Source organism: Zingiber officinale, chromosome 3A (assembly GCF_018446385.1).
Source record: "Zingiber officinale cultivar Zhangliang chromosome 3A, Zo_v1.1, whole genome shotgun sequence".
Lineage (NCBI taxonomy): Eukaryota > Viridiplantae > Streptophyta > Magnoliopsida > Zingiberales > Zingiberaceae > Zingiber > Zingiber officinale.
In genome coordinates this window covers 1986465-2108720 of record NC_055990.1, presented here as the reverse complement: position 1 = coordinate 2108720, position 122256 = coordinate 1986465, and the positions used below count along the sequence as shown (strand labels likewise).

At 37.8% G+C, this 122256-nt stretch overlaps 13 protein-coding genes, 1 long non-coding RNA gene and 1 pseudogene across 23 annotated transcripts; 8 read left to right on the top strand and 7 right to left on the bottom strand.

Annotated features, from left to right (window-relative positions):
- Positions 1-6616: 6616 nt before the first annotated feature.
- On the top strand, positions 6617-6831 carry LOC122050998. The gene is made up of 2 exons (XR_006131296.1): positions 6617-6671; positions 6739-6831. It is a non-coding gene; the product is annotated as an uncharacterized LOC122050998 (long non-coding RNA).
- A 4563-nt stretch (positions 6832-11394) lies between these two features.
- On the top strand, positions 11395-24984 carry LOC122050996 (uncharacterized GPI-anchored protein At1g61900-like). Its single transcript, XM_042611890.1, has 8 exons — positions 11395-11600; positions 16734-16850; positions 18072-18926; positions 20465-20707; positions 20830-20844; positions 20949-21089; positions 24156-24203; positions 24459-24984. The coding sequence occupies exons 2-8, from the start codon at positions 16835-16837 to the stop codon at positions 24521-24523; spliced, it is 1383 nt and encodes a 460-aa protein (XP_042467824.1). The 5' UTR covers positions 11395-11600; positions 16734-16834; the 3' UTR covers positions 24524-24984.
- Positions 24985-25361: 377 nt separating this feature from the next.
- Positions 25362-32855, top strand: LOC122050995 (ER membrane protein complex subunit 10-like). Of its 2 annotated transcripts, none has more exons than XM_042611889.1 (9): positions 25362-25745; positions 25959-26021; positions 26122-26217; positions 27097-27144; positions 28018-28089; positions 30915-30973; positions 31140-31230; positions 31386-31542; positions 32522-32855. In XM_042611889.1, exons 1-8 carry the CDS (start codon positions 25425-25427, stop codon positions 31512-31514), a joined length of 879 nt encoding a protein of 292 aa, XP_042467823.1. In that variant the 5' UTR covers positions 25362-25424; the 3' UTR covers positions 31515-31542; positions 32522-32855. The 2 variants fall into 2 exon arrangements, with proteins under 2 accessions (XP_042467823.1, XP_042467822.1); XM_042611888.1 differs by lacking the exon at positions 32522-32855 and adding an exon at positions 32077-32406.
- Positions 29819-29964, top strand: LOC122054273 (annotated as a pseudogene).
- A 1575-nt stretch (positions 32856-34430) lies between the features above and the next one.
- On the top strand, positions 34431-38975 carry LOC122050991 (protein FAR1-RELATED SEQUENCE 6-like). The gene is made up of 7 exons (XM_042611883.1): positions 34431-34755; positions 35003-37108; positions 37215-37310; positions 37408-37506; positions 37784-37852; positions 37934-38096; positions 38538-38975. The coding sequence occupies exons 1-6, from the start codon at positions 34684-34686 to the stop codon at positions 38060-38062; spliced, it is 2571 nt and encodes an 856-aa protein (XP_042467817.1). The 5' UTR covers positions 34431-34683; the 3' UTR covers positions 38063-38096; positions 38538-38975.
- Positions 38976-39120: 145 nt separating this feature from the next.
- Positions 39121-43870, bottom strand: LOC122050992 (MLO-like protein 1). Its single transcript, XM_042611884.1, has 14 exons — positions 43035-43870; positions 42914-42971; positions 42606-42826; positions 41956-42072; positions 41824-41875; positions 41593-41684; positions 41438-41512; positions 41264-41352; positions 41142-41191; positions 40945-40985; positions 40638-40829; positions 40462-40529; positions 39740-39800; positions 39121-39657 (listed from the first exon to the last, which is right to left on the bottom strand). The coding sequence occupies exons 1-14, from the start codon at positions 43170-43172 to the stop codon at positions 39442-39444; spliced, it is 1470 nt and encodes a 489-aa protein (XP_042467818.1). The 5' UTR covers positions 43173-43870; the 3' UTR covers positions 39121-39441.
- Positions 43871-44171: 301 nt separating this feature from the next.
- Positions 44172-48276, bottom strand: LOC122050993 (E3 ubiquitin-protein ligase CHIP-like). Its single transcript, XM_042611886.1, has 8 exons — positions 48058-48276; positions 47635-47702; positions 47492-47555; positions 46761-46832; positions 45019-45152; positions 44771-44915; positions 44576-44686; positions 44172-44503 (listed from the first exon to the last, which is right to left on the bottom strand). Exons 1-8 carry the CDS (start codon positions 48163-48165, stop codon positions 44375-44377), a joined length of 831 nt encoding a protein of 276 aa, XP_042467820.1. The 5' UTR covers positions 48166-48276; the 3' UTR covers positions 44172-44374.
- A 107-nt stretch (positions 48277-48383) lies between these two features.
- On the bottom strand, positions 48384-54139 carry LOC122050994 (B-box zinc finger protein 22-like). Its single transcript, XM_042611887.1, has 3 exons — positions 53832-54139; positions 53402-53684; positions 48384-48928 (listed from the first exon to the last, which is right to left on the bottom strand). The coding sequence occupies exons 2-3, from the start codon at positions 53612-53614 to the stop codon at positions 48563-48565; spliced, it is 579 nt and encodes a 192-aa protein (XP_042467821.1). The 5' UTR covers positions 53615-53684; positions 53832-54139; the 3' UTR covers positions 48384-48562.
- Positions 54140-54541: 402 nt separating this feature from the next.
- LOC122050990 (protein TIC 40, chloroplastic-like) lies at positions 54542-64498 on the top strand. 2 transcript variants are annotated; one of them, XM_042611881.1, is made up of 15 exons: positions 54542-54850; positions 55154-55265; positions 55486-55543; positions 55637-55682; positions 55808-55863; positions 58751-59015; positions 60218-60318; positions 60407-60467; positions 61038-61116; positions 61547-61587; positions 61719-61764; positions 61935-62029; positions 62988-63091; positions 63168-63215; positions 64130-64498. In XM_042611881.1, the coding sequence occupies exons 1-15, from the start codon at positions 54643-54645 to the stop codon at positions 64187-64189; spliced, it is 1380 nt and encodes a 459-aa protein (XP_042467815.1). In that variant the 5' UTR covers positions 54542-54642; the 3' UTR covers positions 64190-64498. The 2 variants fall into 2 exon arrangements, with proteins under 2 accessions (XP_042467815.1, XP_042467816.1); XM_042611882.1 differs by lacking the exon at positions 55808-55863 and having other exon boundaries at positions 55637-55654.
- Positions 64499-65212: 714 nt separating this feature from the next.
- LOC122050987 (dirigent protein 21-like) lies at positions 65213-66375 on the top strand. The gene has a single exon (XM_042611874.1). The coding sequence runs from the start codon at positions 65600-65602 to the stop codon at positions 66335-66337; it is 738 nt and encodes a 245-aa protein (XP_042467808.1). The 5' UTR covers positions 65213-65599; the 3' UTR covers positions 66338-66375.
- A 59-nt stretch (positions 66376-66434) lies between these two features.
- On the bottom strand, positions 66435-68294 carry LOC122050988. Its single transcript, XM_042611875.1, has 3 exons — positions 67965-68294; positions 66875-67013; positions 66435-66791 (listed from the first exon to the last, which is right to left on the bottom strand). The coding sequence occupies exons 1-3, from the start codon at positions 68292-68294 to the stop codon at positions 66607-66609; spliced, it is 654 nt and encodes a 217-aa protein (XP_042467809.1). The 3' UTR covers positions 66435-66606.
- On the top strand, positions 68166-70083 carry LOC122050989 (protein PSK SIMULATOR 1-like). Of its 6 annotated transcripts, none has more exons than XM_042611878.1 (6): positions 68166-68301; positions 68599-68790; positions 68911-69001; positions 69398-69488; positions 69621-69691; positions 69792-70083. In XM_042611878.1, the coding sequence occupies exons 2-6, from the start codon at positions 68699-68701 to the stop codon at positions 69981-69983; spliced, it is 537 nt and encodes a 178-aa protein (XP_042467812.1). In that variant the 5' UTR covers positions 68166-68301; positions 68599-68698; the 3' UTR covers positions 69984-70083. The 6 variants fall into 6 exon arrangements, 4 of the variants coding, with proteins under 4 accessions (XP_042467812.1, XP_042467811.1, XP_042467814.1 ...); XM_042611877.1 differs by having other exon boundaries at positions 68174-68301; positions 68517-68790; XR_006131293.1 differs by lacking the exon at positions 68166-68301 and having other exon boundaries at positions 68356-68790; positions 69617-69691; positions 69798-70083.
- Positions 70084-82076: 11993 nt separating this feature from the next.
- On the bottom strand, positions 82077-86775 carry LOC122050986. Its single transcript, XM_042611873.1, has 7 exons — positions 86386-86775; positions 85838-86281; positions 85214-85412; positions 85025-85111; positions 83886-84218; positions 83148-83295; positions 82077-83046 (listed from the first exon to the last, which is right to left on the bottom strand). Exons 2-7 carry the CDS (start codon positions 85885-85887, stop codon positions 82319-82321), a joined length of 1545 nt encoding a protein of 514 aa, XP_042467807.1. The 5' UTR covers positions 85888-86281; positions 86386-86775; the 3' UTR covers positions 82077-82318.
- Positions 86776-96915: 10140 nt separating this feature from the next.
- On the bottom strand, positions 96916-100252 carry LOC122050985. 2 transcript variants are annotated; one of them, XM_042611872.1, is made up of 5 exons: positions 99632-100252; positions 98996-99513; positions 98402-98594; positions 98214-98300; positions 96916-97448 (listed from the first exon to the last, which is right to left on the bottom strand). In XM_042611872.1, the coding sequence occupies exons 2-5, from the start codon at positions 99043-99045 to the stop codon at positions 97158-97160; spliced, it is 621 nt and encodes a 206-aa protein (XP_042467806.1). In that variant the 5' UTR covers positions 99046-99513; positions 99632-100252; the 3' UTR covers positions 96916-97157. The 2 variants fall into 2 exon arrangements, 1 of the variants encoding a protein (XP_042467806.1); XR_006131292.1 differs by lacking the exon at positions 98996-99513 and having other exon boundaries at positions 98214-98594.
- A 16718-nt stretch (positions 100253-116970) lies between these two features.
- On the bottom strand, positions 116971-120312 carry LOC122053503. Of its 2 annotated transcripts, XM_042615557.1 has the most exons (5): positions 119720-120312; positions 119090-119645; positions 118497-118689; positions 118308-118394; positions 116971-117487 (listed from the first exon to the last, which is right to left on the bottom strand). In XM_042615557.1, exons 2-5 carry the CDS (start codon positions 119137-119139, stop codon positions 117197-117199), a joined length of 621 nt encoding a protein of 206 aa, XP_042471491.1. In that variant the 5' UTR covers positions 119140-119645; positions 119720-120312; the 3' UTR covers positions 116971-117196. The 2 variants fall into 2 exon arrangements, with proteins under 2 accessions (XP_042471491.1, XP_042471492.1); XM_042615558.1 differs by lacking the exons at positions 116971-117487; positions 118308-118394; positions 119090-119645 and having other exon boundaries at positions 118554-118689.
- Positions 120313-122256: the final 1944 nt, after the last annotated feature.

Here is a 122256-nt window from a genome sequence, read left to right as displayed (position 1 = left end):
TTTTTTCTCTTTTTTTTCTCATCACACTTTCTCTCTCCTCAATCTCTCTTGTCACACTCCCTTCTTTTTTTTTTCTCAACACACTTTCTCTTTCATCATACTTTCTCTCTCATCATACTTTCTCTCTTCTCAATCTCTCTCATCACACTCACTATTCTCTTTTTTTCTCATCACACTTTCTCTCTCCTCAATCTCTCTCATCACACACTCTCTCTCCCCTCATTTATTCTCATTACATTTTCTATCTCTTCATCCCCTCTCATCATAATTTCTCTCACATCATATTTTATCTCTCATCTTCTCTCATCATGCTCTCTTCTATCACACTCTCTTTTCTCATTTTCTCTCATCACACTTTCTCTCTCTTCATTCTTTCTCATCACACTTTCTCTCTCATCATACTTTCTCTCTCATCATTCTCTTTCATCATATTTTTCTCTCACATTCATCTTTCTCTCACATCTAATTTTTTTCTCTTATTTTCCTTTAAGGGTAAAAAAGGAAATATTGATTTATTCCGATAGAAAGTATGCAACTAACCAACACATTGCTTTTAAGAGTAATATCCATGCTCATACACATTCTCATTCCATAATACAATGATTCACATTCTGATTCTCATTCCCATGCTCATACCAAACGCCCCCTAAGTACGAAAATATACTAAATTTTCTTAAATGATACTCAATTGGATGAAAAGTATACTACATTTGTTTTAAATTATGCTGAATTTAGAAAAAATTATATTAAGCAGAAAAAAAATCATGCTCAATTTAATAAAAAATATACTCACACAAAAAAAATATAGCATTTAGCGACGGAATTAGAGGCGGAATTATAGTTCCGTCTCTAATTAGAGACGGAAGTATAATTCCGTCTCTAATTAGAGAATTTTGGCCGTTTTTAATTTGAAAAAAATGAATCTGTAAATATTAGCGACGGAAATAAATTATCCGTCTCTAAATAGAGACAGATATTTTGATTCCGTCTCTAATCAGGGATGAAATTATATTAGACAGCAAAGAATTAGCGACGGAACTTATAGTTCCGTCGCTAACTAGCGACGGAAAGTAAAGTTTCGTCGCTATTGTCGCGATTTAGGGCACAGAACAGAACCCTCGCGCTCCTCTTTGCGCGCGTTGTGTTCTCGTCGGCGATCCCTCGCGTTTCTCCTTCTCTCCGCAGCTTTCATCTCCTCTCCGCAGCGGCTCGTCTCCTTCTCAATTCCCTCTCGGTTAGTTCGCAGCAAGCTACGCCCTCGCCTCCTTCTCCTCTCCTCTGCGCTTCTTCTCTTCTCATCGGTGCCACCTTGATTTCTCTTCTCACTCGTCTCCTTCTCCTCTCCACAGAACGCAGCGGTGCTTTCATCTCCTCTCCGCAGCAGCTCGTCTCCTTCCCAAGTCCTTGCCAGAAGTGTGATCGGTAATCTCCTCAATTGATTTTGCTAGGTTTAGTTTTAAGCCAGTTTCTTTGAGCTAGTTTACTCCTCTGCTAATTTTTATATCTCATTTAATTTGAATGTCTCTCTTTAAGCCTGTTTAGAGAATTTTGATTTGGAGAATTGCTTTCTTTGTATGTTGATTGCCAAATGGAGATTTGGAGAACTTTTATGCCTCTTACTAGGTTCATACTTGTAGTTTTAGGTTAGAATAATTGATTTCTTGTGAAACATACCTACTTTAGACTCTTAGCATAGACTTAGTAGTTAAGGACAACTTCTTAATTATATACTTAATATTTTGTATTCATGGTATGATTTTGGTTGGTCCTCTATTCTATTAATTGCATACTTACTAAGTTATTAATCTAGTACCACAATTCCTTCTTTTACTTTTCTTTTTGTTGTGCCGCCTCTTATGATCTCACACCTGCATATTACAAGTCAGAGAAGACTCATCTTTTAAAGCTAGTATCAATTTGATGATTATTAAACATGTCCGCCTTTAAAGATACTAAAACAATGTTTTAGTCTCAATATAAATTTGAAGTAGTTACTAATTCATATTCTTCACACATTCATTGTTTTTTTTCACCATGGTTGTTTTCAAATGTATTGGAACGTTTACAAATGCATATCACAAAAGCATTACAGCCAGCACTCATCGATATGAAAATATTTGTTTACTGATAAGAGTAAACACTCTTAACACTCTAAGTTGACTAAGCTATGAAGATACTAATGATTATCTCCTTACATGCTTGCCTTTGAGAATTCCTAATGTGCCATTGTGCCAATGGAAAATTTATTCTTCAAGCTTTTTTGGAATTCATCACATGCTAGTTTTGCTCAATGGTTATGTTCAACAGTTATACTCATTTCTACCATATTTCTTGCTTCTGGTTAAATTTTCTTTTATGACTTCATATTTGATGCTTACTGAAATCATGTATATGTAGAAGCATATAAACAAGAATGCAACTGAGAGTTTGAATAATTACTTGAGTTCTAGGAATCCACTCATTTCTATTGCTCCACAAAATGTGATTTCACCATCTCCTTGCGAAAAGTGCATATCACCTGTACTAAGATTTGCTCCTTCCACGAATACTGGAAGATACACTTTTGAGCCTGTACTTAGATTTTTGATGTCACAATTCCCTCCATTTTCCCTTCCAGGAATTGTCCTTGCAGCCTCGTTTGCAATCTTTTCCCATTCGGGGGTTCCTTCTTTTACCTACAAGTTTCAATGTACTTGAACAAAGATTGGATGTACAATAGATTAGAAAATGGATTTATCCGAGATGACTATTATGCTGGAGTTGAAGAGTTTGTGAACTTTGCGAAGAGTCATCCAGAATGTATGGATGGTGTCATGTTACGTTGTCCGTGTAATCATTCCAAATGTAGAAATAAAGCTTTTCATGACGAGGATATTGTCAAAGTACATCTATGTAAAAAAGGATTTGTTCCAAATTACTACAACTGGTACTGTCATGGAGAGCCTTATTTGTCTCACCGTATTGGAACCTCGGATCCTTCATCATCAGGCACAACTCCTTTAGGGGAATTATCATCTAATGAGAATGCAATCAATGGTTTATGACGCTATTAATGCTGTTGATCATTCAAATATAGATGATGTACCAACACTTGAAGTTCAACAAATGTATGACATGTTAAAGGCTAGTGAAAGAGAAGTGTGGGAAGGGATTCCGTCTGGTCATTCTCAATTATCAGCTACTGCAAGATTATTGAACATAAAGGTAGAGCATCATTTTTCAGAAAGATGTTACGATGACATCTGTCAATTGATGTCTGAGTTACTTCCTGCTGATAACATAATGTCTGATAGCTTTTACAATAAAAAAAAAATTGGTGAGAGGTTTAGGTTTGCCGGTAGAGAGGATTGATTGTTACATTAATAACTGCATGATATTTTGGAAAGAAGACAGTGAACTGATTGAATGCAGAATCTGTACTCACCCTCGTTATAAGCATAGTAGTCGAATTCCAGGGAAGAAAAATAAAAAGGTTTCATGGAAAGTTATGTATTATTTCCCGTTAACTGCTAGACTCCAACGTTTATACGCATCTACTGCAACAGCAAGCTACATGAGGTGGCATCATGAGCATGTACACGAAGAAGGTATAATGTGTCATCCTTGTGACTCGCCTGCATGGAAACATCTTAATACAATATTTCCCTCATTTGCAATGGAGCCACGTAATGTGAGACTCGGACTTTCTGCAGATGAATTTCAACCTTTTGGTCAGTCTGGACAGCAATATTCATCTTGGCCCGTTATAATAACACTTTATAACTTACCACCATGGATGTGTATGAAAGATGAATTCATGTTCTTTACTGTACTTATTCCAGGGCCAACTAATCCAAAAGAGAAGATTGATATTTTTTTGCAACCTCTGATTGTCGAGTTGAATGATTTATGGAATATAGGGTCAGTAACTTATGATGTTGCAAGTAAAACTAATTTTAGATTGCATGCTACATTATTATGGACGATCAGTGATTTTCTAGCATACTTAATGTTGTCAGGATGGAGCACGTCTGGTAAATTAGCATGCCCACATTGCATGACAGAGTTTGATGCATTTTCATTACCCTGCAGTGGGAAGGTATCTTGGTTTGATAATCATCGTAAATTTTTACCAGTTGACCACCCTTTCAGGCGAAATAAGAAAATTTTCATTAGGAATGTTGTAGTTAGAAAACTTCCTCCAACAATCAAGTCAGGTGAAGAAATCCTTAACCAAATAGACAGTTATGGTTTTCTACCAGTAGCTGAGACTAATTCTGATGAGATAAATAAATACATCGTTAGGCAGTGCAAGTGTGGTTGCAAGAAAAGGAGTATTTTTTGGGAGCTACCATATTGGAAGTATCTACTTATTCGACATAATTTAGATGTAATGCATATTGAGAAAATTTTCTTTGATAATATTTTTAACACTGCGATGAATGTGCATGGAAAAACTAAAGACACTGCAAAATCACGCGAGGAATTAAAAGAACTAGTTAGCAGACCAGAGTTGCATCAGGATGAAACAACCAATAAATTCCCAAAGGCTTGTTATACATTGGACAAAGACGGTAAACAAGTTTTATGTAATTGGTTGAAAGAAATCAAATTCCCAGATGGGTATGCCTCGAATATGGCTCGATGAGTGGATATGAACAGGTTAAAGATGTTTGGAATGAAGAGTCATGACTGTCATGTATTCATGCAAAGACTTATTCCAGTAGCTTTTCATGACTTACTTCCTCAAAATGTTTGGCAAGCACTCACAGAATTGAGTCTATATTTTAGAGATTTAACTGCGAGGTGTATTATGATGGATGATATTCTTCGACTAGAAACAGACATTCCTCTCATACTATGTAAGCTTGAACGAATTTTTCTACCCAGTTTTTTTTATTCAATGAAACATCTACCAGTACATTTAGCATACGAGGCACGAATAGCTGGTCCTGTCCAGTACAGATGGATGTATCCATTTGAACGGTTTTTAAGGAAATTAAAGAATAATGCTCGTAACAAAGCTAGAGTTGAGGGGTCAATTTGTAATGCTTATCTGGTTAAAGAAGCATCCTCATTCTGCTCCTATTATTTTGCTGATAATGTAAAAAACCAGACATCACAAGTGTCCTAGAAATTCAGATGATGCACAACCTATAGAGACCCATCTATGCTTTCTATTTTCAAGTTTCCTGGCAAGCCAATGGGAGCATCTATTTCTAGATGGTTAACTCCATAAGAATATCATGCTGCGAGGACATACATACTCTTAAACTGTGATGAAGTCAAACCCTACATAAAGTAAGTTGACTTCTGGAATCAAACATTTATCCAAAAAAAAGTTGTTTCCTGATACTGTAATTTTCTAAAAATTAGCTTATTTTCCAGCTTGTATGAACAACAACTACAAGTACAAAATCCATCAATTTGTGCAAGTGAGATAGCTGAAAAATTAGAGACGGAATTTGCATTATGGTTTCAAATTTATGTAAGTTAGAGGATAATTTTAATTTCTTACATCCATATTAAATTATCAGAGGCTTATTTTATATTCTACTATTGTTATAGGTGTCTGATCGAAGAATATCAAATGTGCAAGATTCCAGGATAATCAATCTTGCATCAGGACCTCTCCGTAAGATAGTAGTCTACTCTAGCTACTATGTTAATGGTTTTAAATTTCACGTAACACAACGGGATTCACGCAGACTAACTTTCAATTCGGGTGTTTGTGTGAAAGGATCTATCAACAACAATAATTCTGAGTTTGATTATTATGGGAGACTTGAAGAAATCATAGAAGTTGAATATCCTGCTTTACCCATCAAAAGATGTGTGTTATTTAAATGTTCTTGGTATGATCCGACTCCAAGAACAGGTACCAGAATACATCCAAACTACAATTTAGTTGAGGTAAATGCAAACAAAAGCTTCAACAAGTATGAACCTTTCATTTTTGCGATACAAGCGGGGCAGGTTTTCTATCTTGAATATCCCACAAAGAGGAGAAGAGCTAGTGAATAGTTAGCAGTTTGTCGAACAAAGCCACGCTCTACCATAGAAATGCCAAACTATATCGTGTACCAAAACCACGATGCATTTCAAAATGATACAGTGGAGATATATTCAGAAGATTCTCAAATTCAATCAACATCTCAATTACTTGTAGATGTTAATGTACCTTATGAGGAGATAGATGATGGAGAAATATCCAGCATTGAGGAGCTTATTGAACATACAGAGTCTAGTGAGGAGGATCTCCAAAATGTTAATGATTAAAATTGTTATATATCCAGATTAAGCATTGTTCAGTTAAATTTTAGATCTAAAAATTCATAGTTATATCACTTGTTTTACTCTATTAGTCATTATTATTTGTTTGATTAAACCTAGTGTGCATGCGTATGTGTTATAATGTAATTCTGCAGATATAGACATGTCTGATGCTGGTGGCCAGATTGTTCTACGGATTATCGGGGGTTGGTAAGTATTGGTGTTATTAGTCTTATTCGCTGCATCTATTTTTTTAACATATTTGGTTTATTTTATTTGTTAAATGCAGTTTTACCCCAGATGGTCATAGAGTAGCTGCATACATCACCTCGAAATTTAAAGAGCGATTTAGTCCCGCTGGTATTACATGGAAGCGGGTAGACCCAGATATGAAGCAATTTTATTACGATGAGTTTTTGGTAAGCAAATTTAATTATCATGATTTTGTTATGTTTTTTATAATAATTTGTGAATGTATTATTGCAGAAAAGATATACTTGGGAGACAGAGCACGAGGCAGAATTTTATGCTACCTGGAACGCAGCTTGTGCCAAACTATACAAAGACATGCTATATAAAGCAAGACAAAAGGGAATAAAACCATCCTATGTACCTGAGAACATTTGGGATGCATGGCGAGCCATCTGGGCTGCAGACAGATGGTAGGAAAATGCAATGAAAGCTCGAGCCAATAGAAAGAGTGAGCTGGCTGGCCCTAGTACCAGAGCGACAAAACATACCGCTGCATCCCGATCGATCGTCGAGCATGCCTTAGACTTTTGGTTTCCAATTTTAAAATTCTATAAGAGTTTTGTACCTAGACTATATCAATGGAATTATTTACATTCTTTAATATTCAGGAACATGATCTACAGCGACCTCCTACTTGTTGGGAGATATTTACCAAGACACACAAGTCAAAAGATGGCAACTTTATAGATCGTCGATCGTCGACATTAGACGTAAGATTCTACACTTGAATATATTTAACTATTAACAATGATTATCTATCATTTTAGTAAATATCTGACAATACCTTTTTTTAATGTAAATAGGAAGAAATTGCTGCTAGGGTTGCACAGGCGTCTCAGCCTAGTTTAGAGGGAGGTGATCGAGCAGACTCTATCCACTAACCAGATAAATGAAATTTATTATGATGTGGTTGGTGGAAGGAAAAAGACCTCCACCCTATATGGTCTTGGGGCTCAGGCGAGAGTTGTATATGATCAGGCGATGACTCCTAGGGCCAAGGGTCGTCCCAGCACATCATCGAGTGCATCCGAATCATCTGCTAGAGTAGACGTCTTAGAACAGGAAAACGCAGATTTGAAGACTCGACTCTCGACCTTGGAGGCTGAATTTCGCGCAGAGCGGCAATCCCGATTGGATCTTGAGAAAATTGGGTGGGATATGCAGGCTTTCTTAGATCAAATGAGTGCAACGGCGCATCGTTTTGCCTCTCAGGATACTCAAGACCCTAATAATCCTCCTGATCCATAGATTGTGATAGGTATCTTGATGTTTAACTTTTTAAGTTTTTGTTTTCACTAATGAAACTATGTCTAACATTGTATTATATCTTTTCAGGAACGTTGATGTCTATACAACACCATCATCATATAACCTAACTAGCTTTCAGGTATGTAAAATAAATTCATAATATTAAATTTAATATGTTACTCATAATTGTGAATTAGTTTATTCTTTTTTTATTAGTAATCTATCGTATTAACATTTTTGCAGGATTGATTACTACTTGCTAGCTTAGGATTGGATTTTCTTTGCTAGATGGTGTTGTATTGTGTTTTTAAATTTCAGATGTTGTAGTACTATACAATCAGGTATTTATGGTTGGAGATGTTTAGATATTTATCTATGTTTTTTGATTGGATATTTAGTTTAAGTTTTGTGCTTGGATTATTGTTTTGTGCTTGGATAAAGTCTTTTGTATGAATGCATTGTTATTTGGTGAGTTTTGTGTTGTTTGTATGTGATGGTTTAGATTATTATAAAATGTGAAAAAGGATGACTGCAGGAACAAAATTGTGCTGCTGAAATCTCCAGGTATTAGAGACGGAATTTTAAAATTCCGTCTCTAATTTCTCCATGGAAAATACTGTTATAACGATATCTAGCGACGAAACTTTAATTTTCCGTCGCTGATTATACTGAAATTGTTTGAAATGTCAATGCCTTGCGACGGAATATTTAAGTTCCGTCTCTAATTTTTTGCTCCGGCCATCGTCTTCATCACAGGTAGAATATTCGCTGCTGAATATTCGCTCCGGCCATCGTCTTCATCACACTCTCTCTCCTTATTTTTTCTCATTACATTTTCTCTTTTTTCATCCTCTCCAATCATACTTCCTCTCACATCATATTTTCTCTCTCGTCTTCTCTTATTATGCTCTCTTCTATTACACTCTCTTTTCTCATTTTTTCTCATCATACTTTTTCTCTCTTCATTCTTTCTCATCACATTTTTTCTCTCATCATACTTTTTCTCTCATCATTCTCTTTCATCATATTTTTCTCTCACATTCATCTTTCTCTCACATCTAATTTTTCCTCTTATTTTCCTTTAAGGGTAAAAAAGGAAATTTTGATTTATTCCGATAGAAAATATGCAACTAACTAAACATTGCTTTTAAGAGTGATATCCATGCTCATACTCATTCCCATTCTACAATACAATGATTCTCATTCTGATTCCTATTTTTAGGAAAGAACCAAACACCCCCTAACTATTTTTCTCAGTTGTAATAATATGTTCGGAAATACAAGTTGAATCAGTAGCACTGTTCTGGTTTGAGATCATGGTCGGTCGGTCAACAAAAAAATAACTATTGTGGAGAAGGTTACAGATGATACTTTGATAATGAGAGATTAGAATGAGTGTTGAGGTTGAACTCAGTGTGATCACTTCGACGATCAAGTTAGTATAGGGGTTAGGGAGAAATAAAGACAAAATAGTAGAAGAGTTTGAATGTTTTTATGTGTGTGTTTTGTGCCTGTGGGAGCAGGCGACTTTAAATAGGATTGCAGCTGCATCCTTATACTACTCCCGCTTTTGTCCACGTCTTTCATGAATAATGACTATATTACCCATGTTATTAGTACCTATTACGTTACACACGTTCTTTGGGAAAAATGGTTTAAAAAAAACGGTCTTATATCCATGTGATCGATACTAGGGGACAACTAAGATAGCAGATTTTTTTTTTTTTTTTTTTTTTTTTAAAGATCTGGTAAATCATTATATGGGTCCCAATCAAAAGTAACTATACTGAAAAACCCTGAAGACCAAGCTAATGTAGTCTCATAAAACTGAGTTGGCGGAGTCTAATGGACCGCTTTAGCTTCTATCTATGACTTGACTTTTACCTTGCCCTTATCTAACCTGGCCTCCCATATCCGTCATAATTATATTATTATTATTTTTAATCTAGTTATCCTGTTAATATTCAAATCAATTAATTTTCCTATTAGAGGAAACTAATTTCACGGTGCACCGTAATCAAAAATTGACCCGTAAATATTTGGTTAACTATGAAGTATTATACTGTTAAACATTATGGCTATTATTGGTAGAGATGGTAATTGTTTGAATGAATAATGAACCCTGTTTCCTTATCTCTTGCACCTCTTCATTCACATGATAGATAGAAAGAAGAATGCCAAAGAGCTACTACAATTCAGAGGGAAAACTTATTATGATTCCTCGCCATGTTCTTCCTGGAGGTACGTAGCTAGATTTTCCTTCCAATCTTTGTTTGATGTCACATCAAAACTCGGCTTTAATCTTGTTAGTTACATCAATTGGTCTTCTTCCCTCTGGGTTGATATACATCACTCTCGATCGACCTCCACAACATTTCATCAGTTTGGTTCTCATTCCCATCCCTGACAAGCTTGCAGGGCAGTCAGTCACCTGCTACTGTGGGATCCGGCGATCGATGGACTCGAGCCACTTCGTGGTCCTCTTGGTGGTTCGCCAACCACCAAGGGTGATCTTTCAGCAAACGAGGACAGCATTAGTACGACGGCAGCTCAAAAGCGTCTCCTGTAGCAACTCAGCGAGTACACTTGGAATTCACTGAAGCATCATTGATAACAGTGTCACGCTAGGGCCCTATCAAGATCTGGAGAATACATTCTGATTCCTTCGTGCAGCCAAGCAAATTAATCTCGTCTCTTTCCAAAGAAACAGATTTGAATCAATCACAGTCAAAGTGACTTCACTGCACGCGCTTCTGATTCCTCTACTTTGCCTTCTCGTGAGTGGTTCAGTCAGCCTCGAGTGCTTGCTGGATCCACGCTTTGGTATTAGGGAGGAGAAGCATCATTAGTCTTTTTAGCATGCGTCTTCGTCCACTTAAATAAAGTGTGCGGCCTTCGTAATAGTGGTGAGTATTTAGTTAATTCGATTAATTTGATATTAATTTTATATAAATTTTATATAAATTTTTATTATTATTATTTTAAATAAATTTAGTTAATTCGGTATTAACTGAAATAATTAATTCGGTTAATTCAGTTTTAATAAAATTTTGATTTGATTTGATTAGCCAACACTAAATCGATTTTCGGTTAATTCGATTAATTTATGTACCGAATTAATCGAATGCTCATTCCTACTCCGTAATTCCACGCCTAGAATATCAGACAGGAATGATCCATAATATATTAAAATAACCGATTAATCAAGTTAGGTTAGGTAATATCGAGTCTGAAATGATCGATCCGGTTCTACGAAAATTTCCCATCGATTATCAGAGTAAATCGAGAAACGGATAACTCAGGAGCTCAACATCCTTTAGTTGCATACCCATTTGAAGGAAAAATTCTTATAAATTCATCATAATTGGAACTCAAACCGAATATTTGGATGACAACTTGAATAGCTATACCATAACTCCAGGGTCGTGATTTGAGTACAATTTCGAAAACTGCTTCTTAAATAAAATCGCTAAAATATATATAAAAACATATGATTTCGTATGTGAATTCTGGGCCGGGCATGAATAGATGGCCCCAAAAGCCCATTTTCCGTCCGTGATGGGCATTTTGGGGTATTGCCTCGGGAGCAATCATTCGCAGAGCCGAAATAAATTCCAGCTTCGCATCCGCTACTTTAATTGCAATAATAATTGGGAAAAAAAAATCGACCGAGAGAGAGAGAGTAGGAGACGAGAGTGCTCGGCGGAAGAAAAGCGAGCAGAAAGCGAGGGCGTGGGAAAGGGGAAAGCGGTATCCGAGGAAAGCGAAGTGAGAAAAGAGGCCGGGCTCGGGGCGGAGACTAGCAGGAGCGATTCCGGATCCACATTGATATTCCGATCCAGGGAAAGGTACGCTCCCATGCTCCACTTCAGTACTGTGGCGGATGATTTGCCATTTCTAGCGTGTTTTTACGGAGATTGCCTCCTTCGTGAGCTGATCAGTTCAGTTTGAGCGCTTGTTGTTGAATCGCAGTGAGGAATGCTCGTTTCTTTGTGATTTTTGAGCTTTCTCTGGTTAGCATACTGATTCGCAAATGCTTTCAGTTGAACACCTGTGCTAAAGAGTTTTTTTTTTTTGTGTGTGTGGGTGTGTTTCCAAGATGATTTTCCGCCACCTGAAAAGTATCAGGTCGGATTCAACGGAGACAAAGCATAATATGACTTGTCCTATCCATTTTGAGGATCTGACAAAGTTTGGTTTCTTGGTAGCATTGGAAATTTGTTAGATTAGGAATTTCATCTTTGTTTTTTTTTAATCCTGTCGAATATTAAATGATCGCTTACTTATATGATCATTTCTAGCGTGGTAAGACACAAATCTGTTGAAGTTCGATCCATATTGTATTTCTTAAGAATCGGTGAGAATTTCACTTGCTTACTTTCCTCTCTAGTGTTTAGCGTATGCAGTGTACTAGCTGCTGTTATCGTTATGAAAGTGGGTTTGGTTATATACCTAGTTACCTTCTTAGGGTCCCTTTGCCTGAGCAATATGCGATCCTCAGAGCACTTGTCAGCTATCATCTGGCAGAATTATTTTTAACTGAGATCCCTGGGTTCAATGTGATTATTAAGTGAGTAAAGGTTTTGACAACGCAAAAAATGTTCTTACAAGGCGGCACTGTCGGGAATAATAATGTACCTTGTATGGGTATTTTGAGCAACTAAGATAGGTTTAACCTAGAGATTATGCAAATACAGATTATGGCATGGGCTTAGAGTAATTTCAGCTATATTCTTCCCTAATATGAAAAGGAAAAACTGCAGAACTAGTTCTTAATGGTAATATGTCATTTTAGCTCTGATCAATAAACATGATAATAGTTAGTTAAGGGTCACACGATTTTACTTCTTTTGGGTTTAGACATAATGAGTGTATTATCATGTGCATTTTACATGTTTCTTTTTGAGGGTAAATGTGAATGGCATAATTGTGAAAGAAAGATAGTTAGTAAGGAACTGAGGTTGCATTAATGTTTTTGTTTGACTTTACATGTTAAGGCAATCTCGTCATGCGTCCTTTAAACTGTATAATAGAAAATTAGAAATCATGAGAAGTCCGCCTTTACTGGACGCATGATATAATCCTCATGTAAATTGCTTACAGTGCTTACATGCACTGACCTAAAGCCTTCACCTACGTCACGTACATGACCTTAGAAACTTATACAGTGACAAAAAACATGCCATTTGTTTATGGCCGCATAAGGATCATTCAGGATTCAATCCCTATCTCATTAAAATTCAAAACATATTTAAGTTAATATCAATTATCTTAAGTATCAAACTTACCAAATATATAAACAACAAACAAGTTTTATGTATGGCTTAGCGCAATAGGTATTTTTCTAATGGATATTGACAAATGGTTAACGTCATGATATATGCTATGCGCGCTACAGCAATGCTTATACTAAGCTATGAAAGGACAACTAAGTAATAGATGTAAACAATTTCTTAGCTTGGTTAAGTGGATGAATTATATAATAGATGCAAACTCCTATATATTTTTTATGTGATGTTATACATTGTTGTCCATACCACTAATATTATTGTTATTATCTATTGTTAATAATATTATTACCGTTATTTTTCTTATTACTGTTTAAAGAATATTGTCCATATGCATCTGCATATCGCATATGCATCTGCTTTTTTGCATAGGCATCAGCATTTCACATATGCATTATGCAGTGGCTTGATGATAAAAAAATTATGCTAAGTAGTAAGCATGCTTTGATAGCTTAATCATTAATGATGAAAATGAAAAAGGAAGTTTATAAACACATAAAAAAAACACAGAAGCTCTATCAAGTGCAAATAATTTTTCAACCTTAAATTCACATATTTCTTACATAGTTCCATGCTATAGATTTATAGTTTGTTATGATCCTTGGATATGGATCGAGTAATGGGACGATTTACTAGCTAATCAATCTCTGTCTTCTTAGTTTTACTACCTTGACGGTCTATGGTGCTAGGGATAATTTGAGGCTCGTTGGGATTAGAGAACCTCTCGATCTAGGGGTTTGATTTCTTTTTGTAAACTCAGTCGTAATCTCTATTGCATTATTCTAGCCATTTAAATATAACTATTGACGATTCTTCCCGATGAAGGAAGAAAACAAATACTGAATAAGGAAGGTTTTATTCTTACGAAAAAAAATAAAAGATATTCAACTTAAATAAAAATCAATTACTATGGTCGAATCAATTCTTTTGATATGCACCTTTCTTTCTAAATCTGTCGTGTATTTGATGTGTTCAGATTTTCTTTTGTTGCATGGGCTTGCCTGTGGTCCATAACATTACTCCTTGAAAAATAGGTTTGTCCGCAAACACAAATGAGGGGTAACGTTTTAGCTATTGTATCTTCCTATGAATCTGCATGGTTTGAGGAGCACGAGTGTTTGAGGAAATTTCAACATCCTCGACATGGTCTTGTTCATCATAATTTCTAATCCCTCAAGTCAGAAAAGACATTTGCAACAGTGGCCGGGAGTGTAAAGTTCATCATAATTAAAACAAAGGCCCTTGGCACGTCGTTCTTCCATTTCCTGTCGATTTAATCGTTTGATAAATGGATTCTTCAGTGGTTGGATGGGGGCGCATTGCGGTATGACGGTAGATTCAGATCATTTAGAGCAGCACTCATAAAGACAGGCAAAACTCATAGCTGATGTGAGATCTCTTGGGTGGTGAAGCTCGACTTCCACATCGATGTGATCTTGGAGGCCACTTTTGAATATTTCAACTGCTTGTTTTGATATTAAGGAATTTGCTCGTGCCGCCAATTGTTCGATCTTTCGCTGGTAGTCTTCCACGGATCCTGATTGTTGAAGTTTGGCAAGCTCGTCCAATTTATTGTTAAATTGGACGAATAGGTGGACCAAACTTCAGATTGCACTGATCTTTAAATTCCTCTCATTGAATATGAGGTCGATCACGTTCTAGTTTGATGAATCATAATTGACCATCTCCCTCAAGATAGAATGAGACTAGGCCAACCTTTTCTTCCTTTGGAGTGTGTTGATGGCAAAAAAAAATGGTCACATCGATTCAGCCATCCTAAAGGATTAGACTGACCATCATAACGTGGGAAATCCAGTTTCAAAAACCGTGGTATATATATGAGGATCACTCCTCATGGCCACAGTATTCTTATGAGCGGTGTCCTTGTGAGTCAGGATGGTTGCTGCTCTCTTCACCTTGATGGTTGCTGTGCGAGTGCAGCTTAGAGAAGTCTTTGGACAATTCTTCTAGTTGAGCATGGATGAGCTGCTGTAGGGGTGAGCATTCGGTTAATTCGGTTAATTTGATATTAATTTTGTATAAAATCTTTTTATTATTATTTTAAACAAATTTAGTTAATTCGGTGTTAACTGAAATAACTAATTCAGTTAATTCAGTTTTAGTAAAACTTTGATTTGATTCGGTTAGCCAACACTAAATCGGTTTTCGGTTAATTCGGTTAATTTATGGACCGAATTAACCGAATGCTCACCCCTGCCTGCTGCAGCTTTGTCCTCTAGTAATTTTGAGAAATGCATCAAAGTGTTGTTGAAGTGCTTGTGAGTCACCGATTATGACGAGCTCTGATATCAATTTGTTATGGCCTTGGATATGGATCACATAATCAGATGGTTTACCGGTTGATCTGCGGAATCAATCTTTGTCTTCTTAGTTTTACGACCTTGACGACCTATGATGGTAGGGATAATTTGAAGCTTGTTGGGATTAGAGAACCTCTCGATTTAGGGGGGTTTGCCTTTTTTTTTTTTTTGTAAACTCAATTGTAACTTTTATTGCATTATTTCAGCCGTTTAAATATAACTACTGATGTTCCTTCCCGACAAAGGAAGAAAGCAAACACTGAATAAGAAAGATTTTATTCTTATTAAAAATAAAAGATACTAGACTCAATCCTACTAAAAATCAAAGATACTTAACTTAAATAAAAATCAATTACTATAGCTGAATCAATTCTCTTGATATGCACCATTCTTTCTAAATTTGTCGTGTATTTGATGGGCTCCAGATTCTCTTTTGTTTCATGGGCTTGACTCCATAACATAGTTATTTTTATTTTATAGAAAAAGTTCTATACTCGTATACAATACAACTCTTTATGAAAATAATGAATGTGATAGTAAATACTATATAATAATTGATAATCATACAATACTAGACAGTGTGGTAGAAAAAGAATATATATTATATAATTCTTTGGTAGAAATCCAATACTTAGTTTTGAAGTTACCATTGTCAACGTGCATGAAATGGTTTACTCCAAGTTGTCTTTATATTCATCTCCCTTCCTAAAAAACAGGACAACCCGGTGCACGAAGCTCCCGCTATGCGGGGTATAGGGAAGAATCCATTGTACGCAGCCTTACCCTGCTTTTTGCAAGAGACTGTTTCTAGGAAAGGAGAGATTAATCTCCCTTCCTCTCATTCAAATATAAATATGCTTTAACAGATATTCATGGTAACTTGTATCAGCATTCTTACGAGTGTTCAACACACTTTCATATGCAGTTGCCTATGGCTTTGTGGTTATGGACCACATTATGTGAGCATATGTAGAATCAACAAAAAAAAATGGAATTGATGTTATTCTAATCAAAATAAGTTAGCCAAATCCACTAAAATCCCTAATTATTACTTTAGTTGGTCTCTTCTAAATTCGTGAATACTTGGTCTGATGTATTTTGCTCTTAGAGAGTATCAGTTTTTATGATTAAGAAACACTTAAGTTTTTGGTTTTGTAACTTGTCATTGCTACATCATGTTTAAAAATTGCAACCAAGTTTCAGATGTCATCAAGAAATGCTTAAATTTTCACAATATTGTTTAATCTGTATTCTTTTTGTATTTTGTCTTGCTAATAGTATAAAATCTTTGTTGGTTCTTTTATTATATTTTCCTTATTTTTCTTCCATTCTTGCCAAGATTTCAATGTTCTTTTTTCTTTTGTATATTCAGGTTCTTCTCATATTCTCACATTGTATGTTCAACTGGAAGATGGAAATGAATTGATTACTGGCAACTAGTGACTAAAGGAGTCTACCTCCACTAAATTTTATATGGAGTGTCTTATTGGTAATTCTTCTTATCAAAGGAAAACTTAAAAACTATGCATTTTCCAACAATGTTTGCTCCTATGGAAAAAGTTCAGATGCTGTAACAGTCAATTGGAATGCTTTTGATGTTTGTATATCTTTTTCTTTATGATGTTTTGTTGTTTGTGTTTGTTGTTCATTCTGTGTTGAATCCATATAGTTCTTTTAGTTGGTTAAAAAAAAATTAAGCTTACTGAGCATGTGAATCACATGATAATTATGTAACTATAAACTATTGGAGAATTCTTAGGATACTCAGTTTGTCTTTGTAATGCATGCCTTTTGATATTGTATCAATATTTTTACGCTGGGATACTCCTTGTGTGATAAATGGACTGCTGTCTTTGAATAAATTAATGAGCAATAGTGTAATATTATGCAAACACACTAGTAGCATTCATAATCTTCATCTCTATCATCAGGCTACTTGTAGCTGCTACTGATTTTACTCTCTTCTCATTTTTTATATCTTTGTAATTTCCCGTTCAATTCTGACATATTATAAAAGATTTCTAATTAGATGATTCCCTTGAGTTAATATTCTTACAAAAGGACAAAAATAAATTCTTAATTGCATGGAAAATTTTATGGATCTCATTACAAAATATATGGACTTGTCATTTCCAGAATCTACCTTCTTTGTAAAAGACATATGCCACTTCTGTCTATGTTTTCTTTTTAAGGTTGGATTATTGAACATGCTATCATGGTAGGAACTAAAAAGTAAAGTTTAAGCTATATATATTTTCTTATTACATATTTTAGGGAAATCTTGAATGCTAGGAATTTATAGACTCATGTACACCTGATATCGATATGAATTTATATTTTTGTAGAAACAATGCTGCACTAGTAATTTCTGAATGCTATAATCAGACTAAGCAACATCTTGTCTTTGTCTAACTTTACTTCATATTTTTTTATTCTAAAACTATGCTCAGCACATTTACTTGCATGTTTCTACATCCATTTGTTTAAGTCCATGCCCAACACACATGAAAATAGCAAAATAAATGCTAGACTCAATGTAGTACATATTACCTTGTATGTTGCAATCACCTCTGTATTTTTGAAGAATTCTTTATGTAATAAGGTATGATTTTATGGAATCATTACAAAATCACTACAGGATTAGATTCTATTGTTCCCCTTATTCCATTTGCTAATTGGTTCAATTATATTAAGAAAAACCCTGCTGCAGGTAAAGCAATTCTCCAGTTTCTTTTACTTGCCATTTGGACTTGCTGTTTCCAAGATGTGGTGTCACAGAAGACAGAATTTAAGCCAAAGCCTCGAGTCCCTGACAAACTTGTGTTGTCCGATCCACCCATGGGACTCTTTGGTCCCATAGAGATTTCTCCTGCTGTTGTTCCACACAATCCTTATCCTGTTGAGCCATTATCACCTATGTACCCATCCTTTCCGAGCACTTATGAACCAAATTTGACTGGGAAATGTCCTGTCAATTTTTCTTCAGCATTGGATGTCATAGACAAGACAGCATCAGACTGCTCTGCACCTTTAGCAGCACTAGTAGGGAACGTTATTTGTTGTCCCCAGGTTAATAGTTTGATGCATATTTTTCAAGGTTCTTACAGTAATGATCCCAACATGCTCGTCTTCCAGCAAGCTGCAGCTAATTATTGTTTCACGGATCTGATTAGTATATTGGCCAGCAGAGGGGCAAATAACACTATTCCCACTCTTTGCTCAGTCAAGTCCTCAAATCTTACTGGTGGTTCATGTCCTGTTAAGGATCTTGCAACTTTTGAGAAAATAGTAAATACAAGCAAATTACTTGACTCATGTAGGACAGTCGATTCTCTTAAAGAGTGTTGTAGGCCAGTATGCCAACCTGCAATCATGGAAGCTGCACTTCAGACTTCACAAAGAGGAGCCAGCATGCTTGATAGTTCTAGAATACCTGGGATTGCTGGTGGCTTTAATGTGGTCAATGACTGTAAAGGAGTGGTATATGCTTGGCTATCTCGAAAGCTCTCAACAGAGGATGCCAACACTGCATTCCGTATTTTATCTGGCTGCAAAGTTAATAAAGGTTTGTTTTCCCATTTATTCTGACAAGTTATACAACTTCTTTCTGATGTTCACTAACTTTTTTTGACCTATATTTACTTTCATCAACATGCGACTGGAATACATAGTAGTGAGTTTTGTAGATGCAGTACATATTACTTTCCATAAGCATACTGACAGATACATGTTCAAGTCACATCAATTATTGTTATTCTATTAATTACACTAGATGGAACTCCATTCAAGACTTGATCATAGATAATTGTAGTATTACTTTTCCAAGTCATCCATTAGCCATTAGGCCCTTGTCAATCCAGGGTTGAAAGATGTGTTTGACATTCACCAACAACAATTGGTGGAGGGTTAATGCAGTTCACCGCAAGGCTTTATGAATCCTGATGCCAATGGTGAGGTAAGTAGAGAAGAGCATTAAAAAATTTAAATCCTTAACGTCCTCATGGCTCAGTAGAACTTCCCTGGTATGATACCCTGATATGCTGAGAACTTTCTTATGATTAATCCGTGTGTATGCCCAATCTGAGCATTTGTGCTTTACACCAATGTTTTTAGTGGTATTGACACAGAGTCAAACCAATGTATCCAAAACAGTTGAATCTATTAAAGCTGAAGATGTAAAGGGTAAAGATTGACCAAAGAATACATTAGTCAATGGAATAAAAACTATGTTTACTTAATTGAATATTGTAATATTTCCTTGCATAGAGCTCCATGGAGATATAAAATTTATGTAGCTAACCTAAATAGTTGGGATAAACATGGCTTTATTGATGAATCAAGGCTCTGAGAACTTAATAATGATGTGCTCATGTCCATTTTAGCACCTTTGCTGGATTTTCCTGATTTCAGAACATTCCAGTAGTTTTTCAGTTTCAGGTTCAATTAATATGGGTGTTCAGTTGTGTGCCACTGAGAACTTAATGATGATGTTGTTTAACTCTATTTGATGTCTGGTTTATTTCTTATGATAATCATTTCTTGGGTTTGAGCAACTCAACAGCTTCTTTAAAGTTTGTATTTTGCACTAAAACTAGTGAACATAAAAAAAAATATGGTCAGGACATGGAGGTTCATGTTGCTCTAGGTTTGGATGTTAATCATGCTATCGTTGACCCAACCACCCAGAATCTGTCATCTGTTTTTGTTTTAGAACCCTAATAACCTTTCATATGAATGTGGAAATTTTCATGATGATTTAGAATTATCATGCTGTCTGAGCTTTTGGCTACTTCACTTGTGATTTGAACACAGCTTCACTTCAGTGGTCTGTCCAAACACACATTAGATTGTTTTGACCAACATGTGCACCAAGTTATCAGCATAAGGCATGTCAGAGCACTGGTGACTATTAAAACTGTAATCTCGAGGCCTTTGCACTTCTATATAATTTTGGTTGGCCACATTTGACAATCTAAAATTTGAATGTCAAACTGAATCTAGAGTGCCATTCTTATTGAAATCTATATTTTTGCATGATGTATGTTCTATTGATCTTGTAACTGACTACTGCTGACAAGTGATCTATTATCCATGCATCCCTAGTTTGTCCTTTGGAATTTGAAGAGCCTTCAGCAATAGTCAATGCTTGTCATGGTTCGGCTCCCACTCTTTCATGTTGCAGTTCCTTGAACACATATATTGGATCAATTCAGAAGCAGATGCTCATAACAAATAGGCAAGCCATCAATTGTGCTACATTGTTTGGATCAATGTTACAGAAAGGTGGGGTTACAGCAAATATCTATGAGCTTTGCAAAATTGATCTGAAAGACTTTAGCCTTCAGTGTAAGTCTACTTGCCATGCACCATTTTATTTCATTGTATGTGTTTTTTCTTATGTGATTTCACGTCTGACTGTGATCTCTGTTCTCTGTTTCCTATTGCACAATTCAATTGGATGGCTGCAGCATACAGTCAACAAGGTCTTCTTTTATGTCCTTGACTTTTCAAAGTTTGAATTTTGTTGCATATCCTATTTGGCATTCTGTAATGCTGTGGTCTGATTTCTTGAGTTTTGTGGATGCAGGGTGTTTGCTGCGCAGCTTCCCAGCAGATATTGTGTTCGACAATGTCACAGGCTTTAGTTTTACATGTGATTTAAGTGACAATATAGCTGCTCCATGGCCTTCCTCATCATCTCTTTCATCCTTGTCCCTTTGTGCACCTGGTAAGCATAGTGCATGCTTTATTTTATTACTTTGTAGCATAGAGATCTCTGGGCTTATTGGCGTAGGTTGCTTTTCCAATCAAGGTCTTGGCAGTAGATTGAATTTTTATATCTATGCAAGAAAGTAATGTACTAGTGTGGGTAAAATGATCACTTAGTAATCCATTGCATATACGGAGAGTTCCATCAGTGTGAATAGAACATGATTCGAGGCAATGGAGCCAAACTAATTCAGAGCAAACACACAGCCAAGTAGAGAGGAAGTACTGCAACAGGGAACAACTTGATTTTCTGGTCATTATACAACATGTGGCAAGACGTCATCAGGGGGCTTGCCCCCTGGAGCTATAAAAGGAGGATTTAAACCAGTTATTGTATCTGGAATTGCATGCCAGGCAATCAAATTTTCTCCAACTTGGACATTGTTGCCTCTCCTTGGCCATCTTTCCAAACTTTTATCCACTTTGACCCACGAACCTCAAAAACATAGTCTTAAGGTAGTTTCAATTCTTTCATGCTGATTTTGGTTTTTTATGCCAGGGATACATTTAGTGTCATCTCCATTGCAGTATGCTAGTGTGGAGGCTTGTCATATCTCCTTTCAATATTGAGCAATATAAGTATACTAGATTTGAAAATATTGGAGAAGAAGAATAGGGGTGGATAATAGAGAAATTCCCATATTCTTCTTGGTTAGAACTTTATATATATATATATATATATATATATATATATATATAACCATTGAAATGTCTCTCCTTTTGTAGAGAGCAAATGCCCCTTGAAAACATCCATTCAACTAGGGTCTTGGCCACAAGAGTGGTGTCCTTTAGTCAATTAAAAAAAATTAGAATTTAAACAAATCAAAAATTTAAACGAATAATAAAACAAGATAAAATTTATTTAAGTATAGATGATGATATTATAGAGGATAGAACCCAATGGTGTAAAATGATCCATATAGCTGACCTCACCTAGTGAGATAAGGTTTGGTTGTTGTAAGCAAACCAAAAATAAAGGGAACTATTTTTTGATTTGGACAATTGCCCTAAAGAGGTCTTTATTTTCTGAACCCCTCTTTTCATAAATTACTTTTTGAGGCCTCTTCTTATTTTTAAAATGTCCTGGTCTCAAATTTTGACTAAAAATTTAGTTGACTTCCAAAATAGGGATAATGATGTGAAAATTTCCAGCCAGGTACCATAATTGGTTATATCATTCATTAATTACATCACTTATCAAACATAGGAAGTAAAATGAGCAATTTGATCTCATAGGCTTTTGCCACCCCACAAGGTTCAATGCCAAAACATCATTTCTAGTCATGACTGTATAAAATACTCCCATTTGGGAGAGAATCTCTATGCTAAGGATGTGTGTAGGTACATCTCACAGATACAATGGTTCACAGTTCAGGTTTTCGATAAAGTACCCCTATATAGGAAAGTTGACGCCTTTAATTTACTTTGCCAATATTTCAATTCATATCTCACTCCATTATATATTCGGTTGTCCTCAGACTGTTCATGCTAATCATGTTTGAGGTCGAGTAGGGATGTCACATGTCAGGTATTGTGTCAGCTTTAGAGCAAAGTAAGGAGTTTCTCCTTGGTCACATTATTTACCACTAGTTGCACTAAGTCGAGTTGTACTCTTCTGGACAAAGAGGATCATCAATTTGTATGCTTAGATGTAGATGTGTCGGCAACCTTTAGGAGACCATGGCTTTGTTCTTGCTCTTGCATACCGACTTCTATGCAGGCCTTCGAGCTTAAGCTACAGGGTACATTTCATGCATATGGCATGAGATAATTGTTCTATCAAAGCCCAAATTTAAAGGATCACTTGTCTTCAGTAGCTTCCATGTTCATTGGGAATGCAATGATGCCTTTTTGTCCAAGACAAATGCATAGCCAACACAATGGCAAGGTTGCTCATCTTTTACTCAAGCTTGTTGATGGCCATGGTGACTAACTAGGCAGTCAGTTCAGCTTCACCAGTCAGTCATACGATGTAGGTGCCAATAGTTGTGGCTAGTTAACCAGTGCATCCCTTTTGTCCTCATTCTGTTGTTGGAAAGGAAGAGTTCCTTTCCTCTTTGACCAATAAACAAAAGCTTCTCATAAATAGAACACACATTAGCAAAAGACACCAAGTGAGAGAGATGTTACCTTTTTCCTTAATATGTATGCATAGAAATACAAGCAATAAAATTATAATTATTTTTAAATTTTTATGGTGTCGCATGAAAGTAAAGTGTTTAAAACTAATATACTGTTCAAGGATGATATTGATACATAAAATGAATGTAATTGTATGGTTGTATGTGTACTCATCTCAAGTTTGAAAATTGAAATTCTTCTTTGGATTGGGTTGTTGGAACTGAATTAAAATAACTTCGTTTTTGATAAGTCACAAGGAATAAAATTGCATATAGCCTATCCTGACTATCAGTATGGTTAATTAATCTGCTAATATAATTCATATAAATAAGAAAGATTAGATAAACTGAACTCGGCGACAAGCTGAATTTCAGTCAGGCAGATATTCAATTTTGTGTGGGTCTGATTCTAATCGTTTACCCTATGAATGCAACCAGTGTTATCTCTATTGCCATTACATTAGTGCGGAGGCCTGCCTTAGCTACTTTCAATTTTGAATAATATAATTAAAGACGAATAGGAAGCAAGTAGGAAAATTCTCCACAGTTTATTAGAACTTTGGCTTTTTAGATGCATTAACAAATGGAATGATTCTCCTTTGTTATGGATAGAAAATGACTCGTTTAAATATCCATTCAAAATTAGGCTTAAGTGCTTATAGAATGGTTATCCTTTAACCAATAAAACATTTCAGAAATAAAAATAAACTAAAAATAAAAAAATGTATTTTAAATTTTGAATTTCCTAAATGAAAAAGGGTATTACCTGCTTTGAGTGGTATACCTTGTTTCTTGTGACTAGATTTGTTCTGTAGTGTTATTTCCCATTCAATTAGATAGGAAAATGATGTGATTAGTATCAAATCTGAAGTTTATGTTTCTAATTATTCTCTTAATATATGCAGAGATGTCATTGCCTGCACTGCCAGTACCACAAACTTCTGTAAACTCAGGTAAATCAGATCTGTTGATATTGACATTATTTTCATCCAAGAAGTCCCAACAGTCAATTGCATTATTGACAATTCTTTGTGGTCTATGTCTGGTTGCAAGGTGTTTGCTGTCTGTCAGCTAGGGTTATGATAAATCATTTTGCACTCTTTATAGTTTTTAACTTTCTGCCAAAAGCCCGTTTTGTTTCTCGTTTTACATTGTCTTCTCTTTCTGTATTGTTGCTATCATTGATATTATTTCGTTGCTAAATTTAGGTAGCTACGAAATTGCAAGAACCTTAGTCACCGTTGGGTACATCATTGCCAGCTTAGTGCTATGATCATGGTCTTCCAAATCTAAATCAAGGTTGATCTAGATGTCTGGAAACCACTCAGATCAGGTGAGTCGGTATCCATGTTTCGCGACTCATTTTGGAGGAAACGATTTAACTTGTGCGTTGGAGTGATGCATTCTGGAGCAGTAGGTCTCGGGGGTAAGAAAACAATGTAGAAGAGATCTACGGCTGGGAACTCCGGGAGTGGTACACCACCCAACGAAGCAATACCAATTCGCCATGTGAATAGTGGATGCAATATTTGTATTTCAATTGGGTTTTGTTCTCTTCTTTTTCTTTGCTTCATGTCTTTTTCTGGTGTATGTGACGACGGGCATGGTTAAGCTTGTCGAGGCGTTGGTGATTGGTGGTCGCTTGGCATGACTCCAAGTTTTGTACTTCTGGACTTCGATTCAATCTGATGAGCATTCCATGTTGGCAATTTGCTCTAAACGGTTTTGGTGTTTTCATAATCTGTATCAGGTTTGGCACCCACTGATTGCTATTTGTTCTTTCTATTTCCTTATAAAAAACTCTTAGTTTGATGATAGCACTTAGTGACTTGAAGAATGAGGAAAGTATTTCGAGGTCCATCATGAGCTTCTATTTAATTTCAAATGACAAATAATCTTCAATCGATTAAAACCAAGATAAAAATATATATAATTTGGTCAACAACAACTAGCCACAAATTGCTTTGGATAAAAAAAATGTAGTCAAATAAATTATATTTGTCTATTTCATGACCTCTCGTGTTTAACTTAACTTAAAGAAAAGAATCATGGACTCCTGTTGGGCTAATCCAACTAGACACATAAATGGGCCGGGCCGAGCTGGACTGACAACATTCTTTTGGTAGTAACTCGAGCAGAAGTTTGGCATTGTACAGGCGACGCGGAGCGCAGAGATGGGGAAGAGCTACCGCCGGCTGCCCTTGGTTCTCTTCTTGGCCCTCCTCTCGTTCTCGGGTGCCGTTGGGTTCCAGTCAGATGAGTTGGTGCAGGATGATGAAGAATTCGGGCTCGAGGGTGGCCGACCAGCCGTCGATCCGCAACCTTCCATCCCTACCCAACCGCCGCTCCGCCGCAAACCTGAGCTTGATCTTCCCTTCGGATCATCCGATTCCAAGTCGGTCCAGTTCTCTCTGGAGCATCAGTTGGGAACCTCTGGGTTCTCGCCTGCTGGAACTTTGACTGCTCGCCTCAAGTCTTGGAGCCATGGAGGGCAGGTATAGATCAGTTTCCACTTTCCCTTTGATTTGATCTACCGCTATTGCTTTTCAATTTATTGGTTCTTTAACCGATCGATCTTCTTATTAATGTTGGGGGTGGGGGGTGGGAGGGGGGAATTGCAATCTTCATTCATTACGGGCGATAATAAGAGTGTTGGTCTTTTCCGGTCAAATTATTGCATCTCTCAGTGCTGTTGGACATGATTACAGACTCTGACCAAGCTTAGGTTCTCGAGAAACGCGCTGGCAGAAGAAGAAAAGGAGGCTTTCAAGGTATTTTTTGTTTCGGAGAAAATGTCCTTTATTATGCGTGACTGGAATTTAGATGAGTAATAAAATCGACACTGGAGCTGTTAAATTTAATGCGCTGCAGAAGCTATTGAAGGAAGATGGATACTATACGATCAGACTACCATCTAATGTGTTAGACCCTCCGGGAAGAGATTTTGTTGTTTCATCAGTCAGAGCTGTGAGTAAACAACCATTGATTTGCTGATCTTTCTGCTTAACTTCATATTTTTGACCTTGTTCTATTCGCTTTTGATTCTAATTTGAACTGGAAAGATATGCAAAATAATGCTTCTGAAATTGCAGTTTAGTTACTTCCAGTACCATATTGTAACAAGATAGTGTCAGATTTAGGTTCAGTTCTATTCTACGTAACAGTAGAAATAAGTCGACTTTTAATGTGTGTGTGAACTACAAGACAATGACATAAGAATAAAGGTCTGAATACATGAAATATATTTCATTGACTGATTTGTTTTGTCCATTTAACACTTAATTCACATTGCAATAGTTTTATAAATGCTGGTGCTTAAATGTCTGGGGCAGATTATAAAAGCTTGTTATATATATAATATAATAAAAACTATCTGGTTAGACTTTTTATTTTCCACCTCTTCTACAAGATCAATGGTTCAACTATGGCTACACGATTTTCCCTTTTCTTCTTAAGACGCTGAGTTGATGCTTTTGCATGCTTGTAAAATTGTTTTAAACAATTCTTTCATGGACTATTTTGACTATTTTAAGATTTGATCCTCCAGATAATACTCAAATATGTTTTGGAATGAATAATAAATTTTACTATTCTTTGCTGTATATCAACATTTTTTCAATCTCTTGGATTGTTACAACCTCCAGATAATCTTTTTAAAACCATGCCATGTTTTGTGTAATGATGGAAAATGGCTATTTTGTTTCTATATTTCAAAGTACTAAAGGTCATCCTGAAGGATATCACGCTGATATTGATTGTTCTCAATGACAGTAATAGTTGATGGATTTAATTTTCATAAGCAATTGGATCTCAATTGCCACTTTGCTAATTAAGTTTTTATTCCAGAGGTGCATTCCTAGAGAGAGTTTGGACGAGCATTTGGTCATCCATATGGTAATTGCCTATTACTTATGATTGGCACGTATAATGATATCTAGTTTTGCAAAAAAGCTTCATGCCATAGGTCCTTACCTTACAGCGATTACTTGAAAATTGTCTCATATATTATCCTTATGTTCATTGAAATGAAATTAGCATGCATTGATGTCACAATCGAGCGTGCAGAAAAAGGCTGACAGTGCAAGAGGGTCATTTCTAAACATCATGGGAAGGTTCTTCTCCTTGCTGTTCATAGGGTGATGGTGGAGCGTGACGAGGAGAAACACAAACAAAGTATCAAATACTTCACAAAATTCAGCTTTCCAATTATTGCTGCACCAACCAAACTCTTGAAAAATGAAATATTATTAAGAAGATGATGACTAACATGGGGGATTAGGTTTCTTAGGCCCTTACAATACTAAATTGAAAATTATTCCAGGACAAAACAATCCTATGCCTGAAGGACTCAACCAAACATTAAATTAATTCCCTATTTTCAAGGTTGTTGGTTCAGTCATCAACTCTTTGAAGATCAATCTTAGCACCAATGTTGTATCCTTGTTTTCATCATCATGAAGTGTCTTGGTTATATTTTCTATATATAAGATCTTTTGCTGGTTTAGTGTAGTAAGTTGAACATAGGTAATTTCTATGATCTGCATCAAAGACAGTGTACAGTTGTTAGATTAATGGTGGTGTTAGTTATATTTGTTGTGGGCCTATTCTGACTTTGAGAGCTATAGTTATACAGCATCATATTGAGTCTTATTGATATCATAATTATAATAAATTAATAATTATTTCTTAATAACAACAATATGATATTTCATCCTCTCAACTAACTTAATGCTTTATCTTCTTAATAAATTGCATCTGCTTTTGCAGGATGGTGTGAATATTTTGGCAGTGAATTATGGGTCAGCTGGAGCTTGTCAATATCCGAGATTACTCAGATATGTATGTTCTCCTAGATGGTTAAGACTATGTTCTCCTAAGTAGTTGTAATAATGCTTTATATCTTAATTGTTAGTACATGTATCAATCAAATCTGTACACTATCTATCACTTTCAAAACCAAAACAAAATGAGGTGGACTAGAATACAATTAAACCTATCAAGCTGATATTAAGTAGCTCCACCACTCTGGTCTATTATTTCATTTTTCCTTAGATGATAAAGGTGGATTGATGGATGAACAAGCCAATGGATGGAGCTTGTTCAATTAAGTATAAATCGAAGGAAGTCAACAAGGAATGCTGAGTACTGAGTAGGAATACCATAAATATCATGCAGATGCATTCACATCAATTATCACTGAAAGTTTGATAAAAACACTATCAATAATGCATCCTACTCCACAACTAAGCACTAGACTTACTGCTAATGATAACAAATGAAAAAAGTTCTATCAACTAATGCAATCACATACAAACTACTAAGCAAGCAACCAACTAAATGTCAACTTATGTGCCAGAGCATATAGGATCTATGGATTTCTTCCTAATCCCTAACTTCAAGAATATGCACAATTATGTAATAATGTAATATCTTGTTAGTGTGATAATGTTTCATCGAACGCTCCACACTCGTTGGCTATTCATCTACTATAGTGTTTGTATGGATGCTCTTAAGTATTAACGTCAGCTCTGAGCTTAACAGCTGATCCATACAAGATAACCACACATATAAACAGCCTTAATAAAATAACTCAATTAAGGAGGAAAGCCATGTTCTCTACTGCAGAAATCAATCAAAGCCATTCTTGGCAGAAATTGATATTTGGTGAATGCCTTTTCCTAGTCTTATCTTGGGGTATTGTGTTTACTGAGTGAATATCTGACTTACTATGCTAGGCTCTCTCTCTCTCTCTCTCTCTCTCTCTCTCTCTTCTTTTATGAGTTCTTATGATCTAACCTAAACCTTCTCCATATCTAGATACGTGATGTTACTTGTGCACTTTCTCTCAATCTTGCTCATTATCAGGGAACCGTTAATTAAATAAGTCAAAATGCTGGGGAAAACATGTGTTTACGAAATTTTGACTGAGAAGGATTTTTTTTTTCGTTTGTTAGTGAATTCAATTTCAGATCCAAGGAAGGAAGTAGAACAACAACAAATCCACTTGTCTCTAGGGAAAGAACTAAGATCAATCATACAACATGACATAGCATGCATGTGATGAAAGATGTAAATAGATTACAATAATCTACAGTGAGCCTCAATCTCCACATAAATTGTAAAAAATATTTAACTTAAGCCTGATATTATCTTATTGTTTTATTAAGAATCTGGACCCTTTACTAACTTTGGTGAAGTCCAAAATGAAATTATGTTAATGTCCTTTTTTTTATTCACATCGAAAATAATTTTAAGGTTTATTAGTAATTTCTACAGACGTATCAATTAGGGATCTAGAATTCGAAACTCAGCTGCGGTGTATTATTGAGAATTTTTCTCATTAATCAATCAAGGATCTAGAGTTCGAGACTTAGCGTATTATTAAGAATTTTTCTCATTAATCAATTAGGAATCTAGAGTTCGAGACTCAACTGCGGCGTATTATTGAGAATTTTTCTTATTAATCAATTAGGAATTTAGAATCTTTTTTAGTCCCACATCTTAGGATTGACAACACTTTGAGCAAAGAAGCTTCTATAAATACCTTGGGTCGGCGACATTAGAAAGCATGCTTTTTTCGACTTTTTGGCTAAGATCAAGTATGATATATTAAATTATTTTTTTATAACAGTGAGTCCGTTACAGTAGCTTGCTGCTGCGATTCTCGAGTGTCACCCTTACATTGCACTATTACATGGGTCTGACGAATCCTTACTCAATTTATGGGCGGCTTTTTGGCTAAGATTAAATGTAATATTTGTTCTTATAAAATTTACATGTATTCATGTATTATATTACACATGCAACGCGTGTGCACGATCGCTAGCGTCATCTTTGCATGACACTATTGCATGGTTCTGACACACCTTTACCCAATTTATGGGGGTCTTTTGGCTAAGATTGTATTCATGTATTATATTACACACGCAACACGTGTGCACGATCGCTAGTAACAATAACATATACACAAATATGACCAAGGAGATAACTGGACAGAATTGAATTAAATAAGTGTACAGAAGAAGCATCAATACAAGTCGAGGTTTTATGTCAGGTTTGGTTCTTCCATAAGCAATCAAGCTCAAACGTTCAAAGTTAAAAATGGTTTAACATCTTGACTATGCTAACTGCCAAGTTATAGACATTCACACCCAAATCCAAGATGATGTTTACATCACATCCAAAACCTCTCTTCCCCATATATAGATGATGGCTGCTGGCATCCATTTGCCAGCTCAGTCCATCAGACTATGATGCTCACCCTCTCTCAGAAGACAAAAGCAAGAAGGGAATAAGAAATGGAAATCCATAGTATCAACCCTGTCGCCAATATGAATCCCATTTCAAACTGGTTAAGCAGAACCAATGCCCCAAAACTGCTAGTTCAAACTCAGTTTAAGTTGAATTATTGTTGATGTGATCCCAGATTGAGTTCAGAGAAAACTGCTAATTCTTCCCATGAGACCATTTGGTGATGCCTTATCTTTGTTCTACTTTAAGGAAAGAGAACTTTATAGAGCTTAGGCTTGCAATTAACTTGCCTCTTTCTGTGTATTTGAGGTGGTTAGGAAAGCATTGTCGAAGGTTATTGAGCATAAGAATTGGTTTATTTGCATTCTTTTGGTTAATAAACTATATTTGTATGCATGACCTCTCATTTTCAGCCTGCAAAGTGGTCTTTCACGTCATACACTGTCATGAAGACCAGTGAGCAAGCTCCAAGGTACAACTACACCTGTCTAAACTGAGTATAAATCCGTCATGTCTTTATATAATGCACTGGTTCTATTATTTGATACTAAATTTTCAGAGTATATGTTTTGAAAGTATTAACCAGTAAACCAATACAACTTTGTTAAATATCAAACCTTATTCTCTAATACCTGCAGAACTCCGACATTTACTGAAGAATTGCTTGCTGCAGAGGAGGGAGTTGGTGAAGGTGTGATGCCACCCGAAAGATCTTTCTGGGCTAAATATGTAAGAGACCTTTTTGTTTTTCTTTCATCATGTGCAGTTAGGTTTTATCCATACATTAAGTTTGTTAATATTTTTCAATTAGCATAAAGTGCAATTGCTGATGACTTAATCAAGTTACCTAACATTTCCAATCGTTTTTATCATCTTATCTGCAGTGGATGTATTTAATTCCTCTAGTCTTCATTGTGCTGAATGCCATGACCCAAGCCATGAACATGCCGGAGGAAGGGGCTGCTGGGCAAGCTGCACAGCGGGCACCAAGTGCTAATGCTAGAAGAAGATGAAAATGAGTAGCTCAAGAAATTAGACCAGGTCTCTCTCTCTCTCTCTGGATTCGGTGATATAGAATTCATCATTTTCATTTTGTTTCTCTCTCTCTCTCTCTTCAAACCATACATTGATACAGTGCAAATCCTATGTTTTTACTTGCCTTTTTTTACTTCAAGGATATAAAACATAATGCGTGTGATTTAACTTCCCATGTTGTAACTTAAGAGGAAGATGAAAACTGCCTCAAGTATTCCTTCTGCTGTTTACTTCACTCATATCTAATAGCAAACAATATAGTGGAAGTAGTGGTTGTTTACTATATCCCTGGTGTGCTTTCACCGAGACCAATGAAAAGTTGTCTTGCATAATGCTCTCCTTCCCTCCCAATTGAACTAGCCCTAAATGTTATTTTTCTGAAGAAATGTGAGGGGGTCGGCCTGTTAGTGGTTCTTCAGTTATGCATTAATAACCTACCAAATTTTGTTGTATCATATTAAAAACTTTCTTTTTACGTTTTTTTTTGTTTACGTTCTCTTGCATGCCCATATCATAATTCCACGAACATTCTTATTTCAGGATTATGAATGAGAAAGCCGGCGCGTTCCTCGTGCAGGCGAAGTCCAAGTGCTCTGTTTCTTATTTGCATGGTGCTTCATGCTTTTGGTCCTGAAGCCAAATTCATGAGACTGATACTTGATAGGCATCAAACATTGTTGCGTCCTTAGTCCTTCCCTAGATTATTCAAATACTCAATTCTCATTCAGAAAAATTATCGTACAACTAAAATCATTCAGATGCTTCCACATTCGTATTTTCTTCAGTCGTATTATTTATTAGATCACTGTCAAACAGACACTAATTTGAGACTCTACATGGTGCATCAGCAATATCCAACGTTTCATATTACTCCATAACCTACCAAATTTTGTTGTATCATATTAAAAACTTTCTTTTTACTTTTTTTTTTGTTTACGTTCTCTTGCTTGCCCATATCATAATTCCACGAACATTCTTATTTCAGGATTATGAATGAGAAAGCCGGCGCGTTCCTCTTGCAGGCGAAGTCCAAGTGCTCTGTTTCTTATTTGCATGGTGCTTCATGCTTTTGGTCCTGAAGCCAAAATCATGAAACTGATACTTGATCGGCATCAAACATTGTTGCCTCCTTAGTCCTTCACTAGATTATTCAAATACTCAATTCTCATTCAGAAAATTATCGTACAACTAAAATCATTCAGATGCTTCCACATTCGCATTTTCTTCAGTCGTATTATTTATTAGATCACTGTCAAACAGACACTAATTTGAGACTCTAAATGTTGCATCAGCAATATCCAACGTTTCATATTACTCCATTTGTTCTGACTCTATATGTGCACTGTCGGATCAAATCTTATGTCCCCAAATTTCTTTGTCCCCGTATCTCCTGCCGATCGGGCGGACTATATTACATCTTAAGGTATCATGACATCTTAAAAATGTGTGCAGTATCCTCGTGATGTGCAAGGTATTCTTGAGATGTAATCTGGTCAATTCAATCGGCAAGGGACACGGGGACAGAGAAATTTGGGGACAGAGGATTTGATCTCATGCACTGCCTAAGCATTTGTATACTTGATGCATATAAAAAAAAAATATAATATGGTAATAATTTAAATCATATTAATACGTTAATCAACCACCAAACGAACTGTTTCATCAACAGTAATTACTATGATTGGGTTATCTTGTGTACGTTGAGTTCTGACTTGGGTGCTTAATCGAGGTTGTTATTCAAATCTCCGCGGGTTGAATTTTAATTATGACATATTTGTAAGATTTTTTTTTAAAAATAAGGAGCATAATTAAAAGATGCTAAGCTTTTGGGTTAGTTGTCGTGTGTGTTTCTCAATTTATCTTGGTAATCGATAAAATTTTTTTATAAGACTGGATCGATCATTTTTAGGGATAGTGAGTTAGTTTAATAAAATTAATTGAGATTATCATTTTTTTAAAAATATTTTTAGTTAAAATATGATGCTGTGCCAAAAGTGTGACTTAAGGCTAGACTAAATAGATCAATGATGATGACTCCTTGACTTTCTCGGTGATCTCATAAAGTTCACAATCCAGATAGCTGCTACAGATTCAGAAATTAAACCCTAAAAAAAAGAAATTAGTGCAGAAAACTTTGGTCAATTTGCTTGTCTACCGGTAAAAAGGTGATTTGTTTGTCCAGCGTTTCCACTAGTCCATTTCTATATCAACATAAAAGAAATAAATTATAGATGATTGTTAGTCTTGGACAATTGAATAGTGTATGGAGAGGGTAGACATCCGACTATTAGTCAGGATTTGATTCTCTGACCTTATGGTGAGTGATTAATGTCCAAAAAAAAAAAAAACAGCGCAGAAAACTTTGGCCAATCTACTTGTCTACCAGTAAAAAAAAGGTGATTTATTTGTACAACGTTTCCACTAGTCCATCCCCATATCAACATAAAAGAGATAAATTACTGATGATTGTTAGTCTTGGATAGTTGAATAGCGTATAGAGAGGATAGATATCCGACTATTAGTCATGATTTAATCCTCCGATCTCATGGTGAGTGATTGATGTCTCTACGGATTGATATAGTTGATATCCGCATGAGTATTTGTTTTAATAGATTTTAAGATTAATTTTTAATAGATGTAAAATATGTTGTTGGATGTCTAATTTTCATAAGATATAAGATGAGTGAGGTAGGGAAAAATATTTTCTGTGTAGGGCAGGCCCGACTGGTTATTGCAGAATATTTCTGGTGGTTTACTTAAAAAGAGCATCCGGTGGGTTTTTCTGAAAAAGAAAGTTTTGATAGGGTTTTTATAAAAAATAGACACGTTAGGGCAGAGCAGTTGAGAATTACCATACTTAAAATAGATGGCCTTACTCAACTTTGTACCGTCGTCACTGGCCTCTCGCGTGTTTACGGTGGGGTCCTTTTCCCTACAGAAGAAGGAGCAGCACGCGCGATCCGAGCCCGACCACCATCGCGGCACCACCACCACCACCACCACCACCACCACCACCACCACCTCCTCCTCCTCCTCCTCCTCCTCTCTTGCTCACCGTCAGGAAACCCTCGGCGAAATCCTTACAGTTTCGTCGGAGAGCAACGCCGGGGATCAACACAAAGGTAATTCTCTTTTCTCGAGCAAGCGATGCAGGCCATGGAAGGACCCAGCGGTCGACAGAGGAAACCAAGAAGACCCGCCCTCACTCTTAACTCCCAGGTTGGCTCACCTCTTCAAGGCAATTTTCAATCTCTTGCATCCCGCATACTCGTAGTTTATTGGCTTCCGTTCGATTAGTTTCTTGTCTTCTTAGCTTCACGACTTCATGTTGTAGATTTAGGGTTTTACTTTCTTCCCTTCTTTTTTTCTTCTCCTTTTAGCTGTAAAGGTGGATTCTTTGGCGATTTCTGATAGGAAATTTTTATTCTTTTATATGTTTGATGATTTTTTTTTTTTAACTCTGTAGGATGTGACGGGAGATACTACCATGGACGCAATTGAAGGAATGGACGATGATGAATTGATTGATGATAGTGTTGGAGATGAATTTGACGACAGAGTACCTGAGGTGGGCATGGTGTTCAAGAATCATCAAGAGGTATCAAAGTTCTACAAGAGATATGCTCGCCGGGTGGGGTTTGGCATCGCTATAAGACGATCTGCCTTTACGGAAGACGGACACTGCTTGTACTTAGAATTGATGTGCTGCAAAGGTGGCCGGAAGCGACCAGAGCCCAAGTACAGGAAGCGCAACTCAGCAAAAACGAATTGCCCTGCAAGGATTAAAGTTAAGCTCTGGGGTGATGGGATGCTTCATTTGGTTGTGGCTAACATTGACCACAACCACCCAGTTAGCCCCTCCATGGCAAGGTTCTTGACTTGTTATAGGCAGCTGTCAGGTGCTGCCAAGAAGCGAGCTGATCGAAACAAAGGAGAGATAGATGAACCAAGATTGCCGCCAACTATGCCGCTTGATAGATTAAGTGCGCTTGAAGAATTACTCTTTAGTGAGAGCCAGCATAGGAGTTTTGTTGAAAGAGGTAGATTGAAGCTTGGGGAAGGGGATGCTGAAGCCCTTCGTCTTTTTTTCACTCGAATGCAAGCGAAGAATATTAATTTCTTCAATGTCGTGGATTTGGATGAGGAGGGACATGTGAGAAATGTCTTCTGGGCAGATGCACGGTCAAGAGCTGCATATCAATATTACAATGACGTTGTCATGCTTGATACCACATATGTGACGAACAAATATGATCTACCTCTTGCTACATTTGTTGGGGTGAACCATCATGGCCAGTTGGTTTTACTGGGTTGCAGCTTGCTATCAGATGAGACCATGGAGACATATGTATGGTTGTTCAAGGCATGGATAGCATGTATGTATGGGGAGTTCCCCAAGGCCCTTATTACTGATCATTTTAAGGCCATTCAGAGTGCTGTTGCTCAAGTTCTCCCCAATGTTCGCCATCGCTTGTGCCTGTCACAGATACTGAAAAGGGTACCTGAAAAATTAGGTGGCTCAGCAGATTATAGATCCATTAATAAGGCATTGCAAAAGGCTGTTTATGATTCCTTAACAGTTGATGAGTTTGAAGAAGATTGGACAAGGATGGTTGACATATATGGACTTCAAGGCAATGAATGGATCAGATCATTGTATGAATTCCGGCTTTCTTGGGTCCCTGTATATTTGAAAGATACATTCTGGGCTGGCATGTCTACCACCCAGCGAAATGAGACTATAGTTGCATTTTTTGATGGGCATGTTGAAACAAAGACTTCCTTGAAGCAATTTCTTGGTAAATACGAGATGGCGTTGCTGGATAAATATGAAAAGGAAGCCCAAGCAGATTTTGAGACATTTCACAAGAGGCGACCTTCTGTGTCTAAGTTTTACATGGAAGAACAACTTTCTAGAGTCTTCACACTTAATATGTTTAAGAAGTTTCAGGATGAGATTGAGGCCATAATGTACTGTCATGCATCTCTGCTCAAGGTAGATGGACCCATATCTACTTTTGATGTCAGGGAATGTATTTTTCTTGATGATGGCAAGAGAACAATGAACAAGAACCATGGGGTTTTATACAACACAGAAGAGAAGGAGATTCAGTGCATATGTGGTTCATTTCAGTTTAGAGGGATCCTATGCCGGCATGCTTTGTCTGTACTCAAGTTGCAACAAGTGCATGAAATTCCATTGCGGTATGTCATTAACCGGTGGAAAAAAGACTTTAAGCAATTGCATGCTCTTGCTCGGTCTTCGGATGATGTCATTGCTAATAACAGAATTGATCGATATGATTACTTATCAATGCGATGTCTTCAGCTTGTTGAAGTAGGAGTGTTGTCAGATAAATACCAACTAGCTCTTAGATTGATAAAAGAGATGGAGAAGTTTCTTCTAAGTGACAACACATATGATGATACACAGCCTAAGATTAAGCCTCGAATTCCTAAAGCAAATAGATTGATCCAAAATCGCAAGCTAAATGTTGGAACTAGCGTGGCATCTGGAAATGGAAATGCAGTACAGCAGCTTGGTGGTTTTGTGCAATTAAATGAGGGTCATGTAAGGGTTTGCGCTTAATTTGATCCATTAGTTGATTGTTAATTGTGTTTATAATTTCTTTTATGATTGATACAGCACTAAATGTTTTTGAACCCTTCATGGGCAGCCTTCTCTAGGAATCACAAAGGCTACTGAGTTTCAAGTTCTTCCAACTCCATATCTTGCCACCCAAATCAGGCCCCAACCAAATATAAAATCCACGGTCCTCATTATTCTGTTTTTTTTCCTTCTGTACATTAATATTCTGGTAGATTTATATGGCGTCACTTACCTTTTCTTGGAAATTATGTTTACAACAGGAAGGTGGAAACCCAGCTGTCTTGCCTCGGAATCAATTTGGCATGCCACTGAATGGAAACCAAGCAACAGTACGACCAGGCATTGTGTATATGTTCCCAGTATGTCTTAATCTTCAGTTCTTCCATTCTCCTCCTAATGTTTCCCTTGTTAAAAATTATTGCATGATAAGTGAATTTTCTCCATGGCCGTTCTGTCAGTGCAAGAGTATGCTCATCAGTTTTAGGTCACTACATCATATCTATAATAGCAACCAATGTCTGAATCTGTTTCAGTATCCTAAAATGAATGTTTACTAAGACTTTTTAAATTTATATTAATTTTTCAAATATTCATCATGACTTTTTATTGAGCTTTAAATAATTAATTGTGTTACAGGGTGGATTTGACCCACAGACATTTGGAAATGGACCTTTGATGCCATGGATATATCAGCCAGTGCTCCAAGTATAGTTTTGTTGATCTATTGTTACTTTCATGGGAGTATTTCAAATTGTGTTTCTCCTGACATAATCTGATAATATGTAGGCTACTCAGAACCCAAAGGATCCTCTGGCACCAGGTCCCCCCAAAAGGAGACGGAAGATATTCCGTGATCAAAAGCCTGTTGAATCTACTCAAGATCCAAAAGAACCTCCTGTCGCATCAACTGGTTAATGGGAACAACACCAAACTGCACATCTAACCCAAGGTATGCTACACATCATGCCAGATCACATTGTCATGGATTTAGATGACTATTCTTTAGCTAAGTATTTGCATCTTAATGTGTGATCACTCATGCCAAAGTTTGTTGCTCATGTAACTTTAATTAGGGCTGGAAATTCAGCAGTTCTTGCACGATTATTAACACTTTTCAAAAAAGAAAAGGTTATTACACAACAGTAGGTAACTCTGGAAAAATCAAGTTATGTGATGTAAACTGTTATATTTTAAAATCAATTCTGTAGAACATGTGTATCATATAACTTGCGTATCATTTATCTCATAGATGGAATTCCAGATATTCAATGTCAAACATATGGTTGTGATTTGCTTGGTTCTCATATTCAATGTCAAACATAACACTGGCACTGCACACTTTTTCGTAGTGACATTACAGCAGCTTGAATAATTTTTCTACTTGTGGTAGGATGGTAAAGAAGCAGGTCAGAGCAGAGCACACAAAGATATCGGTTGAGATTGCTGTGCAGAACAATGCATTCCAGGATGTCATAGCAGAGCGTTTCCCATTCTACAATCTGCAATACCATTTCCTCTCTGATGCTTCTTTGCAATTGATTAAGCCGTTCAACATTTGGCCATATGCGAATCTTGTTTGCTAAATTTGCCCCTTCCAACTTATCAATTGCATGCTTCAGCCAACTCTCTGTAATTTAACCTTGGTAATGGGAGTATATAAGTGGCCTAGCCTGCAGTTATACAAATCTTATTTGGCTACTTGGGCACCCTCAATGATGTATTTTGAAGACGTTAGTGTTTTCTGGCTCTGTAGCTTGATTTCTTGTAATGATAACATTATTATTTGTAAATAACAAGTTTCGTAATCAAAAACCTCTGGTTCGAATTATCAAGCATGTTCATTATTTTAACTGTTTATTCTTGCATAACTTGTATTTTCTTTGAGAATTACACAAACTAGATGTTTGAATTGCTTCTAATAATATATTTCAATCATAGTAAAAAATGTCAAATTCTTCGGAAGTATATTGAGATTAATCAATCAAGATAATAAAAATCTAAAGAAAGCTTGGATATATGGACAAAAACATTCATGTATCTCACTTCCTTAATCTAACAAGTCATCAGCCAAAAATATCAACTTATATATAACAAACAATGTGCATGAGCAAGACTTAACACAAGACAATTAAACCTGGCTAACAGATGCTATCTATTGACACATATCAAGGAAGTGATTTATTATTGCAGTCTACCTGATAGAGAACAATAGATGATCTTGAGATTGCTCCATCAAGTTTTGCAGTCTTCATTTGCTTCATAATATTGGGTAGTGATGTAGTTGAGATAATATCTCAACCTTCCAATGCAGCATCTTCCTTCACAACAACTCTCTCCAACTGGTGGCCATCATCAAACTTATTGTTTCCATCTGTCGATTCCTTCATGTTCGATTCACCGCCGTCGCCACTCATTTTCCTATCTTTCTTGTTCCTTGCACATCTGGCCCAATCGAGAACACCAGCTCGCACATTCTCATTAAATATGGCCATGTTGAATGAGCTCCCCATCTGGATTTTTCAACAAGTTAAAAGACAGTAACTCGATTCATCATTTAAAGAGGAAGGAAATACAGTTTCAAGTTTGTTTCACCTGAGTAACAATGGCATAGAGTGGAAGGGTGCTATAACTGCTAAGGATTTGGACAAGCACACTGGAGAGCAACAAGAAATGAGTTAACATAGACAATTATTAGCTCTTATCTAACAGCCTTTTTTAGTTTACAAAGTGCCATCCAGAGTTTTAACATTAAAATCCGCCTAGATTTCGGCTTTTGTTTACAAAATGCCCAAAGTTTTAGTTTCCTGATTCAGTTTTGCCATAGTTCAGAAAACTTTGAGGGCAAAACTGAAAATTGAGGGCCATTTTGATACTTGGAAACATTTTGACAACAAAATGCTTCTGAGTTTACTCTTTTATCCAAACACCCCTACTAATTTCACCATCATTATTATTGTTATTTTAGGTCTTGCACTTTCACTTTCATAAGTACTGTCGAAATGCCTCCAATATTGGCAACAATTATATAAGTTTACGAGATCAAAATGGCAATCATACGACCCGTGGGCTACACTCTATTTATCTGCATCTTAACTTGGAGATCATTAAAACTATAAAAGACAGTCCGATACACGAAACTCCTACCAGTGCAAGGTCTTGAGGAAGGGTCGGACCATATTAGATCAATTGTACGCAGCTTTATCTTGTATTTTGCAAGAGATTATTTTCACGGACTTCAAGGACTTCAAGGACACATTCTTATAGAAAAAGAGAGATAATAATGGAAAATTTAGAAGAATTTGGCATGCACCAACCAGATGATAAGCCTGGGAACAATGTAGCCTACTTGCTCCATGATGCAGGACTCCATGCCATATGTTGTCTGCATCACCAAAACCATTGCTTTTACTATAGAAAATCCTTCTTTTTTTATATTGAGATCATAAAACCCTCTTCTCGACTCAAACGCTAATAAAATTATGCTATTTACCAGTTTCCAGAAGAAAATTGCAATCTCAAATGCAACTTGGAACAGCATGAAGTGGATCAAGAACAACACAACTCTTGGATTGTTAAACCAGAATAATTTATCTGAAAGAGTTGCTTTCAAGTGGCCTTCAGCAACCTGACTAACCAGTTCGGCGATCACATGCTCCAATTTGGTGCCAACAGCAAGCAAAAGCTGTAAAGTCATCAGGATGATGATAAGAACCAATTAATTCTTAAATCTGTTCAATGAATGATGTAGGAATCAATCAAACTATCGAACGAAAAGTATGTTCGTGTTATAGACTTACAATAAGGGGCACGAATGATATCCAAAAATATACATGCCAAGCTGCAAGCAGAATAAGAAATGTAAAGAACCATAACAAACAGAAAAAATTCTATAGATTTGTGAGTTCAGGATATAAATGTATAGACTGATTATTAGAATATAATTTTGTGTTTGAAGATAGAGCAATGTGCATTTGAAAATACTTGATGAACACACCTTCGACACCCACCAGCAAGAATATCACAGCGAAAATCCACAAGTACCCACTGCAGAGCACAAGGAACCACATCAAAATAAAGAACAAAGAAAATATTTATGAAACTACACTAAATTTGAACCTTATGCCAACAACTTGTTTGTAATCAGCTTCAAGGACTCTTATCATATATTTGTAAAAGTCGAACCCCGGGTTTCCTCTACAGTGAGTCTGGAATGAGAAAATGAGGAATCAAATGGAACTATAAGAGCTACTAGTGATTTTGTCTTTAGAATTGCTGAGAAATTGTGCGTACCATGATGAATCCGTGTCTCATAGTATTGTAATCCGATTTGGTGACGGATCCATAGAATTGCTTAAAAAAAGAATGCTGAAAAAAACAGAATCATAGGTTTGCTATTGATAGGTAGAAAGTTTCATTAGTTGCAAGGAGGAAAATATTTTGCCTACCACCCAACTTAATATCGATGAATCCTTGCTGAATCCCTCGAAACACTTTACGGTGAATTTGCATTTCTGTACATCTCTGATCTTTGGAGGAACTGCACATACTCAATTTTGTTGGTTAATTATTCAGCAAATTCATCTCGGTCAATTCATCTCATGCTTCTTGTTAAAATGTAAGTACAAACATCATTTGAGAAAGCAAAGCATATCAAGATTTCCAAACTTGATTCTTACCGTTCCCCTTCGCTTCGTGGATTGAATCCTCCCAGCTTCTCCATTTGCGCATCTGAAAAATGTAAACATCTCAAACTTTTTAGCATGCTGAACAAGCATTTTAGTAGAGAACAAGCGTCGTCATGCCATCACCTGCATGATTCCAAGAACCATAGTGATGAGGCTGGACATGACATGAGTGACAGCCAGAACAAAGATGAAGATGTGCAGTTCATGAATTGCCTCAACCGACATCAATGGAACTTTTCCCTGGAGGATATTAAGGAAATCATTATCAAATATAGTGATCTTTTGTTCTTTTAATTGCATACAATTAGGAATCAAAATCCATACTTGTAGCTCAAAACTCAAGGATTTCTAGCTCTTGCTAATTGGGTGCAGCCAGAAAAATTTATTCAGCATATTATTTGAGACCAAAGTAAGTGATAACTTTTCCATTAAGTTACAAATTATTAATTCACTTTTATTGTATTTCCATAACTTTCCATAGAATGAATCCAAAATGATTTGCAAATTAGCTTGTGGCCAAAATTTGAGACACAATGGACTTTTTTTAATTCCTAGATTTAACACAAAATGTAACGTGAGATTGCATCTCCAAAAATAATAAACGTTTTTGAAACCATAAGGATTAAAAAAATGACATTTTAGAACTCTGTGAGCATTTTAGAAAGATAGTAAAGTATGAGGGGGGCAAAATAGATAGTAAAGTATGAGGGGGCAAAATGAAAGTTTCTCAAAAAAAAACACAGAGAATTGAAGAAAGTAGAGTCGAAGCTCGCCTGGCTATGGCAGTGGCCGGAAACCTCTCCTCCCCCGGCCAGTAACCTGCGCGCGCCACCGTGATTTCCGCCGGAGGAGGAACCGCCGGCAACGGAGGAAGGCGCATCATTTCCTTTGCAATGGCGCAGCTTACGCGTGATGCTCTCAGGGATGCAGATGCGCTGGATAGGGCCCTGCAGCACCACCAGCAAGAGCGAGATAAACCCCAGCAACATCAACTCTGTCACCAAAGATTCAAAATGAAGCCCTAAAATCTCAAACAAGAAGGAAAAAAAAACACTTTTTTCCCAGCAAAATCCGCTCCGACCTTCTTTAATTTTCTGGAGGGCCTCGAAGAGGGGCTTTCGGTTGTTCTTCTGGAGCCCCTGCAAGATCGAATTTTTAGAATCCACCTTCGCTGAAGGAGGGATAGAGAAACGAGTACAGACCTTGCCGAGACGATGAAGGAAGCGCTCGAAGAGGACGGAGATGAAGACTATAACGGAGCAGACGATGGCGACGAACCATGTCGGAGTTTGCTCCAGCGTTGTGTTCGACTCGTCGCCGCCGCCACCGCCTCCGGCCATGGTTCTCGGTGATTGGAGCAGAGCAAGAGTCGAGAAGACTTGGGACGACGTTGTCAAAGAAGAAGCTAGTGGAGTTAAAGAGCGCAGGGGAAGCAAGCTTGGCCATGGAGGAGGTAGCCTTTATTAACAGTCAAAACTGTGTTTGAACAGAACCTTTCAACGTTTTTAATGACTCTCGACTCTCAAGTCATTTTGGTCAAGACAAGACAGATTACTGTAATGTAGCATTTTTCTAATTTTTTAAACATTTTATTTTCACATTAAATACTCCATCAATTAGCTTTGATAATAGTACTTGATGATCATACTTTGATTAAAATTTCATTCCAAAACTAAAATATTTTTTTGATTTCTAGGATTAATGATTTGCTTTTACTTGATAGTTTGATTTGAAAAGTAATAACTTTGGATCAAAAGATGAGGAGGAAAAAAAAAGGTGAAAGAGAGAAAGGAAGGAGAGTGAAAATTGAATGTTTGGCTGAGGAGGAAGGAGAGAAAAGGAGCCTCATCTTCACCTTTTGCTTCGATCGTTATTTTTGTGGGAACAAGGGGTACTGTATATCATTTAGTAGTTTCCATCAACTTTGTTGCATTTTCTGCATTATATAATGGCAAAAAATGAATAAGTTGAATATTTTCTGCATTACAATTCCTTAACAATGTTTGCCACGACTTAATAATACTATCTAACTCTATCCATCTGATAAAAATATAATTGATTGCCCCCACGGATTGACACAAATAATTCATACAATGATATCTATCACATAAATCCTATGATTTACTTATCTATATCTAATCAAGAGAGCCGAGATATTAAATCATCTGAAATGAACATTATTATCTTTTACTAAAAAATATATAATATAATAGAAGGATCCGTTTGAATTTTAAAGATAAATAGTGCCAAAAAATTAAATAATAATTTTTAGCACTTTTATATTCTATTTTTTTTAACAATGAAAACTAAAACTGAAAAAAAAAAATCACAAACCAGGGTTTCCATCAATGATTCATTCTAGCATCTACATTTTCAGTAGTTATCCTATAAGTCCCCACATTCCTGCAGTCTGTCTAACTGAACATTTACACCAAAAACAGAACTTCACACCATCAGATTTCAAACTGAAGCTGATATAGCCTAACCTTTTCAATGAAGAATATCAGATTATCGATGTTCTCCCATAAGATCTAGGAAATGATCATTGGTTTGTATTGTATGCCCAAGGATGCTCATCCAGATAGGCTTGCACTGCTGCCTTGATTGCTAGGTTTGGTACCAACTGTTTTCGTTCCAATGGTTCTCTAGTAAATGGATCAAAGTTGCCAACCTACAGATCAAAGAACTCAGCCTCCATCCAGTTTATACACAGAAGCTCTACTGATAGTAACTTTCAGGTTACCTTATCTAGATGTTGCATTATCATAGCTTTTTCATATGTTACACCACTAGGCGCAATTACAGGATCCTGGAAGAGCTGTAGTGTAATCTTACAGCAAAGGTGGTCAGGCACCTGAAAGGCCAAGAGTTTTTTTTTTTTTTTTAACAATATGGTCTAGAGAAACAGAATGAATTGAGAAGGGATTTGAATGGTTACTTCTGTTGGCATGTTAATAGATGTAGTTTCTCGAAACACTTCATCAAGGAGTTTGAGTTGCTCAATAAGATCATTCCCTGTTTCATTAGACGCTTGAAAATCATGAAGAAAATGATATTCTCTCAAAGCTTTTTCACAAGATTCCCTGGAACATAAGTGAATGTTTGGTTTATACTAAAACTTGATCAAACCTGTCCTTTACTGGAAGGAAATTGAGACTGATACAATTTTAAAGAACTGCTACGTACTTGAGATTTAACAGCTTCAAATCATGCTTGCTGAACAATAATTCCCATTCACTGTATTTCGCTTTGGCAAGAATCTCACGGATCTCCATCACTTGCTCACTTTGTTGTTTATGATTTCCTTCAATGTTCAAGGCCTATATAGCAAAGAAAAAAAGTTACGCTGATATCAACATATATCCGGCTAGAAGTTATGTTGTATGTTTCATTTAATACTGAAAAATCTAAAATAAGGCTAGACAATCTAATATTCTGCTTCTTTAACTCATCTATCTCAAGTGGTTAAGTGAATACACCATTTCTCCTCAATGTCTCGGAAGACAATACATCATTTCTCAGCTCTTTTGCCTTGATATTAAGCATAATGTGTCTTGCATCTCAGTCAAATTAATCCACTGACTATATGTAATAATCTCCTTCTATTGAGCATGTCTGTACTTTCAGCCTGAAAACCAAATAACTAAAAATATGACATCAATTTGTTCTTCCTCAACTTGAACACTGTAAGCACTGCAATCATTGATGAGGTCACAATGGTAGGTCAGTACCAAACTATTAATTTTCAGACGAGTTCCTTTTCTTGTCATCCCCACATGTCAATGAATGCAGATCTTGGCTTGTAAATTGCAAAGATACTATTTTATTTGATACTACAAGGAACTTAATTAGTAACAAATCTTACTTTCCTGTGTTAGCATTTCCTCAAATATTATCCGTTTCTAATATCGAACTTGTTAATTTTTAGTATATACAACTTAAGTTAGCACTCAAGGTAGCTTGGGTAGATCACGTTAGTTGGGTATTATCTGTGGGAAGTGTGGAGTATGGATGTGCATAAAGAATCACCAGGTCATGAACCAATCATTTAACATTAATTTAATGTTGACAGCCTCCACTTTACTGCTTATCGCCTAGGCGCCAAGCAATGCCTTAATCGCCACCTACAGCCTTGAACCACTTTTCAATAGCTTGATGGCGAACCCAGTTTGTAGCTTCTTATCTGCACTCTCTTGCTATTTTGAAAATTCACAAGGAAGCTCTTTCCTCGATTCGTTATATTTAGATGGAAGCTTCTTTCATTTACTTCACACTTGACTTATTCAAGTTGGTTATCAGGGGGACTCTATAGACAATTTTGATAAAATAATCGTGACTGTATGACTAAAAATAATGCCAAAACTAGACAAATAAGAGCACAAGTCAAAATACTAAGCCAAAATCACTGAGATATACCACTGGAACAACCATTGTAACAGAAATGAGCGAAGGGAAACCGACCATGCTCACAACCCAACAGTTAAAACTATGAAGTACGGTTATGCAGATCCTTTAACACAGTAAATTTTAACAAGTTTAATAAATAAAGTGGAAAACTTTGTATGAAATAGTCGATGTTTATCACCCTAGTGAACCTCCCCAATTCCAAAATCATATTTTACTGGGGTGTTAAACTGCAATTGCCAATTTCATTCAACTACATGGTTAACAAAAGATATTTCAAATCTAAACTTCAATAGATTAATAAAAATTGAATATTTTTCTTTTCCCAATTCCAGAGGGTAGGATTTTCAATGATGACCATGTGACTGAAGACAATTGTAATGTAATTTTAAGGTACAGAAGCTGAAATGGGGCAAGGATTGTTTGACAAATTATGCAAAAAAAAATCAAGTTCCACGTTTGGCATCAAATCCTGACTAGTCTAGAAACTATTCACAGTTATAGTTAGATGATACAATGCTAACCTTCTCCAGTTCTTTAATGCCTCCAGCAAAATCCTGCAACTCCACTAATGCAATTCCTAAGATATAGTGAGCCTGCATGTCAAATCTGGTTTAGAACAAACTAAGATATAAAGAATGCCTTTTAGACAAGTCCAAAATGCCAAGTAAGAAATATAGATATCAGACAAGGGTTAAGATAAAAACTTTACTATTCAAATAAAAATATTTTTTTTTAAAAAAAAAGGTAACCATGAATTTAGATATTTAGCCATTAAATATCTTGTGCATCTGCACTCACATCATAGATACAACTTATAGCTTTCCTAGGATTAACTTGTTTTGTCCTATAACTACCCTATAAGACTGAACAGGAAAATTATTGTGGCTCACTTTAGTGATGGAGCATAAACTATATATTTAGAAAACAGTTTTCGTATGATGTGAGTCAAATCTACTTGAATATCTCAGATTTACAAAGATTGGACCAATGAATATGCATTATGGCAATCAAATAGTCATTTACATTAGGCTTTCAGTATTTTTGAGGGACAATTACCAACAGCTTTCTGCAATGAAATGCAGAAGATGATAAAGAACATTTTGCGTTTTTTCAAGCACAGATGGAAGAAGAAATCATCACAACTATCATAAAAACGCAAGATAAATTTGACTACAAACATACATAACGCAGCATTCGCTGAAACCTTAAAGCAATCAAAAGAACGGCCATAAAAGCAAGGATACAGGATCACCTTGGAGTATCTACTGTCAAGTTCAATTGCTCTCCTTGAATCAGACTCAACCTTAGTCCACTGTCTATCAAACCCAACAAGCATAACTGATAACAGCAAGCTGAAGAATAATTGACAGTGAAAAAAAAGGAAATTATACAGACCTCAATTTCCTATAGCAGATAGCTCGGTTTGCATAGTATTTTGCAACGCTTGGGCAAAGAGTTATAGCCTGAAAACTCGAATGCCAAAATACAAATTATGCCGAGAAGAATTAAGGAGCATACAATAGAAAGCCAATGAAGAAAAAATTGTAACAAACAAGTGGAAATTTCATAAAAAACCAGAGCTCTGTATGATAATTTTGACACAGGATCTACCATGCCTAAAAAATAACGAAACGATGGAAATTCAAACCTCAAAAAAAAAAAAAAAAATAAAAAATCGGGCCATCAGACAGAACAGATTACATCCAACAACAACGGACAAGTAATCCCCCGCAGAACCAGTAACAACAGAAAGCTGAAGAGCGGATCGCGGCGAATCGAAACGAAGGGAAAATGTAAATAAGAAAAGGCCAATTTTACCTCGGTGTAAGCTTCAATGGCAGCAAGGAAACGCTTTTTCCCGACGAAGGCCTTGCCTGACTCATTGAGAAGCTCGGCTTGATCCGAGGCCGCCAGCGCCATCGCCATCGTCTTCTCCTCCGCTCACCAGATTAGGAAGCGGAGAAACACGATCGGCGTAGGGCAGCGAGACGACGAAGGGAGCAAGGGTCAGGGGAGAGATAAAAGGAATCCGGAGCATTTATTAGAAAAATGGAACTTAATTTATTTTTAATATTGTTTTCAAAAAAAGAAAAGAAAAAAATTTTGAAATTTAAACGGCGGACCGATTTCCCGGCCCTTTGTATTTTATAATTTATATTGCGTTAGTATTTATAGATAAATTTTAAGTACATGATAAATGTTTTTTTATATAAAAAGGTATAATTTTTTAATACAAAATTAAAAGCAGTCAAGATTCAAGAAAGGATCAATCGGACGGTTAAACAACTTCCAATCATTTCGTTCAACTTCCCTGGATCGGGTTTTAGCTGGATGAACCTGGCCCCGATAACCCGTAAGGATCGAATTCGAAACTGTCGAGAAACTCATTCCAAGGCCACTGCGTCTTAAAATCCTCTTGAAGTTTCTTGTCTGCAATGGAATCAGTGGGCACGAGGGATGCAAGAGGGATGCTGCTGCTGCTGTTGTTACTGTTTGTGCTGTTGCCGTCGCTGCCACTGTTGTTAATGTCGAAACCATGGGTGCGATGGTGTTCGAGTGCAACTCGCACACCAGTGATCAGGAAACGCTGATGCGAAGAAGCGTGGGGGCTGGCTGTGTGGATGGCCACGTCGCACTGTCGACACAGCAATGCTCGGTCCTCCAAGCAGAAGAAATACCCAGGTTTCTCCTGTATTGACAGTAATAAATTCTTATTACAGCATGATGACATATTACAACAGCATTTGTCTGTGTTTGATAGTAGAGAATAGAATGAAAAGGAAACGAATTATAAGTGAATGACTTAATTATTCCATTAAAATATTGGTCGGCCAATGTAATGAAATAGCTAAATGAAGCGATTCATTTCTGTGATGCTCATTCCATTAAAATATTTGGTCGGCCAATGCAATGAAATAGCTAAATGAAGTGATTCATGATCTGTGCTATTTGCTGATGTTGTGTCCAAAAGATTTTTATATATTTCTATAATAGTATGATATTATCCATTTTAGATCGAGATCCTCATAGTTTTATTTTTAAATTTTACCTTAAGTTTTATGTTAATGGAGATATCTTATATCCTTTTAAACTCATGACCTTTACCAAACCTTTCCAATATAGGATTTTGATTGAATCCTAATAATGCTCCCTCAAACGAAGGACCACAATTATTTTCATGGTTCGAGCCTCCCTGTGAGCATTCGACCATAATTACTCTCATAGTTCGGGTTTCCCCGTGAACATTCGGTCACTCTGACATGTTTTGGATCTCCCCGTGTGCATCTGGTCATCCTGACTTACTCCAGATTTCCCCACAAGTATTCAGTCACCTTGATCTGCTTCGGGGTCTTTCCGCAAACATCCAATCAACCTGACCTACCCCAAGTCCACCCTTAACTTTGTTCAAGGCCACCTCATATGATATCTGGTTTGGACCATGACTCTGATACCATTTGTTGTGCTTAACGAATATTCACGTATTTCTATAATAACATGATATTGACCATTTTAGGTCTAAGCCCTCATAACTTTACTCTTGACCTTTATTCAAAAGACTTCATACCAATAAAGATATCCTATATCATTTTAAACGTATGATCATCTTTACCAAATTTTTTTAATATAAAACTTCAATTGAATCCCAACAGCTGAGCCCATTGGTTCATCCAATCCACCTAACTTAGACAACGAGTCCAATTGCTCAATCTATCTAGTCAATTTTATCCTCTTAACTAAATTGGTTCATCTGGTCTGCCTATTCGATCTACTTTGTCAACCTAACCTATTTGATCTTCTTTGTCATGCTTATCTGCCTCACTTGATTCATCAACTCTACTCAATCCATCTAGCCCGATCAATTTGTTCTCCTCGTTGGATTTTTTTGAATTTGTTCAATTTTCTTAATCTATTAGGTGTATCCAGCAGTTTACTCTACCTACTCTACCCCATCCACTAGATCTTGCTCAATTGACCCAACTAACTCGGTCAACTCAACTTGTTGGTCCAGTCAATTATCCATCTTATTTAGCTATATTTTAATTTTAAACTAGGGAACTGGAGCCATTTATGCTGATATATGACTATTTCACCTTAAATTTATCTATCTAAATATTGGAATAAAGTTATATATAGAGGAGATTATCCATTCTCATCCAATTACCCTATCAAACATGGCTTTAGAGTATGAAGCTATTTTGCAAGAAACCAAGCAAATGAAACACAGAGCAACTAATTTAGATAGAAGTGGAAGATTATTAATTTAGGAAATGACACTTGAAAGGCCGAACAAATCTAACAATTAAGCTTTCAAGTAAGAAGCCTCCAAATTGCAACCTTGTCTAACATTAAATATTCTATTTTTCTCCTAAAAATGTAAACATGTAACTATATACTGAACTTTAAAGAATTATTGTATTTCTCAAGGAAAACATTTTCAAAAAATAAATGAATTCTTAGAGTAGGAGTCTTCAAGTCTATGCCTAATGGAACTTCATACCTAACAAATTCTTAGTGTAGGAGTCTCCTAGTTTATGCCTAATAGAATTTCATACCATGCAACTTGCTTAAGAGCTATGGCCTTTATACACGACTATACTAGTAGCCCTTATCTCATAGATAATTTAAAAAACTTAAATATATGCTTTCTACCATCAGAAAAGCATATATATCTTGGAAACTCAAAAAACTTCTTTACAAAACCTCAAAGGCATCTAGAAAACCACTAAGTAAGCATTTTATCACGACTTGACTTTGTTCACGACTAATCTCATATCACACTTCTTAATACCATCTCCTTGGATTAGGTGTTTGAATCCATGGTTGTGGCAAGTGGACCACTTTAATGGATGAATGGTTTCAATTATCCAAACAGTCACTGTCTTATGTCTGTCAGCTTTATATGCGGACACTATTTATGAAGGCCAAGCGCCTAGCATAGACAACATGCATAGACATTATTTCTCCTTTATGAATTTAGTATCTGATTATCCCATCAACATTTGACATGATGTGACGGTTTTTGAATTTGCTTTGATTTTTAGGAAGAAAACCACCGAAGCACATTAGCACAACCAGCCTAATCAGCTACACATTTATTGTATCATAAATTACTTTCCTGCATAGAAATAGATTTTCCATAGACCACAGGCTTCACATCATCACAGAAGAATTCCTTGTCTTCTTTTCAACTTAAAAATTGAGTTTGTATGCAAGAAAACATAGAAAAAGGTGCAGCACTCAAGCTGGAGATCCAATTTCTTAATGCGTTGATACAGAAAAATGCATACATAATGGACTGAAAAGGCAAAAGAAAATCAGGAAAATTTTCCAAAATCTGACTGAGAGAGATTGAAGTTTAATATCCTCAAAGAGAAGTTGCTTAATGTAATTAAGAACATGATACGAAGGTGCAAAATTTGTAAGAGAAAAAATAAAATGGCTATCAGGCATGATGACTGCACTGTGATTCTACATAATATATATAGTTGACATCATCATCACCATCACGAAGTATTTGTTCAAACTATCAAGGTCAGCTACATAACTCATATTCCTCCATTAAGCACGATGGATGACTATATCAACAATAATATGCAAGCCAATTAAATCATATTGACTAGAGTTTTATTTCCACTCTATGACTATATCACCTTCGATACCTCTTAGCTATAAAATATTTTGACCAGCTTTGAACATATCCATATCATCATATACCTATTTTTCTTATTTATCATCAATCTATTGGAGCTATACCTGATTGCTCCATAATAATATTTTTTTCCAATAATCTAAAATAACCATCTTCACATTCTCATATAAACAATCTTACATCAAATAAATTAGTGAACTCCATTTTTTTTCTTTTTCTTTTTTTTTTTCCTTTGAAACAAGGACCACTTCCTGTCTTCTAAAGATAAACCCCCTTAAAAAATGGTAAAGTGAAAATGAATAGACTTTCATGACCTTGCTGCCAAGTACCATATTAAATACAGCAGTTGGAGTGGTATTGGGGCAAGCAAAGATTTAATTTTTGATCTTCTTTCACTTGTAATATTTTTTTTTTAAACTTATCCCGTCCAATAAGCATGTTGTGAAGCAAGAAAAATTACTTCTCTTATTGCTAAATCACTAAAAGCACTAAGTTAACAAAAAAGATTATTGGGTAAGTGGGGCGAACACGAACAAGCAAGTGAAATAGATGGTTGGATGACATACTAAAGCATGTTAACAAATTGAATGAAACATACAAATAAAATAATAAAGAGGAGCGAAACTTTAGTACTAAAGAGAAGATAAAAACCTCGTAAGTGTAAGTGTGACATTCAGTCTTACAACCCCAAGTATAATTGATGTCATTTTTACTACCAGCATGACAGTGAGGGAACCTATCTAAAGGAAAGTTTAACAGTGCATTTATGTCAGTATTTATATATAAAAAAATGAACTTAATATTTTATTCATTTTCTTAAACTTCCTATATCAATATATAATTTTTAGATATCAATAAAGTATAATTTTGCCCTTCTTCAAACTTTTCTTCTTATCTGATACAAGAAACAAATGTATTTTACTTATTCTAACCTTTTTTTGTTTACTTTCTGGTGGACATTGATCATATCAGATCAACCAATACCTAGGTCTTATGCAAGATTATATCAATTTCTTCCCAATTCACTCCTGATTCCTTCTCAATTCACCTATGATTCCATTGGTTACATAATCATTTCTATGTCATTGTTGAAGCTAGAATATTCCAGGAGTCTCACATGGACAAGTCTCTTTCTTAACATCTTGAGTGTTTTTTTTTGTCAACTTTAACATGGTATCAGAATAAAGTTTAGGGTTCAAAGTCTGCATGTCTCAAAAAAAGGCACTTACCTCTGAGTTATCATGAGCATGGGGGCATTTTAAAGTTAAGATACTACATGGCCATTAGTCCCACATGAGCAAGTGGGATGACCTAATATATAAACATTAGTCTCTTTCTTAACAACTGGTTGAGCATTTAGGTTAGTGGTTAGCCAATCAACTTTAACTGTTATTAAATTAATATATAATTCCACAGGATATTCTATGGCCAATGAAAATATCCAATGCCAACTATACCCCTATAGCAGATAAATATATTCCAATGGAAAAAGATCTAAGAGAGGTGACAAACCTGGCAAATATCACAAGTAGGGATTTGCAAAGATGAATTAGTAGCGGCAGCAGAGTTGGAGCTGGCAAGGAGCAGGGGCACTCGCTGGTGCTTCCCGGCAAGCTTATTGGCGGCGTGGATCTTCTCGTCGCAGCCCCAGCAGAGAGCCGCCTCGTCGGCACAACAGACCACTGCCGCCGCTGCCCTCTCGCAAACATCGCACAGTACCTTCATGGAAGACCACTCTCCTCCCTCCAGTGCAACCAATCAAGCATCGCCTCCCTGGGGTCGCAACTCACTTAACCTGACCAAAAAGTGAGCAGATCCACCAGAATAACCAATAAAAGGGAACTTAATTTTCCAAAACCAGGAGATCAAAACATGATTTTTCTTGCAAGTATCCTTTTTTATAATTATGAAAACATTGGTTCGAGCAAAGAGGAAAACGTACGATGCATCAAAGTTGCTACACCTTGCTCTTCTGTGCTCTTCTCTCTATAGATTTCCGACTTTCGATTTCCGATTACCTCGCAAGCAGGCTTCTCCAACTCGAGATCACGACTATTTTCTAGCTAGAGAACGCGAATCCCTGCAATGAGCAGCGGAACGCAATGGCCTTGGGGAGGTCGGTTTAGGGATTCGAATAGAACAGGAAAATGGGGAGTTTTACTTTTAAATAGCGAGGTTAGGTGGGGAGAAGAAGAAAGGGAAGGATGTTGAAAGACAGAACAATGCGAAAGAGATTCCTGTGCTGTGACATGACAGCGTGGGCGTTTGGAACAGGATGCTTTATTATTATATTATTTAATAACAAATGTTAATTAAAATCAAATTTAAAAATTTAAAAACCCTCTTTATATATTAAAAGGTACTTATTAAAAATATTTTTTTCCATAAAATAATAATTATGACTATAAGAAATAAAGATACTCTCAAAATAAATAAAAAATAGACACATTTTAAATATTTTCAAAAGGAATATTCTTTTAATATATATAAATATATATATATATATATATATATACACGCTTTTCTGTAAGTGTGAATATTTTGTCCGAGGTCCGGTGGGTCGAATGACGGGCCGACGGTAACTGGAAATGGGCCGTCCTATGCCGGCCCATGCGTAGATTCTTTGTCTTTCTCTCTCGGCTCAGAACTGATAGCCCTTCTCCTTGCTGGTGTAGTCAAGCGGCAAAGGAAGAGCAGAAAGACCATCAGATTGGGGCAGCTCGATCTCTAGGTTTTCCACCCTTTCCTAATCAATGGATAGTTTCGCGCTCCTTTCCAGATTCTCCCTTCTTGCCGCGGGTCCAAATCCCCACGAGGTCATCAGCCGGCGGCGGCCTACTCCTTTTTCCTTTCCCCCTCTACCTGCGAGAAGAAGCAGAAGGGTAGGAAGCAGAGGAGGTCCTGGATTCGTTACTTTCGCTCTAACGAGTGGAAGCAGCGATCGAGCCTCATCTAGTATTGGTATTGCCTCGCTTCGTAAACTACTAGATCTTCAACGAGCCGTAACTTAGCTAATTGTTTCGGGTTTTGCAAGTCTCTCTTCCATTAAGGGGTTAGGTTCCTCGTATCTTAATTTGACAATTTCTTTTAAATTGTTCATATTAGTTTATCTCTGCATAGTTTGACGAATTCTTTTTTATGGTTAATTTTGTTCGACTTTGTGAGTGTAAATGTTCTCGCTGCATCTGCTTCTCTTAAAAATTGTTACTGCCTTCTCTCTGAGTAGATGTGGTTTACAGACGTACTACATCTTATTTTATGTAGGGAAAGAGCTCAATGCGCAGTTTTTTGCTAGTGTTACGTCTTCAGGCAACGGCCAATTGACAACAAGTAGCGCAAATGCCCCAATTCCTGTGCTGTCATCATCGTCATCCATGTATGTCCCGTAGGCATTTTCGTTGTGTTTGAAAATGAAGGTTTACTCTTGGTTGACACTGAAATTGAAGCATTTGCTACTGGATATTTGTTCATGTTTCGAACTAATAACTTGTCGTTCTTTCTCACAGTAATGAGTGAACTTGTTTCTTTTATAGCATATATGTTTGTGATACTTGCATGACTCATCATTCCCATTTAATCCCCCTGGGAAATTGTAGGGGTTCACCACTGTTTTGGATTGGAGTTGGAGTTGGTCTGTCAGTCATTTTTCAAGTGGTGAGTCTGTTCATACTTCTTGGATAAGTTTTACTTTTGTTTTATGAAGATTTCTTCTTTATCTTACTGAAAAGCATGTTAATGGTGTGACAGGTTGCAAATAGATTAAAGGTGAGTCCCTTTGCAGCTTGTACCCTTTGTAAGATTATCTCTATCCTAAGAATCTTATTTTCAATTAGAAATGCTTGATATTAGAAATTTATTTCTAGATTGTGTGAATTTCTTTGGAAGTTGGCTTAACATGTTGTCATTGGTTTGTGAAAGTACACTGTCCAGGTCTCTTTTGGAAAGAACAAGATGATCTTCCTATCCTTAGAAAGGTTTTGCACATTCTTGGCTTCCTTTTTTAGTGCTCTGTATATCGTGAATAAGAAAATGCTCATATCATAGGGCAGTTATATCATGAAATAGGTTGAGATGATATGTTCATCAAGGGCACTAATATATTTTATGGTTGGAAGAGTTCAATCAGATAGAGGTAGACTTAATGAATTTGAATCTTCTTAATGGATTTGAATATTACTAGTGATATGCTTTGGCGTAGAGCTCAATGAAGTGTGAAGATTCAGAAGATAGCCTTGTTGTTTGGTTGTTGAAAAAATGTCTATTAGTTTTTCCCTCTTTTTTTCATCAATGAGAAGAGATATTGATAGAGGTTTCTCACTATTAGTTAACTGTTTTCTTTTTTCTGAATTAACTTTGGGCACAATGTTTGAATCTCCAGTTTATTGCCTATGATTATTGAACCTGCAAAGTAGTAAATAACTAATGGAAAAATGAATTATTTTTTGAAATGTGATTATTGTACTTGCAAACCAGTAAATATCACTGAAAAACATTTTTATTTCATTACAATTTCAATTTGTCTTCTAAATTATTTTATTTGCAATTGCAGTCTTTTCTACTTGCTTCTCTTGTGCCATTTGTGTGGGCACTGGGAACAATATAGCATGGTTGTCAATATTGGTATCAATATCAGGCATTCAAAAAACTTAGGTATCGGCTATATTGGATTGGTAAATTTGGTGGATCGAAATCAATGAAGAAAAAAAGAATAAATATGAAAAAGAAATAAGCTTGCTTAATAAATAAGATAATATAAAATATTCAAAAACCTAAGAATGATACATGCTATATTTGATTAAATATTATTATTAAATTTTGTTTACTCTGTAAATATCAGTGAAAACAAGATAAATAATCAACACCATCCCAATAAATAATTTAAATATTTAAATATACTATTATATAAGTATAATTAAAAATTGATGACTTCATCAATAACATTATAACAAATAATGTAATTACTAGAATCCAGATATTTCAATTGATCAATTTATTGTTAATCTAGATCTAGTTATATATTAACATATTTGTAGTCAAAAAACTTCTAATTGCATTTCGTATATATTGTGTAATTAAATCTTTAATTATATATCAGTGATATTTATTATTTGATAATGTTAATCAACAATTTAACCAATAATGTTAATTATATATTACCAATTTACCTATTAATTGTACATAATTAACAATATTAATTAATTAATTACATATTAATCAGCAATATAAAGTTATTAATTAATTTTGTAGTAATTAATCATTCCAATAATTAATTCGTCCCACAACAAACAAATGTTTCTACCAAGGTTTATAGTTTTGACGCGAATCAGAGTTTTTGACGAGAGACCATAGTGATATTATTTCAAAAAAAATATTGCTGCTTTAGTTGGATGTGAATAGGAGGTGGAGGAAGAGGTGGACGAAGGCGGAAGAAGCAGATGAAAGCAAAGGAAGAGGCGTATGAGGTGGAGGAAGAGGTGTAACTTGAAGAAGTCTTGTTGCGGAACCCTAGTCATGCTTCATTGCTAGCGGAGGAGGAAGGAGTTCTTACCATTCATGACCATGTCTTGTGCCTTCTCGTGTGCCAATTGGCAGACAAAATGAGAAATTTTGGCCATGCCAACCGTTACAGAACAAAATTTGAAATGATGGTTTCCACTTTGATATGTTCATTACCCCCTTCTCCCTCCAGATGACATGTTCCAATCCACTTTCCATAGTCTTCACTCTCACCTTTTTCCCACACTTATTCTGAATATTCTTATTTTGATAGACAAAAATATTATCAGTTATATAGATTATATTTTTGGCAATTAGTTGCTGTACATTCTTTAATTGTCATATATGAATAAATTATATAGTGTTGTATTAATTATTAAACAAATTAATTATCAAACAATATCTTAACTAAAAACAATGACATATTGAAATTTAGATTAAATTAATAAACATTATTAATTGAAACTGTTTCGTATATTAGAAAGTAGAAACTATGCAAGCTTTCAGCAAACATGGATCACTGAAGAGATCTCCTTCATCTTATCCTTCTGAATTTAGCAGCCATATGACTTAATGGCACCAATTCCTTTTCCTTCCAAGCCAATGCCTCTTCTTCAGTTCCTCTTCCTACTGAGAAATCACAGTTACGAGGTGTCCCAACCCTACCTGACTTCATTTTTCTTTCCTCCGATTGCTTGTGAGAGAAAGATCTTGGATTGATGTTGCACGACTTTGGGTGAAAAGGGCTGATTCCATCAATTCTCTTCCATTCTATCTAATTCATGCTGAAACTAATTTGATTCCCAATTCTTTTTAACGTATTCTTGCATACCTCCAAAGGATTGATAGCATTGCCCAATTCTCAGTCAAAATCAGATTGGTCTTTGCCGATCCCAATCCAACTCGGCCAATCCTTAGTGGGATCGTCCGAGTTTTCCTACAATGCATCTTTTTTTTTTTTTTTTGCCCTATCTTGATATTTGGACATGTACATGTGGGGGCCTTTGAAGGGGAGTCTTGGTGCAACGGTAAAGTTGTTGCCATGTGACCAAAAAGGTCACGAGTTCGAATCCTGGAAACAGCGTCTTGCAAAAAGCAGGGTAAGGCTCCGTACAATGGATCCTTCCCCGGGACTCCGCATGGCGGGAGCTTCGTGCACCGGGCTGTCTTTTTTTTTTTTTTACATGTGGGGGCCTTTGCATAATGTTGCAGTGCAGGTTTGGTATAAACAGTTATTTTGGATCTAGAAAAGCATAGCATGCACCTATTTCTTATTCTCAGCAAGTTTACAAGCTTCTGTATGTGAACTTTGTAATCAAACATGTCTTTAAACTTAATGGTTGAAATTGTGAATCATTGTCACAGACATATGCCCTTCAGCAAGCTTTCAAGACGATGATGAACCAAGCAGCACCTCAAGGCGAACAATTTAGCAGTCCTCCGTTTGGATCAAGCCCACCATTTCCATTTCCTACTACAATAATGCCTCCACAAAATCCCACACCACCACCACCTAAACATGTTTCTGTGCAGGAACCAGTTACAGTAGATGTTGCACCAACTAAGGTTGAATCAACCTCGTCATCTGAGGTTCAGGCCCCAAAAGAAGAATCACAATCGAAGAAATTTGGTATGCAGCATTGTAGTCAAGGCATTGTATTATTTTAATATTCTAGCTATAACTTTTGACAATGCGCTATTAATCTGCTTATTGTTCTGGTTGGATTAAGCTGATAATTCTCATGGCCATATAGGGAACTCACATAATTCTGTAAACATAATTGGATACTCATTTAGTTGCTGCGATGGTAGCCAAAATTTCATCACTAACATTCTGGATAAGTATTTTTAAACATTATTTTATTTATTATATTTGATTTTTAATCTTTTTAGTGGAATTAGTCTATTGTAGACAATATAGTCCTCGTGAGCTTTTCCTTCAATTAAGAGATGCATGAACCTTTTAAGTTGAAGATGATTCCTTCTTATTGTCATACCATTATCTACGAATATGTGGCTGCTTTAGTATATCAACAGTTGAAGTCAGTTTGTGAAAGCCAAAGGATCTCTTATAACCCGTACGTGTCATTATCATTATTGATAGTTTTCTTCCATAGTCTTATTTTACACTAACCTTCATGTCACGGGTTCAACTTCCACAAACATCAAACATCATATTAAAGACTTCTGTTGCTGCTTCATTTTTTTACTCAGGTCATGGCTTTTGCTAGCCAGAACTGTTACTTGTATAGGTCGCATTGTAATAAACGCCCATTCTTTTAACCCAGAACTATTCTGGGGTCCCAAACCTATCCTTAGTTAATCCAGCTTGTTCTCAGGTTTATGTTTTCTTTTCTTTTCTACCCTTTCTGAGCCTGCCATTGGTTGAGCAGGGTTATACTCAAATGATGGAGTTCTGCTGAGGAAATGTTTGATTAGGTTACAAATAACTACATCATAGTTGAAGGTCCAGTTATAGAAATGCTGGTGGTTCTAATTAAATAAGGTATCACATTTAGTGAATACACCATATTAAATTGGATAGTGTCCACAGCATATTTGGCTATAGTACAATAGACAACCCAAAGCTTCCAAATACTGTGTTAAATTTGTTAAAGAAACCATCCTTACTGAATCCCAAAATTTTGTTTAGTTGGAGCCAATAAACTAGTTTGAATCTCTGCTAGGGATACTCAAAGCAGAGTAGCAAACAGAACATTTGAGTCCTAAATTTAAAGGCATTGGACATGATATAAAAGAATTATGATAGAGATATTATGTTTTATACCTTCTATCTGTATGAGACATATTGTCTTATGTAAAATTCTGCAGCGTTTGTGGATGTTTCTCCAGAAGAACTATTTCACAATGAACGTTCCTTTATGAATGAGGCATCAAAGGCAAGCCCAATGGAGACTCAATCAGCTAAGGAAGTAAGTATGCAATGCTAGGAATAAGCTATGTTGTATTTCGGTATTATTGTTAATTTATTGCTGAATTATTATCTTGTGCCTATTGAAGATACAAACGAATGGAACTGTAAAACAGAATGCAAGTTCTTCAACCGAACAACCTGATTATCGTAAGTGACATTGGATGATTTTTTTTGTTTTGTTTTTCATGTATACATTTATTTATACATTTTCCTGCTATCTACTGCACATTGGAGAAGTTGTGGTTCAGGTCATGTCTTACACTTTTTTTTTTCTTTTACAATCAGAATTTTCTTGGAGAGTGCCATTTTCTCACGCATGTATAAGTTTTCTATTGAAACTGTCATCATATATAGTAGTTGAAAATTATGAAATGCATCTGCACAAGAGCTTATTTTTTATCAAGGTTTTTTATTCATTAGTACTTGGATTCATAGTCAAACATCAATACATTACCTGTATGGATACAGTTGTATAGTCAAACATCCATTCACTCATACTTGGTTCCATACCTTGCCTGTATCAACTTGAGTAGTTCCATTTCTCATAATTTTCTTATTTACTTTCTCTCTGGTTTTTTAATCATATATCTACTGTATATGTTTGATAATCTAAGTTTCTCAAAATTTATTTTTGCATTTCTTTCAACTGTTATTCATGATCAGGAATTTGGTATATGCTTTGGTCATGTAAATTTAATTTTCTTCACTGTTTTCTAGGTCAATCATCATCTCCCTTATCAGTTGATGCATTGGAGAAAATGATGGAAGACCCTACCGTGCAGAAAATGGTTTACCCGTAAGCTTCATGCTTATTGCAACCTTTTTCTTTTCATCCCTTTAGGACAGGTGGTCACTCACCTTTTCATGTGCAATGAAGTTAAGTTGTTTAATAGTCGAAGGTTTACTTTTTCTTGAGGGTTATTGACATGAAGTCATATGACTGGCCTTCTAGAAGCAAAATAACCTTTATAGTATCCCACCTGTTTAATTTCTGGGTGAGATACTCACTGTGTGAGAGTTGTTACTGCATCTATTGCCTGTAGCTTTTTCCTTTGATTTTGATTGTTCAAGAGCACGAATAGTTATGATCTTTTCGAACTAGACTTGCCTTCTTGTTTCCAACGTTCATCCTCAACATATTCTTGATTGTATTCCTTTTATTATCATATTGAATCACTTCACAAATACAACACTACTGTTCATGTTTTCACACTCCTATTTGGCAGCTATTTACCTGAAGAAATGAGGAACCCAGAGACATTCAAGTGTATGTGTTCATTTGATTTGCTAAAGAAGTTTGGCTCAGTTTTTTTATAATTTTAAATGAACATTGTGGTTACAATATGGTCGTAAATTTTCAGAAATTACTAACAGATTTTTGTTATTGCCTTTTGATAGGGATGATGCAAAATCCTCAATTCCGGCAACAAATGCAAGATATGCTGTATGTCTATAATCTCTACTTCCAAAATCAAGTTTGAACATTTTGATTTTCTTTATTTTACAGTCTATTATATATGGCATTATACTTTTATCTTTTGTTGTACTTGTCATATTTCTATGTATAAAAATGTAGACTATTGCTTCTGTGTTTATGAAATTTTCGTTGCTTAGGAACAATATGGGTGGAAATAATGAATGGGACAACCGCTTAACAGATTCCTTGAAAAACTTTAATCTCAACAGTCCTGAGGTCAAGCAGCAATTTGGTAAGTCCAAGGTTATCTCTTTGTTTGTCCTACTACGTTCTATACATACAAAAGGAAAATCAAGCTTGGATTCTGGCATATAGTGATTTGTCTCAGATGCTCATTTGACTGCTAAAATGGAAGTATTGTTTCAATGAGTTGTTCTATTGATTCTCCATTTCAATTTTTTTTCTCTTGGTATTTGGTTTACTTGTTAGAGCATAGGAAAAAAAAGTGCTCCCTAGGTTCCTGCAACATCGTGGAGGAAACCAGGAGCACTGAATTGCATATTGGAGTTTGCATGGATTGAAACTTAAAAATCAACTCAACAACTTGAAATGTTAGTAGTATTTTAACTTGGCTATAGTATTCATATCAATTTTCATTCATTAGCCTTTCAGAAAACTACCCTGCATATTCCCTTTACTCCCCTTGGTTGCTTTTCCTTTTTGTTGTTTTCTTCTGTTCTTTACTTCTTGCAACAATGGTTTTCTTAGATTACCATCTCTTCTGGCTTTTTTTACTTGTTTGATTGTTTAAAAAAGTCAGTATCTAACTGTCACGATTCTTGGCTGGCCTTTTCATGTGGTCTTATTTCTAGAATCATACAACTGAAGAAACCAAGACTATGCCTTATTTGTTGTTTGAAAGAATTAAGCAATGAAATTTCCAGGTGGTTCTGAATGCCTTTATGTGCCACATATATTCAGGGTTAAAATTGCCCTTGCATCTGATTAATCTCATATACAAGACGCAGTGCACACTGTCCGCTCTCCAGGAGTAGGATTCAGAAACATCATCTACTAATGTGCCAACTTAACTTGCTTGAAATTTACATGGTGGTTTTGTATATCTACTTTATCATTCATCTGACAATCAGGAAGTCTAAACTATGGAAAACCATGGAATGGAAGTCTTGTTCTTTCATATTCTAGTTTGTTGGGTCTGTTGCTAAAATATATTCATCTTATATTTTCAGAACAGATAGGACTTACACCAGAAGAAGTTATATCTAAGATAATGGCCAATCCTGATGTTGCCATGGCGTTTCAAAATCCTAAAGTGCAAGCTGCCATATTAGATGTATTCTTAAATACATTTCATTTTCTTGAAGTTTCTTCTTTTATCCAATATCTTAACATATTTTTTGATTAAACAGTGTTCTCAGAATCCACTTAGCATTGCAAAGTATCAGAATGACAAGGAGGTGAGTCATACATCCTGCCATTTAGCTATATTTTGTTACAATTGTGGTCAATCTTTTTTGGCTCTTCAATACCAAGGTTACTTATATTTATAGGTGTAAGATGAATACTGAATGTCTTTTACGAATTAAACACTATCTTAGTTCTATCGGAAATTACCTTTTTGATCTGGGAGTTAGATGTGCCTTTATGTCCATATATCCTTCAACTGCCCAGTCTCTCTACTTGAGATTTTTTACAGTCATCTGAATAGAACAAGCTGCTCCTCTCATTTTCAGGTTCATGTAAATATTAAGAGGAGGATCAGTAGGCCTAAAGAACATTCTGTGGATTATGTTATGCAATCCAGCTCTTTTATTTCTTTTAAAGCTGTTAGTCGTAAATTTACTGGTCTGGATACCCATGCTTAATTTTGATTTCTTGGAATTTAGACCTAAAGAATTTCATTATGGTTAGTTGAAATTGTTCTATAAATAAAAAAAAACAGATACCGGAGGAAAAAAAATCTATATTGAATCATAAAACTTTATCAAAAAATATGAACCATGACTAACATTGTAGTGTCACACATTACAACAGAAGAAACAAGCAACAATTCTCTTGTACGAGTATCTTTTGCTTCAGCAGTAGGGTTAGTTATTTTATTCCATTGAGTCCTTTCGCCCTTTGAATTTTGCAACTGATGCTGCACTCATATTTTTGTTGCCCATATAACGACAGAATGACCTATAAAGAATCAGTAGTAGATGTGAGCATCTTGAAACATAGAATCAGTCATTTTGAAACATAGAATTGCAGTTTGTCATCTCCATGAATTTTGTTAAATTGACAATTTGTCCTGTACTTATGAATCTTCACACCCATATTTCCGTAAGCTGTATTATACTCTTACATTCTCATGATTCACTTGTCCTAGATCATGGATGTGTTCGCAAAGATCTCAGAACTCTTTCCTGGTGCATCGGGGTACCCATGAACGACTCATTAATTCAAGGTTGGTAGGAGAAATTTTGTTGGTTGCCAAAAGGATGGCGCGAAAGGCAACCTGAGTGCTTACCGTAGATCCTGGAAGTTGGTCTGGTGTTTGAGTCTGGTTATTCACATACTAAAATATGTGATTAAGGTAACCTCACACTTTGTTCCTTCATGAAAAACAGCATTACATAGTTTGGAAGGACCCTTGGAACTTAGTTAATATCTTCGTGTAACACTAGGTTTAGTTTCCCTTCCTACCATATGTCACAACTCACAACTATGATAGTAACGCGTGATTTCTCTTTTATAAGGCGAGGTTTATGAAGAAATAAGAATGGAACTTACATTTTATTTTAGCTTGGCAATTAAGGTGGAAGAGGATAACAAAAAATTAGTATTGATGAGAGTAGGGGTGGAAATTCGGATTCGGATTTCTGAAACCCAACCGGATTGGGCCGGGTAATTATTTTAAAGTCTTATAGGGTAGGGCTCAGGTAGAGTTTTTCCTAATTTTATAAAATTATAATATCTAAATTTTATAATTTTATCTCTTTCTACTTGTTTTGTCACATAAAATTCTTATTTTTGTTATGGGTATAAAGTTTTCTCATTTATTTTACTAATATATTTTTTTTAAAAAAAATTACCTGATACTTGACATCCGGTATCGATATTATTCGGGTACCTGAATTATGAGTACCTGATCTAGTGATTGGATATTATAATTATCAAAATTTGATAAAATACTATCCGCGCCCACTCCTAGATGAGAGGTTGAGAAAGCGTGATCCGTTCCGCACTCTCAACAAAGAAGGAGAGCAGATCCTCTGGTTGTAAATTACGAATAAGAGATGATTTATTATATGAGGATCTTTGATTTGGATAAATCTCATCTTTAAATAGGTGAAGTTTATCTAAATCAAGAGTTCATATCAATGGATCATCTTGATCCGTAATTTACGGACCAGATATCTTTTTTTTTTTTTTTTTTTTTTTTTTTTTTTTTTTACAAAGAAGCCGCCTAACAAAAGTTCAGAGACCTAATGAGGGTTGTGCGCCACTTCATCCTTTCTGTTGTACGTGGACTATAGGACAAGTCAAGTCATACGACAGCAGTTGACTATTCGAGCACCTACTGCTACGCCTAACACCTAACTCATCGCGAGGGCTGCTTTAGCTAAAAAGAACGGCCATCGACTCAACAAGTTTAGGTGGCCGGCTGGGTAGATCAACTGCAGACAATTAGTCCAACCATGTGTACCTTTTTTAGCGGGAAGGAGAGTAGGTGTACGCAGTAGGTGGGAACTAAAGAAGAAAATACTCGACCCAACGAAGCCAAGAAGCATCATAATTGCTCAGCCATTAACCTCTACAACTTGTTCTCTACCGAGAAGAAGACCAGCTTGCAGCCATGGCTTCTTTGCAGTCCAACCTCCTCCTGCTGCTACTTGCCGCGGCAGCAGCGGCGGCGGCAGCGGATGAGACGACGACGTCCGTGCGGTTCTACATGCACGACACGATGAGCGGGTCGAGCCCCAGCGCGATGCGGGTGGTGCAGGGGCCCAACTCCACCGGCCTCGGCTTCGGCAACGGCTTTGGCGACGTCTACGTGGTGGACGACCCACTGACCGAGGGGCCCGCCGCCGACTCCGCTTTGGTCGGCCGGGCGCAGGGGTTCTACGCCTTCGCGTCTCAGCGGGCCGACGCGGCGGCGCAGCTGGTGTGCCTCAACCTGGTGTTTCCCAACGGGAGCACGGTGGCGGTGATGGGGCACGACCCCATCTACGCGCCGCAGCGGGAGCTGCCGGTCGTGGGCGGCACCGGCGCCTTCCGCCTCGCCCTCGGCTACGTGCTCGTGAGGACGCACACGCGGAACACCAGCTCCGGCGACGCAGTGTCAGAGTGGCAATTGCACCTCGCCGCGAATAGTTCCGCACAGATTGACCCTTCCTCCACCTCCACACCCTCCTCCGGACCATCATCTAGAACTGCCACTCCTTTCCCTTCCTTTCATTTTTCTTTATTCTGCATCTTAATCCTCCATATTCTGAGTGCTTCTTCCTCCTCTTCTTCTGCTACTGCTCTGCACTCTTCGCTTACCAATGTCTCCTCAAAGAGCATCATGCAAGTAATTTTGAGCATCACTTAGATCTGTTTATATGTGGCCTTTTGTTGGGCTTGAGATGAGGCTTAAAGTAAAAATTGTATGCTTGGCATGTGTTATCAGCAATGCAGATTCTTCCGTAATGATCCCATAATCAACTTAAATAAGCTTATCAAATGTATCCTTTAGAATTTACCCATGATATGATTGCCTTTAGAAGTGGCACACAAAATTTGTTTCTAGCCTATTAACATCTGCATTGAAAAAGACTTAATGCATCACCATTTAGCAACCAAGCAAGATATTGGAGCTTGTTAGGAAAGTGTGATGAAATGCTGCAAGGAATCGATCAAGCTCGGAGGCCAATGCTTAGTTTCCCTCACATATGAGAGATCAGTATAATGAGGATCCAAAAGAGTGGCAATTGTAAACTGGTTCTCAGCAAGGAGTGCAGCGTGCTTGTCAGCATACAATGCTGCAGCTAGAGCTGCATGTATCTCTGCAAGATGAAAGATACCTGTTATAAAAACTTGTAAAAGATCATGTATTGTAGGAAGCATAAAGCTAATCTTGAAGAAGTACCTGGGTAGCCCTTTAGGGAAATTGAAACATCCTCCATCTCAGCAATGGCCTCGTCTCTGTCTCCAATCTCATACAATAACAATGCCCTTCCAACTCTTGCATAGTCTGAGAAAGCAAAGTCCTTGTACTCTTGAACTACCTAAAATGACAAAAGAGTTACATATTTTAATCAAAGATCTGTGACCTACATACCAGAAGGTGTTCTTCTCAAAGAGGTTTTTGTTAACCAAGAAGCACTTTAAGTGAGGTTTCACATCTTGTTTCCATCAACTTTGAGAAGGAAGTCTAGGGAGGATTGAATGAACTTTTGCATTAAATTTCAGCGATGGCTTATCCCAATTTATAACTACTTTTGGATTCTCTCCATGGAATAGACTTAGGCCAAATCATGTTGTATTGCTTTTGTTCTTTTCGTATGTATTTGTGTTTATCATCTTGGTAATTGTAGGCTTAGGTGCACATAAAGTGTCCAGTGCATTCCCTCTACCACAAGAGACCAAGAGTGTGAGTGCTTGTGTGTATTCGGTTGATTGTATCAAGAATATATGGGCAGTAGAAATACAACAAATACAAAAAGAACACAATGCTAACATGATGAATGTTTTAGGTTTTCAACAACATAGCCACAATTAGCACTGAAAAAAAAACTATATTTTAGGTTTTTCATGGTCTGTTTTATAGATCATATCAGTCATACACAACAAGGCTATAGGTTTTCACCAAAAAAGCACTCTAAAACCTTGAGAGACTCAGGATGAATGTTGAGGTATTGGGAGACTGAAAATCCTGTAGAGGGGTCAGTTCTCGCTTTCTCCAAATCTGTTTGTGCTTTTACTCTCAAATTATAAATAGACTTAAATATACTTGAATTCACTTCATGGGATAGACTTAATGCTTGCCAAATCTAGGTGTGTTAGGCATGAAGATTTTTAGCCACTAAATCTTATTGAAATTGACCATTAACCTGTGGCTTTTGGTGATGTAAATGCTAAAAATAAGTGCTAGACAGGCCTCAGTCCCAGCAACATGTGCAATCTCTGCTTCCCCAAAGGGACAGAAGGGGCGCATAGCAGTAAAAGAAAAGAATTACCAGAGTGAAGTAGTCTAGGGCTCGGGAGTAGTCCCCCTTGGCCTGGAGGTCACGGGCGAGGTCGAGCAAGCGGACGGCGTCCGATATCCGGAGAGAGAGGGAGGCGCTCGCGTTCCTCTCGCGCTGAGTGACAGGGTCGAAGGGCGGCGGGACCACGGCGGCGGAACCGCGGCAAGCGAGGAGGAGCGCGGCGGCCGTGGAGAGGAGGAGGCCCCTCCTCCTCCTCCTCCTCCTGGAAGCAGCAATCAAGGAAGGAATCGAGCATTTCTGAGCGGCCGAAGAGCGTACGAAACCAGGAGGAGAGAGGAGAGGAGCAACCGCATTCACCATCGCGACGGTATCGAATAACGTTGCGTGGATCAAATTTCTTCACTTAAATTGATTTTTTTTTATTTCTTTTAAAGATACGGTCAGGAAATACTTCAAACGCAAAAAAAAAAATAAAAAAAAAATAAAAAAAGAGTTATTAGTAAAAAGAATTAAAGTCTGACCCTGAATGAATTTAGAAAGTTTATGCTCACCCTCAACTCGAATAGTTCTTGAGATTTGCAGGTTACTAAAAATCAATTGATTAACAAAGTCAAATGGAGATTGTGGCATTGAAATGAGTTTCCATTCCATGATTTGCTCCCAGCTCGCTATCGATCTCTTCTCTTGTGTTCTCCATTTCTTTACCATGGGATTGTTCTGTTCCAAGAAGTCCTCTGCAGCAGACGATCCTCCATGTGAAGAAGATGCACACTCAAAGACTAGCACGATTGCAAGAGGTAAGCAATCAGATGCCTCAGGAAAGAAGAAGGGGATGCCAAAGGCAAGTTCTTTTTAGGTAGTCTGTTTGCCAAATGCCAAAGGCAATAATTCAATAACTCATTAAGCTATATATGTTGTTGAGGAGTGGATTGTTTTTGCATAATAATAATAAGATCATTCTCTGTCAATTTTCCAGATTGTGCTCGGACACTATTTCTCAGAAGAAATTGAAAGAAGAGGCACCTGGTGCTATGCAACAATTGATGGCACCAGTTCAGACCACAGCTGTGAGTATTCTGATGTTATTGTTGAGTAACAGGTTCAATGGAACAATTATTAACTGAATTAGATGATATTTTACTCCTATGCTAGTTCAAAAAAGGGTTGGTTTAGTTTCATGTTTGCCCATAAAAAAATTCAATCTGACAGCACCAACTAAATCACATTGAAGATGATAAAAGTACATATGGATCATAATGCAAGACTGACCATTTTGAAAGGAAAAAAAAAACCCAGAAAATAGAAGACCTAAAGCACTCGAATTTGTGTTGATTCATGAACTGTTAATATGATTTATTAGTTTGGCAGGTCTGTATAAAATTATTGCTAACTGCTATTTGGCTACTTTTCTGACCTATTACATATATATCTTAGATCCCTTTTTTGAATTTTCTATTTCATAGGATCTGTACAATGAGATGTATGACTTGGGTAAATTTGAGCAATATTATCAGCAGAAACTCAAGGAGCAGATTGGACTTCCAGTTCATAGAGGTAGAATACTTTGAACATCTAACTGCCTGAATTCTGAAAAGAATCAAATAATTGTAGGTTTAACATGATTGTAAATTTAATCTATCGGAGACGAGAATGCTGATAAAATGATGTGTATTGACATAAAGCAAGAGTTGAAAAACCAAAAGAAGCATGCGAAAAGCTTAAAGAAAAAGTCACTGTGGCCTAAGAGTTTGGAAGAGGTAATCTGGTTCAGTAATTTTCAGTGTGAATGAATGAACCATTGCAAAATAGTTTAGGAAACTTTCCGGTATATTTGGTGGTTACGACTGACAATCTTAGTTGCAGATTGTGGCAACACTTGTGGATATTGTTCATTTTTACACTTGTGGAACTTCAGACTTATCGGCCATTGCGGATCACAAAAGAGTTCTCTTCTATGCTGATGCAGCCTGTGAACTCTTCGGTGGGTGTGGATGTCAACAGGATGAGAAGTCTGGACATTGCTTCTTTTTTTTATTAGCTGTTCACTGAGCTTCTGTCTTTGGGAATTGTGGTCATGTTAAATTGAGAATTTTCAAACTATACATGCAACTTATTGAACATGAATGACAGATACAAGTTAGATGAAAAATAATTCGGCAATTTACCAAAACACGTACTACGGTTAATGTATTTATCAAAAAACGCATCACAGTTTTGTATTTATCAAAAGACGGAGTTTACCAAAATCAATCCCCAGATTACTCCTCTGGCTAACCTGGCAACCGCCTTTTTCAAACACATTTTTTCAAGCATCCAAGCCGAAAGTAGAATAGAAAAATAATTTGTGGTTCGGATACACGTCTTCTCACCGTCTCTCTCCCTTCGTCCCTCTGTGTGGTGTTATAAACTTGAAAGAAAAAAAAATATGAACCCTGCGCTTGCCATTACTGCTCGTGGTGGTTGGCGATTGCAATAGACCAGTTAGGTTTATGGCATAATTGCGTAAGAGTTGCTAGAGGAGACCAAGGACAAATTAAGTTAAGAAGGTCAGCCGAGAAGGACAAACTTCTTGCAAGAGGGAAATGAGTAGAAGCACACATTTAAAGATTTAGACATGTATGTATGGATTTATTTACTGTAAAATAGGGTAGTGAAGGTAAATAAAAAGTACACCATTTGTCTGTGAAGGGTGGCAGCAAAAAGTGGTATTATGGTTAATTTTGGTTGTGTGGGGAATAATATTCAATAACACCTGAATTATGATGTAATAGAAGACTTAATCGATTTAATTCATGTTAGTTTTTGACGTTGATAGTTAAGTTTGGCTAGGGTTTAGTCAGTAGTGGTCCTAGTTTACAAGAAGTATCTGCTTCAAAAGTGGCTTGATATTTATGAGATCAGGCCCACGTAGAGCCTGATATCGATAATGTGTTATGTGGTTAAAACTTTGCTTTTACATCAGACCGTTCCTAGTTTGAGCAAAATTACAATTTAACTACAAAAAATGATTATGTAGTTGCAAATTTACTAAAATAGTTTTTTAATTTATTTATCAGGGATGATCATATAACTGACGAAATTCTATCTGAGATATGGAATACTCTTGATGCAACTTCTAGCATTGGACATGCAGATAATGTAGGAGAAGTATTCAGAACAAATATTCCATCATCTTCACAGTATACTTGTGTGCATAACACAAATAGAAATACGAGCAGTAATTTCACATTTGATCTAAATGAAGAAGCTAGTATTCAAGAAGATGAGGTTCTGAACCCGTGTGCAACACTTGTTGATTACTATGAGCCTAGTTGGAGTGAGGAGGAAGGGTATTATAACCGAAATGGAGAGGAAATGCAATGCAATACAAATGTACAAGAATTCTTTGCCGATGATATGCAGATTGAACAATATGAAATATCTCAAGAGCAGTATAGTGACTTAGAGGAGGAGTTCCCAATAGCTGATGATCCATATATTCTAAATTCTCGATTGCTCCAAAGGCCAATTGAAGAGGCAACAGATCAGCATGAATTTTTTGTAGGACAGATATTTCAGTCTCGACAAGAGTTCAAGAATCAACTTGTGAAGCATGCCATGGTTAAACATATGAGATATAACCCAGTTGACACTAGGAAAAATAAAGTAAAAGTTGTCTGCTTCAATCAACCGTGTAAGTGGAGAGTAGTTGCCAGGGGGGATGTCGAGTTCATTGTTACGAAATATATAAAGGAACACCAATGTGGCACCATTAGGGAAAGTGCTGATCATCAAGCATGCTCTTCATCCTTTGTAGCTTCTTTTGTTGATGAGCAATTTCTTGCTAATGAACAATACAAGCCAAGTATGATTATAGCAGATATAAAAGCCAGGTTCGGAGTGACCATATCCTACAGAAAAGCTTACATAGCTCGAGAGAAAGCGATGAAGAAAGTTGTTGGAGATTATGATCAAGCATATAGAGATCTTCCACTATATCTGCGTGAGTTAAGAGTAAGGGATCCTGAAACCTATGTTGCACTACACAGGAATGGGGACAATCAGTTCCAACGATATTTTTGGGGTTTTGGAGCTTGTAGGAGAGTATTTAGGTCTTATCTGCGTAAATTAATTGGAATTGATGCCACACACCTAAGAGGCAAATATCCAGGTGTGTTGTTGATGGCTACATCAATAGATGCTAATGACAATGTCCTCCCAGTAGCCTTTGGAATCGCTGAAGTTGAATGTGGGTCTGCATGGGAGTGGTTTCTGGATCATACGAAGAGATTCTTTAATGTTGATCCAGAGTCAATGAGTATAGTATCAGATAGACATCGTGGCATTATAGCAGCAGTTAGGAAAGTATACCCTACTGCCCATCATGCTTTTTGTTGCCACCACATGTCTTGCAATATGGTAACAGATACTGGCAGTAGGTCAGGTTTAGGATTGTTTTGGACAGCTGCTCGAGCAAACACAACACTACAATATGATCTCATAATGCAGTCCATGCTTGAAAAACATCCAGATGCTCATAAGTGACTTCAGAACATTGACCCTAAAAGATGGGCTAATGCACACTTTAGTGGGAGAAGGTGCACAATGCTAACCACCAATTGTGTAGAGAGTTTAAATGCTTTGTTCAAGGAGACGTGTGAACTTCCGATAAACAGGTTAATTGATAATACCAGAAGAAAGGTAGCTCAATGGTTCTGTAACCGTAAGGAGGAAGCGTCGAAATGGTATGTAGCGTTGACACCTCATGCTACCAAAGAAATGCAATCAAGGAGAGAGAAAGCTAGACGATATAAAGTCCACCCCTACTCTCAATCCGAAATGGAAGTAGAGACATGGGGTGCTTCATACATTGTTGATTTGGAGAGGAAATATTGTAACTGTGGGGAGTTTCAAATTTCAGGATTGCCTTGCTCACATGCAAATGCCGTCATAATTCACCGGAACATGCAAATGCCGTCATAATTCACCGGAACATGGATACACTCCCATATTGTGAGCATTACTTTCATTCACATAATTGGAAAACGACATACATGGATCGTATTTACCCCTGTCGAAGCAAAGAATTTTGGCCTAGGGGTGTCAACAACATTATAGTGCTATGTCCCCGTAGCCTTGTGCAGCCTAGTAGGCGAAAGAAGGCAAGGATCGAGTCAAAACATAATGGGAAGGTAAAAATCAAATGCAGCAGGTGCAAACAACTGGGCCATAATCGGAGGACCTGTAGAATGCCGCCAGCCCCTGGATCTTGACTGAATTGTAAATTGGAGGAGTTGAGGCATATGTTTTGTACGAAGTACATAAAGAGGTTTGTAAGACAAACAGTTGTTAAAAGTGATGTTTCTGTTATATACGTTTATGGAGTATTTAGTTTGTGTTACAGTTTTATGGTAGGTATGAGAAGTGTAAACCATCACCTGTAAGGCAGAAATAATACTTCACACCATATCTCCATTGTGTCAAATAAAAATGCGATACATTTCAATTCAACAGGAAGGGGTTCGTAATTTCAAAGTCACATTAATATGTAGTGAAATATAGATGTGTTAAAACATGCACAAAGGGAGTGTAATAATCCATTCCATAGGGTAGAAAAGAAAAGGTGTGCACTGTTCCGTGCCAACTGGCACGGAGCCATACTTCGTAATCCATGGTGTATAAATTATGTTTGACAGCATAAATACCATTTCCCCACCATGACCTTCACAGGGGACTTGATTTCATGAAAATCCAAGTAGGGGAGGGTCATCAGTGGGTTTTGGTCAACACCCACTGATGGACCTAGACACATCGGATTGGACCCATTTCAGCGCTAGTGGTATTCTGGAGTTGCAAGGACTCAGAATCTGGTGGCAAATCATTATTTAAATATTTATAGGTGCTGGGAAAAATTTAAAATACAATCAGCGTCCGTTGGGCCTGATATGCTTGGATATCAGGCCCAACGTGGGCCTGATATGAGTGCATATCAGGCCCAACGTGGGCCTGATATGAATATCATTTAATAAAACAGTATTCTATCTTCCCCTAATATAAACTCCAAGCATTCTTACAGGGGCCTGATCAAAATAATAAAATAACATCAATTTTAATAGTCACCTTCCATAGGGTAGAAAAGAAAATGTGTGCACTGTTCCGTGCCAACTAGCACGGAGCCATACTTCGTAATCCATGGTGTATAAATTATGTTTGACACCATAAACATAGGGTAGATTCTGAGTCCTTGCAACTCCAGAATACCACTAGAGCTGAAATGGGTCCAATCCGATGTGTCTAGGTCCATCAGTGGGTTTTGACCAAAATCCACTGATGGCCCTCCCCTACTTGGATTTTCATGAAATCAAGTCCCCTGTGAAGGTCTTGGTGGGGAGATGGTATTTATGGTGTCAAACATAATTTATACACCATGGATTACGAAGTATGGCTCCGTGCCAGTTGCCATTTATAAGTGCCAAGGCCACTTTGGGCCTGATATGCTTGGATATCAGGCCCACGTTGGGCCTGATATCCAAGCATATCAGGCCCAACGGACGCTGATTGTATTTTAAATTTTTTCCAGTACCTATAAATATTTAAACATTTATTTGCCACCAGATTCTGAGTCCTTGCAACTCCAGAATACCACTAGAGCTGAAATGAGTCCAATCCGATGTGTCTAGGTCCATCAGTGGGTTTTGACCAAAACCCACTGATGGCCCTCCCCTACTTGGATTTTCATGAAATCAAGTCCCCTGTGAAGGTCTTGGTGGGGAGATGGTATTTATGGTGTCAAACATAATTTATACACCATGGATTACGAAGTATGGCTCCGTGCCAATTGGCACGGAACAGTGCACACCTTTGCTTTTCTACGTATCAGGCCCAACGTGGGCCTGATATCCAAGCATATCAGGCCCAACGGAGGCTAATTGTATTTTAAATTTTTCCCAGCACCTATAAATATTTAAACATTTATTTGCCACCAGATCCTGAGTCCTTGCAACTCCAGAATACCACTAGCGCTGAAATGAGTCCAATCCGATGTGTCTAGGTCCATTAGTGGGTTTTGACCAAAACCCACTGATGACCCTTCCCTACTTGGATTTTCATGAAATCAAGTCCCCTGTGAAGGTCTTGGTGGGGAGATGGTATTTATGGTGTCAAACATAATTTATACACCATGGATTACGAAGTATGGCTCCGTGCCAATAGGCACGGAACAGTGCACACCTTTTCTTTTTCTACCCTATGGAAGGTAACTATTAAAATTGATGTTATTTTATTATTTTGATCAGGCCCCTGTAAGAATGCTTGGAGTTTTTATTAGGGGGAGATAGAATACTGCTTTATTAAATGATATTCATATCAGGCCCACGTTGGGCCTGATATCCAAGCATATCAGGCCCAACGGAGGCTGATTGTATTTTAAATTTTTCCCAGCACCTATAAATATTTAAATAATGATTTACCACCAGATTCTGAGTCCTTGCAACTCCAGAATACCACTAGAGCTGAAATGGGTCCAATCCGATGTGTCTAGGTCCATCAGTGGGTTTTCACCAAAACCCACTGATGGCCCTCCCCTACTTGGATTTTCATGAAATCAAGTCCCTTGTGAAGGTCTTGGTGGGGAGATGGTATTTATGGTGTCAAACATAATTTATACACCATGGATTACGAAGTATGGCTCCGTGCCAGTTGCCATTTATAAGTGCCAAGGCCACTTTGGGCCTGATATCCAAGCATATCAGGCCCAACGGAGGCTGATTGCATTTTAAATTTTTCCCAGCACCTATAAATATTTAAATAATGATTTGTCACCAGATTCTGAGTCCTTGCAACTCCAGAATACCACTAGAGCTGAAATGGGTCCAATCCGATGTGTCTAGGTCCATCAGTGGGTTTTCACCAAAACCCACTGATGACCCTCCCCTACTTGGATTTTCATGAAATCAAGTCCCTGTGAAGGTCATGGTGGGGAGATGATATTTATGGTGTCAAACATAATTTATACACCATGGATTACGAAGTATGGCTCCGTGCCAGTTGCCATTTATAAGTGCCAAGGCCACTTTGGGCCTGATATCCAAGCATATCAGGCCCTACGGAAGCTGATTGTATTTTAAATTTTTCCCAGCACCTATAAATATTTAAATAATGATTTGCCACCAGATTCTGAGTCCTTGCAACTCCAGAATACCACTAGCGCTGAAATGGGTCCAATCCGATGTGTCTAGGTCCATCAGTGGGTTTTGACCAAAACCCACTGATGGCTCTCCCCTACTTGGATTTTCATGAAATCAAGTCCCCTGTGAAGGTCTTGGTGGGGAGATGGTATTTATGGTGTCAAACATAATTTATACACCATGGATTACGAAGTATGACTCCGTGCCAGTTGCCATTTATAAGTGTCAAGGCCACTTTGGGCCTGATATGCTCTGATATCAGGCCCAACGGAAGTTGATTATATTTTAAATTTTTCCCAGTACCTTTAAATATTTAAATAATGATTTGCCACCAGATTCTGAGTCCTTGCAACTCCAGAATACCACTAGCGCTGAAATAGGTCCAATCCGATGTGTCTAGGTCCATCAGTGGGTTTTGACCAAAACCCACTGATGACCCTCCCCTACTTGGTTCTACCTGAAATCATGTTCCCTGTGAAGTTCTAACTGGGAAGATGGTATATCTGGTGTCAAAACATATTTATACCCCATTTCTAATAAGGTATTGCTCCGTGGCAGTTGGCACGGAACCTAGTGACGTGCTCTGGAAACCGACTGTTGGTCCGAGCCTATTTGATTTTTTAAACAATCCCAACCATTACCATGATTTCAGTTTTGAGAAGATAGAAATGGTGCGCATTACAACTTATATACATTGTCTCTTTCCACTGATAAGCACCAGCATTGCATTTTGTATTTTGTGATTTATATTTCTGACTAATCACTATGCAATATTATTAATATTCCAGTGACAGTTTCTAATCTTCTCATACACTACATACCACCGTATTATACAACAAAGACTACATACAAAGATATTAAAAGTCCTACACTACGTAATAATTGCATTTACATTCTATACAAGTTTTTGCCTTACAAGACTGATATTTAATCCAATGTTTGAAAATATTTATCCCTCAAAATTGCTACCATTACATCAATTCTAATCTTTTTCATGTCTCCTTGTTTGAAGTCCATCTTCATATCATATAGGAGACATCGAATGTATTGCATCACAAAGAAGCCACAGTCAACGCTGTAAAGAACAAAAGCATTTTAATTGTCAATATTTTTTTATCAATTATTTATATTCACACCTTGTGCTCGATTTACCTTGCTTGTTGTTGTGGACATTCAATTGTGCGAGAGACCCATCTATCAAACGGATAATGCCTTTCCAAGTTTGGATGAATAACAGCAACGTGCTCACGACTATATAATTTAAAATCTGATACCTGAAGATTGAAGAGGAAATTTTCATTTTCCATCAACTAGCATTTATATTAAAATACAAACAATATCATTATTATTAGATGCTCACCGCTGCTTCAAATTCATATTTGTATTTACTTCCACTTGCAAGAGAATTGTACTGATTGAACGTCATTGATTTGGTGTCCACCACCAGCAAGTGGAAGTGTGCATTATCACTGCACAAAGGTATAAATATATACCTTACCTCTTCATCTCGTCTATCCGTCTTTATCATGTGTTGGAAGGCAAACTTACTTGACGATTTCATTAATGACTACAAATATGCAAAGTCATACATACATAACCAACTAATAAAAAGAATTCTATTTTTTACTATAATCAAATCAATTCCTTACTGTGAAGAATGTTGAACAATATATTGACTTGTTGTATGTGCTTCCAGACGGGAATGCCCCCCTAAATAAAATTTTACAATACGTGTCGATTACATCCCCTCTTGTCAATATTTCTCCATTCACACTAGATAAAAGGGAATACAAATTTAAACAAAAGGATGGTTCCTCCCAAACTATATCATTTGTAAACTTACAAAGTAAACAAATCACAGATTACTTTTACAAATTTCTTTTTGATAACCTTAGCCCAAATATGTAATTAGATATGCATATATTATACTTTACTATTCAACTATTTAATTTACATACTTTATTTCCTCCAAGGCTTTTAACAAGTACGCCACCTCTTCGTCTTGTTTTTTTTTTCTTGGAAGACTTAAATTGCTTCTTCACATACTATGCATACAAACAAAAAAGACAATTAGATAATCCATTATATCTAACAAATTACAAAGAAATTTGCATATATCGTCTTACAGCAATTGCTTGTTTCCTCATTTTGTCATATTTGGCAAACATTTCTACATCCTTGTCTGTCTCTTCATCAGATTTATCTTCCATCATTTGTACAATATTAATTTCTTCTTCCATTTCATCCAAACCTATTTTTCCTTTCCCCTTGCCCACAATAACATATTCTTTGACAAATTTTTTTCCTTCTCCTATACTTGTAACTTTTTTCGCAGGCTCACTTATATGTATATTTCTACGCTGCCTCTTAGGTAAAGTTTTGAGCCACAATGGACTATCAATTGGAGTATCCCTGTAATCATAGCGACTTCTGTCACGTCCTCTCCTACTTCTTGTTGTAACACCTACAGGTTCAATTTGAGGATCGTCTACAGGCTCGCTATATTGAGATTCCATGCCTTTTTTTTTTCAACTATTTTAAGTAACTCTTTCACCCTCTCCTTCAATTGCATGTTCTCCATTGTTAGCTCTTTATTTATGTTTGCTTGAATAATGCAATTACAACAATCCTTATTAATCTGCCTTCCTCCTACACTCACTTCAATTTGTGATGCCTCCATTGCATGTGGACTGTCCTCAACGCCAGCAAGGTTCTCAACCAATGATCTTTCATCTTGGTTAGGGATTAGGTTAATCACTGTTGGTGCAACATCCCTCAGGTCAAGGTTGACCTGGGTGACCAAGCTGAGTCTTGGTTTGAGTTTAGATGTTTGACAATAAGAAATTGATTGAAAAAGAGTCAAGTAGGTCAAGGTTGACCGGATACTTGACAGGGAAGTCCTGGTGAGTGAAGCCAGGCAGAAGGAAAACCCTAGTGAGTGAAGCTAGGTGAAAGTCCTAGTGAGTGAAGCTAGGTGAAAGTCCTGGTGAGTGAAACCAGGTGAAAATCCTAGTGAGTGAAGCTAGGTGAAAGTCCTAGTGAGTGAAGCTAGGTGAAAGTCCTGGTGAGTGAAACCAGGTGAAAACCCTAGTGAGTGAAGCTAGGTGAAAGTCCTGGTGAGTGAAGCCAGGCAGAAGGAAAACCCTAGTGAGTGAAGCTAGGTGAAAGTCCTGGTGAGTGAAGCCAGGTGAAAGCCCTAGTGAGTGAAGCTAGGCAGATGGAAAACCCTAGTGAGTGAAGCTAGGTGAAAGTCCTGGTGAGTGAAGCCAGGCAAGGGAAAATCCAGATGGATCAAGGATGATCGGACATCTGGTGTTGGGAAGTCCAAGTAGGTCAAAGGATTGACTGGATACTTGGCACGAAGAAATACAAGTGGGTCAAAGGGATTGACCAGACACTTGGTGGGAAGTCCTAGCAGGTCAAAGGAGTGACCAGATGCTAGGCATGATGTACCAACAGGTCAAGGTTGACCGGATGTTGGTTTGAGAGGCTTGGAACTTGGTTTTGGGCAAAAACCAAGTGTTGGATCGATCAGTGGATCGATCCAGGAGCTGGATCGATCAGTGGATCGATCCAGGCTTCTCCTAAGCGAACAGAGAGCCTCTGGATCGATCCGTGGATCGATCCAAAGCCTCCCCGATCGATTGGGAACATTCGAATCGATCGGGATCCGACCGTTGGCGTCGATAAAGGCCGCAGGCGTTCATTTCCTTCGGCATCTCTTCTCCGATTCACTCCAGATCTTCGCCAGCTCCTCCACAGCACTCTCAAAGCTCGTGATCGCCAGTTCTTGAAGGTTCTTGGAAGCTCTCCGAGTCAAGAGGCGGATCAAAGCCAAGAAGAGAAGCTAGGGTTAGGGTTTATACTCATTGTAAGCTTGTAAGCTTGTATTTCTTGTATCCTTTCCCTCTCTTCTTGTGTTGAGTCTTGTAGGGCTTCTCCGCCCTTGGTAGTTACCATAAAAGAGAGTTTTATTTAGTGGAGGGTGTGTGTGTTGATGTGGATCCTTGGATTAGTCACCTCTTGTGAGGTGGATACCAAGTAAACCAACCGTGTTAGCGTTGTGTGATTGTTTCTGTATTTTCCGCTGCACATCTTTGAAGGAACAAGCAACGCCGAGCAACGAGCGAACGCGACGAGCTATTCACCCCCCCTAGCTACTTTTGGTCCTAACAATCACAACCTGTAAGAATATTAAACCACATGTTAAAACCATACTTTTTTACCAAACTATAGTCAAAGTATTATAAATTTACCTCTTCAGATGAAACTTGGTTAATCATTTCTCTCACCTTACTAATATGTGAAGGAATATTCCTCCACTTATTTATTCTGGCTCCTTTTATTTTGTATGGTTTTTGGATTGGAACATGCTCCAAAAACCATGCCTGATTCACCATGACAAGGGTTAACTATTTTATAATTGTTCGCAAAATATTAAAAATTTTCACACAAATTAAACACTTACTGCCAAAAGACCAGCAAATCCCTTTAGGTAAGGGAGGTTGGTGTTAGCATGTTTTGTCTCAGTTGATGAAAATATGTCCCCAATCTTAGGTAATTGTGGAGCCATAAATTCATGGATTGATTCAACCCAGTTGAATCTATCAAGATTCTCAAAATCATCTACTATATCTATAAGACTTAACGGGACCTTATATGTACTAGAAGAAAATAAGACACAAACAAATATATACAAAATATAGAATTTGCAAAATAATAAAACATCATCTTCGACTTCAACGCGATTGCCATAAAATTTAAGCAACTCCTCAATTCTTGATCTAGTAGCTTCTTTTTTGTTTGAGAAGTAAGTTAGAAAAAGGTCACTGGATGCTTTAGCTGAATTAATCGGAATTGAAGCTCCTCGGTCTGCAATACCGAGCAGCAATGAAACGTCTCCTCTTGTGAAGCAAACCGGAACACCTGACCAAGTTAAATTATTATTAGAATTCTACCAACACATACAAAAGTATTAGGAACACCGTGGACATGATACAATGTCATATCAAGAACTGATACTCCATCGTATCAGCCCCACGTTTAGCAAAAGCTTAAATTTTACCATACAACTACTTTGTAATTAAAATACAAATTTATAAATTGTACCTGAGAATCTAAAGGTTTGACTACTTGAATCCCAATTTTCAAATATATTTACCAAAATCCCACGGATGTGCTGCATATCTTCTATGCCCAAAAAAATACGAAAGGGTGACTGTTTGATCAGCACTATGTGTCGGTCATGTAAAATAACACCGCCTCCATGCGTTCCTTTCTTCGTGGATGGTTGAAAAAAACTTTTAAAGTGACCGAGGACACTGTTCCAATGCAGTTTCTGTCCAACATCAACTGAACCATATACTTTATAAAAATAAAAAAAAAAATTTAAATCATACTAGTTCAGCTCCTCAATATCACAGAGTTTGTAAAATGATAACCTTTACAGCTAATTGATGTGGCGAGGATGATGATTCACCCGATCGACGTCTTTGCGCCATTATGATACTAGCTGATTAATGTAATGTAAACCCTAGAATCCTTCACTGATGGCTCACGAACACTCTTGGTTTTTAATTAAACTGAAATGCTAGCTAGATGGCGCTTGAGAAAAACTCGAACTGATGGCTCACGAACACTAAACTAGGGTTTCACAAGACCGAGCTGCACTCGCATGTCACGAAAGAGGGAGGTACCCTAATGATCGTTTTTTTTTTAATATCTAAGTTTTTTAAAAATGTGGTTCGGATGCCTGGGAATTGATGACTGATCAGAGGTGTTGGTTGGCGGTAGGGATATATTCGGTAATATACATCACTTACCTGCGCCTTTTGGTAAATACAAAACCGTAATGCACTTTTTAGTAAATACATTAACTGTAGTACGTCTTTTGGTAAATTGTCGAAAATAATTACTTGAGCTGGATACTGAATTACAAAAAAAAACAAAATACTTTCATATATGCACATCATAATCATCTGTCAAAAATCAAATGGTCTTTGAAAAAGTCAGCATGGACATGAAATATAGCCCCTACAAAATTTGTTAATTGCATAAAAGATTCCTGTGTTTTTTTTACCGGTCTAGCCATATGTTCATCCAACATGTCTAACTGATTGAAACTAATTGATTGAGATTTTATTATCCTTATTGATTGATGAAATTGCCTTCCCTGCTGACGCACAATCTCCATTATCCACTTTTCAAGTTCTCTGTTTCTCAGACAGAGGAAACCACTTTGCTGTCTGCATGTTCAGTGAGTAATTCTTTTGCAGCATGCGACTTCGGCGCAGCAGATTCTGATGCATCATTAGCATTGCCAACATCATTCTCTATCGCTAAATCCATATCAAATTCCAGCAGTTTATATAATTCGCTATCATCTGCCCATTCTACTTCTTCACCCAATAGATCATGTGGAATTGTGTCTGATCCTGCATTTTGCAAATTCTTTACCACTTCGACAGAGCAACCTTGCACTTGCTGCCCTCCAGGTTTTGTATTATAGGAAGATGACACTGGATTTGCCAAAGATGGTGCAGTCGTACCAACTGTCGGCATGCTCTTTGACGCCATTGCTGCAGTGCTAGTAACGGCAAATGATTTGATAAAGTTACTAGAAGAAGCTACAGTACTGCTGCAAGGCCCAATATGAACAGCAGTTTTAGATTGTGCCGCTCTGAATAAAGAGGCAGCAGTGGAAGGTGTAGCAATGCGCCCCCCAGCAGCAAATGCAGCAGCTTGTATCGAAGAATTTGTAGCAAAATGTGTAGTAGATTTTGTTGAGGTTGTCCCGCATTTATAGGGAAATCTTGAATCTAATGCTTGAGATGCTGCTGGAACAGGTGGTTTATGTTGATTAAATGGTTGGCTTGAGACTGCCAATGCTTCAGGCACTGAACCTACGAGTGGTGAAGAACTTGTCCTGCCAATTGATTGCGTGCCACCTGTAATAAAGTTGAGAAGTATAGTTACCACTACTAAGATTGTCGCTGTTATGCATTTACCAGTGTACAAAGGGAATAAAGAAAGAACTTAGACTGCAAACCTGATAGTCTACCACCTTTGGGAGTATCAAGAGCTAATATAATTGCCTTTTGTGCTGCTATCCTCTCTTCAGATTGGGCTGAGCTAACCGACTTATTGCCCGAAACAGCAAGGATGTTAGCATCACGCTTCCTGATGATGGACCATCTCTGCAGTTACCAAAAATATACAAAATTATCATCGGTGTTCATAAATATCAGAAAAGAAACTTTTTTATTTCTGAGAAAATTTTAGTGAAGTATGAGGCATTGAACTTGCATAAATTGATTGCTATGATTAAATCTGATGGATATGCATTAATCTATGTAGAAGGTGGAACAGTTAGTTCTTTCATGCTCTACAACATATATTCATTTTGCTGCTAACCTGATTACCATATCTCAATTTGCATATCTTGAAGTGGATTAGCATGGGAACATGCCATTAAACAAAAAATACCAATCTTCTAAAAAAAAGGACAGCCCGTGCACGAAGCTCCCGTTATGCGGGGTCCCGGGGAAGAATCCATTGTACGCAGTCTTACCCTGCTTTTTGCAAGAGGCTGTTTCCAGGATTCGAACCCATGACCTTTTGGTCACAAAGCAACAACTTTATTATTGCGCCAAGGCTCCCCTTGGAAAATATACCAATCTTCTATTGTTGCAAAATCTTATCGGCCATTAAGATCACAAAAAGAAAAAAGAGCAAAAAAGAAATATTATGGCCCCTTGAAGTGAGAAAAAAAAAACATGTTCAGTACCTGAGATAACTGGGATGGTGTACGGTCAAGCTTTAAATTTTCTCTGAGAATGTTTACCCAATTACCTTCTCCAAATTTACGTACTGCAGCTATTAATTCCTTATCCTCCTCTTTAGTCCATAGCTTCCTCTTCTTCTTAGGATGATAGCTTGAACCTACCAATTCATTTTCTGTCTGCTTCTTCAGGAGAGTGCTAATAGCAACACCATGGCTAGTTTGAGGGGGTTTACTTGAAGCGGCGTCTAAAATCTCCTTGTCAACTCCTTTTTCAACCAAAGGAGCTTTTAGACCTGTCTTCTTCGTTGAGCCTAGTCCGCATGATGAGAACAAAAGCTAAACATGTGGGGAATACATTAATTTAATCAGTCACATATGAAAATTACAATTAACTGGAAAAAAAACTTCCATGGATTTGTCCAATTGCAATGATCTAGTTTAGTTAGGTTTATGAGGTATTGAACATGTCGGTTTGGCCTTGCTTGGGCATTTAAACTAGTTAACTAGATTAGTTTAGAAATTTGTCTTCAGACGTGCCCTGCAATGACTAAAATTTGTGATCATTTTCAACCATGACTAAAATTTGTACAATAACAAATAAGCATAATCAAAGTTCATCTTACCATTAGTAGACAATATAAAACAATATGTTGCAACAGATTTATATTATGCCAATACAATTCAACCTTCCCTAATACAAATCTTGGAAAATCACATGAATGCCAATTGGAAATTGAGAGAAACCAAGAATAGCACTTTTTTAAACTTGCAGATGTTTCTAGTGTGTCCAATCCATTCAAATCATATGAACATGGAACTAAAAACACAATAAATTCTTGAAGAACATTCTTGTCCTAAGAGTATAAACTATTTAGAAGAAAATTGAAGGGACTTGGTAGGCAACATAACTAAATCTTTTGTTCCGAAGGTTGTCAGAAGTATAGCATTTCTCTGAGTCTGTAGCTAGCTGTACGTGTCAAACCATTAAGCACACCTACTATATCAGTGTGTGTGTGTGTGTGTATGTGTGTCTGCGAGTTTCAGACTAGAGGAGATAGTTTATTTGAATGTTTCATGATGTTCAATGAAAATATTCCTACACAAATGACAGTTACAGGTACATAATATGATGAAACAAGTACCTGGACGCACTCTTTTGCCTGACTTAAGGCTTCATCTATGACAGGAGGTACAATTTCTAATTCTATCTCGAGATCACTGTCATCATCCTGCAACATGAAGCAAGTACTATCAATCTGATTGAACTGTAATTCAACCATTTTTATAAAATTGTAAACACAAGAACAGAATATGGTCACAAAGTAACCAACCAAAGGTTCAGCTCCTTCTTCTATCTTATCAAGCAATGGGTGACGGTAGGCCAAATGCCTCCACAGCATTTGGTACTCTCGGGCATTCGTAATTCCAGTTGCAGTTTTCTTGACAAGAGCATGCCAGTCTATCTTAACATCAGCATCAGCAACCTCATAAACCTCTTGGAGTAGAGTAAGAGGCATTGATAGGTTATACCTGCGAGAGTTTGAAAATTGCACGTTCATGATTTTCCTCTAAATAACCGCCACAAAATTCATAAACAAATTCTCAAGAAATGACCCAGGTTTTGGATACCCTAAAATCGTAAACAAACACATTGAGATTCTTGCAGATTGCGAGAAAAATGCATTACGAATTCATTGAGTAGCAGAATATTGTAGCTCCAGAAAAAAAAAAAACAAAAGAAGATAGTTTCCGATAGCAACAACTCAGCAAAAATCTCAACGAACAAACCCTAACCCCTAAACTAAACCCCAAACCCGATTTCGAAATTCAGCAAAAGGACAAAAGAATCTGCTTCCGATTAAAGACGCAGCATGTCCAGAGAGAAAGAAAGAAAGAAAAGAAAAGAAAGCACTAGCCAGCGACCCGGAGGGATTGAGAGGGGAATAAGAAAGAACCTTTGCGAGAGAATATAGGTATCATGCTCGTTGGTGGCGACCTTCTTCATCGGCGGAAACGTTACCGAACCAACCCAAAACCGAAGGAGGAAGGGGGGCCCTTTACAAAGTAACCACTTACGAAGAGCGCGAGTAGTCGGTAAAATGGAGGGCCGCGGCGGTGCCAATGCAGCCTCCGGCGTCGGGGCGCCGTATATTCCGTGGAGGATTGAACGGAGAAAGGAGGAGCGGCCGGCAAGACGGCCACGGGAATTGGAGTGGGACTGCGTCGAGACCCGGCGCTCGCTTTAAAGAAACAAGTGGAGCGGAGGAGCCGACGCCACTGCAACCGCCTTCCTGGTCGCGGGTAGGAGGAAGAATAGTCCGCCCACTGATCTGGGAACTCGGCCCAATCGCCTTCCTCTGCCTCTTTTCGGGATCAAAGCAAGAAGAATTCAGGCCTGCCTGCGTAGAACGGACTCTTTATCAGGAAGGCCATCGGACCAAACAAGCAACTTTTTAATTCCAAAAATAAATTAAATTCTTCATTCAGAACTGAATCAACGAACCTCTCCTCCACTAGTGCTGTCAATCGGCCATTCCGTTATGGTGCGGGACGGAACGGATGGGTAAGAAATCTCCGATCCAATTCAATTTAAAGTAAAAAAAAAAAAAGAATCATTTTAATTTAAAAGTTTAAAAGAAAAAAAAATCTCGAACTTAGGAACCAATCTGAACCTATTACATGTCAATCCGCACGAGTTCATAAAATTTTAATTTAATCTATTCAAATTATTAGACGGTCCAAATTAATCTGACGATCTCAATTTAAATCGACGACTCTATCCTAAAATAAATTAATTTTGATCGAAAGAAATTGAAGAGAAACTTTAGAAGTGCAATTAGAAATCTGTAACTCAAGATTTAAAGAGACTGATAATTCTAGACCCAAAGAAACAAAGGGAAAAAATTCATCTCATGCCTCATCCCGTAACGTCGCCGTTGGTTGTTGAGAAACCTGAAGTAGCCAAAGTGAAGGAGGAATGGAAGTGTTATATCCAATTTTAGGTGGACAAGAAAATATATTAAATTCAATATGTGGAGGTATTTAAAATCATCCATCTATACCTTCTTTAAAAAATTAACAATACAGTGTCTCAACCGATGTGCAACTCATCCTTTATATGATCCGCCCAGACGAAGTATGAGTGCTCATGGCTTTAGAAGGATGACAGATTAGGAACAATCCTTTTTTTGGGGGTACATTCTAGAAAAGAAAAATTAAAGTGACGTTTAGTTTTTTCCTAAGAATCGGAATGTGAATAGGTATTATAGTATAGTGGAATGAGAATGATTATGAGTTTAGGTATCATTCTTAAAAATAATGTTTGGTTAGTTGAATATTTTCAATCGGAATGAATCTAAATTTTCTTTTTTATCCTTAGAGGAAAATAAGAGAAAAAATTATATGGAAGAAAAAGTTGAATGTGAGAGAAACATATAATAAGAGAGAAAGTGTGATGAAAAAAATAAAGAGAGAGAAAGTGTGATGAGAGAAAATGAGAAGAGAAAACGTGATAGAAAAGATTGAAAAGAGAAAAAGTATGATGAAAAAAAATGTGCTGAGCGAGAAAGAGTGATAGGAAAAAATGAAGAAAGAGAAAGTGTGATGAAAGAAAATGAGAGATTGAGGAGAGAATGTATGATGAGAGAGAAAGTGTGATGGAAAAACTAAAGAGAGTGAAAGTGTGATGAGAGAAAATGAGGAGAGAGAGTGTGATGGAAGAGAATGAAGAGAGAGAAAGTGTGATGAGAGAAAATATGGAGATAGAATATGGTAATGGCGATTGCGGAGAGAGAAAGTATGATGAGAGAGAAAGTATGATGAAAAAATAAGGAGAGAAAGAAGAGAGAGAAAATAATGAGAGAGTGTATGATGAGAGAGAATACAGAGAGAAAATGGTAGAGAATCTATGATGAGATCGAATAAGGAGATAGAGTGTGATGGAAGAAAATGAAAAGAGAGAAAGTGTGATGAGACGAAATATGGAGTGAGAGTATGGTAAGAGAAAGTATGAGGAGAGAAAAAGTATGATGAAAAAAATAAGGAGAGAATAAAGAGAGAGAAAATAATGAGAGTGTGTGTCTGATGAGAGAGAATATAGAGAGGAAATGGTAGAGAATGTGTGATGAGAGAGAATGAGGAGAGAGAAAGTATGATGAGAGAGAGCAAGGAGAGAGAGTGAAATGAAAGAAAAATTGAACAAATATACTAAGGGTATTTTCGTCCAAACTTAATTTTTATTCCCATACCATCAAAACCCAAAGGAAGAGGTGAGTTTCATCCATATCCAAATTTTTGGGATTCATTCCAAAATCTTGATTCCATTCCCATCAACCAAACATAAGGTTTGGGAATGAATCCATTCCCAAACCTCTAAACCAAACGTCACCTAAGTGTTTATTGCTTTGGAAGGATAGTGGATTGAGAACAATCCCTTTGAATACATCCTTGAAAGTGCTCATGGCTTCGAAAGAATGGTGGATTGGGAACAACCATTTTGGATACATCCTTAAAAAGACTAAGAGTCCACGATTTTGAAAGGATGGTAAATTGGGTACAACCCCTTTGGGTATATTTCTAGAAAGACTAAGTGATCATAGACTCAAAAGTGCATGGACTCGAAAATGCATGGCCTCAGAAGTACACGAACTCGGAAGTGCGTGGACTCAGAAATTCATGCATTTAGTAGTGAAAGGATTAGGAACATCCCCGAAATAATATATGTTCGATTGCAAGGTTGCAAATAAAGTCCCATATTGAAAATACATGGAAAGATAATAGATTTATAAGAGAAAGATATCTCCATTATTACAAGACCTTTATTGGCTAAAAAATAATAATCTGCCGGAGATGTTTGGAACTTTGTCGAATTTAAATTACACGAAATTAAATTCAACTTATCTGTAAAGATGATCTGAGCAGATAATCTCAAGCTGTCAGCAGGGGCTGGTTTCTACTAATTGCTGAGTGTAGACCGAGCTCTGAGTCTGTGCAGTAAAGTCTAAGCGGACTGAATGGTCGGGCGGGCAAGTAGTAGATTGGACCACCGGGCAAACAAATCGAGCGGGTAGTTAGACCGAGCTAGTGAGCGATCAACCCCGCATCCGAGTCACATAGCAGAGAGGCCGATTGGGAAGTAAGGTCGAACAAGTTCTAGCAGATAGAGCAGTCAACCAGGCAATGAGCACGATCAGTCGGGTGAGTGTGCCAAGCAAGTGGTCGGTCGGGCAAGCAGAAAGGCCAAGCGACCGAGTGAGCGGCGATCAGGCAAGCGACTGAGAGGCGGGGCGGGCACTGCAACCGAGCGAGCGATGCGAGCAACTAAACGGACTATGAGGTCGAGTGGGTGATGCAAGCAACCGAACGTGTGAATCGAGGCCTACAATACGCAGTTTCCTTGAAACAGATTCACACCACCTTCGACTATATTTCGAGGTTTCCTCGGGTCGTCTATTTCCCAGGATATAATGGTGAACCGTGAATCCCACCAAGCACAACATTAATGATCTTTTAATGATCACTATTTGCCAATTGTGAAACGTCAATGTTTCACTCGGCTGCATTAATCTTTCTTTAATACATCCGTTACACAAGCAGCAAAAATGTTTACGTGGCAAAATGTTGGTTGTTCCACTTGGGCAAATTATGCCCCGACTAGTTCTGCATTCGGCGCGCATAGGTCGTACTCCACACGAACCAACTTGGTTCAGTACAATCTAGGCCCTAGATTTGCACCCCCCTTGCGCACCCATGCGTGAGAGAGAGCCTCTCCTCATGCATTTGTTCACATCATCAAAACATGTGAATCAATATAAACCAACCAAAATACCTTAAAACTCCCAATGTAGGACTAAAGTCTCATTCACAATGGAGCTTCTTCCCTCTTCCACCTCTTCTCCATTCACATATATCCAACAGTCCCTTACATGAATGGAGATAGGGTATATGATAACATTTAGCAGTTGAGTCTAGTATAGGACAGTATAGCATTCCACCTCTTCTCTATTTACCTTTGAACCTTCCCTTGTGAAGATCTGTTTGCTTACTGGCTGACAGTGGACGCGATGTCCTTGAACTGTTCTGTCATCTGTGTAAGCATTAACATATCTCACCCAATACTCTCCCTACAACTCAGTTCTCATGAGTGTGTTTGTTCTTAGCCATGAACACGCCTGATTCTGTGAGAACTTCTAAGAATTGCGTCTCCAATTCTCTTCGAAGCAACCCCACTTCTTTCTCACATAGGTAATCTTTTAAGATTATTCCACATTACTCTTCTTGGATCATTAAAAGTTGTATACTTAACCTCCATCCTTCACTGATTTATTGGGTCTTTGTACAAACATCTCTTATCGGCATCAAACTCACCCCTCGCGATGATCTTGCAACTAACTCTCAGTTTAACCTCTTAGTTAGTGGATCCTCTAGGTTATCCTTTGACAGCACATAGTTAACAGCGATACCTCCCGTTGAGAGTAGTTGTCTAATGAAATTATGTCTACGACGTATATGCTTAGACTTACTATTATACATATGGTTCTGTGCTCGATCGATTGTTGATTGACTATCGTAATGTATGCAAATTGTCAACACAGGTTTTAGTCATCTTGGAATATCTTTTAAGAATTATCATAGTTATTCAGTCTCTTCACCACATCTGTCAAGAGCTACAAACTCAAATTTCATCATGGATAAAGTTTGATCCTGTCCAAACTCGGTGAAGACGAGTGGCTGGGGATGTGGCTCCTTGGTGGACTATACGAAGACTACGCCTGATCTGCAAGGACAAAACGTCAGTGCCAGACCGGGGAAGGGATCTCCGGCGTTGGCCCTCCGGCGCTCAAGTTAGTCACCGACAGTAGCAAAGAGGAACACAAATAGTAGACGAGAGCTCTAAATAGTAGAATAGGTGTGCATGCGTACCTCCTCTAGTGGTTGGACCCCCCTTTATATAGAGCTACGGTGATGTGCGAGCATGCACCCCTAGACATATGGAGCCGTAGAAACGTACGACCACACGTCCTAAGGTGCCTGCATATTTCCATACTTGTCCTATGAAAGGACGTGTCAATAAGCGTCTCTGACACCTTGCCTTAACAGGGCGTGCAAACCTATGATGAGACAGTGGAAATTTCTACCATACGATTTGTATGTTGACTATGTTTGGTGTCAGGAGCACTATCTCCCAAAAGGATATTGAAAGATACGTTAGTGGTCCCTTTGCTCAGCCGAGCAAGATAACTGCTGGGCCGAGTACTCCCCCGCTAGGCCTAATTGGGCCATTTTTCCATGGGGTAACGTGACCTGATAGCTTATGCTCGCCTGACCGGGCTAACGCCCCGGTCATCCTAGCTCTCCTCTGCTCCATGATGAGTGTCCAATGATCTTGGCTGCATGGGCCTTCTGCTCGGACCAGACCATGGTCGGTCAGGCGCCTCATTCCTAATATACCCACTCTGGCCAGATCATTGCCGGTCGGGAGCATCATTCCTGATCGACCATTGCAGTAGAGACACGCTCTAGCAAGCTCATTGCCAGCTGGGAGCCTTATTCCCGATTGGCCATTGCAGTAGAGACTGACTCGGACTCCTTCAGGGTGTGCTTGCCGGTTCTCTGGCATTGACCTCTTTGACTTTGACCTCCACGTTAGCCTCTATCTCTGTCCTTTGACCAACACTTAGTACGCCCCCTTTATCACTGCATCATGGTTATTACCGTTTACTCAAGAAATGACTGCACCTCCAAGAGTGAATACATATCCACTCGTAGACTTAGAGTCTTTTATGTTAGATATCCAACTCACATCGTTGTATCCTTCGATCACAACAGGATATCTCGTATAATGCAATCTATATGTTAGAATGTATACTAAACGCCTAGCTTTTTGTATAAACATTCATTTTGAAATGAGAATCTCATTGGTCAAATGTCTGAATTAAGTTAAATGTAGTTGTCCATTTAATTTATATTGTAAATAACATGGTGTGTGGTGTCACATACAATATCATGTTATCAATTCCTTATAAATTATAAATAGAAGCTCACAACCAAAATGGATTGGGACAAACCATTGGAATGGTTGTAGTATAATTTGGTACTAATTTATCTACAATGTTTTAAAAGAGATATTTTAAATTTTAAAATTTTTCCTTTTTTGAAGCCATCCACATGGTTTTAAAAGAGAGTTTTAAATTTAAAAAAATCTTTCCTTTTGTAGTTATCTACAATGGTTTAAAAGAGAGATTTTATTTTTGTTAAAACTTTCCTTTTTTGTAACCATGATTTAAAAGAGAGGTTTTAATTTTAAAAATCTTTCCTTTTGTAGCAATCTACAATAGGAAATTTAAAAGAGAGATTTTAATTATTGTTAAAATTTTTCCTTTTTAGCCATCACCAAGGATTATAAAAGAGGATAGATGGTGCATTAGAGGAAATAATCATCTACACAATTTCTATTCCTCTTCTATTCTCCTTGTGGCCGACCCCCTCATATTCTTATTCTCCCCTTGCTCTCTCACCTAAGGCCGACGACATCAAGAGGCTTCAACCATCTTGTGGACGGCGGGTTGCAAGGAAGAAAGAAGAACAAGAGGTGGTGTTCCTAGTTTCGATCCCTTGGTGGCCGAAAGTCTTGGAAGAAAGAATGACTTGGGTTGTTTTTGCATCTTGGTAGATCGTCGCCCACACGATGTCCAAGAGGAGGAGAGGAATATAGCAGAAGATCAAGAGATCTTTAAGCTACAAAGAAAGGTATAACTAGTTAATTGTTTCCGCTATGTACTAGTTTATTTTTCCTTTGTATGAATCCTGAAGTACCAACACAAGAGGCTAGCAATCTTGTGCTTTGATTGAGGTCTCTGTAGTTTAACCTAGGGTTTACTGTAAGGAGTTTAAATATTCAATTTCTTTGAAAAACTTTGATTAGGAAGAGGTGGATGATCCCATACCCAAGAAGGCTGAGTGCCTCGCCAACGACCTGGAAGTCAATCCTTGAAATAGATATTTAATCAACTTCTGTAATATGGTTTAACTTCTGATGGACACATGGGTTGAACTTGAATTAATAATGTTAAGTTTCGTTTGCAATCCAAGTTTAACTTCTGAAAAGCACATGGATTGCTAGGAAAATTTCTATGCTTGTACAAATTTTTGTACAGGGGAAACAGAACGGAATTCCGAGCAGCGCCAACACTATATTCACGAGTATACTTCAAGTACCTCAGTACTCTTATTATCCTTTCCTAGTGCTCAACATTAGGATTACTCGTATATCTACTCAGTTTACTTACTGCGTAGGCCAAGTCTGGTTGTGTACAACTCATCAGGTACATCAGACTTCCAATTACTTGAAAGTACTCTATCTGAGAGATACTTTCACCTTGATTTTTCGATAGATGTTGACTCATATCAATCGATGTTCGTGCCAACGCAGTATTACCCTAGGTTAATGTCTCAAAAATATTGTCCACATAATGAGACTGACTAAGAATAAGTCCTTCTGTTATTCTAAGAATTTTGATTTCTAGAATCACATTAGCTAGGCCCATGTCTTTTATGTCAAATCTTGAGTTCAACATATTTTTAGTGGATCTGATTATCTTATCATTACTCCCAATGATAAGTATGCCATTTACATATATGCACAATATAATGTAGTTATTCTCTGTGACTTTTATATAGATACATTTATCACATTCATTAATCTTGAATACACATTGCTTCATGGTATTATCAAATTTTTCATGCCACTATTTTGGTGCTTGTTTCAAGTCATATAATGACTTCACCAATCTACAACCCTTGTTTTTCTATCTTGGCATAGACAACCCTTCCGGTTGCTCCATGTATATTTTTTTTTCTAAATCCCCATTTTGAAAGGTTGTTTTTACATCCATCTGATGTATTTTGAGATTTCATAAAGTGACAATAGCCAACAATACTCTAATGGAGCAAACAGGCCAAGTGAGAGGCCGAGCGAGTGGCCAGTTCGGTGAGCAAACATGCCGAGTGAGAAGTTGGTCGGGCGAGCAGATAGGTTGAGCGAGAGGTAGGGTGGGCGTTGCTATCGGGCGAGCGATGCGAGCGGCTGAACATGTGAACCAAGGCCCGCGATATGTAGTTTCGTTGAAACAAATTTGCCCCACCTCCTGCTGTGCTTCGAGGTTTCCTTGGGTTATCTGTTTCACAGGATACAACAGTGAACTGTGATTCCCACCAAGTATTGATGGTTACGACGAACTGAGAGGTACCTGACTGCCATCACGGGCACTCCACCGAGTAAGAGATACACGACAGAGGAGAAGGGGATCATAGGTGGAGAGCTTCAACTTTTTGTTCGTGTAACCTTTTGCCAACGTTTCACTCGACTGCATTAATCTTTCTTTAATGCATCTGTTACACAAGAAGCAAAAAGGTTTACGTGGCAAAATGTTGGTTATTCCACTTGGGCAAATTATGCCCCGACCGGTTCAGCATTCGGCACACATAGGTCGTGCTCGCACACGAGTTAACTTGGTTCAGTGCAATCCGGGCACTGGATTTGCACCCCCTTGCACACCCACGCGTGAGAGAGAGTCTCTCCCCATGTATTTGTTCACGCCATCAAAGTATGTGAATCAATATGAACCATCCAAAATACCTTAAAACTCCCAATATGAGACTAAAGTCTTATTCACAATGGAGCTTCTTCCATTTTCCACATCTTCTCCATTCATATATATTCAACAATCTTTTGGGTAGAGCCCAAAAATAAAACCAGTAGACAATATTATGTCATTGTGAAGATATCTAAATTTCTTTTGGCTCTAAATTGGTGCAACCACCAATCAAGTAGAGGATTCATTTTCATTTTTCACCATTAGTCAGAATTGGTGAAATATCTCATTTGACAAAATTTGTCATAATATTTATTATTATTATTTTTTTTCTCAAAATTAGTAAAACATCTTTATTTCCTTATCTCCCATGCTACTTATCCCAAAAAACAGTCTAAGAATCTTCGTGAGTTCATTTTCAGCGTTGAAAAATGGTGAACAAAGAAATACTTGGGCGAAATGTTAACAAACCACCTCCATACGAGATATATAAGAAGGAAGAATTCAATCTATGGAGGATGCAAAAGGAAAGCTTCGTCCTGATGAATGATTTCGATGGTGGCATAACATTGAAACGATCTTCTCATAACTTGGAAACAAATCAATAGATAATAAAGTTAATTTCAGATTTATTACCAAACAAAGTTATATACAGGATAGGAAAGGTCAAAAATGCCCATGAGTTTTGGACCCACCTGACCAAGTTTCATGAGGAGCCATTGAAGTTAGAGGATTAAGTTAAAAGTGAATCCAAACTCGAGTCTAATCCAACGAAAAAACCTACTGAATTAGGGGATGCGCTTAAAGTTAATATAATTTATCAAAATACCCCTGTCAGTAATGATTTAAATAATCTGTATGATAATCTAGATTTACATGCTAAGTTAGATATGAAAAATTCTAAAATAAATCTAGATTTTGATCAGGTAAATCGAAACTTTGATCAAATCAACATCAACCTTGATTTGGTCATTGACCAAATCAATTTAAATAACTTAATTAATTTTGAAAATATGAATATTAATAAAGATTCAAGTAGTGAAAAATCAAATTTAAACAATTCCAAAAAGTCAAATATTAATTTAAATAATTCTGGAATTAATGAAATCCAACGTTAAATAATTCCGAAATTAATAAAAATCAACTTTAAATAATTATGAAAATTTTAACTGACAATGAGGAGAGGAGAGGAAATCATGTCCCCTCACTATACCTCTCAATTTTCTATCTTCAACATGTTGGGCCTAGTGGGTGCCAAAAGATGTCTCATACCTAAGGTGACGACCGTCACTTTGTACTTTGAAGATTGACTCATAATTGTCTTCAATATGCTGAGAACGCAAAATGTCAGAGTATATGCCTGACATGAAGCGACAACCGCCTCCCATGTATAAAGTTGTCCTCTGCCCATAATGTAGAAAGGTGGTTGTATACGAGGAACTTGGTTTTAACTCTCTATAAAATGGAAGAAGCTCATTGAAGGGGGATTGACTGATCAATTAGTTGGACAAACTAGACAAGAGTGTTGCGAGGACTGAGGGGTCAAGGTAGTGGTTTGGCTTCCTCTTCCTCCTCTTCTCTTCTTTCTTTGTTTTAACTCAAGCCCTCTCCCCAACCGTAAGCACTTTGTCTCACAACTTACTCAAGCCTTTCTCTAAGTGGAAGGCACTATGGCTCACATCTTGTTAAAGTCCTCCCAACGGAATGCACTCTATCTGGCAGCTTGCCAAAACCTCTCGAGGGAGGCACCTTTTTTCTTTAGCATTGTGCTGACTTAAGTATCGGAGGGGTAAAGCTGACAATGCCGACCCCCTCTCACTAGTCTTAACTTTGTAGTTAGATAAGCAGCTTAGGTATACGAGGTCACGAGCAGAGTTACACAGAAACAGCAGGTCACAAAAGGTTGGAGATTTTACAGAGGTGAATCTAAGTCCACTTAACGAACTTAGATTTCAGAAGTACAATTAGAAAACTGATACTCAAGATTCAAAGATTCAAAGAGAATGATGATTCAAGACCCACAGAAAAAAAACAAAAGAAGACGAAACAAAAGGAGAAAAAAAATCACAGTTTGAATTAGGTATTAAGGAATCATTAATCAATTTCATTTTATATAAATAAAATTATTCTTTGGTTAAGAATCTCATGGTATTTATGCATCTCGTAGATTGAGATAAAAGATCTAATAGATTCATTTAGGAATAGATTACGATGAAACATGTAAAATAATCTTAAAGCACGTAGTAATATTGCTAAACATCCAATGCTAAATACATTGAAAATCCAATGCTTTAACAAAAACACTTGTAATCAAGAACATTTTATCTCAAGTGTAAAAGGAAACACTAAATGTCTTTGAAAGCACTTATAGGTAATATCTCTTTCGCATCTAGAGTTAAGATTTATACCCATAGGAGTTGTTGAGGTTTCATCCCCAATTGATAGAAGTTTACTTCATTATCTCATTTAAAAGATTGAATAGTTGAATTTGTGAGTTACACATTGACAGTATCATTTGAAGGCTAGAAAACAGCAACAAAAGAAAACACAAAACCAATGTTAAATGGGAACATAACCATGATGAAACTGCATAGACAAGTAGACATCGTTAAGGGATCAAGAAGTCCCCCACCACTTCATTTGCCCCATATCGCTTCAAATCACCAGCATCGAGAGGTGGCTTTTAGTCAACCGGAGTCTCATCTGCCCCATCACCAAGCTGCCGCTTCTTGCCGACCAGGCCCTGCACATCCCCAACCACACCCTCTGTTGCCTCATCCAATCCTGGTTCAATGCCGCCGACAATAGGTGCTCCTGTTGGCTGGATCAGCTTCTTCTGGAGACTGCTAGAAGCAACAACATGGCTAGTTTGAGGGGGTTGTTTATCTGGAGCGGCGTCTAGCATCTCCTTGTCAACTCCTTTATCAGCCAAAGGAGCTTTTAGATCTGTCTTCTTCGTTATGCCTAACAAAAGCTAAACATGTGGGGAATTCATTAATTTAATCAGCCACATATGAAAATTACAATTAACGGGGAAAAAAACTTTCATGGATTTGTCCAATTGCAATGAACTAGTTTAGTTAGGTTTATGAGGTATTGAACATGTGGGTTTGGCCTTGCTTGGGCATTTAAACTAGATTAGTTTAGAAATTTGTCTTCAGACGTGCTCTGCAATGTATAGTAACAATTTTCTTTTTTTCCAATTGCAATAAGTGAGCATTTTCGACCATGACTAAAATTTGTACAATAACAAATAAGAATAATCAAAGTTCATCTTACCATTAGTAGACAATATAAAACAATATGTTGACAACAGATTTATATTATGCCAATTGGAAATTGAGAGAAACCAAGAATAGCACTTTTTTAAACTTGCAGATGTTTCTAGTGTGTCCAATCCATTCAAATCGTATGAACATGGAACTAAAAACACAATAAATTCTTGAAGAACAATCTTGTCCTAAGAGTATAAACTATTTAGAAGAAAACTGAAGGGACTTGGTGGGCAACAGAACTAAATCTTTTGTTCCTAAGGTTGTCAGAAGTATAGCATTTCTCTGAGTCTGTAGCTAGCTGTTCGTGTCAAACCATTAAGCACACCTACTATATCAATGTGTGTGTATGTGTGTTTGCGAGTTTTATACCAGAGGAGATAGATTATTTGAATGTTTCATGATGTTCAATGAAAATATTCCTATACAAACGACGGTACAGGCACATAATATGATGAAACAAGTACCTGGGCGTACTCTTTCGCCTGACATAAGGCTTCTTCTATGTTAGGAGGTGCAATTTCTAATTCTATCTCGAGATCACTGTCATCATCCTGCATATGAAGCAAGTACTATCAATCTGATTGAATTGTAATTCAACCATTTTTATAAAATTGTAAACACAAGAACAGAATATGGACACAAAGTAACCAACCAAAGGTTCAGCTGCTTCTTCTATCTTATCAAGCAATGGGTGACGGTAGGCCAAATGCCTCCACAGCATTTGGTACTCTCGGGCATTCATAATTTCAGTTGCAGTTTTCTCGACAAGCGCATTCCAGTCTATCTTAACATCAACAGCCGCAGAAACCTCTTGTAATAGAGTAAGAACCGTTATTGGGCTGTACCTGCAATAGTTTGAAAATTGCGCGTTCATGATTTTCCTCTAAATAACCGCCACAAAATTCACATACAAATTCTCAAGAAATGACCCAGGTTTTGGATACCCTAAAATTGTAAACAAACACATTGAGATTCTTGCAGATTGAGAGAAAAATGCATTACGTTACTACCAGAATATTGTAGCTCCAGAAAAAAAGAAAGTTTCCGATAGCAACAACTCAGCAAAAATCTCAACGAACAAACCCTAACCCCTAAACTAAACCCCAAACCCGATTTCGAAATTCAGCAAAATGACAAAAGAATCTGCTTCCGATTAAAGACGCAGCAAGTCGAGAAAGAAAGAAAGAAAAGAAAAGAAAGCACCAGCCAGCGACCCGGAGGGATTGAGAAGGGAATAAGAAAGAACCTTTCCGAGAGAATAAAGATATCTTGCTGGTTGATCGTGACCTTCTTCATCGCAGGAAAGGTTACCGAACCAACCCAAAACCGAGGGAGGAAGGGGGGCCCTTTACAGAGTAACCACTTAGAAGAGCGCGAGTAGTTGGGAAAATGGAGGGCCGCGGCGGTGCTAATGCAGCCTCCGGCGGCGGGCCACCGTATATTCCGTGGAGGATTGAATGGAGAACGGAGGAGGGCCGGCGATAAGGCAAGAGCAGGCCACGGGAATTGGAGTGGGACTGCGTCGAGACCCGGGTCGCTTTAAAGAAACAAGTGGAGGGGAGGGGAGGAGCCGACGCCACTGCAACCGCCTTCCGTGTCGCAGGGAGGAGGAAGAATAATCCGCCCACTGAGTTAGATTTATACCGATAGGAGATGTAGAGGTTTCATCCCCAATTTATAAAGGTTTACTTCATTACCTCCTCATTTAAATGCGATTGATTTAGTTGAATTTGTGAGTTCCACATTGACAGTATCATTTGAAAGCTACGAAAACAGCAATAAAAGAAATTACACAACCAATGCTGAAACTGCATAGACAAGTAGAGATCATTTAGAGACCTACAATTTAACTGATTTGGAGTGTTCGGTTTTGAAGTATTACCAGATACAGTTTTGGCAGATTTCCTTGTACTGTTATCCAGTTGAATCCAGCAACGGGAAGACAAGATGGCCTGTGGCAGGAGAACGGGCCTCCCTGCGCGGGTTCTGACCTCGGCGGCAAAGAGGGCGAGGAGTACGGCCCTAAACCCGGAGAGGGAGGGAGAGTTGGCAGCGCCGGTGGCGGAGGAGGAGGAGATGACGCGGGCCGAGAGAAAGGGCGATAGGCAGAGGTCGGGGGTTAGAGGATTGGAATGTGTCGTAGGCCAGTTGCAGAGAGGGTTGTCACTGGATCCGGAGGATGGAGAGGCAAGGACCTGAGGAAATGGCGCCGGCATCGGCTGGTGATTCAATAAGGGAGCGAGAGGGGCGGTGAGAGTCAGCGAGGGAGGCGAGGCGAGGCTCGGCGAGGAGAGGAGGGATGCAAGGTCGAGGATCGGGAGCGAGCCATGAGTGAGCCACGCTCGCCCCTGAGGCGCCGACGATGTGCTTCTCGTCAGGATCGGATCCGGCGACGAAGATGGATGAGGCATTGGAGGAGGAGGAGGGCGAGTCGGCGGCGGTAGGCATTGGAGAGGTGGGGCAGGTGGGCGATTTCGTCGCCCCCCCCCTTTTGTTCCCTATATATATAGGGGAACGGGTATTGGAAGCACGTGACTCGTAATTATCAATTGTGTAGATTTACACTCTTATCATATTACGCTCATTTTTATATCTAAATTTTTCTTTTAAATTTTAAATTAATCTATGCATGATGTAGCAGCTAATACAACATATAAATCATATTTAACCTATTTAAACAAATTTACGTGACTATTAGGATGATAAATAAACAAAGATTGATGAATAAATTTAATATTTCACTTAGTAAGTTTATTTATATTTATTTAATATATGTAAAATTAATTAAATAAATAAATTTGAATAATTTATTTAACTAAATAAATAAATTTGAATATATGTTTAATTCGTTAATATTCGTGAATAATATTAGTAAACAATATTCATGAACAACATTCTTAAATAATTTTCATGAATAATATTCGTGAACAATATTCATGAATCATATTTATTAATAAAACTCTTATCAATTTGCTAAATAAATAAAAAACTTTCAAAATAAATAAATAAATTTTTATTATCAAACTCAATAATTGATCAAACAAACAAGTTTAAATGTAAAAGTTTCAAATAATCAAATAAGTTTGAATTCAGAGCTTAATAACATCTAAATGAACCAAACTCAAATCAAACTTAAACCAAGCTCAAGCTCATAAAAAAAAAAATAAGCAAAGGTTGAACCATTATTTTAACGGCTTGGTTTAGGCTTGGCTTAGTTTGGTTGCCCTATCAATTAAGCTTGAACACTATAAAGCTTGGCGTGATTTGACTTGTTTACAACCTTAGCTGCTATAATACAAATTCAGTCATATTCACCTATCATTCACATTGTAATACTTACAAAAGCAAAATTGTTGTAATACAGATTCAACATGCTCACCTAATATTCACATTGTATTAGCTATAAAATCGTAAATATTGCAACATGTGTAGCTGTTGGTGCAGTTTACACCAGTGGTTAAACCTAAATTTTAATGAATGATAAGTGGATTAAAGTTAGTTATGTTATTATTTAACCTTTCTACTAAGTGAACAAGACTTAACTGGTCTAACACCATACTAAAATTCAGCTAGGTATGGAGGACCTGATAACTAGTGTAAAAGTCCAAATAAGTAAGGAGTGACCTGATATCTAACGAGAAGTCCGGCTGGGTCTGCGAGACCTGATGTAACGCCCGCCCTCCCTGCTAACCCTAAGGGACGGGGCTACGATACTCTACGTACATATTACAGCGGAAGACTTAAAATAATTTTTCTTAGATTAATAAAACTTTTCTTTTGTTGCATACCCGAACTACACTAATATGGTTTCCATAACATGATAACAAGATAAATAGAAACATAACATCAAGTCACCCATTTAGTGTTGGTGCAACCTTAGGTCAAGGTTGACCTGGTTGACCCGACTCGAGTTGACTTGACTCGAGTTGTATTTTGATGTTTGACTTGGGAAGATTGTTGATGCAACCTTAGGTCAAGATTGACCTAGTTGAGTTGCATGTTGATGTTTGACACTCGTGGAAGAGTTGTATTCTTGATGTGAGACAAGAATAGATGGTTGGGAGATTATTGGTGCAACCCTAGGTCAAGGTTGACCTGGTTGACCTGAAAAGTCCAAGTATGGAGACTTGGCAAACGGAAAAGTCCAAGCAGGGAGCTTGGCACGCGAAAAGTCCAAGTATGGAGACTTGGCACTGGAAAAGTCCAAGTACGGAGACTTGGCACGGGGAAAAGTCCAAGCAGGTAGCTTGGCACGCGGAAAGTCCAAGTATGGAGACTTGGCACGGGGAAAGTCCAAACAGGGAGTTTGCACGGAGAAAGTCCTGGTGAGTGAAGCCAGGCGGTTGGAAAGTCCCGTGAGTGAAGCCAGGCGGTTGGAGAAAGTCCGTGAGTGAAGCCGGGGGAAAGACCTAGTGAGTGAAGCTAGGCGGTGTGGAAATCTGGTGAGTGAAGCCGGTGAAAATCCTAGTGAGTGAAGCTAGGTGAAAGGAAAGTCCCGGTGAGTAAGCCGGTGAAAGTCCCGTGAGTGAAGCCGGGAAGTGGAAAGTCCTGGGATGTTAGGCGTTGGAAATCTGGTGAGTGAAGCCGGTGAAAGTCCGTAGTGAAGGCAAGGAAAATCCAGATGGATCGGGATGATCGGACATCCGGTGTTGAGGAAAGTCCAAGTAGGTCAAAGGATTGACCGGACACTTGGAGGAGTTAGCAGGTCAAGGAGTGACCGGATGCTAGGGATGAAGTACCAATAGGTCGAGGTTGACCGGATATTGGTTTGGAAGTCTTGGGACTTGGTTTGGGCCAAACCCAAGCTCGGATCGGTCACCGGACCGATCCAGTGTCTGTTTCCTCGATCGGTCCGGTGACCGATCGATATCAACAAGCTCTGTTGATTCTTGATCGATCGGTGACCGTCGCCAACAGAGGCAAAGAGAGGCGGTGATCGGTCCACGACCGATCAGGCCATGTCTGATCGGTCGGGACCGATCAGAGACAATGTCGCTGAGAAAGCAAGGGTTGGGATCGGTCTGTGGACCGACCCAGCTGTGGCCTGATCGGTCCACAGACCGATCAGAACCCGCACAGAAGGTGGGCAGCTTTCTGTGAAGAAAGCTGATCGGTCCCCTGACCGATCCAGGCACTAGCCGTTGCGTCGCAACGGCTAGATTTCTTCTGTAGTTTCTTCGCTGTTTTCTTCGCAGGTATAAAGGGGTCGAAGGCTGCTGCTGCGCGAGAACTCTTCTTCCTTCTTGCTGTTCTAAGTGCTGCTGTGCTTGAGCTTTGTTGAGCTCGCGTGAGCTTCCGGCTGGGTTCCTGCTGTTGTAGGCGTCGCGTGAAGTTGCTGCTTCACCTCCAGTCGACAAGAAAGCAAGCAATTGGTAGAGTGCGATTGTGTTCATATTGTATTGCTTTTCTTACTGCTCTTGTACACTTTGTTTGCTGTTGCAAACGTTTGTGGCGAGGTTTCTCCACCCACAAGGAGTATATTGTATTAGCCGGTTCTCCGGGGACTCATCCACCGACGGATTGACCGGACTCGTCCACCTTACGGACACGCCGAGGAGTAGGAGCCCTAATCTCCGAACCTCGTTACATCCTCGTGTTAAGGTTTGGTTTTCTTCTCTTTCATTTCTTTGTATTTTCCGCTGCGACTAACCTAATTGTAGGAAGAAACGAGAGCGATTTGGGGCGGCTATTCACACCCCCCTCTCTAGCCGTACGAAAGAACCTAACATTTAGTACTACAATTTATGAAACCAAAGCGTAATTCTTAAAAGTTCTTAAAGCAGGTTCTTATTTGGTTGCCTAGCCACAGCCACACACATCTCCTTGCCTCTCCTGCTGCTCCTTTAGCACATCCAGCTTTTTCCTTTATCTGTGGTACAAGGAAAGTAAGCTGTGAGCACTCATGGCTCAGTAAGTTCCTTTCCTACTCACTAAAACCGAAAATCGTCACATGATCAAAGAATATCTCAACATAACATGATCTCAACTAGTCATGGCATAACATATCATACTCTTTAAGCATATCATGCAACATAACAAAATCATATCTAATCATGGCACATCATTTCTTAAAGCATAGCATGATACATAACATAATCATATCTAATCATAGCATATCATAGCTTCATCATAAGGTAGCATGGCATATCAAGCATAGCATGAAATATAACATAATCATGTCTAATCATGGCATATCATAAATCATAGCATCATCACAACATGATCATAAGGTATATGCAATATGATTTTGAAAACATGTATCCGAAAAACATGTGTATGTCTCATGATCTTTAAAACCATTTCTTCTTACATATATACTTGAACGTAATATCAACATATTCAGGGCCCCGGCTTAGTACCACATACATACATAATGTGCGCATCCTAAGTAGATCCAAGGTAGCTAGTCTTGAACCTACTAGGAAACTAGGCCCGTAGCTCGACCTAGGGGCACGTAAGGAGCCCACCCTTTACTAGGCCCGTAATTCGACCTAGGGGCGCATAAGGAGCCCACCATTTTGGTACAAGCCATTCAAAGTAAAATACATGTCATACTTATACATATCATACATCATACTAGCATGCATCACTTAGGCATACATCATATAAAAGTATGCATCACTTAGGCATACATCATGTCATAAAAGTATGCATCACTTAGGCATACATCATATAAAAGTATGCATCACTTAGGCATACATCATGTCATAAAAGTATGCATCACTTAGGCATACATCATGTCATAAAAAGTATGCATCACTTAGGCATACCTCATGTCATAAAAGCATGCATATTTTAGGCACATAGCATATCATCAAAGCATGCACATTTCTATCCACATAGCATATCATAAAAAACATGCATATTCTAAGCATATAGCATATCATCAAGCATGCATATTCTAAGCACATAACATATCATCAAAGCATGCATATTTCTAAACACATATCATATCATAAAAACATGCATATTCTAAGCATATAGCATATCATCAAGCATGCATATTCTAAGCACATAACATATCATCAAAGTATGTATATTTCTAAACACATATCATATCATAAAAAGTATAAATCACAAGCATACATATTTAAGCATAAGGGTGTATCATGTGATTATACTATCATAAGAAACATGATAACATAGTTAACTTGGGTTCTAAGCTTCCTAATCCCTTGGGTTCTTATCATGGCCGAACCCCCTTAGATCTCAATTTAGGTAGAAATAACCTCCAAGCATGTGGGACCTAAATTATCATTACATCAATTTCATAGGAAGCATTATAAGCATGATTTACTTGGTTTCTAAGTTCTCCAAGTCCCTAAACTTCATGTGGCCGAACCCTATCAGGTGTGAAACAAGGTCTCAAATGTCATGAAAGCATGAAAACCTTAAACCACATTTATAGCATTTTTTTCCAAGTAACATAGTAAGCATATTGAGCTAGTTCCTAAGTCCTTCAAGCCCTTAACATATGTCATGGTCAAACTTTTAACAAGTGTTCATTAGGGCTAAAAAAAAACAAACATACAAGCATGTGAACTTGAACTAACATCATGTATAAATTCATAATAAGACATTATACAATATGTATGGCCGAAACTTACCCTCGCCTCAATTAGGTCATTAAACAACATATTGCATGAGAACTTTGTCTTTCTACTTATCATATTTCATGTAGAGTGACATAAGCATATTTAATTTTTGTTCTAGGGTCTCTAGGGCATCTATCCCTTCATGGCCGAAACATACAATGGTCCATTTAGGTCATGGAAAAATTATACAAGCATGTGACACAATCAACACATTACCCTATTTTCATAAGAAGCACTTTTAACACATTTGGTTTCATTTCTAAGGCCTCTAGGTCTTTTAACCCTACTTGGCCGAAACTCAACAGTATATAAACTTGCTTCAAATAGCCTAAAAGCATAAGAAATCATACAAGTTTCATAGCATGTATAAAGACAAGCATAATAAACATACATGTGAATTGTGTCTTAGGCTTCCTAGGTTTCTTTCCCTTTTTCTTTTATTTTTCCTCATGGCCGAAACCTACCAATCTTTAAACTAGGTTTTAAGTGGCCTAAAGCATGAAAAACCTAAGTAAGTTTCATGGCAAAAATTACTAAGAACATCATATACAAAGTAGGTTCATAAACAAGCTAGGACCCTTGTGATCTTACATGTCATATATCATGTAACTAATTTTCTATACTCCAATTAAACATGAGAGCATTAAACAACTTTCATATCATAATATCACAGAGGTCTTGAGCATATTAGAATTTTGTTCAAGCTTTTCTAAACTATCCATCTTATCATGGCCGAAAATCTAAAATAAGAGTTCATGTATTTCTAGCAATGTTCAACATGCAATTCTTTAAGAGAACTCTATATTCTATCATACAAACATGGTTACTTAAATTTAAAGGTCTTCCTAACCCTAAGCCCTTTTCTTAGCCGAAACATATAAATGGATTTCTTTTGGTTCCAAGTAACTTTCAAGCAAGAAAACCAATAAAAGACCCTTAGTAGTTCATGGAGGGAATCTTGTACTAGTTTGGTTACACCATGTTTTCCCTAACCTCCTTAAAATATTTTTGGCCGAAATTCTAGGGTTAGGCACTCCTCTGATCAAGCATCAATTAGGTATAAAAACATGAGGAAAATCCTTCCTACATAGCATAGAAAACATATCATAAAATAAAGACTTGTTTAAACCTTCCTAGATTTGAAAACCCTTTCTATAGCCGAATTTTCTTAAATTCTTTCCTAGGTTTTCTAATCCTCATAAAATCCTAAAATCACATAAAAAAGCCTTGTACCACAGGTGAGGGGAAGCTTACATCCTTTTCGCTTGTGGATCTAAGGTATGGTGATGGAAGAAGTAGCCTCTTCTTCTAATTCCTTTCCCTTGATTCCCTTGCTAAGTCCTCCTTGTATCTTAGGCTTTCTTAGGGGAAAAACCTTGGCTTTGGGGCCGAAGATGGAGGAGAGGGAACTGATGGTTTCGGTGAGGGAGAGGAAGAATGAGAGAAAATGAGAGAAAAATAAACTTCTCTTTTCTTGCTCCCTTTTATGTTAAGGGGGAAGAGGTAGCAAAGTTGATTTTTGCTTTCCTTCTCCCTTAGCCTTTTTTTTTCTATTTCCTATTTATTTTATTTATTCATTTATTCTTACCATTCATGATGAAACAAGGGGGATTGAATCCTCTTAATTCCCTCTTTAAATTTTTGGCAAAAGCAAAGAGGAAGAGGGAGAGAAAGGGAGGAAGGCAAGTTGTCTTTCTCTTGCTCATTTCTTGTTTTCTTTTGGCTAGCTTTTACTCTTACCTTTATCATGAGTTTCCCTCCTTTGCTATCAACATCTTCTCTCTATCCCAATTGGTTTCTACTAATTAATTCTATGAAATATAATATAAGAGGTTCAAGGTTCAATCCTTGACTTCCTCTTCTTTTTATTTCATTTTATTTCTTTTTGCTTCAACTCACTTCTTATTATTTTTCTAAGGCAAAATCCCATATTCATATGTTTATCTTAAAAGCTTAGTGGGTGTTACACCTGACAACTAACTGAAGTCTAGAAAGACCTGGTGGACCTTGAGAGAGTCAAGCAATTCTGCGTAGTAAGTAAGGTAAGTCACTAAAGGAGAGAGTTCTAGTCAGGACAAGTCCCATTTAAGGACTTTAGGCGCAAGTCTAGTTTAAGTCCATTTTAGATCCCTAAACTGAGATTGTAACTAGATCCTTGTCTCGAGAAGACAGGGTCTAATTAATAATACTATTTTATTATTATGTTAACTCCATTTTATAAGTTATACTTTATTTTTAGGCTAACATATTTTTACAGTAGTTAAAGAGAAAAATCAACCTTGGTAAATAGTGCTCAAGGCACATCATGGTCGATTGGAGGTGCCCTGGGCAGTGGCTTGAAGGCGCCTCCTATGCGCGTGAGGCGCCTTGAATAATGGTCGAAGACTCCACATGAGAGGGTGTAAAGCGCCTTGCATGTCTTTGGAGGCGCCTTAAGCTTAGTGCTGGAAGCACCTTGGAAGAGCATTGAAGGCACCCTCCAAAAGATAAAAAATCGAAGGTTGCGGAGCTTATCATGACCGAGGTTTATGGGATAAACTTTGCTCTTGGAGGCACCCTGGACGAGGCTTGGAGGTGCCCTAAACAACCTATAAAAGAAGGGTTTGGCCAAGCTTTCAATACAACTCAATTACAACTTCAATACATAACCCTTCGAGTTTCCGGCTGCTCCAACTTCAAAAGTGTTGGATAATGAAAGTTTAATTCTGTACTTAATTAATGCATAAAGGAAAGTATAACATGTTACACTTGTCCTAGTTTTTCTATTGTACTCGTTTCCCTCTTCTAGCGGTTCTGGAAGAGGATTATAGTGGATTGTCTATCGATACAGTCTGAGGGATTGTGGATCTTAGAGTAGAAGTAGCCGAAGGCTCCAAACCAAGTAATTGATCGAGTTCTTATTTCTTTTTTGTTTATGTTTCTATCTTTTCCATTGTGTACTCATTTTTATAAAACCAAAAAATAAAGTTTTTAAAACCATGTGATTCACCCCCCATCCTCCACCTCTCACGTGCGCTATGATCCTACAAGTGATATCAGAATCCTGTAAGCTCTGAATTAGTGCAACCACCAATAAAGTAGGAGTTTAATTATTTTTTCTTTTACGCTTTAATTTTTTTGGATTTTAGTTTTTTGAATCTATTTGAATTGGTATAATTACCTTTTCAAATAAATCCTTTTTCATTTTGGTTTTGCTCAAGTTGGTGCAACACCACTTGAGGTTTTTGTCTTATTCTTTCTACCACACTACTTACCTCAAAACCAAGTCTTGGTATCTATTTAGCCTTTTCTATTTTAGCAATCACATGGCCCACATCGAAGAATATAGTACCACTCGTCGCTAGGGATATAAATGAACAAAGCATTCGTGGACAAGCTTGGTGTTCGGTTTTGTAAGAACTTGTTTATGTTCATTCAATATACATAAGATTAATTAAACAAACAAGTTTGAACAGCTTGTTAAGCTAAACAAACAAACTTGAACACATATTTGTTCAGCACGTTAACGTTCGTGAACAACGTTCACAAACCATATTCATTAATAAAACTCTTTTCAATATGCTAAATAAATAATAAAATAAAATAAAATAAAAAAATAAATTTAAATTATCAAGCTCAATAACCAATCAAACAACTAAAAGTTTCAAATACTCAAACAAGCTTGAATTAAGAGCTTGATAACATCTAAATGAACCAAGCTTGAACCGGTTGGAGGATCGGTGGCCGGCTTGAAGGGGGGTTGGATAGCTAGGCCACCCCCAAATCGTTTTCTTCTCTACAAAAGGTTAGTGCGTAGCGGAAATACAAAAACTAAAGCAATTAGAAACAAATAAGAATACAAACGCTAACACGCTCGATGTAACGTGGTTCGGAGATGATGCTCCTACTCCACGACGTGTCCTTGAGGTGGACGAGCCCTTGATCCTTCGGTGGATCAGTCCCCGACAATCTCCGGCTAGAGCTTCTCCTTCTCGGTGGAGCAAACCTCTCACAAGATGATCTCTTTCTCTTTACAAGATGGAGTTTAGATTGGGAGGAAGAGAAGTGATCTTGGAAGCTTTGGGCAAGACTAAGAAGGTTTACAATTAGCACCAGTAGCCCTCTTCAAGCCCCAATGCTCTCCTTAAATAAGAGGAGAGAGTTGATAAAAAATCAACTCAAACCCCGACACCAGTCGACTGGTCCAAGCATCAGTCGACTGGTGTGCCGTTGGACCCAACCAACGGCTCTTTACAAAAAGCCAAATTCTCCCAACGACTATGTACCAATCGACTAGTCCCCGTAGCCGACAAGCACAGAAGCATTCTGTGCATTCTGTGAATTTGGATTAGTCGACTGGTCTCATGACCAGTCGACTGGTCCCAGGACATTCACTCCTCTCATCCTTTCCGGAGTCGCCTTTGAAGCCCTTTTCCTCGGCCTTCGCCCATCAGATGCACTCAAGCCCGTGGCTCCTCTCCGTGTCATCCTTCTCGTTGCCTTGAAGTCCGCTTCCCTCGGCTCCACTCCATTGCTCCTCATCCGGCGGTCCCTCGGATATCTTTCCACACCATCCTTCACCGACTCAAGGATCCGAACCCTTGGATGAGTTTCCCACACTTGGCCGCACCAAGTTCTCATGTGTTTCACAAAGTCCTGCAAGACTCAAACACATATCAAATACATATGAAAGCCTAACTTAAACTCTTTGACACACACATCAAAACCTAGGTCGATTGTACCAACAATTTCCCCCTTTTTTATGTGTGACAATATGTTTAAGTTAGGCATAAATAACAACTTTGAAAATTTGAAGCAATATGTAAACATGAAGCATAAAACCCAAACTCCCCCTTAACACATGCTCTCAACCTTAATTTTCAAAGATTTGCACACAAGTAAACCAAGTAGGTTACTAACTTAACCTTCCCTTTTCTCCCCCTTTGACACCATCAAAAATATTGTACCAGACACGTACACATACTATGGTATCAATTCCAACCAATTTTGGACCAAAAACTTGATTTCAGAAACCCTCAGAGTGCTGGAAGGCTGGTACCAGTCGACTGGTACCTGTCACAGTCGACTGGTACATGCTGAACCCAAATTTCAGCCTTCTGAGGCCAACTTCAGAAATGCATAAAAAAATTCCAAAAAATTCGAGAAATCATGAAATTTTGACAGCATATTTCTTAATATGTTCTTTAACAAGGAAAAATATATTTTCATGAAAAGTCAAAGTATTTTTTAAATGTTGACCAAATCTCAAAAATCTCAAAATCATGAAAGTTTGTATCAAGTTTAATCTTAGTTTTGCAATCATATGTTTCAACATAGCTATTCCATAGTAAATAAAACATATAATTGTTTTTAAAACATTTAAAATATCCAACTATGATCTATGGGCAAGATGCCCATTAATTAAACATTTGTTTTCCCCATAGTTGGTCTATGATCACTAAAAATTGATACATCACATAACTCATCAAAATACCATAAGCATATGTGAATTATTTGTATGATCATAATATCTCACATTTATGGTTAGAAAAGAAGACAAGTCATTGTGAGATAAAGGTAACATCCACTTAGCCCTCTTAATCATAAATCTCTATCAAGGCTAATTGCTCCCCCTTAAGGTTTCAAGTCAACCATTTTTCAAATATTTGAGTTATGATTTCATTGGTTGACTAAACCCAAAATCCTCTAACCCTTGAGGATTGATTTTGGCACCCAATAGAAATTATTTCTAATTGGGTTAATCAAATATTCCTTGGGAATCCATTTTCTATCTATGATCTTGATTTTTTATTGCCCCTAGCAAGTAAACAATGATAGGTCTTTTCATTATTTGGTTCATTGTATCCTATCCCATTTTTCTTAAAACTTGCCCTTTGGCTCCCAATGATCATGTTTAGGGTTTTACAACCAATTTCAAATTTCCTAAGGGCATTGGTAATGTATTCTACCTTTTCCCTTAATTTCCTATTTTCTTCTTCTAAACATGAATCATTATAAGAAGCATGCATATTGTTGTCCTTAGAACACATGGATTCTAATTTTTCTTCAAGCATGCTAATATCATGTTTCAAAGACTTGTTCTTCCTTTTTGCCTTGAACAAGTCATCATTTGTGCTTGAAATAATTTTAATTAAAATATGAGGAGGAAGACTATGTACCTCACTTACCGAGAAGTCCGAATCCGAAGTTTGACCTCCCCCTTCACTTGAGCTCCCTTCTTCGTCTTCACTTGAACTCCTTCCTTCTTCTTGTTCGGATGAGGTAGAAGCTACATCATCAATTCCCATTAGAGCAAAATTTACTACATGGTGCTCCTCTTCCTCCGATGATGATGGATCATCCCATGTAGCCTTTAAAATTTTGACTTTCTTCCCCTTTTCTTTTGTCTTTTTCTTTTCTTCCTTCTTCTTCAATAGGGGGCATTCATCTCTTATGTGTCCCTCTCCTTGGCAATTGTAGCAAATGATCTTTCTTGTCCTACTTTTGCTTCTTGAGCTTTTCCTAGCATGAGATTTGTTAGATGAAATTTTTTTAAAAGCTCTTCTCATTTTGCTTACCATATACGCCTCTTGGTCGCTATCCATTGAGGCGCTTGATTCTTCGGAGTCGGAGGATGGTGGGGATGAAGACTTTTTCTTCTTACCCTTTCCCTTGTTTGCCACAAGGGCTACTCCTCTTGATCTATTTGCTTCTCCTTCTAAACCTTCAACCCTTGTTTCGTGAAGCTCCATTGTTGAGAAGAATTCATCTAGAGAGCTCTTCTCTAGATCCTTTGAAATGTAGAATGAATCTACAATGGAACTCCATGTCGAGTTTCTTGGGAAAGCATTGATGGCTTTCATTATGATGTCTCAGTTGGAGAGTTTCTCACCTACACTTGTTAGTCCACTTAAAATTTCTTTAATTTTAGCATGAAGTGTAGATACCTTATCTCCCTTCTCAAGCTTTACATTGTTGAGTTGAGTTCGGAGAAGATCTCTTCTTGCCAATTTAGCCTCCGATGTGCCTTCATGAAGCTCCACTAGCTTTTCCCATAACTCCTTGGCGCTTGAGTAGGTTCTCACCCTTGTTACTTCTTGTTGGGGAATAACATTTAGTAGATGATGGATGACTTTCGAATTCGCTAAATGTTCTTCTCTTTGCTTCTTGCTCCACCTTGTTTTCTCAAGTATCTTATTGTCTTGATCCCTAGGCACTTCGAAATCATTTTCCATGATTAGCATAATATCAAAATCGGTTTCGAAGAATACCTCCATTCTCTTCTAATACCAAGAGAAGTCCCCTTCGAATTTGGGTGGATGAATGTTTGAGCCGGCCATTTGATGATGTTGTTGTTCTTGGCGATTAGTCCGTTGAAGAGCGTCCTTGCTCTGATACCAATTGTTGGAGGATCGGTGGCCGGCTTGAAGGGGGGTTGGATAGCTAAGCCACCCCCAAATCATTTTCTTCTCTACAAAAAGTTAGTGCGTAGCGGAAATACAAAAACTAAAGAAATTAGAAACAAATAAGAATACAAACGCTAACACGCTCGATGTAACATGGTTCGGAGATGATGCTCCTACTCCATGACGTGCCCTTGAGGTGGGCGAGCCCTTGATCCTTCGGTGGATCAATCCCCGGCAATCTCCGGCTAGAGCTTCTCCTTCTCGGTGGAGCAAACCTCTCACAAGATGATCTCTTCCTCTTTACAAGATGGAGTTTAGATTGGGAGGAAGAGAAGTGATCTTGGAAGCTTTGGGCAAGACTAAGAAGGTTTACAATTAGCACCAGTAACCCTCTTCAATCCCCAAAGCTCTCCTAAAATAAGAGGAGAGAGTTGATAAAAAATCAACCCAAACCCCGACACCAGTCGACTGGTCCAAGCATCAGTCGACTGGTGTGCCGTTGGACCCAGCCAACGACTCTTTACAGAAAGCCAAATTCTCCCAACGGCTATGTACCAGTCGACTGGTCTCAGGACTAGTCGACTGTCCCCGTAGCCGACAAGCACAGAAGCATTCTGTGCATTTTGTGAATTGGATCAATCGACTGGTCCCATGACTAGTCGACTGGTCATAGAACGTTCACTCCTCTCATCCTTTCCGGAGTCGCCTTTGAAGCCCTCTTCCTCGGCCTTCGTCCCTCAGATGCACTCGAGCCCGCGGCTCCTCTCCGTGTCATCCTTCACGTTGCCTTGAAGTCCGCTTCCCTCGGCTCCACTCCATTGCTCCTCGTCCGGCGGTCCCTCGGATGTCTTTCCACACCATCCTTCACCGACTCAAGGATCCGAGCCCTTGGATGAGTTTCCCACACTTGGCCGCACCAAGTTCTCATGTGTTTCACAAAGTCCTGCAAGACTCAAACACATATCAAATACATATGAAAGCCTAACTTAAACTCTTTGACACACACATCAAAACCTAGGTCGATTGCACCAACAGAACCAAGCTCAAGTCAAGCTTGAATCAAGCTTAAGTCGTGATTTACCTCCTCCGTGTTGGCCCTTGGACGGGTTGGCGGGGGGCGCTGGGGGCGAGCGTATTCGCCTTTTGCTGCAATTGAATCAAGCTCAAGTCAAGCTTGAATTGAGAGTTTGATAACATCTAAACGAATCAAACTCAAGCCAAGCTTCAAACAAGCTCAAACTCATAAAAAATAAACCAAGCCAAGCTTGAACACTCATTGCAAAAGCTTGGTTCATTTTAAGCTTAGCTCGGCTCGGCTTGGTTACCTTATCAAACAAGCTTGAACACCCCAAAGCTCGGTTCAGCTCGACTTGTTTACAACTTTACTCATCGCCCGCTGTTCAACAAAGATGACTTCTCTTACTGGAAGAAGCGGATTGAGGTATACTTCAAGACCGACATCGACCAATGGTTCACTATCCGACGAGGATACAAGGCATCAATGGATCAAGTTACAAAAATACCCCTCGACTTGGAAAATTGGAATCTTGAGATGAAAAAAAGGCATAAATCAAGTTCAAAGCTGTTAACACCCTTCAGTACGAACTCACAAAAGAAGAACTGAACTGCATCAGCCCACACGAAAACGCAAAGGAACTGTGGGATAAACTCATCGAATTGTACGAAGGAACGATAGGTCCGCAGGACCTGGTCTTGGAGTAGGAGTTGTCGAAAGCTTCTAATCAAGTAAAACTGACCGTGCCTTTTTCCATTTTCGTGTTTAATTTTTCGCAGCACTTACTTTGATTTCAAAATAAAAAAGTTTTTAAAACCGCGTGATTCACCCCTCCCCCTCTCACGTGCATCTCGATCTAACAAGTGGTATCATAGCCCGGACAGCCAGAAGGTCTAACCGCCGACTGTACACAAGAACTATAGTTTAATTGAGTCATATGAGTAAAATATAGACCTCGAACAACTGAAGTGGGGGTTCCCATATTCGAATCAAGAGGACCATACACCAGATAGGAAGTCCTAGTTGTGGCTAGGCAAGAAAATCCTAGTAGGTCGGGTGGACCGATGGGCAAAAGACCTGGTGGGTCGAGGATCAGACGTGGAAAATCTGTAATCCTTCGTTTGAGGGGAGGATTGTTGAGTTGTAAGGTTGCAAACAAAGTCACATATTAAAAATATATAGGAAAGATCATAGATTTATAAGTGAAAGATATCTTCATTGGTATGAAACATTTTGGATAGAGCACAAAAATAGAACCATGAGGGCTTAGACCCAAAGTGGATAATATCATGAAACTTGAACAACTAACACATATGTATTTGACTCGTTAATGTTCTTGAACTATGTTTATTAATAAAACTCTTATAAACATGTTAAATAAATAAATAATTCAAAATGAACAAATAAATTTACAATATCAACTCAATAATCAATCAAAAAAGTAAAAATTTTAAACAATAAAATAAGTTTGAATTTATAGTTCGATAACATTTAAACAAATTAAACTTAAGCCAAGCATGAGACAAGTTCAAACTTATAAAAGAAACTAAGTCAAGTTTAAACAATCATTTCAATAGCTTGGTTCATTTTAGACATAGTTTGACTCAGTTACCTTATCAAATAAGCTTGAACACTTCAAAACTTAGCTAGGCTTGACTTATTTACAACTATATCTATACTTAGTAATCCAACAAGAGATGTTATCAATCAGGTTACGAGAACAGTCTCCCATGGGAGCATCTCTCTTGCACTCCAACCCCTTTTGGCTACTTTGTTTCATCAACTATGTGGACTCTCCTTGAAACAATATCTTTATAAGTAGGTGTGTGTTGAGTAAGGGAATAGAAGGAAGCTATAAAGGTAGAAGTAGTCGGCCGGATCAAATCTAATACAGTGAGGAGAGGAAATCATGTATCATCACTCTACCTCTCAATTTTCTATCTTCAACATGTTGAGCCTAGTGGGTGCCAAAAGATGTCTCATACCTAAGGTGATGACCGTCACTTTGTACTTTAGATTGACTTCTGAATGTCTACAATATGCTGAGAACACAAAATGTCAGAGTATATCCCTGACATGAAGTGACAGCCGCCTCCCATGTATAAAGTTGTCCTCTGTCCATAAAGTAGAAAGGTTGTTAGCACATATGGTTGTATACAAGGAACTTGGTTTTAACTCTATATAAAATGGAAGAAGCTCATTAAAGGGGGATTGACTGATCAATTAGTTGAACAAATTAGACAAGAGTGTTGTGAGGACTGAGGGTCAAGGCAGTGGTTTGACTTCCTCTTCCTCCTCTTCTCTTCTGTCTTTCTTTGTTTTTTAACTCAAGCCCTCTCTCCAACTGGAAGCACTTTACCTCACAACTTGCTCAAGCCTTTCTCCAAGTGGAAGGCACTCTGGCTCAAAGCTTGTTAAAGTCCTCCCAACGGAATGCACTCTATTTGGCAGCTTGTCAAAACCTTTCCCCTGCAGAACGAATTTCTTTTCTAGTACAAGCCCCCCTCTCCAGGGAGGCGACTTTTTTCTTTAGCATTGTGCTGACTTAAGTATCGGAGGGGTAAAGCCGACAATGCCAACCCCCTCTCACTGGTGTTAACTTTGAAGTTAGATAAGCAGCTTGGGCGTACAAGGTCACGAGCAGAGTTACACAAAAGCAACAGGCCACAAAAGGTTGGAGATTTTACAGAGGTGAATCTAAGTCCGCTTAGCGAACTTAGATTTAAGAAGTGCAATTAGAAAATTGATACTCAAGATTCAAAGAGAATGATGATTCAAGACCCAAAGAAAAAAAAACACAAAAGAAGACGAAACAAAAGGAGAAAAAAAATCACAGTTTGAAGTAGGGATTAAGGAATCATTAATCAATTTCATTTTATATAAATAAAATTATTCTTTTGTTAAGAATCTCATGGTATTTATGCATCTCGTAGATTGAGATAAAAGATCTAATAGCATCTATATTTTATGAATAGATTATGATGAAAGATGTAAAATAATCTTAAAGCACTTAGTAATATTGCTAAACATCCAATGCTAAATACACTGAAAATCCAATGCTTGAACAAAAACACTTGTAATCAAGCACATTTTATCTCAAGTGTAAAAGGAAACACTAAATGTCTTTGAAAGCACTTATAGGTAATATCTCTTTCGCATTAGAGCTAAGATTTATACCCATAGGAGTTGTAGAGGTTTCATCCCCAATTGATAGAGTTTTACTTCATTATCTCATTCAAAAGATTGAATAGTTGAATTTGTGAGTTACACATTGACAGTATCATTTGAAGGCTAGAAAACGGCAACAAAAGAAAACACACAACCAATGTTAAATGGGAACATAACTATGATGAAACTGCATAGACCAGTAGACATCGTTAAGGGATCAAGAAGTCCCCCACCACTTCATTTGCCCCATATCGCTTCAAATCGCCAGCATCGAGAGTTGGCTTTTAGTCAACCGGAGTCTCATCTGCCCCATCACCAAGCCGCCGCTTCTTGCGGACCAGGCCCTGCACATCCCCAACCACACCCTCTGCTGCCTCATCCAATCCTGGTTCAATGCTGCCGACGATAGGTGCTCCTGTTGGCTGGCTCAGCTTCTTCTGGAGACTGCTAGAAGCAACAGCATGGCTAGTTTGAAGGGGTTGTTTATCTGGAGCGGTGTCTAGCATCTCCTTGTCAACTCCTTTTTCAGCCAAAGGAGCTTCTAGATCTGTCTTCTTCCTTGAGCCTAACAAAAGCTAAACATGTGGGGAATTCATTAATTTAATCAGCCACATATGAAAATTACAATTAATGGGGAAAAAAACTTTCATGGATTTGTCCAATTGCAATAATCTAGTTTAGTTAGGTTTATGAGGTATTGAACATGTGGGTTTGGCCTTGCTTGGGCATTTAAGCTAGATTAGTTTAGAAATTTGTCTTCAGACGTGCTCTGCAATTGTATGGTAACCATTTTTTTTTTCAATTGCAATAAGTGAGCATTTTCGACCATGACAAAAATTTGTACAATAACAAATAAGCATGATCAAAGTTCATCTTACCATTAGTAGACAATATAAAACAATATGTTGACAGAAGATTTATATTATGCCAAAACAATTCAACCTTCCCTAATACAAATCTTGGAAAATCACATGAATGTCAATTGGAAATTGAGAGAAACCAAGAATAGAACTTTTTTAAACTTGCAGATGTTTCTAGCGTGTCCAATCCATTCAAATCGTATGAACATGGAACTAAAAACACAATAAATTCTTGAAGAACACTCTTGTCCTAAGAGTATAAACTATTTAGAAGAAAATTGAAGGGACTTGGTGGGCAACAGAACTAAATCTTTTGTTCCGAAGGTTGTCAGAAGTATAGCATTTCTCTGAGTCTGTAGCTAGCTGTTCGTGTCAAACCATTAAGCAAACCTACTATATCAGTGTGTGTGTGTGTGTGTGTGTGTTTGCGAGTTTCATACCAGAGGAGATAGTTTATTTGAATGTTTCATGATGTTCAATGAAAATATTCCTATACAAACAATGGTACAGGCACATAATATGATGAAACAAGTACCTGGGCGTACTCTTTCGCCTGACATGAGGCTTCTTCTGTGATAGGAGGTGCAATTTCTAATTCTATCTCGAGATCACTGTCATCATCCTGCAACATGAAGCAAGTACTATCAATCTGATTGAATTGTAATTCAACCATTTTTATAAAATTGTATACACAAGAACAGAATATGGACACAAAGTAGCCAACCAAAGGTTCAGCTCCTTCTTCTATCTTATCAAGCAATGGGTGACGGTAGGCCAAATGCCTCCACAGCATTTGGTACTCTCGGGCATTCGTAATTCCAGTTGCAGTATTCTCAACAAGCGCATTCCAGTCTATCTTAACATCAGCAGCCGCAGAAACCTCTTGTAATAGAGTAAGAACCGTTGATACGCTGTACCTGCAAGAGTTTGAAAATTGCGCGTTCATGATTTTCCTCTAAATAACCGCCACAAAATTCACATACAAATTCTCAAGAAATGACCCAGGTTTTGGATACCCTAAAATTGTAAACAAACACATTGAGATTCTTGCAGATTGCGAGAAAAATGCATTAAGTTACTACCAGAATATTGTAGCTCCAGAAAAAAAAAAAGAAAGTTTCCGATAGCAACAACTCAGCAAAAATCTCAACGAATAAACCCTAACCCCTAAACTAAACCCCAAACCCGATTTCGAAATTCAGCAAAATGACAAAAGAATCTGCTTCCGATTAAAGACGCAGCCAGTCGAGAAAGAAAGAAAGAAAAGAAAGCACCAGCCAGCGACCCGGAGGGATTGAGAAGGGAATAAGAAAGAACCTTTGCGAGAGAATAAAGATATCTTGCTGGTTGATGGTGACCTTCTTCATCGCTGGAAAGGTTACCGAACCAACCCAAAACCGAGGGAGGAAGGAGGGCCCTTTACAGAGTAACCACTTAGAAGAGCGCGAGTAGTTGGGAAAATGGAGGGCCGCGGTGGTGCTAATGCAGCCTCCGGCGGCGGGGCACCGTCTATTCCGTGGAGGATTGAACGGAGAAAGGAGGGGCCGGCGAGAAGGCAAGAGCAGGCCACGGGAATTGGAGTGGGACTGCGTCAAGACCCGGCGCTTGCTTGAAAGAAACAAGTGGAGGGGAGGAGCCGAAGCCACTGCAACCGCCTTCCGTGTCGCAGGGAGGAGGAAGAATAATCCGCCCACTGAGTTAGATTTATAACGATAGGAGATGTAGAGGTTTCATCCCAATTTATAAAGGTTTACTTCGTTACCTCCTCATTTAAATACGATTGATTTAGTTGAATTTGTGAGTTGCACATTGACAGTATCATTTGAAAGCTACGAAAACAGCAACAAAAGAAATTACACAACCAATGCTGAAACTGCATAGACAAGTAGAGATCATTTAGAGACCTACAGTTTAACTGATTTGGAGTGTTGGGTTTTGAAGTATTACCAGATACAGTTTTGGCAGATTTCCTTGTACTGTTATCCAGTTGAATCCAGCAACGGGAAGACAAGATGGCCTGTGGCAGGAGAACGGACCTCCCTGCGCGGGTTCTGACCTCGGCGGCGAAGAGGGCGAGGAGTACGGCCCTAAACCCGGAGAGGGAGGGAGAGTTGGCAGCGCCGGTGGCGGAGGAGGAGGAGATGACGCGGGCCGAGAGAAAGGGCGATAGGCAGAGGTCGGGGGTTAGAGGATTGGAATGTGTCGTAGGCCAGTTGCAGAGAGGGTTGCCACCGGATCCGGAGGATGGAGAGGCAAGGGCCTGAGGAAATGGCGCCGGCATCGGCTGGTGATTCAACAAGGGAGCGAGAGGGGCGGTGAGATTCAGCGAGGGAGGCGAGGCGAGGCTCGGCGAGGAGAGGAGGGATGCAAGGTCGAGGATCCGGGAGCGAGCCATGAGTGAGCCACGTTCGCCCCTGATGCGCCGACGATGTGTTTCTCGTCAGGATCGGATCCGGCGACGAAGATGGATGAGGCATTGGAGGAGGAGGAGGAGGAGGAGGAGGAGGGCGAGTCGGCGGCAGTAGGCATTGGAGAGGTGGGGCAGGTGGGCGATTTCGTCGGCCCCTCTTTTGTTCCCTTTATATATGGGAACGGGTATTGGAAGCACGTGACTCGTAATTATCAATTGTGTTGATTTACACTTTTATCCTATTTCCCTCATTTTTATATCTAATTTTTCTTTTAAATTTTAAATTAATCTATGCATGATGTAGTAGCTAACACAACATATAAATCATATTTAACCTATTTAAACAAATTTAAGTGACTATTAGGATGATAAATAAAAAAGAATATTGATGAATGAATTTAATATTTAGTTTAGTAAAAGTTGAATATACATAAAATTAATTAAATGAATAAGTTTGAATAATTTCTTTAATTAAATAAATAATCTTGAATATATATACGTGTTCAATTCGTTAACATTCATGAATAATATTAGTAAACAATATTCATGAACAATATTCGTGAACAATATTCATGAATCAAATTCATTAATAAAACTATTATCAACTTGCTAAATAAATAAAAAAACTTTCAAAATAAACAAATAAACTTTTATTATCAAACTCAATAATTAATATCAAACAAACAAGTTTAAATGTAAAAATTTCAAATAATCAAATAAACTTGAATTGAGAGCTCAATAATATCTAAATGAACCAAACTCAAACTAAACTTAAACCAAGCTCAAGCAAGCTCATTAAAAAAAACCAAACCAAGATTGAACCATTATTTTAACGGCTTGGTTTAGGCTTGGCTCAGCTTGGCTTAGTTTGGTTACCCTATCAATTAAGCTTGAACACCATAAAGTTTGACTCGGTTTGGCTTGTTTATAGCCCTAGCTGCTATTATACAAATTCAGTCATATTCACCTATCATTCACATTGTAATAGTTACAAAAGAAAAACTGTTGTAATACAGAATCAACATGCTCACATAATATTCACATTGTAGTAGCTATAAAATCGTAAATATTGCAACATGTGTAGTTGTTGGTGCAATTGATACCAATAGTCAAACCTAAGTTTTAATGAATAATCAGTGGATTAAAGTTAGTTATATTATGATTTAACCTTTCTACCAAGTGAGCAGGACTTAACTGGTCTGACACCATGCTAAAATTTAGCTAGATATGGAGGACCTGATAGCTAGTGTAAAAGTTCAAATAGGTTAAGGAGTGACCCGATATCTAGCGAGAAGTCTGGCTGGGTCTGCAGGACCTGACAACTAACTGAAGTCCAGTTGGGTCTGCGGACCTGACAACTGGCAGAATGACCTTGTGGACCTTAAGAGAGTCAATCAATTCTGCGTGGTAAGTAAGGAAAGTCACTAAAGGAGAGAGTTCTAGTGAGGACAAGTCTCATTTAAGGACTTTAGGCGCAATCTAGTTTAGGTCCATTTTAGATCCCTAAACTGAGACCGTAACTAGATCCTTGTCTCGAGAAGATAGGATCTAATTAATAATACTATTTTATTATTATGTTAACTCTATTTTATAGGTTATACTTTATTTTTAGACTAACATATTTTTACAGGAGTTAAAGAGAAAAATCAGCCTTGGTGAACAGTGCTCAAGGCACATCATGGTCGATTGGAGGTGCCCTAGACAGTGGCTTGGAGGCGCCTCCTGTGCACGTGAGGTGCCTCGGATGCTGGCCACATGAGAGGGTGAGAAAGTGTCTTGCATGTCGCTGGAAGTGCCTTGGAAGAGCATTGAAGGCGCCCTCCAAAAGATAAAAAATCGAAGATTGCGAAGCTTATCATGACTGAGGTTTATGGGATAAAGTTTGCTCTTGGAGGCACCCTGGACGAGGCTTGGAGGTGCCCTAAACAACCTATAAAGAAGGGTTCGGCCAAGGTTTAAATACAACTCAATTACAACTTCAATACACAACCCTTCGAGTTTCTGGCTGCTCCAACTTCGTCCGTCCGCTGTGCTATGGCGCTACTGTGCCCGACTACTGCTGAGAAGTTGTCGA

Coding starts and splice junctions, on each gene's coding strand:
- LOC122050996 (XM_042611890.1), top strand. Junction 18,927..20,464: donor TGGCTGCAAAGTTAATAAAG/GTTTGTTTTCCC, acceptor ATGCATCCCTAG/TTTGTCCTTTGGAATTTGAA. Junction 24,204..24,458: donor ACAAACTTCTGTAAACTCAG/GTAAATCAGATC, acceptor TGCTAAATTTAG/GTAGCTACGAAATTGCAAGA.
- LOC122050995 (XM_042611889.1), top strand. CDS start 25,425: ATGGGGAAGAGCTACCGCCGGCTGCCCTTGGTTCTCTTCTTGGCCCTC. Junction 25,746..25,958: donor CTTGGAGCCATGGAGGGCAG/GTATAGATCAGT, acceptor ACATGATTACAG/ACTCTGACCAAGCTTAGGTT. Junction 27,145..28,017: donor AGCATTTGGTCATCCATATG/GTAATTGCCTAT, acceptor CTGCTTTTGCAG/GATGGTGTGAATATTTTGGC.
- LOC122050991 (XM_042611883.1), top strand. CDS start 34,684: ATGCAGGCCATGGAAGGACCCAGCGGTCGACAGAGGAAACCAAGAAGA. Junction 37,311..37,407: donor AACCAAATATAAAATCCACG/GTCCTCATTATT, acceptor TGTTTACAACAG/GAAGGTGGAAACCCAGCTGT. Junction 37,507..37,783: donor GCATTGTGTATATGTTCCCA/GTATGTCTTAAT, acceptor ATTGTGTTACAG/GGTGGATTTGACCCACAGAC.
- LOC122050992 (XM_042611884.1), bottom strand. CDS start 43,172: ATGGCCGGAGGCGGTGGCGGCGGCGACGAGTCGAACACAACGCTGGAG. Junction 42,972..43,034: donor TCCTTCATCGTCTCGGCAAG/GTCTGTACTCGT, acceptor TCGATCTTGCAG/GGGCTCCAGAAGAACAACCG. Junction 40,830..40,944: donor TATCATTCGTGCCCCTTATT/GTAAGTCTATAA, acceptor ATGACTTTACAG/CTTTTGCTTGCTGTTGGCAC.
- LOC122050993 (XM_042611886.1), bottom strand. CDS start 48,165: ATGGCGATGGCGCTGGCGGCCTCGGATCAAGCCGAGCTTCTCAATGAG. Junction 45,153..46,760: donor GCATTAAAGAACTGGAGAAG/GTTAGCATTGTA, acceptor TTTGCTATATAG/GCCTTGAACATTGAAGGAAA. Junction 44,504..44,575: donor TAATGCAACATCTAGATAAG/GTAACCTGAAAG, acceptor TTTGATCTGTAG/GTTGGCAACTTTGATCCATT.
- LOC122050994 (XM_042611887.1), bottom strand. CDS start 53,614: ATGAAGGTACTGTGCGATGTTTGCGAGAGGGCAGCGGCGGCAGTGGTC. Junction 48,929..53,401: donor CTACTTGTGATATTTGCCAG/GTTTGTCACCTC, acceptor CTGTCAATACAG/GAGAAACCTGGGTATTTCTT.
- LOC122050990 (XM_042611881.1), top strand. CDS start 54,643: ATGGATAGTTTCGCGCTCCTTTCCAGATTCTCCCTTCTTGCCGCGGGT. Junction 54,851..55,153: donor TCGAGCCTCATCTAGTATTG/GTATTGCCTCGC, acceptor TATTTTATGTAG/GGAAAGAGCTCAATGCGCAG. Junction 55,864..58,750: donor ATCTTCCTATCCTTAGAAAG/GTTTTGCACATT, acceptor TCATTGTCACAG/ACATATGCCCTTCAGCAAGC.
- LOC122050987 (XM_042611874.1), top strand. CDS start 65,600: ATGGCTTCTTTGCAGTCCAACCTCCTCCTGCTGCTACTTGCCGCGGCA.
- LOC122050988 (XM_042611875.1), bottom strand. CDS start 68,294: ATGGTGAATGCGGTTGCTCCTCTCCTCTCTCCTCCTGGTTTCGTACGC. Junction 67,014..67,964: donor CCCTAGACTACTTCACTCTG/GTAATTCTTTTC, acceptor TTGTCATTTTAG/GTAGTTCAAGAGTACAAGGA. Junction 66,792..66,874: donor TTCCCTAAAGGGCTACCCAG/GTACTTCTTCAA, acceptor TTCATCTTGCAG/AGATACATGCAGCTCTAGCT.
- LOC122050989 (XM_042611878.1), top strand. CDS start 68,699: ATGCACACTCAAAGACTAGCACGATTGCAAGAGGTAAGCAATCAGATG. Junction 69,489..69,620: donor TGGACTTCCAGTTCATAGAG/GTAGAATACTTT, acceptor ACATAAAGCAAG/AGTTGAAAAACCAAAAGAAG. Junction 69,692..69,791: donor GGCCTAAGAGTTTGGAAGAG/GTAATCTGGTTC, acceptor TGACAATCTTAG/TTGCAGATTGTGGCAACACT.
- LOC122050986 (XM_042611873.1), bottom strand. CDS start 85,887: ATGAAGAAGGTCGCCACCAACGAGCATGATACCTATATTCTCTCGCAA. Junction 85,112..85,213: donor AAGAAGGAGCTGAACCTTTG/GTTGGTTACTTT, acceptor TTCATGTTGCAG/GATGATGACAGTGATCTCGA. Junction 83,296..83,885: donor CACCATCCCAGTTATCTCAG/GTACTGAACATG, acceptor TGGTAACTGCAG/AGATGGTCCATCATCAGGAA.
- LOC122050985 (XM_042611872.1), bottom strand. CDS start 99,045: ATGAAGAAGGTCACGATCAACCAGCAAGATATCTTTATTCTCTCGGAA. Junction 98,595..98,995: donor ATCTTTATTCTCTCGGAAAG/GTTCTTTCTTAT, acceptor AAACTATTGCAG/GTACAGCCCAATAACGGTTC. Junction 98,301..98,401: donor AAGAAGCAGCTGAACCTTTG/GTTGGTTACTTT, acceptor CTTCATATGCAG/GATGATGACAGTGATCTCGA.
- LOC122053503 (XM_042615557.1), bottom strand. CDS start 119,139: ATGAAGAAGGTCACCATCAACCAGCAAGATATCTTTATTCTCTCGCAA. Junction 118,690..119,089: donor ATCTTTATTCTCTCGCAAAG/GTTCTTTCTTAT, acceptor AAACTCTTGCAG/GTACAGCGTATCAACGGTTC. Junction 118,395..118,496: donor AAGAAGGAGCTGAACCTTTG/GTTGGCTACTTT, acceptor TTCATGTTGCAG/GATGATGACAGTGATCTCGA.